Genomic DNA, 144,179 nt, shown 5'->3' with positions numbered 1-144,179 from the left:
TCCAGGGACGGGTCTTTCCTGACATCCTGTCCAAATTATGTAAGAGGAAGTCTCACCAACCTTGCCTCTAAGGAGGACTCTAATTATACTTCGTTCAAGACAGAATTGTTTGTCTTTTTTTGCAGTGTATATTATTTTCTATAGGCTTCTCCAGCATCACAATTCAAATGCATCAATTCTTCTTTGGTTTTCCTTATTTGATGTCCAATTGTCAAGTGCATATGAGGCAATTGAAAATACCTGGCTTGGTTGAGTCTCACATTAGTCCTAAACATACCACCATCCTTGTTTTTCAATACTCAAGAGTTCTTGTGTATCAAATTCACCCAATGCAGTGAGTCTTTTGATCTCTTGACTGATGTTTCCAGGAGAATTGATTGTGCATCCAAGCAAGGCAAAATCCTTAATAACTTCAATCTTTTCCATTTATGCTCCAGTTATGAGGATTTTGATCTTCTTTACATTGAGTTGTAATCAATACTGAAAGCTGCAGTCCCGAATTTTCAGCATCAAGTATGTCAGTTCTTCCTCACTTGCAGCAAGCAAGGGTGTATCATCTGCATATCCCACTTTAAAGATGATGCTTTGAGGAAGGTGGACGTAGGCATTATCTTTGGGGCTGGACACTGAAGTCTGTGACTTTTCCTAGATTATCTTCTCTCTCTGAAGCTCTTTGTACAATGTCTGGCACGTAATTAGTGCCTAGTAGCTAGGAACCATGTATTGTGTGGCAGTTTCTATTGCTGCTCACCAAAGTTTGCTCACTCATTTATTCCCAGGCTCTTAGCAGAGTTTCAATGTCTACACAGTTTTATGTTGGGTGGAATCATATGACATGCATTCCTTCCGGGTGAGAGAGATTATTTATTGGCATAATAACCTTCAGAGCTTTGTTTGATTTTGCAGATAAATTGGCAACATTGAAGAAGACTATGGCTCCATTGGTCTAGGGTAAGCAGACGCCCTAGGCAATATACAGTGGGCATATTGCATCAAGAAATATAGATTCAAGGTCTTAATCCATAGCCATATTTTAGTCATCTACTATTGTAACAGTAGTAACAACTTATCTAGACTGATATATACCATTATATGTTTACCTTATCAGTGACTATACATGATTTATGCATGATACAACAAATGGAAAATCTTGTGGGTAATATTAGTCTTTTCAATTTTTTGTTTACCGCTGTCTTACTTAATTGAATATTTTGATGGCAGAGATTTCTGATTCATACAAGAGAATAAAATTTCTGCAAACAAAATATGGCCAGACCCCTTTTATTTACATAGTTCTTTGTTTTAGCAGTAAACATAATACAATTATTCCCATCATCATCATGTCTAATTATACAAAGATTGATGATCAATTGACTGTACTCAGTGACCTGTGTGTTTTTCTTTCTTTTTAACTTTTTATTGTGAGTTTCTTTGTTTCAGAGAGCATTTCATAATAGTGTGTTCTATGTCATTGATGAAAATCTATAAAATGCAAAGTAGCTCATTTGTCTTTCTCTATGTGTTTGTCTCATGAACTTCAACTCCTTTCTCCATTAATCACGTTGTTACCTATTGGTTCAGATGCGTGGATTATTAGTATTATTATTATTTTGACACTGGGCTTCCATCTATACTGAAGGAGTCCAGAATATTCCTTAGAAGTGGGAATGATGAGACTTCATCTCACTTACTTTGGGCATGTTCTCAGGAGAGATCAGTCCCTGGGAAACGGCTGTAGGCCAGGCAGAGTAGAGCGAGAGCAACAAAGAGGAACGCCTTGGACTAGCTACATGGACACAGGGTAGCTTCAGCAATGAATCCCAACCTAATCACAACTGTGAAGACGCCATAGGACTGGGAAAAGTTTTGTTCTGTTGTATATAGTGAAGCAATGAGTCAGGAGAAGCCTGATGTAATCTAACACATGTTTTCTCATTTTCATTTCTCCCTTTCTACATCTTCTTGCATTCTGAACTTCGTCCTTGGGCAGAGGTAGCATTTTTTATCTCAAATGATGGCATGCTTTCTGCCCCTGACCTAGTGTTACTGATCACCTGATAAACCTATTGTTTGGCTGAACATGGAGCCATGGCAGTGAGTTCAGTGTCAGTTCTGAAGGGTCTGATTGTCTTGAGAGCTCCATCAGTCCATCTGGTCGGGATGCTCAGTGGTTGGTTTCAGAGATGGTGAGCTCCATGAGTATTGCCACTGGCCTCAAATGCTAACATCTCTCATGGTATCCATCTCAACTGGGGCGAGGGTCCTGCCATCAGTCAAAACCACAACAACCCCTGGGACCAAGTGCACTTGGACCGAGTCTATGAAAACCCTTCCACCCTGTCACACTTCCATCCCTCTTCACTTTGGTTTCACTGATGTTACACATACAATCAAACATCAGCACATACATTTCATTTCAGACTCTGACAAGCTGAGGTCGAAGTTTACTTGGAAGAATATCAACAGGTACTTAAAAGTATCTTACAGGTAGAGTACCAAAGGGGTGTTTTAAAAGGGATAACAACTGCATATCTGGTACCCAAAAGGACACATATTTTCTCATCCTAATTTCTGGCTACTTTCCCCATGGACTCATCACTTTCAACATTGAAAGCCCCTTCCAGTGTGTCTGAACCTCGCCCCCCGCCCCTGGCCCCTAGTCTCATGCAAACACAAACTTGTCTCACTCTCCCCTCTGTTTTGTGGGTGTGTTAGTCTGTGTACATTAGAGAAACAAATCCACAGAAACTCATGTACAAGAGAGAGTTTTATTTAAAAAAAGGTAAGTAAATGCACATCAAGAAAACATCCCAACCCAGTGCTGCCCAAGCCCACAAATCCAACATTAACCCATATGTCTGACACCAATCCACAAAGTCCTTCTCCATCTCACAAAACACGTGCAATGATGCCAACTGTAGGAGGAAAGCTGAGTCAGTGAACATGTAAGCATCTCAGTGCTGGCAGGGGTCTCCACATGGCTGCACCAGCATCCAGGGCTGCATCAGGTTAGGTCCGTGAGGCTTCTCCTCAGGGTTGTCTTGTAGGAAGTGAGCCTTGCCAGCTGAAGCAGGTAACTGGCTAAGAAAGCTGTACCCTGGATCAACTATCACAAAGCAAGAGATGCAAGAAGTCAAAAGGTGAGGATCACTGAGCCATGTATCCCTTCGCCCTTCAATTAACTCTACATATGTTTATTGGCCTGGTTGGCACAATAAACTAACTACCTCAGTGGGATTGGTCCTTTGATAGACCAAATGGTAGGAATTTTGATTGATATAAAGAATAATATAATCTCTCGATGAGACCTTTGATTATGGGTGACTAGTCCTGATGGTATAGTGGTTATGTGTTGGGCTGCAGTCTGCTTGGTTGGCAGTTTGCAACTACTCCTCAGGAGAAATGCTGGGCTTTCTACTCCCGTGAACCAGATACAGTCTCAGAATTGACTTACTGGCAGTGGGTTTGTTTGGGGGGAGCTTTAGAAGAGTTGACATATTAATACATGTAATGAGATTTGCCAATACTGTACATTGTTAATCATATGATCTGTAACACCAGGAATGGAAAATTGAAGGGGAATGACATTGTATTCAATGTCAAAATGAATATTTCAAGTTCTATCCTCAAGTATAATAATGTCAATGATAGAGAAATATCAATACAACCAGAAGGAAGACTATTTATTCAATGTTATCCAAATTTAGCAGCCAATAATGCTAAAGATGGGGGGAAATGAAGTCTTTAATAAAACCTACTTAATTTCTGTGTTTTGAAAGTGATTGAACATTCAGGCAAAATACATTCATAGTTGTTGGTGATTGAATGCAAAAGCTGAAAATAAGGAATTAGTAGTTGGAAAATAATTCCTTGGCAATAGAAAATACAGCAAAGACCAAATAATAGAATTTTGAAAAAAGTTGAACAGATTTAAAGGATAGTTTGGTGAGATAAAGAATTAGAATGAAATGTGCAAAGACCTGGAGTTAGAAAACCAAAAGGAAAGAATATGGGCAGCATTTCCCAAACGGAAATAAATGAAGAAAAAAATTGAAGCCTTAAGTTGCTATATTAAATGGGAAAAATATTGAACTATGCAAGAAACATCAGAAGAAGATGGAAGCAATCCAGAGTCACTGTACCAAACAGAACTGGTCAATAACCAAGCTTTCAAGAAGTAAGATCTGATCAAGAACTCGTGGTACTGAAGGAAGAAATCTATGCTTCTCTGAAGGCATTCGTGAAAAATAAGGCTCCAGAAATTGACAGAATACTAACGGACATGTTTTAAAACATTGGTGCAATTCTGAAACATCCACTCTCCCATGCCAAGAATTTTGGAAGAGAGCTACCTGGCCAAGTAACTAGTAGAGATCCCTATCTGTGCCTAGTCTAAAGAATGGTGATTCAATAAGAAGTCTAAATTAATGAACAATACCATTAATATCACATGCAACTATAATTATATCGAAGATAATTAAAAAACAGTTGCAGCAGCACATGGACAGGACACTACTAGAAACTCAAAGCATTTTCAGAAGAGGAAGAAGACCAAGGAATATTATTGCTGATATCAAGTGGATCTTGGCTGAAAGCAGAGATTTTAAAAAAATAGCTTACCTGTGATTTTGACTGTAAAAGTACTTAACTCTGTAGGTGATGAAATTATGGACAATATTGCAAAGAATGGAAATTCCAGAATATTTAATTGTGCTCATGTAGGATCTGAGCACAGACCAAGAGGCAACCACGTATAAACAGTACAAGAGGATCCTTTGTGGTTTAAAATAAGAAAAAGTGTGCATCAGAGTTGTATCTTACTCATTCAATCTCAATGCTGAGCAAATCATGAGAGAAAATAGACTATAAGAGGGGAGTGCAGAGTGGAGACCCAAAGCCCATTTGTCGGCCACTGAAGATCTCCTTGCAGAGGGGTCTAGGGGAGGAGATGAGCCAGTCAGGGTGCAATGTAGCAACGATGAAAAATACAACTTTCCTCTAGTTCCTAAATGATTCTCAACCCCCAATCCCCACCCCACTATCATAATCCGAATTCTACCTTGCAAGTTTGGCTAGACCAGAGGATGTACACTGGTACAGATGGGATCTGGAAACACAGGGAATCCAGGGTGGATAGTCCCTTCAGGACCAGTGGTGTGAGTGGCTATACTGGGCGGGTAGAGGGAGAGTGGGTTGGAAAGAGGGAACCGATTACAAGGATCTACATGTGACCTCCTCCCTGGGGGATGGACAACAGAAAAGTGGGGGAAGGGAGATGCCAGGCAGTGTAAGACAAGATAAAATAATAATTTATAAATTATTAAGGGTTTATTAGGGAGAGGGGAGCAGGGAGGGAGGGGGAGGGGGAAAAGGAAAATGAGGAGCTGATTCCAGGAACCCAAGCAGAAAGCGAATTTTGAGAATGATGAGGGCAACAAATATATAAGTGTGCTTTACACAATGGATGGATGTATGGATTGTGATAAGAGTTGTATGAGCCCCAATAAAATGATTTAAAAAAAGAAAAAAGAGTATAGCATCCCAAATGAAGGAAGACTCATTATCAACTTATGATATGCAAATGACAAAACTTGTGAGCTGAAAATGAAGAGTCCTGGAAGTACACGGGGAAGAGGGTCGAAGAACACAACGTGTGGTATGGATCGCACCTCAACCCAAAAAAACACATACGCTCACAACCATCAAGTCGATACCGACTCACAGCGACCCTTATAGGACAGGGTGGACATGCCCATGTGAGTTCCAGCTGCTGTAACTCTTCCTGGGAGTAGAAAACCCAGCTCTTCTTCCCGCAAAGCAAACTGCAGACCTTGAGGATAGCAGCTCCCCCATAACCATTACATGGCCAGTGCTTGCCTCAACATAAAGACAGAAAAAAAAATTTCCATCCCTGGACCAATCAGCAACATGATAAATGGAGAATAAAGTTGACCAGAATTACATTTCAGGTGGATCCATAATCGACATCCATCGGAGCAGCAGTTAAGCGGTATGTCTGATGACACCTTGCACTGGGAAAATCTGCAGCAAAAGACCTCTTGCAAGTTTCCCGAAAGCAAAGCTATTACATTGAGGGCCAAGGTAAACCTGACCCAAGTCATGCAGGACATTGCAACGAGCCCACATCCATGTGCAGGCTTAGCAATGCATGAGAAAGAGCCAAGAGGTGCTGAATTTGAATTATGGTGACTATTCCATGACCTGCCAGAAAGAGGAACACATATTGGGGGAATTGCAACCAGAATGCACCTTGAAGCAAGGATAGCAAGGCTTTGTCGCATGTGCTCTAGGGAACAGCCCCTAGAGAAGAGCACAGACCAAGAGGCAACTTTCTTAGCCAGTCTCTTCTCTAGGGGATGTTCCCTAGAGCATAGCAACCCACTTGGTAAGTAAAAGGCCACTGATACAGAAGAAGACCTTCAAGGAGGTGACTTAGCACAGTGGCTACAACTGTGGGCAAGCACTGCGAGGATGGCACAGGACCAGGCCACGTTGTGAACGGGGTACAGAGAGTTGCCACTCGTCGGAGCCTACTTGACAGCACGAAGCAACAAGAACCCCTCTTAAAGAAGCGTTTCAACAGAAAGCTCCTTTGTTTGTTTATTTCAGTTGAACTCCTACAAATAAGTATCTGAGATTCAAGTAGGAAGGCACGCCCGTTGTGTGATCAGTACTTAGCACTGCAGAAAACTTTCTGTCTCCTCATTGAATTATTAACATATCCATGCCACAATTATCTACTGGGTGTCTGGCTCTTATGTGGCAAACGGGATGCTATATATCTTTATGACAATGGAAAGTCACCGAAAGTTGAAAAGCAGAGGCATTACATAATCAGATCTCTTTTTTAAAAGCTAGAACTAGGGCAGCTGTGCAAAGGAAGAAGGGGGAGGCAGTGACACTGCAGACAGAAACTTGGTGAGGTTATTGTCAAAGGACATAGGAGAGAGAATGCTTGAAGTTATGCAGTGCGAGGAGAGATGAAAAAGGAGGAGCAAACTTTGAAAGATCTTCATGTGGGAGGCCTTGGCGAGTAATTGGACGGAGGAGGCTATTTCTTCCGAAACAGTGGACTTTAGGCTGTCAATCTGAAGGTGAGTATGACTGTTCATTTACTTGTGAAGGACCTTAAGTTGATTTCTGGGGTGAGAAGAAAACCGCAGAGGCAAGATGAGGGGGCAAGCACCCATCTGAGCTGTACCTTAAGGACAATCAGAAGATTGGACTTTGAACAAGAGTTTCAGTCACTGGGAAACTGCCTGCAAAGAAGTAAAGGATGACATCACTAATTTCTACCCAGAGGGATTTTCATTTTTCATAAGCTACTTCTTATTCACCAAACTGCAAGCGATCCTGCTCATTGTCCCTGCTTATTTCTTTGGTCCGCTCTGATTATATCCATAGAATTCTGTACTGAACAATGGTTTTGAGTCTACCTAGTTTAAATCCCTGACCTCATTTGCTGTAATGTCAATTCACGGAGGGTAGGACTACCTTGTCTTCACCTTTACCTATTCTATATCACTCTGTGTTTAGTCTCATGAAGTGAAGGTGAGCAATCCATTTGCTCCCACATGTTCTTTGGTCCCATCTTGCTTTGGCTTCTGCTGATCCATCTTTCTGGATGCTGTTCCTTGTCCACAAATCCAACGCGTCATTTGGGGTCTAGGTCAGAAGTACACTTTCTGCTGTTGGTTGTCTCTGAGGTGACCCCTGTAAACTGTATAAAATCACTGCCCAAGTCTGCATCATCTTCATGATGGAGTGCATGGTGACTGCCGTTATGTAGTACCTCCCAACCTAGGGTCTTTATCTTCTAGCAATGCCAGACAATATTCTCTTATCGTCAATAAGGTTTTTATTGGATGAATTTTGGAATTATATCACCTATTAATACCAGACTGGTCCCAATGAGGTGGAAACTAAACATGTCCCAAATGCCCTGCATTTACAAAAGGCTACACTATTTCATTTCCCCTGACACTAAGCACCGCTCTTCCCCTGAGTATGTGTCCTCATAACTCAGGCTTCCACAATTCATGGCAACCTCACAGAACTCATAAACTATCAAGGAAATGGCTCATGTGGTTGTAGAAGCTGATGACGCTCAAATATGAAGTTCCGCTGTCCATCTGGGAATCTTGCTTATTTACACCAAATCAACCCTATTGACTCCCAAGGCTGTAGGTACTAGTGAATAAGGTCAGGAACAAGATTGCCTGCTCAAGTTTCAAAAACTGCCAAGTAAAGCAGAGGCAAGGTAGACACACAGGGCTCAGAGGGAGGGAATAAACCACGCCCAAACTGGGCCGTATAGTTACAGACACATGAAACATCTGGGAGAAAATATCTCACCTTCTTAGCCAGGCAAAGGAGCACAGTGGAATTCAAATCAAGATGGCCAGTCAAGTCTATCAGGGTCATCACTGGCATCAGATTGGTGTGTGTTACTGATATCTCAGCACTCGTCTTCTGTACATGCTCAGTCAGGAAGGGAGGTCGGTCACACAGATGGCTTTAATGGAGACACGTTTTTGCCTTCCGACAGAAAGAGGTTAGGTAGAGGAAGCACTGATCACTTCTGAGCATCTTATGTAGGCTGGGTCTAGTCTTAGCCAGTTCTATGACCAGAGTCCTGCTTCTCTCAATAAGCAAGCAGCTGACTGCATGCTTATTAAGAGGACCGTTTAAAACGGGAAACATGTTCGTGTGTTAACGAAGGCTGTAACCACAGGCATTGAGGATGAGATTTGTAATATTTACAAAGTGTAGGGCTATGGCTAGAAGGGGCAAAGTAATTAAGAGCGCACCTTGAAACTTGTCTACTGTGGATGATTTGTTAGTATTTGAAATACTGATAGAATAGTTTTCTAGTTTCCTACATGGTAGCAACATACAAATCACCACAGTATGACAAATGAGAGAAAAGTGGTGGATCAACTCCATACAACGTCTTAATGGCATCCTTGACCCCACCAAGAAGTTTATTCTGTGTCCTTAAAGAACCCTGCTTTGACTGGATTATAAGTTCTTTGAGTGCTGGAACTAGTCTTTTCATCTCTTTATCCTCAATACAGAAACAAGGATTATTTCAGACATGTTAGGGGGTCAGTGACGCCTAAGCTAAAGTCAGAGAAAGTAAGCCTGTGATTATTTACAAAACTAATCCAGGCGACCCGTTATAATGTAATATTGCCAATATCTCAATCAAGAAGGAGCGTGTATTTCCCCACACTTTGCACCATGTTTGACCTTGTGACGTCATTGGAGCAATAAAAGGCCATTGAGGGGACCACTGCAACTTCTGAGGATGCACGAAGAATCCTTGTAGCTTTTGCCTTCACTTTCTTGACATACTGCCTCGAGACCAACATATCACTTCGTCCAGCCTGTCGTAGGAAGAATAACCGTGTGAAGGGAATCCAGTTATGGCAGCCAGCAGCTAGCACCATCTCCCCCCCCACACTCACGGGAGGGTCAGCACAGCCAGCCCTCAGGCTTAAGGGAGACACGTGCATGACCCGAGATACAGTCAGGAGGGGCAGTGCCCAGCAAGCCCACATAAAGATGTGTTCTTCAGCCATTAAGTATTAGAGAAGGATTGTTATGTAGTACGGCTTAATTGGCACAGGTACGTTGCATCTGAAGAGGAGAATGATATAGATGAGTTGATGAGATAGACAACCTAAGAGAACTGACATTGTTTAAGGTAGTATCAGTGACGTAACATCGTTGGGCGTTCTCTCCCAATAGTTGATATACATGGCTCAACAGGGAGTACAACTGAATCAGAATCATATGGTTTTGGCAACTCCATGTCTCCAAAGATTATTTGATGCCTACAAATGAGACATGTTAAGTGGGATGGTAATGAGGATCATTTCTGATGATTATTGGTCAAGCACCAACAATGTGCTCCGTGATTAATGTAGCATCCGGTAGTTGAAATCAATCTTCATTGCAGAGCTTCCCAGTTACCAGATGCTTTAGAGAGCCACCCACCACCTTGACTTTCAAACATTCACATCCTGGATTGTCCCTATTCTCAGAAATGTGGGAGACACACACGTCTGCAGATAAATAGTGTGGTAGTCAGAATGTCTTCTTCAACCCTGCAATTTTCTCAGCTATTTTCCCTCAGCCCATATATAATTCCTGCTAATCCCATAAGCCATTAATGACCTGCTATTGTCATATTGCCTGCCAATCCCAGTTATAGTGCTGGTCTCCAATAGTAAGAATTCATAGGTTCTGAAACCAGTGGGTAGAAATGGGAGTGGAGCCACTCACTCTTAATCCCAGTGACCCACTAGCAACATGTTTGTCTCTAGTTCTTGCAACCCTGTGCTCTTTAAGTCTGGAGGTTTAAATTCCAAAGGGAGGAGTACTCCCACCTGATACTTCCATCAAATACAGCACTGATGCTCTTGAGCTGGCAGTTAAGAATGCCTCCTTGCCCTTTTGGAATCCTCATGCCTTTGGATAGATAGACAAAGAAGGGAGTTGCGGTTTTGAGTGGCGTCATTGATCCTGCTTACCAAAGGGAAATGAGATTGATATTACATAATGGATACGTCTGGAATCCAGTACATTTCTATTAGTACTACCATGGCCTATGATGAAAGCCAATGAAAAACTACAGCAACCTAATTCTGAAATGACTCTTCATGGCCCAGGAACTTACAGAATGAAGGTTTGGGCCATCCTAGCAGGTAAAGAACCACAACCAGTTGAAGTACTTGGTGAGGGTAAGAAAATACAGAATGGATAGTAGAAGATAGTTCTAAATACCAGCTATGGTCAAGTGATCAGATATAGAAACAAGCACCATGTTGTTATGAATATTTCCTCCTTGTATGTATGCAACAGATATTTCTTTTATAGAATATAACTTGTATTGGGGATATGTGTTTTTGGTTGTATGCAGGTGAGTCATATGATGTTAAGTGCAAATAAGACTTCCTTGTCTTTGTTTGAAGATTAGGTATGCTTTAAGGAGATGTGTACAGGTGCCAAGGGGTGGACTGTGATAATTAGTTAGGTTTTTGTGTCAAGTTGAGAGGGCTCGGATTCTCATGGATTTGGCAATTGAAGCCTAGTAATTCCCCATGATGTAACCTAATATACAATCAACTCCATGGTGAAATCTGCTGAAAGCAGCCAAGCAGTCGAAAGATTGGGGTAGAGCTCAACCCCTTACTCAGGTCACAGCTTTGATGCAATTGAAAAGATGATTCCCCGAGGCCTCTTTCCTATATAAGTAAACACTGCAAAATCTCACTTGCTTTTTGCTGGGTCTGGATCCACCGGGTTTTTGGACTTGAGCCAATGGCCTGCCATATTGCCCGTGTGCGCTGGGTTCAGGAGTGTTGGCTAAGTACTCAATGCTAACTGAAAGAGCTGCTGGTTGGAATCCACAGCGTCTCCATGGTAGAAAGATGAGACCGTCTGCTTCTGTTAACATTTCCTGCCTTTGAAACCATGTGACACAGTTCTCTGTCCCGTAGTAAGTATCCCAATGAGTTAGAATCAGTAGCAATGGGTTGAGAGCTGGGTTCAGGCAGGCCCTGGGAAGACAATTTGTTGCTTGTTCTTAGAATCAATTCACTTCTTTCAAGCCAGTTAATAAACTGATAGGTTAACAATGAACTCCAAGTGAAATGACAGTTAACTTTATTGAATACTTACTAAGCACCCACTACATATCAGTAATAATGCTAGGCATTGGAGGCCAAATGATGGATGAGGCCCTTGGGGACTTCAAGTCCCATTAGGAGAGGATTCATTCTCTCAGCTCATACAAATATGTGCATGTCAAAAATTTATTTAAACATATATATATATATTTCTATCTGCTCTTAAGTAAGCCAACAGCTTGATGGAAAGCCTATGTATATTGAAATTCGGTTGTTGTAATTCATAAAGTTTTTATTGGCCGATTTTTATAAACAGGGTATCAGGCCCTTCTTCCTAGTCTGACTCAGTCTGGAAGCTCAGACACACAGATCTTCCACTGGCCTGCGGCTGATGGCTGCAATGAAGCACATTGTCCAGCCATTGAACCTGGACCTCCTGCCTGAAAAGTGAGAATTTCTAAGCATATACAAGGGGATTCATAGTTTGTGGAAAAATGGAATTAAATGAGAATAGAATTTCCCCACAAACATTTTGAAGCTCTCTAATGTATGTATGTGTGTTGTATAAATAAATGCCTTTCTTAGGTTGATATCTTATAAAATAGCTTTAAATTTCAACATATGTCTGCACCCATCCATGGAGTCTAAAATTTGAAGAAAAAAAAGGTCAGAGTGGTGAGTTAAATAACCGACTAAAAGTTCAGCAGGGACTGGAAAATTAACCTTACTTGAAAGTCAAGTGTGAGAGAGGCAGGCCTCAAAATGACACCAATTAGCATTGGGGGACAAAGGGTATGATTAGACAGCAGTAGTATAGACTTGACTCATCTTATTAACATAGGGCCTATTATTTAAAAATAAATGAAGAGCAAGCTTTATTTTTTCTTGTGATGTTTGAAACTGGTCAAAAGGTTGGAGTATTCCCAGTTAAAACTAGAGCATTTGAGCTTCTCATGAGCAAACTCTTCTTGATTTAATTAGAGAGGTAACTGGCATGGTTCTGTGGTTAGGGCAACTATTCCTCTTCTTTCAAGCTTCCTCAACACTCCTGCACACACGCACCCCACACACCATCATGACCCCAGTCCCAGTCCCACCCCACACACTATCATGACCCCAGTCCTGCCTTTCACTGTGGGCTAGAACATTGCGTGTGCACAGGTACAGATAAGAGCCCATTACACTCGTAATCCAGGAACAGGAATGGGAGTAGCGATGTCAGAAGGGTACGGGGAAGGTGGGAATAGAAGGGGAGGAAAGGGGAACTCCCTACCTCTGGGGGGTGTGGTGTGAACAATGGAAACCATGGGGGAAGGGAGACATCAGTTGGTGTAAGATATGAAAATAATAATAGTTTATAATTTATCAAGGAGTCACAAAGGTGGAGGTGGAGAGGGAGGGAACAAAAGAAGAGCTGATACCAATGGCTCACTAGAAAGTAAATGTCTAGAAAATAATTATGGCAACATATGTACATATATGCTTGATACTATTGATGTATGGTTGTTAACCTTATATCACCAAGCATAACATTTTCATAACACTTAATTAAATGCATATATTAATATATATTGATAACTATGAAAGTAAAGAATAAAAACAAAACAATTTTTTCCTGAAACTAAAAATTCAGGTGTTATAGAGTTAAGAGCTGTAAGAGCCCCCCCAAAATTATCTTTAAATAAAAAAATAAAAGAAAATTAATAAAAGAAAACTGAAGGGTTAATTAATACCTTGGGATTTTTCCATGTAGACCTTTTAAAAAATTGTCCAAATTTGAAGAAAAAATCATAAGACTGAATAAATCTCATTATGGGCCTTGAATACGTTTCTTTCTGCTAGGAGATTTCTGAGCTATGTTGTGACAGCAGCCTTCATAGAGCGAATCAGGCAAGTCGTCCTGGTGGCCTCCTCCTCTCCTGCCCACCATTCAGAGTTAATTCTCCAAGCCGGCAACATGAGAAACTGATGGTCAAGTTTTCTAAACCTGCTCTTGACTTTCCTCACCAGTGTGTTCTCAGGGATTATAGAGTTGACTTCGGAAATCTGGTGTTCAGCACGTCATGATTCCTTCATAGTAGTGGTGGTGATTGACTAGAAAGGGATTTGAGGGAAGGGATCTTTTTCTGACTGTTTTTGAAATTATTTTCTTAGGCTGTTGAGAAATCTTCACCTCTGCATCACTCTGAGTAACCAACTTTGTATATCACCTCTTCTATATGAATGGGTTGATAGGCAGTTCATGAAGACTGGACTGGATGACAATAGACAAGGGATTTTTCTCAATTCTTCCCTTTCCTTTCCAGCACCGTATCTTGGATTGAACTTAGCCTTTCCCTGTTCTTCATATTACATTTATTCACTCATCTAGAGATGTCTATTAACCTTAGAATTTAATTCCCTCCATTGCTATACAGACCATATCACCCAGTAAATGAACGAATGGGCCAATAATGCTCCCAGGTATCTTCTATAGGCTCAGTAAATTAATCAGAGACTGGAGGCAAGGAATATATCTAAGTAAAACCAAACCCACTGCCATTGAATTGATTCCAACTCATAGCCATCCTATGGGGAGTAGGGCTCCGCCTGTGCGTTCCTGAGGCTATAAGTCTTTGTGGAGGCAGAAAAGCTCATGTTTCTCATGAAGAGCACTGGTGATACCGAACTTGCTGTTAGCAGCCCGACACAACCCACTGCACCAGCAAGTCACCTTAGCAAGTATGTAGTGGGAAAGAAATTAACTTCCCAAAGTACATGCCTTACAAAAATGCTAGCCCCCCCCCCCAAAGTTTACAACAATATTAGTTAAGGTGATTAACTGAGAAGCCAGATAAATGCCCAAATATCAATGACTGAACTTAACAGTTGAGTTCTAGCTCACAGAACAGAGGAAGATAAGTTCTCATCCACGTAGTGATTCAGGGATCCAAGTCCATTCATCCTGTGGACCTGCCATCCTCAACAGGCTGTATCTAAGGCCATTTCAACCAACTGGAAGGGGAGAAGAAGCAGAGGGAGGGCAACTGGAGAGATGGGTTGTTTTCATCACTTTCTCTCAGGCTCCACGGGGCAGGACTTCACTCCAAATGCCACACTTTGAAGGAAACTGGAAAAGAAGACCAGCTGTGTGCTCAAAAAGAAGAAGAAATGGGTTTGTGATCCTGAATTCCCTGCAAAAGTAGGAGAGCCCATTGAAATTAGCGATGCCAAGAGTTAACATGGTCCACGGCTAACCAAAGGTGGGCAATTTGAGTTCAGCCAAAGGAACCTTGACAGACCATCCTGGTGATCTACTTAAAACAAAAGTCCTTTGACATCCAGTTGATCCACTGCTCTGCTCTGTCACCCCTGACACTGTCATGAGTTGGAAATAATGTGACAGAAATGATTTATTCCCCCACCCACCCCTGGCATGTGTCATCAAGAAGGACAGAGATAAAATGTATAATTACTTGCTAAAGACTACATATATTTTAATATATTACTATATCACTATATAATCATATTATATATATTTTATATATGTATATATTTGATATGTATAATCCTCTTTCTTCCAAAAGCCATAAAAGACCCCCATATTTTATTCAATAATTATTGGAGGGAATATATTTTACAAAATATCATTAAATAATAAATTTATGTTTGTAAAATAATTGTCATTATTTAGGTACTTATATTAGCAAATAAAAACCAATGTAATCAGTAGTAAGTAAATAACAGATCCACTTATTTGAATATAAGGCAGCCATTCAAAATAATTATTATGAAGACTATAAATACCATATGAATCTCTTATTGTTGGGATGTCAAATGAAAACCATGGGAGAATTTTCTGAAAATATGCATTTATTCCAGACGTGTGAAGGGATTGTTGTATGCACTGGGGTTGCAGCAGTGACCAAAGCAAGTCTTACGAGACAGCGTGCTGTTAGCCCCGTGTATGAGGATGAGTCAAAGCCTTTGGCCAAGACATCGAAGAAAACTTTATTAAACAAAATATCAAAGTGTGAAGCCACTGCTTCTGAAAATATCTTCGAGCAAGGTCTATACATTCTGCAGGGGACGTTTCCATGCTGTTAGCCCTTTCCCAGTGAAAGCTGTGAGCTTCGCTCTATTAAAGTCCACATGGCAGTTTTGGCATCCTTGGGGACTTGTCCTATGTCTTTCAGGTATTCTTTAACTGTTGACAAAAAAAAAGAACTCTGAAAGGACAAGGTCGGGGCTGTGGGGGAGATGGGTAAGATTAATAAAGAAATTCTCATAGGACAGCCCTCCATACATTCAAATGATGAGCAGGTTCACTGGTCACGTTGAAAAAGTTTCATGGGTGCTCTTTTCCTAGCCTTTTTCTCAAAAAAAAAAAATGCACCTTTCCTTTTGCTTATAAGTCCCTTAGGAGCCCAGATGACGCTCCATGTCCTTCAAGAAAATCTACCAAGATTATCCCTTGGAAATTCAAATAAACAGGCCCCATAACCACCTCAGCGGATTTCTGTCTTGAATTTCTCTGGCCAGTCTTGGAAGGCGTTATTTTGATGGGGAACATTTGTTTTTTTGAAGGCAGCCTAAGGAGACTAAGATCAGTGCATTGCGAACGAACTTCTCTGCAGCATCACTGACCACAGGGTAGACATTTAGTATAAACAAACCTGTGCGAGCATGAACTGGACCTGAGGTAGCTGAGCTTTTTGATTGACCGTGGTACAAGGAGAAAGAGTATTTCTCCCCCGCCAGCCCCGCCAAGGTTATCAAAAAACCGCACGATTCCACTAGGTTTTTCTGTCTCATTGTATCTTTTTATCACTTATGGATTTAAAGGAGCTCAGTTGGCACACTAAAGTGCTTGGTTAGCAAACTAAGAAGGTGACCTATTCTTACTCACTGGTTGCTTTTGTGGTGTGGGCGAAAGGTGAGAGGTGGTAGTCCGCTTCCCCTGGGGAGTCTAAGAAGGAGGCCCCTCTACACTGGCTTCTAGGACCTCTGTGAGTCGGAATTGGCTCTATGGCAGTGTGCTTTCCGGCTTAAGAATTTGAGGTGTTATCCACAGTCTCATTGTGCCTCCTAGATGTTTTATAGAAACTCTAAACTTGGAGCTAGAACAATGGCTCCCCTGTGATATTCCATGGAAAATAAAAGTTATTTCCCTATTATTCTGATAATAGGCTTTTCATAAAACTAAATGATAAGAAAGCCCTCATTTTATATTTGACACTGAAAATTCTCTTTCTTTTATAAATGATATTTCTAGAAGATGGTGGTTTTTCTAATACGCTTACAGGATATAATAAATATCAATAAATTCCTAAGACAATGACAGAGCAAAGTCAAGGTCGTCCTTTTTAGATTCACGTTCAGCCTGTTTGGATTCCCACTCTCCCTTGGTAGTCTCTTTATCGCAGATCTCATTTTTCTATCCTTGGATGATTCTGCTTTTGTTTTAAATCTAGAGTGAGAATCTGTTAGACAGCATGTGACTGTCTGTGAAACAGAGCCAGTCATCTCTGGTGTCTCTTTTACTACTCTTACTACACGCATCCATTTTAATATGAGCATGCAATAGCTCAGACCATGTCATAGAACCACTTTCCACCTTTTAAGCTGATCTGTGTGTTCCCTGCTATTTTGTCACTATTGCTTTATCTATTATAACTGCTCATGTTTGTCTAATTTTTTAAATACTTTTATTGTGGGCTCTTACATGCAGTCATCCAGTGTGTCCAGCACATTTGCACATATGCCGCCATCATCATTTTCAAAGCCTTCTCTTCCCGCTTGAGCTCCTGATATCCGCTCCCCATTTCTTCGCCCACCCCCCATTCACCCTTCCTCACGAACCCTTCATAAGTTATAGATTATTTTTTCCATATCTTATATCGTCCTCCATCACCCCTCACCCACTTTTCTGTTATTCGTCCCACTGGGAGGGGGTTCTAGTTGACCGCTGTGATCGACACTCCCTCTCTCCCCCACCCTCCCCTAATCCTCCTGGTATCTCTACTCTCGTTGTTGGCCCTGAGGGGTTTATCTGTCCTGGATTCCCGGTGTTTCGGGCTCTTATCTGTAGCAGTGCGCATGCTCTGGTTGGATCATTTTTATGTATATAATCCATGAGAGGGGTACCGGAGACCTGGAAAGAAGCTCCGCTGGGCGTCCCTTCCATAGTATACATTTTCCCGCGCGAGGCTCCGCTCACCTTCTTTTCGTTTCTGCCCATGCAGAGGGACATGACTGCACAGCGATTTGATGATGTCGAAGAGGGAGGTGATGTAAGAGGGAGGGGCTGTCAGCCATCCAAACAGATGAGTTTGAAAAATGTTTCCGAGAATGGAATCTCATATTGGACAAATGTATTAAGTGTAATGGAGAGTACTTTGAAAGTGATAAGGCTATTTTGTAAAATAAATAAATAAACATGTAGCTTTGGGGGTGGGGGAGTGTACTTCCCCCCCCACCCCCAGGTCCCCCTCTGTCCCTTTTGAAATCATCTAGCGTCCACTTCTTAACTAGTAGTGTTGCTCTTTGCGTGCACATTTCTACTGAAGTAGAAATCAGTCGCGTCTGCCCAGTGTCTGTTTCAGCAGTGTTCATCTTCATATGCATTCCTGGTCTCATACATTATAGCGGAGTTCAGAAATCCTGATCAGAGAGTGGAACATAGCTGATATTTTCCACCTACAACACTGATATCTCATCTCTCTTGTGCACAAAGTGATTGTGCTTCCGGGCATATAATGATATCGTCCATGTATAGCCCATAAATACCTATGCCTTGATAGTTGCAAAAGCACTGATGTCATTGGCTTATGTGTGCACTGTACTCTGCATTCTGTCTAAAAAGCTTACCATGTAATGGTGTGCATGTGCTTGTATGTATACACACAGCATCAATCAAATGTATAATGCATCTGTTCATTGTAGCATAGCCCTGTTTATTTTCTTTTAACAAAATGACGATGAAGGGGCTCATGGCTCCCAAATACAGCAAAACCATCATTATCAATAGCAGCGCCAACAGACAAAGGGTAAGTATTGATCCACGTGAGAAACAATACGCTGTTAAACAATGTGGAGGTGGGAAATCAATGCATGTACTGCATGCAATGAAGGCATGTTGGATCCCACAATCATCAACCACCTCAGAAACAAAGAAAACATTCTCTGAGAAGTTAAAGCATTCACTCCTTCCATACAAGACTAATTAAACTAATTAAACCTGTATCTAAATTGCTAATGTCATGGTATCATGGATTGAGTTGTGTCCCCCCAAATACGTGTCAAATTGGATAGGCTACCATTCTGAGAGGCCTGGCAGTGATGTAATAATAGAATGTGGTAATTATGTAATGATTCCCCCATGATTGCATAAACATGTGGTAAACAAATGAAGAGATTTAAGGAGAGAATTCAGCTCCATTCATTACAGCATGTCTTTGATCTGATAAGAGGGGTGTTTCCCTGGATCATGACTTACAACACCTGTTATTTTCCAAGAGACAGACGTGATCCCAGAGAAAGATGTGGGAGTGGCGTTCATGCTTTCGACCTGAGGTCTCTATACTAAGAAATCCCCAGGCCCAGGGGGAGACAGAGGCCAAGACACATGCAGATTTCTAAGGAATGTTGCGCTCACGGGTGCTGAAAGGTGACAAAACATTCGGCCTAAATGTGAGCTAGCTGGAATAGAAAGCCTTCTCCTAGAGTTGACACCATGAATTTGCACTTTTCACCTCCAAAATTATGTGACAATAAATTTATTTTTGTTAAAGCCATCCACCTGAGACATTTCTATAGTAGTCAGAGTATGCTAGATAACCATAGTAACTAGATAATAGGTTATAGAAGTACTAGATAACAAGACAGACAGACAGAGGAAATCCAAACACAAAAGTGAGTCCCTCTTAGGAGGTTGTCTCTCATAGCTAAGGTACAAACTTCCTTCAAGATGCCTCGAGAAAAAGCAGGACCAAACTAAAATAAGAGTTCGCACAATACCCAAATCACATAGTGTCCTATTTCACAGAAGGGACCATGACATTAAGCAACATATGACTGCACATGCTTGTAAGATGGCATGAGGGTGGCATCTGGCCTTCTCTGACTTCAGGAGGGGGAGAGAATCAAAGTCACTAGTAGTCCAGGGTTGGACATGCTCTCCCTCCCCCCCCCCCAGATGTCTGACTAATCCTGAAACCAACTGCTCATCCCATAGTGCTCCCCACCTCTTCGCTGGGTTCCATTATCTGAGGCATTCACCACACAGATGTCATTCTGAAGAGCTTTATTAGGGAACTAATATCGCATTATATTCGGGATCAGGATGCTCAGGAGACACTTCCTGTAGGCAACTCTTTTTGATCCTGGTCCTCTCCGCTGTGCGGCCCCTTGGCCTGGATAAAGTAACAACGCTTTTTCAGCGCTGCTGATAAATGTGCAAAGCACAGTACCCTCTTCCATAAGCCTCAACCTGAACGCACTGAGTTTTAGCTCTGTAGGCCACACACCTCGTTTCCTAATTAAATACATGCAGGCACCCTTCTAAGGATGTAAGCTACCAGCTTGGAGGCACGGATGGTTTTCGAAGGATCGGCAGGGCGTCCCCCACTCAATCTCCTGCCCTGAATGTGGGTTCTTCTGCTGACGCTCCTGTCCCTTCTCTGCCATCCTCTGCTGTCACCTCTTTCTTTCTCCTGGCAGTGCAGCAGACAGGGTCCAAAGGACGTGCTCCACTTTGGGCTCACTTTCTTTCCTTTAAACGTTTTATTGTGAATTGGTGGAAGGTCTGCAGAGCATACCACCAGTCTTTCCACAGTTCGCACACATTCAGTTTCACCTTCTCCGTTGCGGTGCCCTCCCCGTATCACTCCTCATGCTGCTTCCTCCTTGTTCCCCGTTCCCTTCCTCTGTCTTGTTAGACCCTCTGGACTTTACCTCAGGTAATTTTAAAGCCTGAACTGTTATGATTTTGAGTTCCATTCTACAGTTTTGTGTTAGTCTGGGTACTTTACTGAAACAAATCCACAGAAACTCATGTATAAGAGAGAGTTTTATATAAAGGGTAAGTGCACATCAAGAAAACATCCCAACCCAGTGCTGCCCAAGCCCACAAGTCCAATATTAACCCATATGTCCAACACCAATCCACAAAGTCCTCCTCAATCTTACAAAACACACGCAGTGATGCTGACTGCAGGAGGAAAGCCGAGTCAGTGAACGTGTAAGCATCTCAGCGCTGGCAGGGGTCTCCACACGGGTGGCTTCTCCTCGTGGGTGTCTTGTGAGAAGTGAGCCTTGCCAGCTGAAGCAGAGAACTGGTTAAGGCATCTGCACCCTGGTCCAACCATCAGGAAGCAAGAGACCTGAAAACTCAAATGGTGAGGCTCACTGAGTCATTTATCCCTTCGCCCTTCAATTAACCCCACATGTGTTTATCGGCCAAGCTGGCACATTAAACTAACTCAAGTTTCCCCCTACTCTATGCCGGATCTTCTCATCTGATCATTTTGAGAGCAGTGGGTAATATTAGCTAGATAGACACCATGAAGCTTTTCTGGTTTCAGGGATGTGATCATTGATGTTTGCATGATTAATTAGTCCCCTGGACTGATTGTTTCCATGTGTACTTCAATTTTTTTTATCACTCTTCTTTCTTCTAGACCAGTGGTTCTCAACTTTCCTAATGCCGTGACCTTTTAATACAGTTCCTCATGTTTTGGTGACCCCTCCAACCATAAAATTATTTTTGATTCTACTTCATAATTGTAATTTGCTACCATTATAAATCAGGTGACCCCTGTGAAAAGGTCATGTGACCCTCATAGGGGTTCACGACCCACAGGTTGAGAACCGCTGTTCTAGATAGTTGTTGCCCAGCTGTCCTCTAGATGAGAGTTGCCCCTGAGATAGCTGTTGAGGAGCTTCGAAGAACTCAGTTGCTATTTGCCAATGTCAGGTGTTCAACACCGTGTTTGGGTACCGTGTTGTGCCAGTTGACCATGGTGTCCCGCATGACGAGGGTCCTGATCATCCAATCCCTGAAACTCAATCCTTCAAAGTATTTACTTGTGTCTAAGAAGTTTTTTTTATAACTTTGTCCCCTGTCTGCTCTGCCACAATCATGGATATATTTGCAGAATGCTAAATACACATATTTAAATACCCTTTGTACAATCTTTCTCTCTCTCTCTCTCTCTCTCTCTCTATATATATATATATACATATATATGTATATATATATATATATTCCACTCTTGCTCCCATAAGTGCTCAGCCTGCATGTTTATCCACACATCTACTATTAGATAGCCACTATCACAAGATTGTATATGTAATAGTAATTTAACAATAATTGCCTTTAACCCGTAACAAACTTCCCAGTGTTTTTCCATGCCTTTCCTACATCAGTTACCAAGCTAGCTTTTCTGGTATATTGCCTTGCCCTTCACCCAAGTTCACACGAATTTACTCTCTAGCCTCTGGCAGCTTCTTTCTTTCCCTCCCTCCCTGGTAACCATCAAAGGATGTTTCTTTTACCATACACCTCTTCTTCATTTTTTCTCGAAAGAGTTGCCTACACTCTTTGTCCTTTGTGATTGGCTAATTCCCCTCAGGATAACAGCCCCAGCTTCCTCCACGCTGCGAGTTGTCCCACAGGCTCATCCTTATTTGCTCATGTTGCACAAGAGTCCGTTACATCTGCGACACAGGACTCTGTACCCATTTTCCCACTGATGAGCATTTGGATTGTTTCCATCTCTTTACCACTATGAACCACGCTAGCATGAGCGTGGATGGGACACATCTCTTCACGTGTCAGCTCTCATTTCTGTAGATTCTATATCAAGTAGAGGGGGAATTGTGTCATATGATATCTCAGTACATGCTTTTTGAAGAAGAACATAGTGAGTGGTTTGCTATTTTATAATCCCAGTATGAAATGTATACACCATCAGCGTGTGAGCATACCATTGTCTCCATAATCTCAGCAGAATTTATTGTTTTCTGGCCTTTTGATCTTTGCTATTAATACTGCCATGAGTTGATAGCTCATCATTGTTTTGATCTGCATGTCTCAAATGGCTAGTGGTTGCACACATTTCTTCATATTATACTTCTTTCTTGGGGGTAGTGAGACCCTCCATTCCTGTTACTGAAATGGCTCATTTTAAATCCAGTAAGATGGTAAAACTGTCCAATTAATATGCCAATTAATAGCAAGTCATTTGTTGGGAGTTACAAAAATGATGGCCAGAAGAGTCAGCTCAGGCAGTGATACGTGTTTTTAGTTATAATGTTGACAACCCGGACATCTCTTTGGCTCCTCAAATTCAACATGTCTAACAATAAACGCTTTAATCACATCCCCGTTTAGCTTCTTCTATATTCCAGATGTTGGTTCATTCATTCATTCTACATATGACTACTGATTACCCACTATGACAAAAGCCTGATACCAGATAGTGGATATTTGACTTTGAACAAAACAGACTTATCCTTGCTGTCATGGTTTATAACATTGGGGGATTGAAGCTATCACTGCTGACTCAATCACGCAAACCTAGACTTCATGGAGCAATTCACATTTCTTTTCCTTCCTTTTGACCTAGTTGCCAAACAGGATTTCTCTACCCAGGCAAAATCTCAATCAGGATGACCTTTATATTCAATGCATTCTTCCTCTAAAGAGCTCATAAATATGTCTTTTCTTTTTTTTAATGTCTTTTCTTTACAACGTGCTTCCTTCCGAGCTAGTACCACAGTCTACCTGTTGATCTTGCCCCTGTCCCATCTGTCTTCAATAATACCACAATAATGCTAAAAAAAACATCAATGAGATCATGGTGTGGTTTCATACACAATGATTTCCTAAATGTTGATTGGGTACACCCACATTTCTGAAAATGAAACACAACAATCTTTAGAATCAAACTTCTTATCAATTTCTACAACTTTGTCCTTCAATAGCCCCCTGCCCACTTTCTATTTCTCATTTCTAGGCTGTGCATACTGTGCCAATTTCCACCAAACCATCAGAGACTTTTTTTTTTTAACATAGCACCTTTTCCCTTATCTCTGTGCCCTTGAATGGAATATAGTCCCTTGATTATACTCTTTTAGGGAATGTCAGTTAATTTTTTAATTTTTATCTTGGGTCCATTTCATCTAATGTTAGACATGCACTTAATTTAAAAAATAAAACAATTTTCAATATTTCTACAATGTACAATTCCTTCCCTCTATTTATCTCTCTTCACCTAGAACTATTTTCAACTCTTTTGTGTAATAAAATATATATTTACCTCCATTTACATTTCCTAAGTCATTGTTTACTTTTCCATTTCTTAAATATTAGTTTCAGATATTCATTCATTGATTTCTACTATGGAAAAAGAAGAATGCGCTTTTTTGTTTTTAGCATTATCTACCATCTTCTCCTACAGGAAATTTTAAAGAGGTTCTTTAAAAAAACTACCTAAATATCATCACAGTTAAGATATATAACATACTTTATCATACCTGTCCGGGTTTCCAAGAGTCAATAATGATTTTCCCCTTAATTTTATTTGTATGTCAAATGATTGATATCCTAAACTTCTTCGATTATCTAATTCTCTCAGTTCTTTCAGATACACCCAGTATTTTAATCATTTTCATACGCCTGAAAAATCTTCTAGGCTGCACTCTCTCTCTGTTTTTCTTGGAGACACCTGAAGTCTTCCCCACCGCTTTCCTGGGAATTTTCTTTACAGTTCTCTTGTGGCTAGGACCGTTTTCCTGGACCTCGCATTTCCTCTTTCCTGAAACATTCTCGTTTTGTTGGAGCACGTCCTTTGGTAGTTTGTTGTTAAGACACACCTAAGAGGTAAAAAAAAAAAAATTAGAACCTGCTATGTGTTAAGATAACCTTCATTCTATCTTCATTCTTGACTTGGACTTTGGTAGTAATTACAAGTCAAAGCTGGGAATAATTTTCATTCAGGATTATGAAAGTGTTGTTTTAGCTTTCAGAGTTGCTCTTGAGAAATCTGGTGTGGTTCTGGTCCTTTGTGTGGACGTTCTTTCATTTCTGCTCGGTTTCTTGAGCTTCATGATTCTTGTTATACTTTAATGGCCCAAACCAAAATCAAACCCACTGACACCAAGTTGATTCTGCCTCCCAACAGCCCTACACAAAGACTTTTCAAGGCTGTAAATCTTTATGGGAGCATATGGCCCCCCGACAAAATCTTACTAGCTGAGGCTAAGGAGGACTTGACACAGTGGCTGATGAGGATCAAGGGTTTCAGACTTTATTCTGTAGTACAACTCAATTTAAAGAAGACAAACATACTCACAACTGGGCCAGTAGGGAATCTCATGAGAAACTGAGAAATGATTGAAATTGTCCAGGACTTTGTCACGCCTTGACCCACAACGAGTGCTTAATGGAACAGCTGACAAGAGATTAGATGATGCATTGCGTTGGTAAATCTGCTGCACGAGACCTCTTCAGAGCGTTGACAATCAAGGAGACTGCTTTGAAGACTAAGGCATGCCTGAGCCAAGTCGTGGTATTTCCAATTGCTTCACATTTATCTGAAAATTAGACATTAAATGAGGAAGACCAAAGAAAAGGATTGACACACGTGCGTTGTGATGCAGCAGAATACGGGAAGTACCATGACTGCAAAAGGACATACATTTGTCTTGGAAGAAGTACAACCAGAATGCTAACTAGAAGCAAGGATGGTGAGACCTTGACTCATCTGTTTTGGACATATTTTCAAGTGAGACCAGATCCAAGATAAAAGGACATCAGACTTAGGAAAGTAGAGAGGCAGCAAAAGGAAGGTCTTCAACAAGACAGATTGACACAACGGCTGTATCGATGGGCTCAAACACGGGACCCGGCAGTGTTTCATTCTGTTTTGCATAGCATCGCTCTGGGTCAGAACATACTCACTGGCACCGAACAGCAACAGAGCCTTCCTCCTCCTTAGGAGCAGCTGCTCGCTGAATGGCCAACCTTATTAACAGCCCAACGCGTACCTGACAGTGCCCCCAGGGTCCTTCTGTGGTGGAAAATTGGAGGAAATCTTCCACTTGGAAAAAGAGGAATCTCTTTTGAATTTTCAGAAACTACTTTGTTGATGACTTATTTCCTTATTTTTGTGCCGTGAGCTACACTGTGGGTTGCAAACTGCTAGATCCACCATTAGAATCCACCAGCTGCTCCTGAGGAGGAACAGGAGGAGGCTGCTGCCCTTGTAAAACTTCAGTCTCGGAAACTTCAGGAAGCAGCCATGCTCTGTACTACAGGGTTGCTATGAATCAAAAAGCAATCCAGTGGTGGTGAGCGGGTAGTTTCTTTTTCTAGAACTCTCTTGTTTGAACACCCAACCTCCGGATCTAATATACTGCTATCTTTGAAGTTTTTTATTTCTTTGTGTCTTTGTTCTACTTTCTGGATGATTTATTCTTTGTGAACCAACCTTGCCAATACATTTCCATTATCAATTGAAAAAACAACTATTTTTTAGTGACTTTTAAAATGGGCTCCCGGGTGGAATTTACTCCATGGTAGTGGGTTTGGATTGGAGGTGGGTTTTTGTTTCTTAAATGCACTTTTGTGTCCTCTCTCTCTCTAAAGATACTAGTAGTTTCACCAACTTTTGCTTCCTTCTTGCAGGGTTCCTGATTTATGTCAGTCAATGTTTTCAGGTGTGTTTATTTATTTCTCTGTGTTTAATATTAAGAAGCCATAGTGGTGCTTTGAGTTAGGCACTAGGCTGCTAACCCAAAGGTTGTCTGTTCAAACCCAGGAGTTACTTCAAAATTAAAAGATGAGACTCTGCTCCTATAGAGATTTACAGTCTCAAAAAACCAATATGAGGCCACTATGAATCAGAATCTGCTGGCTGGCAGTGGGCTGGGCTCTTTGGGCATTTAACATTGGAGACTTCCTTGTGTATTTAGTGGAATAGACCATTTGCTCATATTTATGAAAGATATATTAAAAACTAACTGGAATCTAGGATGTGAGAAGGGTTTGATGACTGTGAGATTTACTGTAGGGATAGGAACTGGACAATTAAGTTGGGGAACTTCAATTTTGGTAATATTAGCAGTGGTTCTCAACCTGTGGCTCGTGACCCCATTAGGGGTTGAATGACCCTTTCACAGGAGTCGCCAGATTCATAACAGTAGAAAAATTACATATATGAAGTAGCAACGAAGATAAATTTATGATTTGGTGGGGGGTCGTCACCACAACATGAGGAACTGTATGAAAGGGTTGCAGCACTAGGAAGGCTGAGAACTTTAGAGCATTTTTGCTTTCTGATCAAATAGCTCATCCTTCTGTCTGGAGCCTTAGTGGAGTGGTGGGTTATGCCTTGGGTTTCTAGCAGCAAGGTCAACAGTTTGAAACCACCAGTGGCTCCAACTAAGAAAGATGAGATTTTCTACTTCTGTAAAATGTTCATCTCAGACCCTATCCCTATGAGTCACAACAAACTCCATGACAATGTTTGGTTTGGGGTTTAATTATCTAGTATTGCTAGTAACAAAAATACCGTTAAAAACAAACAAACAACAAAACACTGCCGTACAGTTGATGCCGACTCATAGCTACACCCCTGTGGGTTTCTAAGACTGTAACTTTTTACCCTTTCTCCCACAGAGTGGCTGGTGGTTTCAAACTGCAGACCATGTGGATCACAGTTCATAAGATGATGGATTTAACAAATATATATATATACATATATTTAGGAAGTCCAAATTCATCTCCTTTTAACATCAGTAGGTCATGTTCCTTGAAGACGTGTTCCACATGGCTTGGCATTAATATTCCCCTGGCGGGCTCGGCATAGAGATCCTGAGTCCAATGGGTATACTCCACTCCTGATTCGGTTTTCTTGGTGGTAGTACATCCCTCTTCTGTTTCCCTTCTCTTTTATTTATTTCTTGTTAGACAAAAGATTTTCCTCAGGGAAATTCCCTTACCTTGGATCAAGGCTGTAACTTGATTAGGGACACTGCTCCCAGCTTAGGCCCCTGACAGCTGTTGGGCTGATCTCATCAGATCACATTATGGGGGGTGGTTTCATCAGTCCACATCTGGCCGTGCCACTGAGCATCATGAGCCGTTCAAGTGGGCCCCTACTTTAAGAGGACGTAATTTAGTTCGTGACAGCTCGATTTCTGAGAAGTAAGGAGAGGAAGGAGTTAGCGATGTAAATGTTGACTTGGGTTTCTTCTTTTTAGCATTGACGCAATGGTTGCAGCAATGGGCTCAAACATAGCAGGAACAGGCCGTGGTTCCTTCTGTTGTAGGGTCACCATGAGTTGGAACAAGCTCAACAGCAGCTACAACAACCCTGCACACAACCGTGCTGAGATTTTGGTTTCCTCCATCTCCGAGATTCGATGTCTGCTCTTCTGCTGGAATGAGCAAAGGGCATTCACTGTGTTGCTTGTGTGGGGAATGGGGACTTGGGTGCTTTTGTTTTATTGAGGGCTCTTATAGCTCTTATCACAATCCATACATATATCCATTATGTCCAACACATCTGTACATACGTTGTTATTATCTTTTTCAAAACATTTCTTTCTACTTGAGGCTGTGGTATCAGCTCCTCATCACCACCACCCCCAGCCATGTCAATTTATAAATTCTTCTTTTTTTTTTTTTTTTTTTACTGTTTTACACCGACCACTGTCTCCCTTCACCTAATTTCCTACTGTTCATCCTTCTGGGAGGGTAGGCATAAGTTGATTATTGTGACCAGTACCCCCCCCCCCCGCCCCTTTCCTTGCTCTCCTAGTATCACTGTTCCTCTTGTTGGTCCAGGAGATTTATCTGTCCTGGATTCCCTGTGTTGCAAGCTCTTATCAGTACCAGTATACATGTTCTGGTCTTGCCAGATTTGTAAGATAGGATTGGGACTTAGGTTTTAATCAATCTGGCTTTAATCAAATCAATCTAGGTTTTAATCCATCTGACTTCTTTTATCATTATTTTTATTATAGATTTTAAAGGTTTAAAGGTTCTGACAATTACTGAGAAATTAGTAGTTTCTGTCAGGGAGTTAATTATGCTTGAACCCTCCCCACTGATGGATTCACCTTTCCCTGCTTTGAAAAGCAGTCTCTATTCACCCATATGTTATTGCTGTCTCCGCTCTTCTCTTTTTCTCCTGTTGGATTTATATTTACAGAAGAAATCCTTTGCTGCCTTTTAATTAGTCTTCAGTTTTCACTGGGATAAAACACAAGCTCACCTACTCTTTAATATATTCCTCAATCCTTTCCTGACTACCCAGGAACATTGAGCAATCTACCCTTTGTTTAAGTCACCCCTCATCATTAATCATACTGTCTAATCTATATCCCCAGCTAGATAAAATGCTCCTTGAAGGCCGGGTCCGAATCTTGGTTCATTTAACCCTATTCCCTGGCACAGGGCCTTGCTTCCAATTGCATATTCATATATCAAACATTTACATGTTGCATATTATAGGTATATTAATATTGGAGATGCAAAATTAAGTAAGACAGAATTTACTATATTGAATGACTTATATCAATATTATAAGTTGATGACTATAAATAAATATGAAGCACATAACTCAACCACATATATACAAGTACATATTTACATATACATGCACACTTACATGCTTTGTTATTCATCATTGCCATTGATCTCCTGGCAAAACCATGTGTGCAGAGTATAGGACCTTCAAGTCTGGGGCCTATTGAAAAAAGATGAGCAGGCTTGTCTCCCGAGAAACATGTAAGTGGGTTTCAATTGCCAAACTTTGGGCTAAAAATTGAGTATTTAACAGTTATTGATTGTTGTATATATATACTTTTTGACATATATGACAATTAGTAAACTTTTGTATAAAGTATAATATATTCTTTCAAAAATAGCACCATTTTTGTAAAATTGAAGATCTATTGTGTACAACCTTTGCTCCACAGTCATACTCAACTCCCTAGTAAATGTAAAGGATGCTTTCTGTGTATCTGAAATGTCCATGTATCCAATATGTACATATTTCCTGATTAATCTGTAGGCCAACTCTTCCAAGCACGCAGACCAACACAGATTCAGGTACATTTTTCTAGTTCCTCAATTGCCTGGTACTTGTAGAAGTCATGCCTGACACCCTTTTCTGCCAGAGTCTAGGAAAACCCTTTGTCGCAGTGCACAGTACCTGAGAAAAACAAAAGACATCTTGGCTACAATGTATAGGTGGATGGAGAGATGGTGGGAGGATGGAAGGATGGATGAACATGCACACTCCAAATCTGAAATAAAAAGTCTCGACAAAGTGCAACTTTATGAATGTTAGATGATATAACAAGCTAGAAACACTTGAAAAACCTTAAAATAATACATGTAAACTAGGAAATTATTCTTGGTATTACATTTTCTATATTTGCCTTCTTTCCCAAAATATTTGTATATAAGATCTTTGTGCTGATGGCCTTTGGATTTTATAGAACTAGCATGCAAAAGTAAACAGGATTATTAAATAATCTGTATACATGTATTAAATATACATATATCTGTATTATTTATATAATCTATCTATATGTGTCCATTTATATATACTTTTTCCAGACCCCAGTTTCATGAAATGAAGACATGGGCAAAAGATTCATTCATTCTCTTCTTTTTAAAAATACTAAAGTTTAATCAGAGAGAGAAGACTTCAGAACAATCATAATGAATTAGCCATTGCTATTTTATTCTATGTCAAAACTTGTTGAGTTTAACTTCAAAATCCATTATGTGATATATGCGATATGTTTCTTATATAAACCCAAACCCCTGTCACTAAGTTGACTACACAATTCGTGTTGTTGTTGTTGGGTGCTGTCGAGTTGGTTCTGAGTCGCAGCGACCCCATGTACAACAGATGGAAATACTGACCGGTTTTCTGCTACTCTCAGAGTTGTTGTTATGTTTAAGCCAGTCAGCGCAGTTGTTTCCAACTCGTACAGATCACGTATGTGAAAGACGAAACCATTGCTCGCTATGACACCATGCTCACAATTATTTGTTACAGTGGAGCACATTGTTGTAGCCACTGGGGCAATTCATCTCACTGGAGGTCTTCCTCCTTGTCCTTGACCCTCGGCTTTGCCAAGCAGGACCGCCCTCTCCCGATAACATGTGCAAAACATGTCAGGCCGAGTCTCACCATCCTTGCTTCTGGCTGCCGTCTTCCAAGGCAGGTTTTGGCAGCTCATGTTATTTTTTTTTCCTTTTAAAAAATCATTTTATTGATGGATGGGAGGGGGTCTCATACAGCTAATATCACAATCCATACATACATCCATGTGTCAAGCACATTTGTACATTTGTTGCCATCATTTCCAAAACACTATCTTTCTACTTGAGGCCCTTGTTATCAACTCCTCATTTTCCCCTCCCTCCCACATGAACCCTTGATAATTTATAAATTATTCTTATTTTGTCATGTCTTTTTTTTTCAGAAACTGCATATATTCAACTATCTTCTCAATCCCACCCAGTACATCATGGTATTTATAATTTTCTCAATTATACTAATTAATAATTTCAAATGATTAATAACATGGAATAAAATTAACATTTTAAATGTTATAAATGAAAATAATTTTTTAAAATTCAATTACCTTTAATATATATTTAAATTTTTCTTTTAAAAAATATTTTATTAGGGGCTCATACAACTCTTATCATAATCCATACATATACATACATCAATTGTATAAAGCACATCCGTACATTCTTTGCCCTAATCATTTTCTTTTTTTATTAATAAATCTTTTTATTGGGGCTCATACAACTCTTATCACAATCCATACATACATCAATTGAGCAAAGCACCCTTATACATTAGTTGCACTCATCATTCTCAAAATTCCCCTTCCACTTGGGTTCCTGGAATCAGCTCGGTTTCCCTTTTTTTCCCCTTCCCCCTCCTCCCCACTCCCCCCTTCCCCCTGGTCCCTTAATAGTTTATAAACAAGTATTATATCTTATCTTACACTGCCCGGCATCTCCCCTCACCCACCTTCCCATTGCCCATCTCCCAAAGAGGTGGTTACACATAGATCTCCAAGATTGGTTCTCCCTTTCTATACCCCCTTCCCTCCTGGTGTCACCACTCCTACCGTGGGTATTGAGGGGTTCGTATGTCCTAGATTTCCTGTGTTTCCAGATCCCTACTGCACCGTTGTGCATCCTCTGGTCTAACCAGGTCCACAAGGTAGAATTGGGATCATGATAAATGGGAGAGAGGAAGTGTTCAGGAACTAGAAGAAGGTTTTGAGTTTCATTGTTGCTACACTGAACCCTGAGTGACTCATCTCCTCCCCACTACCCCTCTGGAAGGGATGTCCGGCTGTCTACAGATGGGCATTGGGTCCCCATCACGCACTCCCCCTCATTCATGGTGTTGTGATTCCCACCACCACCCCGCCTTTGTTGTTTGAGACCTGGTCTCTGCCCTTCATGATCACCCATGTTGGTGTGCTGCTTCCGTGTGGGCTTTGCTGCTTCTGGGCTAGATGGCCGCTTGTTTGCTTTCAAGCCTTTAAGTCCCCAGACGCTATATCTCTCAGTACCCGGGTACCATCAGCCTTCTTCACCACACTTGCTTATGCATACTTTCGTCTTCAGCAATTATGTGAGGAAGGTGATCACACAATGATTGTTTTTGTTCCTTGGTGTCTGCTACATGGTCCATTCAACACCTTGTATTTGCTTAGGCCATGTGCTTCTTCTCTGTGGGCTTTGTTGCTTCTAAGCTAGATGGCCGCTTGCTTGCCTTCAAGCTTTTAAGACCCCAGATGCTATATCTTTTTGATAGCTGGGCACCATCAGCTTTCTTCACCACGTTTGCTTACACACATGTCTGTCTTCAGCGATTATGTCGGGAAGGTGGGTATCATGCAATGACTGTTTAGCAGGGTGAGGTGCTATTGTATTGGGGGAGTATGCATGAGGAGGCCCAATGTCCATCTGCTACCCTATTACTGAACCTATAAATATATGCACATAGGTCTATTGCCCCCATAATCATAAATATATTTATATATGTACACGTCTGTATTTAGGCTTCTCTGTATGTACTTTGCCTCCTACTTCTTTCCTCTATTTCCTTTCACTTTCCTCCCATCCCACTAAGCTCATGGTATTTTTAATTCTCGTTGTACACATTAGAATTCAAACACATTCCAAATCTTCTGGTTTCCTTATTCAGAGGGAGGAACAGGCTGCCCACTTCTGAAGAATTAGCCATTGGGGGTGAGGCTGCTGGGAATAGATATACAAACACACACATATCGCATATATGTAGTTTTAATTTAATTTAGTATATAGTTTTATATGCATTAACGTGTGTGTGTGTGTGTAGAAAGAGGAGGCTTTCTGCTTCTGCAATCTTTACATTGTCAGAAACTCAGAAAGGGCAGTTCTTCTCCTCCTGATAAGGGTTCCATTGAGTTAGAGTTGACTTCAATGGCAGTGCTTCTTCTTCTTTGTTGTTTTGTGTGTGTGTGTGTGGGGGGGGGGGAGTCTTTAATTTAATTAACTCTAGCCAATTTTGATTTTATTAATGAAATTTAATCCATGATGCAGGGAAAGGGGGAAAGGCATTACTGTTTTTATATCCTTATGGTCTAGAGCAGCAGTTCTCAATCTGTAGGTTACCACCCCTTTTGGGGGTCAAACGACCCTTTCACAGGTCCTAAGGCCATCGGAAAACACATATTTCTGATGGTCTTACGAACTGAGACACTGCTCCTCTATGTCTCCAGGTGGGTCCGCCCACATACAGATACACTCACATACGCATACCCATGTTACACCATGTTTCAAGACAAAATGTCATTTATTTTTAATTAGAAATAAATATTTCACAATATATGATTGCATATTATTTTCATGATTAATCACTGTGCTATCATATGTTCAATTTGCAACAATAAAAATACATCTTGCATATCAGATATTTACATGAAGATTCATAACAATAGCAAAATTGCAGTCATGAAGTAGCAACAAAAATAATTTTATGGCTGGGGATCAACAAACATGAGGAACTGGTATTAATGGGTCACGGCATTAGGATGGTTGAAAACTACTGGTCTAGAATATTGTTTCTTAAGTGCGACTATCCCCAAAGGATATTTAATAACATTTATAGATATTTTTGAATGCCATTTTGAGGGAGTGTATGTTGGTATATAGTAGATAGAGGTAGGGGAACTTGGAAAAAATTTATCAGGTACAAAATATAAATAATGTCAAGATTAAATAACTCAAGCCTAGAAATGACCCTACAGACCAAGTATAACTGCTCTATTAGGGTTCATGAGACTATAAATGTCTATGGGAGAAGACAGCCTCATCTTTTATCTCATAGAGCAACTGATGGGTTCAGACCCTTGACCTTTCTGTTAGCAGTCCAGTGCATAATCCTCTGTATCAGCATGGATCCTTCAAGATGCAAGAAACAAGACAGATTAAAGGGATCATGAATTCTAGGGGGAGGGGGAGGAAGATTTTGAATGAAAATGGACCATCGGTCCTTTAAGCATCCCCAACCAATCATTCACCCACCTGTTGTCCAACTAAGTTCAATGTCAAGGAAAAGATAAGGTCTCACTCGTGTCGTGTGTTCTTTTTCAGTATTAGCACCTAAATAACCATTCACCTGTTAGGTAGTGCAGTACGTCAAGACTTGACAAGCAAGATTCAAGGTGGGAATCAAATATTAAGGCCACTTTGGGAAAGAGCAAAAGGGAGCCTCATTTGTAGTCATTCTTTTAAAAAGTCAAGAAGCCGTGTTGCTGCAGCCATCACAGTTTCTAGAGCTTGTCTGGCAGAGCCAGCCTTTCGGGTTGGAGAAATCTGCCTTCACCTCCAAGAGGCAAAGGCGTTCAGAATCACTCTGTACATTGTTCCAGAATCTGAATGAAATCTGTGGACCTTAGGGGCGGAGGGAGCAAAGGACCATATTTTACCAAACGCTACAGTAGCAAATAAAGAAGGGTCTCAAACAACCACTGGGTGGATAAAAGAAAGGGGGTCTCACTTTAATTGGATTTTTAATGATTTTCTGTTTCTCTTTTTCTGTCCTTTTTTTTTCTTGAGGAAAAAAAACACAAAAACCTTAAAACAGAAAGGTTAATCTAACTATACATCTTAAGCTTTTAAAGGCTCCATTACAAGGCTGATTATGCTAAAAGAAACATACCTGGCATACTGCCGTTTTCTAAATGTATCAGCGATGCATGTAATGATTCACTTAAACCATCATGGTCAGAATTCTTTTACATTATTTCTATGTAAATTGGATGCTTCACAATTACTATAATATGCGTGAAATTCCACTTATTATTTCTTTTAACATAGAAACTTTCATCACTTTACTCACTGGACAGAATATTTGAGCCATTTGCAATCATCAGAGCATTTTTGTTTGGTCAAACCCTTATGGGATTATTCTCGGAAAAGACAGACTGAATGATATTCATGGCAAGAAAACAGCAATTTAAAATATATAAGGGGTATCAGGAAACTTTTCATTTTAGTGCAAATTCAATATTATATCTTGCTTCTTTTTTATAGCATGGTAAGACTTTTATTTTTGAGCAATCTCACCTACCCAGCATATAATAGGAGTGAGATATATTGTGGTAGATCAATCTGGTAGATAAATAGACACTTTGGAGACAGAAGGAATACACTATATATTTAGGGGTTAAGGAAAGAGCCTTGACCTTTGGGAATTCTTCCTTGTGATCCAGGTGGAGGTCACAGAATGTTTGCTGATTTTTTCCAGAGTTCCAGCATGGGACATTGATCCTGACTCTTTGCCTTGCCCCAATTCTCCTCATTCTTCTTCCTCTTCCTTCATGCCCAGCAAACAGTTTGACAAATCTTGAGGAGCTGGTAAGTCAGAGAGGCTGAGAGCAGGTCTACAGATGGAATTGGAGTGACAAATTCTTTCCTAGAAGCACGAATGCTCAACTGAAGTTTGCTATTCCTGCTGAGTGTTAGCGATCCCTCCTTTTGAAGAGCATCATTGCCCCTGACAAATAGATTTAAAGAAGAAAAACAAAATCAGAAAAATAAGAGGTAGGTGTTATTAGAGTAAAGAGTCCTAGTGGTGCAGTGGTTAAGTGCTAGATGGATAACCAAAAAGTAGGCAGTTTGAACCTGCCAGTCACTCGTGGGAGAAAAACAGGGGAGTCTGCTTCCATAAGGATTGACAACCTTGGAAACCCTGTGAGATTATTCTACTCAGTCTTGTAGGGTCACTATGAGGTGGGACCAAATGGGTGGCAATGGATGTGGTTTTAGTTTATTATGACAGTAAAAATATGGAAAAATTGAAACCTGTATGAGGTAGAAACCTATCCAAGAAGAACTCAATGTTTTTTTTACATTTTATTAGGGACTTATACAACTCTTATCACAATCTATACATATACATACATCAGTTGTATAAATCACATCCATACATTCCCTGCCCCAATCATTCTCAAAGCATTTGCTCTCCACTTAAGCCTTTTGCAATCAAGTCCTCTTTTTTTCCCCCCTCCCCGCTCCCCCCTCCCTAATGTGCCCTTGGAAATTTATACATCGTTATTTTGTCATATCTTGCCCTATCTGGAGTCTCCCTCCCCCCCGCCGCCTTCTCTGTTTTCTCCCACTAATAAAGAGCTATAGAAAGGTGATAGACCTTCACCCTGTGAAAGATGGAAAATGTGCAAAACCCAGAATACAGCAGTCCTGTTGGTTTCCAGCTCTCACAGGTTTCCTGTAATTATTGAACTACTGTATTGTGTGTGGAGGGCTCTGTTTATGAATCTGACATTAAGATTGCTACACTTACTACCTTGCATATTTGTAAATATTCCCCCCCTTATTTTTTTGCTTAATCATTTACAAAGCTGTATAGTTAGAAAACACAACAACTAAACTGTGGTTATATATGTGAATAAGTGTACTGATTGTAAGACAAGATATAGGGCTTTTTCTTATGAGGATTAATTGTGAAAATTAAAGTCAGACTTTGATTAGTACCTAAACATAAAAACACATTTATATTACTGGGCAAGGTGGTTTTTATTTTTTATTGTTATTTTAAATTGAGGCAATTTCTACATAAACATCCCATGCTATTTATTTCCCAAATTTTAAACTATAACTGTCAAAGGCAAATCAGGAGCTTTCAATGGAAGTAATTATGTATGGAATAAAAATTGTTATTTTTGTTGGGACTTTGGTTATCATTTTCCCCCTAGCTATATCTCCCAAAGAGAAGATATTTATATTCCCCCTGAATTCTAAACAGAACAGTTGTCAAAATCTAAACTAATTTATTTATTAATGTATCATTACTTCACAACTTGGCAGTAATATTATATATACAAGTAATATTTATATATATATAGATATAGATATCCAGGTGTATTACTATCACTTTGATCCATAGTAATCTCATAGGACAGAGTAGAATTGCCCCATAAGGTTTCTCAGGTTGTAATTTGTATAGAAGCAGACTCTCACCTCCTTCTTCCTCAGAGGTGCTAGTGGGTTTGAACCACAGACCTTTCTGTTAGCACCCAAATACTTAACCACCCTGCCACCAGGGATCCTACACACACACACACAGAGCTATGGATTGATATGGCACATTTTACTTACCCTCTGTATACAGATTCACACACACTTAAAATATAGAAGTTTAAAACCTATTTTAAATGTCCCCTATGTAAACCCGCAGTTGTATGTGCTTGTGTGTGTGTGTGTGCGTGTGTGTGTATGTGTGTGTGTGTGTGTGTGTGTGTGTGTGAGAGAGAGAGAGAGAGAGAGAGAGAGAGAGAGAGAGAGAGAGAGAGAGAGAGAGAGAAAGACAGAGAGAGAGAGAAAGACAGAGAGAGAGAGAGAGAGAGAGACCTATAAAAGACAAAGAATGCTCTGGAACATTGTACTTCGTTTTTATCAGGAATTTAACTTTCATACTCTTAATATTGGGACCATACTAACATTATAATATTCATAGCAGAAAATAAAAATGGATCTAGTCATTATTTTGGCTTTTGGGATGCATTTTTATTTTTGCTAAAATATTGAGGCTGAAATGAAACTGTGTTCATGCTGAAGAGAATATGAGTGAAGTAAGGCAGGCAGGCAAGACAAGTTAATGCCACTGCGGCTTCTGTGGAGAATGAACCATTGGCGAACCAAGCAATTCGCCAAGGCCCAAGTGATTAGTCACAAGACATAATTAGGATGCACTGGTAATTTAGGTAATGGAATGGCTAGTTATGTTGCCTAATGAATTAAGAACACATGCACACACATAGTATAATTTGGGTATATCTTATAACTGACTGAAAGAAGAAGCCATGGCCAAGTAATATATAAAGTATAGTTTACCATACTGGATGAAAAGAAGTTGATATTAAACTACGTGCAGTACAATTATTGTGTGTGCATTCTTACTTTGTTTTTAGATAGAAATGAACACATTCCAGTTATTTTGACTGTATGCAGAATTCTGAATATGTGTGGTACCCTAAGTAAATTAAAAACCAAAACAAAAAACTAACTAAAAGATGAATATATTACCCCATGGGGTTGAATTATGAGGACAGACTATTTTAAGTGAATTTCAAATTGGTGATGTATTCCTAGCTACAGCAGAGGAAAACCCAATGCGGTTTTTAAAATTCTTTTTTTCCCCCTCCATATTTTCAAAGACCTCCTATAGTTAGCATTATAATATAGTTAGTTGCTACAAATAATCGGCTGTGATTATAGGAAAACTGTCAGTGTCGGCTCAAGGTCTGAAAAGGCTGCAGCAAATAGCTTTTCTCTTTGCCATGGAGACTGGGGTCTGTTTTTACGGTTACTCTGGAAACCAGAGCCTTTCTGCTGCTAGTCCTTTTCAGTTACTTTAGCTATTAAACCCTCCGCTTGAGACAAAAGGAAGGGGGTATGCAGACACTTCCTCCTGAAGCAGATCTCTGGGCCTAAAGGCAGCGAAACTCGGAATAAAAGCAACATCTATTCAGCCTGTTACATTTTTATCAAGGAGGTGGGCTGCTGAGCTGCTGGTTTATGGGGAGCTGTCTTTAAACGCTCGAGTTTTAAATCAGATTATCGTCGGGCTCCCTCTTCTCCCCATCTCTCACTCCTTTCCAAAAGATGAAGTGGGCGACCCGGTGTTCCCTGGACACCCAGAAGGGATGTGTGCTACAGGCCCCATCTCTACTAAGGTCTCACGTTTTCTCTGGATTCAAGGATACATTGAAACAACGAAGGGTTTCCCAGAGTTAAAGATGCAACAGTCCAGGGTGTTTGAAAGCAACGTGGGGCATTTTATAATGCTATCTCACGTGCAGAGAGACTGCAGATTTGAGATAAATTAGCGCCCCAAATCCTTAATAACTTCATGGCGATCTCAGTGATAACTCAGAAAGACAGAGAACCCATACTTCGTTCACAAAGACATGACAAAATAATAGTAATTTAGAAATTATCAAGGGTTTGTGAAGGAGGGGGGTGTGGGGAGAGAGGGGAGAAAAGTGTGGAGCTGATATCAAGGGCTCAAGTAGAAAGAAAATGTTTTCAGAATGAGGATGGCAACAAATGTATACATATGCTTGACACAATGGATGGATGGATGGATGGATGGATGGATGGATGGATGGATGGATGGATTATGATAAAAGTTGTACGAGCCCCCAAGAAAATGATTTAAAAATGAAAAAATCAAAAGAAAAATAAGAAACAATTTAGGATAAGGAAGAAACAAACTCCTGGGTTATGTGCCGGCTTGATGACTTTCTTCCTTTTCTCCTCTGCCTCTCTCCCTCTTTTTTCCCTCCAAAGTGGAATGGTTTTCCACCTGAGGTACTAGTTGCAAGCATTTATGTTCAGCTCACTTTTTGAGTGTTCTCTCAAGGAAAAGGAATTCTCCCTAAAATAAACAGCAGACTAAAAAGACCACAAATAATATGCTTCTCAACAGAGCAATCTATTCTGGCTTTAACATGGTCATGCTAAGTAATGCTCCAAACAGAGGGCAAGAAACTTCTTCCAGTGGCCAAATATACAATCATTTTTCATTTCAATTATTAAATTTCTCACCCCCAAATCCCCATAACTCTTTTCCCCTCCATACTGGCTATTACAAAGCATTTTTGTTTGTTTGATTTTTGTCCTGTCAGCAGAGAGTTAATATTAAAGCACTTGGGTTTTTAAATAGCTACCAAATTGATAATGATTAATATTTATTAATAAGAGACATCATCAAGAGAGGGAAAGTGATTCTTTGTGGTGGTTGAGTTGTAAATTGAAAGGCAGAGTGGTTGAATGGCAAGCAGACCGACCCTTGCTCTTTTCCCTGTATCTGCCTTCAGCAACAGGAAGAGTTTGTGAACAAAGCCATTCCTATGAGACCAACGGCAGGCAGGCAAGTGTAAACAAGTGCACACCGAAATGGACTTTTTGGGGCCTTTTGATTTCTATGTTCTGGACAATTAAAGACGACATAAAACAAAAGGAGTTTGCCACCGTGTAAAAATCACCAAGGCCATGCTCATGGGGATGTAATAGCATCGAGTCGGGAACTGATTGCTGAGATGTCTTCTGTATGACTCTGTTAGTGTCGCTTGGTCGACTCTGATGCATGGTAACCTCATGTGTGAAAATGGCTCTATGGTCCGTAGGGCTTTCACGACTGTGACCTGTCTTAGCCTAGTGTGATTAGGATTTTCCACGGATTTTAAAACAGCGCATTCAAGGTAGTGCAAACACACCAAAGGAAGTCCATGCTGCATGTTAATGGTTATATTTTCCAAACTAAATCACATTGATTTCTCCCTCAAAGAAAAGTCTATGACAATAGATAAAAAAGCCAACTATTCAAAATTAAATTCATATTTAGAAAAGATCCAGCATCTAAAGATAAACCACTAACAATATACTAACAATCATGAAATTAGCTTTTGTCTTGGAATAATACAAGTGTAAAGGGATTAAGAGAGTCCCACTCCCAATTTACAATGTCTTTTCTCTTCGGGATGACGTCATGTTTTATATATTCATTCATTTACTCATTCCATCTTCAGCATTTGCTCATTCTGTCTTATTTAGTGCCTACTATGTCAAGATCCTTTTTTCCCCCGGTGATGGAAAGAGTTTGATGAGCAAACTTGACAATTACATCTTTTGGAAGTCCTCTTTTCAGGGGCTCTCCCTAGTGACATGCTCTACCTTCTAAATGCATCTTGAGGCAAGGAGTGGATCGAAGCAGAGGGGAAAATGCCCTTTGAAATGAATGCTCAAGACTCATCAGGATGCAATAGAAATTAGATTGACCCGGGAAAACTGTATTTGCTCTCTACTCTTTTTCTCTTTCAGTTCTCTCCGATCAGTCAGGGTGGGAAAATCCTACAGTATGTAAGAGTTGATTTTTTAAAAATCATTCACAAAATCATTATATTTATGTTGTTTCATTTTTGTCAACAGTGGTGGTGATATGTTTAGCATAGCTTATTAGTAAAACAAGAATTTGGGGCTCACGACTCAGTCTTCACATTTTTACCATGATAGTTTGCCAGTTATCAGTTTCTTGGATATTTATTTTATTTTGGCATTATGGTGAACATCGTAATTAAATTTTTGTTGACTGATAGTAAATCATTATTTTCTGTACTTTTGTCAATGTTCGTTGTTTCCAAATTTGGTGACTATTTTAAAGATGTACAGAGGGCCCTTGGTGATATGAATAATTCACACTTGACTCCTAATATAAGGTTCTTGGAGCACCATGGAAGGTAGACCTGACAACCTAATTTTTGTAAGGATTACAGCAAGCAAACTATCTGGATGGTTGCAGCAAGCAAGCGGCTCTGTCCTCTGACATACGTGGTCTTCATAAATGTATTTGACTCAACGACAAAGGATTGGGATTTTTTTTTTGCTTTTGCAGAGATGATTATAAATTCATCATTTGGGTTTTTTATTATGGTATGAAATTATTTGTAAGATGTGTGCCCCTCTTGTAATGTCAGATATAGCAGTAGGGATTTATAGATTGAAGTCTGCCATCTTTTATAAATTGCTATTTTGAAGGGAATTATTGCTCCTTTGAAATCAGAGTTTTACAAGAGTAACTTGTCAAATGCCAGCCTGAAAACCGGGTTTATGCTGATTCCAACTTTCCATCAAATTTAACTCTTTTTTAAAGAGTAATATATGGATTTGTATATGATCCAGAATGCTTAGCTGTCATGGTTATTTATATATATCAACTTCTATTGAAATCTCACCCATTACTCTGTATTACACAGGAGCCGTGGTGGTGTTGTGGGTTAAACATTGGGCTGCTACCCTCTAGGTCAGCAGTTCTAAACAACCAGCTGCTCCAAAGGAGAAAGGTGAGGCTTTCCATTCTCAGAAAGAGTTACAGTCTTCAGAAACCCACAAGGGTAGTTTTGCCCTGTCCTGTAGGACCACAGTTGACTCAATGGCAGTGTGTTTTGGTTTGAGGGTGTGGATTTTGTAGTAAAATCTGCTTATCTCAACTAAAAATTACAAATACCTGATTCATAACAATTATTTTTTTCTACCTGATTCATAACAATTATTGCCTTTTAAGTTAATTTGACTTTTATTGTGTCTCATGATACCTTAACCATAGAGGAGATAACACATCCTTTCAATTTTATTGTGATTTCATTTATTATAAATGAACTCTCATCTCCCCAACAAAACAATAAACTTCTTGAAGAGGAGGATCATATTTGAAGCTTCATATATCTCTTCTCATTTCCTCTTAATTTTCCTTTCAGTACATGGTGTCCTGCCTGACTCAAAATATTTTCCTTGGTTTAACTTGAATGGTAATCTTAATTGAGATGATTGCCTTAATTGAAGGCATTTCTGATTTTAGAGGGCCAAGCAACAACAACTCACTCACTTCTGTTGAATAGATTCTGACTCATAGGACCCTATAGTGGAGAACAGAACTGCCCTATAATGCTCCCAAGGCTACACCTCTTTTCAGAAGCAGTTTTTCTCATCTTTCTCCCACAGAACAGCTAGTGGGTTCGAACCAGCAACCTTTAGATTAGCAGCTGATCAGTTTTACCACTGTACCTCCAGGGCTTCTTTCCCAAAATGTCATCAAAGCTAGTCAGTTGCATGGAATTCACTCTCTGTTCACCTGAGCTGATAGGCTGGTCCTGCCAAGTCTGTGCAGGGAAGAAATAGATGGGAATCCATCCGGCTTTCTAGCACGACAGACTTAAGAAGAGACCCAGAAACCTTGGGCCCTGAAACTTGGCAGTGCAGTGAGTTAGGAATGCCAGGTTGACTTTCTTGTCTCTCCTGAAGTGTGAGGTCAATCTAATGTGCATTTCCTTTTGAGGCTTGTTGTCTGCCTCACTCTCCGTTTTCTGCTTCCAAGTTTCTGATATGCTGAAAGTGATGTTGGGAAAAAATGTGCCACTACATCTGTCTACTCTCCACTCAATTGTGTACACCTGCATAACACCAGACACTCAGCACCTTGCCCTGAAGGCACTCATAAATGAAGGGCAAAGAACTGGCAGGTTTGAAGACCTTTGATTCTGTTGCATGTTAAGTAATAGTATGCTCTTTGAGACAATAGGACTTTTCAGAAAATATAGATGCTGTTTAGGGAGATTTTTTTATCCATTACATTTTAAAATAAAAATCTTTATTTTCTCCTGGATTGATAAACTTGTGCACAGTATATCAGAAAATATACAGAAGTGAATGAACAACTGTGAAAGCAGCAGGTGTGCAGGATTAATCTGTATATTTTTATGCAAGGGACATTTTATGCCAGGACAGATAATAAACGCATCCTTTTCCCTCCTCGGTAGTCTATTATTTGAATAGCTTCAGAACTCAGAAATTGTGTGCATTATAGGTTTGTGAATCTAGTGATTTATTCATTTGTCTGTTGAGCTTTTAGACAATTGTTCAAGAGATAGGGTTGTAAAGGATTGCTTTTGATGATTTTGTAAATGCGTTGCTTATGAAAGTTTTATTTATTTGTAGAAAAGTATGTCATTCTCCAAAAGTCCCTTTTAGGTCAGACATACTAGACAACATTGAGGAGAAGCGTCAAGCTGAGGTTCAACGGTCGAGTCTCTGATGAAACAAGATATTTGGCAAGCTTATGTGTGTGGAAAAATACAGTTGTCTTTTCCATTTAAACCTGGTTTAAATATTTCTAGAGAATTTCTAGAATATTCTCTTGGTGCCAAAAAAAATCTAGACTTTTTCTCTCCCAAATATGTCTTGTGTACCTTTGGCTTTTCATTTCACCAAATACTTGCTGACTTCTTAATGAAGTGTTGACAGTAGGGCTTCATCACCCAGAGGAGGAAGACAGAGAAAAAAAGCAAAAGAAGCAGGGAAAAAACCGCCCAGGCAACTTGCACTGAAAAGGATGAGCCTTTAGATCAGCTTAAGGCTAATAATCTAAGATGTCCTTTGGGCCCCACATATATGTCCATGTTCACGTAGACAACCTCTGAGCAAGACTGAGCTGGCGTGGCGACCAGGACACACACCTGTTTTGTGAGTCTCTTTGCCCGCGAAGAAGTTAATAGATCTGCTGTTAACCACAATTAAAAACATTGTAATAGCAATACTAAAAAAGAGGAAGAAGCCATGTATTGTAAACAAAGCGCAGGTAACGGAGACCTTTCAATTACAGTGATTGTATTTAGCGGGCAACCTGGGCACTCCACGACACGCTTTGAAAAGGACAAAGAGTTCCTTCCTGTTTATACTTTTTATTACTATATAGGATTATGTCTGTTGCACACACAGAAGAGGAAGTCATTTTATTTTACACAAATCAGCTACTTAAAGTAAATTGAGATATATAGAATTTACCAATGAAATGAGTGATTTGATGTGAATAAAAGAGGTGGTGTGTTGTAAATCAGTACTGACAGCCAAATGGGAAAAATTGACAGAGCACTGTAATCACTCCCAACATCCACTGAAGTTATTGATCCAGAACCTCTATAATCCCCTTCACATAACACAGGCAATTTCATATAATACCTGTAATAACAGCGCATTCAAACTCAAGTAGCCATCAGAAGCTTTGTATCTAATGGTGAAGCAGGCCTCTGCTGAGTAAGTGTAACAACTAGAACACGAAAAAGCGCCGATGACGCCTGCCTTTCATAGGTAACAGCCGCTGATAAGAGCGAGTTTAGAAGATAAACAGTTCCTAATGCCAAAGAAAATGAGCTATTAATTGCTGGCTTGCTAAATATGTTGTAAAAGACTGTGCGCGGTGGCTGCAAAATGGAGAGAATGTAACTGGATTTGGGGATTGATAAACTTCTTAGGTTATCCATACGCCCGCTATCTGATGTTAATTACAACGGGGAAGACAGCTGAGAGGCATTTAGCTGCTGGGTCATTACATCCTTCCCAGGTGTTTTTCCCATGAAATGTTCCTCCAGTTTTACAAGCTCCTTCTCTCGCTGATGGATTATTCCACAGCCTTATCAAAGCTTTGCCAGCTCCTCATTAATATATAGAGCAAGCTGCACTGTTCTATATATCATTGTCTTCTTCTTGGGGAGGGCTAATCAGTCAGCCATTATCAGTCAGTCAGCAGAAGGCAGGCAATCAGACCTGACAGCAAAGAATCATGGGAGATCAGGGAAGGTTAAATGAGGCTGACAGTTGTGATAATGATGATTATACTATAAATTAAGATATGATGATAAAGGAGAATAAAAGACACAATCTGAAGCAATATTTGGTTTAACATGTCTCTCTTTTTCGTTACTGTTAAACGGCCATAACATTTATCACACCGAACAAGAATGGACATTCATGACCGTGATAAAATGGGACAGCATCAGATTGAACACCCAACAAGTTGTGATTACTGTGCCAGGCACTTTTCCAGTGGTGGAAGGAAAAAGGGGGGAAAAAAAGAGAGAAAGAAAGAAAGAAACGGGAGATAGAGCATATGTTATAATCATTCATGCATTATTCTGTAGAATGAAAAGAAAATAGATCTATTTTAGAAATGTCTTTTCAGCCTTCTAGATGGAAAACCAAAGGAAACAGTTAATATATTCTCGTGCTTCCAAGATCATTTTTATCAATGAAACAATAGGAAGTTAAGTGATCGTTCCTCCCATCATGCCTTCTCCCTGCAAATGTATGTTTATTAGTAGCTGATTCAGAGACTGCAAAGAGGAAGCTCTGTGAATGTCGCTTTCCTTGTTCAATTTTGAAATAAAGGCAGGGAAAATCAGCCAAAGAGTTCCCGTGTGTGGCTTTGCACAGGATGCCTTTGCAGGCTTACAATAAAACGCAAATCACATGTGCTGAACTGGTTATTAAATTCCCTTCACCTAATCTCTTTCTCTGGGTATAGAGGCTCAGTTGGAAAAAAAAAAGAAAGAAAGAAGAGAAAAATACAGTCCGATTTCCCTCTGTATACACACATGTTGAATTCCACAGTTAAGTTTTCTAGAGAGCGGAGCAAATGCCACTACTACCTCAACATATGTATTTCACATCACTTCTATAAATACATATGTATTCTACATCTCAATGTATGGGTAGGTTGACAGGTCATATTAAACATTGGTGCACTTACATTTACTTCCACAGGAAGGACAACTGGGTCTTTACACCTATTTTCACTTTTCCAAGTAAAATTAGGGGCAGGGTCAAAAGGAATTCTTATCAGTTATCTTTTAGCTGAGAGAGCGAGGGAAAATAAAGTAATATATTCCACTTTTGGCCTTTTCTGTGTCTAAATTTCAGAAGTTGGCAAAACAAAAGTTGAATGCTTTAGTTATCACTGATATTGATAAATACAAAGACTCTCAAGTTGGGACTTATCCATCTATCTATACCTATCAATCTATCTATCATCTATCTGCAATGAATATTTGCCCATCTCACCCAGGATTCCTCAGTGGTGGCATTAGTGAGGTTTGGGGTTCAACAGTTCTTTGTTTAGAAGGGTTCAAAGGGCTGCCTTGTGTCTGGAAGCTGTTTAGTGAGATCCTGAGCTGTACCTATGAGATGCTAGTAACCCCACCCAACCCCAGATGGCAATCCAACACGTCTCCAGATATTGCTAATACTCCCTGGAGGCAGGAGAACTCCCCTCTAGTCGAGAACTGTCCATTTAAAGCAGGAGAGCGCATGTGCTCCTCCGGCATTGCAACCAATCGCTGCAAAGTCTTTCCGGTGCAGCCACGAGTTACCTTTCCATAGTAACTGGTTAATAGCAATGAAATCAGAGCCATTTTTGCAGCATGTAAACAACTTGGAAGACAGGCTCCCAAGTAGATGGTTGCAAACTGACCTATTGGCTAATGGGCTTTCGAACAGTGTTTCTATGGTCTGCTTACTACCATTTATCGGCAGAAAGTAAATGGTATGTGCTCCTTCCTAGAACTTTGAAAGAAAGGTTCAGGCATTAACGTGTCGGTTGTAATCTCCCCTGGTGATGCATGGGTAAGTGGCTTGCTCTGGCATTAAAGTTCACCCTCAGATGGAACCCAAAAAGCAGTGCTTGGAACTCAAAGGAGGATCAAGGACATTTTAGAACATTTGAAACCACACACACACACACACACACCTGTATATGTACATATCATCAACAGCATACATTCACTCTAATGTAGAACAGGCAGACTGAGATGCCATGTGTATCAAAGTTTTGTCATGTAGAATTAGAGATAGATTTACACATGTCACACATAAGCAAGCAAGCACGGCCAAATACCATGTTGCTGTTTGGCTTGGAAACCTGTTATTGCCTCAGAATCGACTCTCTACTGCTTTTATGAAGATGGTGATTTTGTTTGGCCATTTATCCTCCCTCTGATCAGGCTTTCATGGGAGTTTTATTAAACAGGCAAAGCAACCGGGCTTCCTGCTCCACTGACTTCCCACGGGCCCAGCCCATCAGTTCAAGTACATGTGCAGGATTCAGTGTGATGAGGACAGTGCAATAATCCTCTAGATCGAAACTATTTTTAGATTGTTTTCTTCCAAGATAGAGGTAGTGTCCAGTGGGGCCAGGGCAAGAGAATTTTCCAGAACATGAGGTCTGCTCTCTTTGGAAGAGACATCTCAGTGGATGCTTCACTGTGGGTCTGGGGTGGCAGCCCCCGGGTTGAGCCCCATCATTCCTTTAGAGCTGCACATATGCGGGAGGCTTGCCCTGCATGATAAAATCCAAACAACCCTCTTATTTCTGGCTGACAAAGTTGTAGGCCCTGTACCTTCCCAATACCCAGCATCCATATGGCAGACCCACCTGGCCTGCCTGAGAATGTGAAGGGGCTCTGTGGGCTCCCTAAACCCATTTATGGTTAGTTATATGCTCATGTTCAGTTTATCTTTCGGTAGTAGGTTCTAATTTTGGCACCTAAGCTGCAGGCAGGAAAATATCTTGTTCCTTAGTCCATTTTATTAACTTTGTTTTGTTCGTTCAAGCCTAGCACTGTATTAGACTTTGAATAATCACAGTTGTACAGGTAGCCCCAGGAGCGTGAATGAGAGGCTTTCTTCAAGGGCCCTGCTCCCTGCAGAAATGATTTGTACCTCTGGCTGATTGTCACTAACAGAAAATGAGAAATAGGAACATTCAATGCAAAGTAATGTGTTCTGTACAATTACTGGATTAATAATTTTATTCCATTACTGTGTGGGGAGAGAGGACATCAGCCTGAAGATCTGCAGGGCTCGTATATTTCTAAGCGTCCTGTTACGAGAGTGAGCAAGGGTCAGGAAACTTAATTATGCTATAACTAGATAGAAATTGCCAAGTGATAAAAAGAAACATCCAGACAGATTCAGCAGGAAATTACAGCTTTAATAATATAGCATAATGCCTACTTCTATACAATTATTGGAGAGACCCTGAATGGTTCTGAATAACAGGCTTGGGTTTCCAGTAACGACTGAAAAAAAGAGAGAGAGAGAGAAAGAAAAAGAAAAGAAAATCCCAGTGAAAATGACATCTTGCATCTTGCTGTAAATATTTTTTCCCCAAAAAATAAATATCATCATCATTCAATAATCAAAATCCTCATACTTATTTCAGACCAGGTCCTACAAGCATATTGAAATTGTAGAACACTGGAAGGTATGGTAATGAAGGGAGTCATTTCCATGGGGACATTACATTTGTAAATTATAAATGAAATTTGTAAAATTGCTTTCTGGTACCACACTTAAATATATATATATTTAGTCTTTCAGTGGGGAGTGGAGGGAAAGAATGCTTGGAGATTTGCTGGTTGCATGGAAGCCCAGAGGAATGTTGGTACCTGCCTCGCTTTCTGTACCTCCAAGAGCTCAAATCAGAGCCCACACGGAGGATGGTATACCTTTGGCATATGCTTTTGAGGAAGGATTCACGATGAGCACTCATATTAATAAGCTACGGATGACCAACAGTTCTTTTGAGTTTTTCAAAATGAGCACGGGGGACCTTTCTAAAGACCCTGCCGAGAGAGGCCAAATCGGAAGCAGTTGTGGTTTGCTGACATGACGAGGTATTTTCAGTCCAAGAGTTTTGCCATTCACAGCCAAGCGCACGTGGTGCAAAGACCCTCCTTCTGTCTGTGTTGGGCCTTCTTCTCCCTCCTGGGTGCGGGAGGGGAAAGTCATTTCTTGTGCTTGCCCAGGAGAGCTGAGTGTTTCATTCTGTATTCCGAGGATGCAGATTAATCAGGCGCTCCCTTACCCAGAGATGGCCAGTCTGCCCAGAAATCTGCATATCTGCATATGACTGTTCTTCCCCGAATTTAATTTCCTACAGGAGCTGATATTAATCACCCTGTTTAAACAGAGGGGATTTGGGGTCTATACAAATATATCGGTGGAACTTTGCAGAATATGTTTCCTTGTCTCTTGTCTCTTTTCCCCTCCTTTAAAGGGACACTAGCCGTGTTCCATGCTGACTAGGTGCTCTCGTTACATGTTCTTTTTCCTTGACCATCGATTCTTTGGGTGTTCACAGGGAACCTAGATTCAGCATCTTGAGGAAAGGCTTGAGGCAGGGTTAAGTCGATTCAGAAACAGAAAGGCCCCTGCCTTCTGCTAATGCATGGCTTGGCTTGTGCAGTGAGATGCCCCCTCTATCTTTCAGGTTAAAGCAGGGGGAAAAAAGCCACCGGCTGGAACAACAAAATCCTCTAAATAACCCTCACTGCTTTACCCTAGCTTATTATGTGGAGAGAAGTTAAACTCATCAGCTGTCTGTACCTCTGCCAGGATTATTTGGCGTATTTTATGCTGGCTGCCTGAAGTACAATGGTGCCCAGGCAGAAACAGGCGACAGACGCATAACGTGCTTAGAAAAATATGCCGGTGTGCCCTCTGAGTCTGGGCCAGCTGGAAAAATGGAACATGCATCAGTTACTGACTAGATATACTGCTGTTATTAAAACTGAACCTGCCAACCAGGTTTTTGTTTAGGTGCCTCGCCTGGTCTCTCATGACCACAAAGGTTAATTTGGATTGGCATTTCTTCCTCGGAGCCATGTGGAATGGCCTTGGGAGAGGCCTGTTAAGTACAGAGGACTCAGATATGTTGGAACAGCACTGGGTCAAGGCAAGCGGAGCTAGGGAGGGCTCGGTGGCAGCCCGGGTTCCTAATGCAATATGAAATTTTCTGGAGTAAATCTCTCCGGAGGGTGAGAAATGAAGCCAAGGGGTTCCATGGGCTGTCACCTACCAAGTTTGAAACCTGTCCCTGTATATATCCTATGTATTTATTTTTCACTCATAACAGTTTTTGCTGCGGTGATTGCCAATGCGCCATTGGGCAATGGACCTCTTACATTGAGAGGCCATTCCCAGGGGGCAGGCATCTTTATTTCTTTCCAGCAAGATCAAATAGGGGGCTTAAGAGGAGAGTGGTGTCTGCACGACCCTAAACTAATATCACCATTGGTGATGTCACTTACAGATTAAAGAAAAAGAGAGTGGGGAAAAAAAGACAAAGGAATCATAACAGTACTTATTCTTGCTCAGCGTAAAAGAAAATCAGTAAATGCCCCTATTTGATGTGATCTCCTTACATTTGTTTATGCTCTCCACTAAATTAAAAATAGGAGTTGGCCGTGGCCTAGCCTCTGGCTATAAAATTGTTGACACATGACTGGGATGTTCAGCGGGTATATAATCAAAGACCTGCCATGTCATGAAGAGATTACTAGTATTGGTGTCATTCTTCCCGGACACCCAGGCTGCTCTCTTTTCTTTGCCCATTGTAAATCACAAGGGTATCGCCCCAGGCAAATAGCGGCTTAGATTGTTTATCTGTCTGTGCTAATAGCATTTTATTTGAAGTCTTAAAAGTCCCAAGTGGCTTAAAAGGGCACTATTACAGGACTTCACATTTTATTGCAAAATGACTGGGTCCAGCATCGTTCGTTCTGCTTTGAAGTTTTAATGCTACTTGGCTGTCAGACCTACGTCTTTTCCAATTTCAACTTTAAGCAGGATCCCCTTGAAATAAGAACTCTTCTGGAAGAAATGAGGAGAATTTAATAATTTGTAAAAATACTGTTTATAAGATAGCAAGGTGGTTGTCCTGGGTGTGATGTATCCCAGGTTGGTTTGTTGCCAGTATCTCTGAAGAAGAAGTTACGTTAAATTGCATTTTTCTAATTAAGGGAGTGTACTTCTTTTTCAGTTAAGTAATTTTGAATAAAGTGGAACTTCATCATCTGGCCCTCTCTCCTGACATATGTACAGCCACAGTAAAAATACTGAAAAGTCGTACCATCTTTGAGGCAATCAATAATTTCATTCTCGGGAAAAAAGGAATACTTGCAGATGTTGACAGATCTGAAGAAAATTTCAGTATGGCAAATATATCTAGTTCCTCAAGACAAAATAAAATCAAGTGCGAAGGAAGATGAAGGCAGTAGAAGAGGAAGGCTACACTGGCTTTCCCGTTGGCACCATTCACCCTCAGACCAAATATGTATCAGATGTCAAGGAAGCTGAGCCACACCAATGAAGGTGTGTGTGCCTCACCTTCTAGAAGTTACTAAATCACCCTACAAAGCTATAGAGAGGAAACTCCTATATCATAGGACAGAAGTGGTGAGGATGTCTTATAGGAGAGCACTTTATATTTTAATATTACTGAGTGAATCTTAAAAAGTCAGGAATTCTTGCTGATAGCCAAAAAATAAAAAGTCAGGAAAGTGTGTGTGTGTTTAGGATTAATATATCAAATATATGTCATATACGATGGGGTACTGCTCCCCCAAAAGAATCCTGGAATTTCCCCCCAAAGCGATGTATTTAAATTTGTTTATAAAGCCTCCGTATTACCTTCAAAGTACACTCCATTACACTTAATATATGAGTCAAATCTGTGATTCTATTCTTGGGAACATTTTTCAAACTTATCTGTTTACATGGTTGATAGCACCTCCCTCCTTTGTTTCTTCACCTCTTCTACATCATCAAATCACTGTCCTTCATCTCTCTATTCATTTGCAGAAACCAAAAAAAACCACATGGAGAGAGGTCAGTTGAGTAAGGTGCATGGAGCAAGAGAGGAGGCATGCTGGTCTTTCCCCCCCAAAAAATTGGTGCACCTCAGTGGCTGCATGGACAGATTCATTGTCATGGTGGCAAAACCAGTCCTCCCTTGTCTGCCACAAATCAGCCTTTAATGGTCACACATTGTTACACATCTTTTCAGAAACTCTTAATAAAAAGCTTGATTAACAGCCTGACCTGGTGGAATGAAGTACAAGTGCACTACAAATCGACATTTTCGTCCAATCGGGAAGTTGACAGGCATCCAGAATGAGGTTTGTCATCAATTGACATTTCACCTTTTTTCGAAATGAGAAAACCATTCATACACTTGAGTTTTTCCCATAGTGCTGTCCTTGTAAGTTGTGTTCAAGATCACAACAGTTTCCGCGGCATTTTTTTCCGAGAAGGAAGCAAAATTTTATAGCCTCATGCTGTTCTCTTAAATCGGCTATCACAAAATACGAGGTTTGAGGGAAACTGCTTTTATGAAAAAATTCACTGTGACCAGAGAGAATCTTTCAGGCAACGCTACTGAGTGCACTAACTCAGAGCGAGTTACTGGATGCTTTCTCAGCAGGATAAACGGGTACTACAAAAGTTCTGTCGAGTTCAATATCAAGGGTTTTTTTTTTGTGGTACCTCCTCATATATCATGCCTTGGAAAAGGTACAACCAGAATGATCCTTTGAGGCAAGGATGGTGAGACTTTGTCACCTGTGCTTTGGACACGCCGGGGGACAACAGTCTCTGGAGAAAGGAATCGTGCCTGATAAAGCACAGGGGCAGCAAGAAAGTGGAGGGCCTTTAAGAAGATGGAGTGACAGTGGCTGCGCTGATGAGCTCAAATATAAGAACAATATGAGGCTGGCACTAGACCGGGCAGCGTTTCCTTCCGTTGTGCATAAGTCGCTATGAGTCAGACCAGACACGATGGCACATAGAACACATAGATACACACATAATCATATGCATCTATAACATATACATATGTTATGTGTATAAATATATAAATGACTGCCGAGACTGCTATATTTTCTATATTATGCCTCAGAAACCCACAAGGCAGTTCTACACTGTCCTAGAGTTTTTCTGTGAATCAGAATCAACTCAGTGGCAGTGATTCTGGTTTGGTTGTGGAAATATGTATAGATGTACATATATTGAATGCATTTTTTGGGGACCAGAGTCTTTCTGGTCACGCCTTCCACTGTCTCCTTTATAGTTGGTGTTCCCTGGTGTTGTGGATTACAGCAGCCAGTGTGGAGTTCTGGGAAGCCGAGGAAGGGAAGCATTCATGGTTCAGTGGTGGAATTCTCACACGTCCACATGAAACAACCAGCTACTACCCATTGACCCTGGAGACGTGCGTTGTTATAATCCTCGACAGGACCCAATGGCTTGTCGAGGTTACAACGGGCTAGGAAGAAGGTTCTGATTCTCTTCCTCTGAAACTTCCCCAGCTAAATCCCATAGTGGACAGAGATCTAGTCCGCATGCCATGATGGGCTGGTGGAAGACCGTACAGCACCTGTGTTCTCTTGTGGCTGGGATTGGCATGAGCAGGGAACCAAATTGATGGCCACGTCTAATGACAACAGAGTCAAGGAAAATAAATGATCACATTTCCATCCTGACTCTTTTCTTTGGTGGGGAGCAGGGGGATTTAATTTGCGATCAAAAAGTGGGATTGTAATATTTGGGACCAAGCCCAAACTCCTGGGGCAGCTCATGATCTGAGGGGCATTTCTAGAGTTTGAATATTTTGGTGATGACCAATGATAGCTACATGATAATTAGTGGAAATGCTAAAATTAGTGATCATCAAGCCTGTATTGAGCATTCATTACATGCCAGCTTTCAGCCAACTTAGTACAGTTTTCAGACCATCTAGCTGGGCTACCACATTTAACAGTCGCCAACATCTAGTCTGCATTTTCTTTGTTCCAGGCACAATGTTCAGACCTAACAGGAGTTATTTCATTTAATCTTCATATTAGTCACCCGATACTAATCAAACCCAAACTCACTGATGCCGAGGGGACTCCCATGTACAGTCATCCTATAGACAGAACAAAACTACAGATTTCCCAAGGCTGTAATTATGTACAAAAGCAGACCCCTCATTTTTGTAGCTATGAGGGGTTGGTGGGTTTGAACTTTTGACCTTTTGGTTAGCAGTCAAATGCTTTAACCCCTGTGAACCTAGCCCTATAAAGGATGTCTTATTAGTCTCATTTCCCAGAAAAAGAAAGACGCCCCGGTACTGTACGTGATTTCCTTTATTTGTTAGAAAGTGGCGGACTGTAGTTTGAAACCCAGGACGACATCTCTGGAATCTCTGTCCTTTATTATCATCCTCAATCTTTGAGATCTTCCATTTAACAGTTCCTTCTCCATTTTATTTGTTTATGAAAATTAAAACCGTGATGGGAAGAATTTCATAAAAATCTCAGAGGAAGATTGATTGGTACCCTTTCCAAATGGACACACAACTGTCTCTCTTTGCCTGGGCAAGTCATGTCAAACATTTTCTACCCCATCTTATCCAAAGAGGGTAGGGGTAATAGAAAATGTTTTTCCCCACAACTGATATGTGCAAATTTCTACAAATTCCTCTAGCATGTGCAAAAACAGGCATCCAAATAAAATCGTAGTGAAATGAGGGTGTTGTTCCTTGTTAGAAAGCAAGGGAAGCATAATAAAGAGATGAGACAGCCTGGAATGTTCTTTCTCCCCCACTCCCTCTTCCCTTTTTGCCATGCAATTCTATTTATTTAAGCCAAAAGTCAAGAGAGCGCCCAATCTACAGATATTCCTGTAGGGGAGATATATGTCAGAGGAAAGGTAATTGACGGTAAATGTCAAATATTAAATCCTATCTGGTTATTACCCAGTATATTAGCTATGTAAGTAGCTTAACAATTACAGCTGTGATTGACTAGGTGGGAACCAAAATCCTAAACATCAACTGCCAGAAGGGATAATTATAACACATTAGCACCTGCTTAGACAAGATTGACAACTCCAGTCTAACATCTGCTTAATATCACTTTCATACTTTTCACATATTTTCCCTCCCTTTTGAAAGGAGTAACATAAGATTTCTCGAAGGATAACAATAACTCAACATCTATGTTATTCATTCACATGATTACCGGTGCTTGTTGTCTTTGGTCATGGTTTCCTGCTGACACATTTACAATTAAATGAAGAGCATTGAAATGGGCTTTGGGGGACTAGGCAGGCACAGTTGTGGTACATTTCTAGCAAAATGTACCTGTCAACTACACTCATCGAAAGAAATCTCAAAAGATTTACTTTGCTTTAGTTTGCTCATTGGAGAGAGAGAGAGAGAGAGAGAGAAAGAGAGAGAGAGAGAGAGAGAGAGAGAGAGAGAGAGAGAGAGAGAGAGAGAGAGAGAGAGAGAGATTGGAAGCCTGGAATTTGAAAGAATGATCTCATCATCCCTAATTAAAATCAAAGCTAGCAAATTTAGCATCTGTATGAAGACTGTGTGGTGACTACACTAGAGCTCCTGGGGCAGAGGGTCAGGCCCCATGGAGACCAGAGGGAGCGAAGCACTGCTCTTACCTTTCACAGAATCCTGGAGGAGCATGTTGGGGAGGAGCTCCGTCACCTTCAGTTGGGTTCAGCTACATGTGGATGTAACTGAAGGGGTGCTATCCCTTTCCACATGTTCAAATGGAGGGGAGAAAGTCAGGCCAATGGCCTTCTACCACAGTCGCAGACATGCACAGGCACTTTACCCGCCCTACAGATCCTCAGTAAGTAGACATTGACTCGATGACAATGAGTTTGGAATTGGTTTTTTTAGAGCACCTAAGCAATTGTTCTTCGTATTCTAAAGGGAATTTGATTTGTTTATTTATTATTCTCTCTTCAGATTGGAACCTAGGGTAAATTATTTCTGTTATACATTGGGCTGCTAACTGCAAGGTCAGTAATTCAAAACCACCTGCCAGTCCCTGGGAGAAAGATGAGGCTTTTTGCTACCATAAAAATTTACAGTCTCAAAAACCGTCAGGGGCAGCTCGACACTGTCCTATGGGGTTGCAGTGAGTCACAATAAACTCGATGGCATTAACTTTTTTGTGTTGATGTTTTATTTGGGGGTGGGGTTAACAATGCCACAGTTCATCGGTTTGATGTGCTGGGGAGGTCCACATGCAAACCTAGTGAGGACATATGAGACACGTGGCAAGAATAGAGCAATGACTGGCTAATGAAACATGTGCAAAATAGTTTATTCAGAGAGACATCATATATTAATTCAGTAACTTTTAAGTTCTATATCCCTGGATGTATTTGTCCTTTTACTCGTGCATTCTTTGCTTATACAAATATTATTGAGCACCTACTATGTGCCAGGATTTATACATAGGTAGAGGACATGAACATAAATAAGCATAAAAACTGATTTCTAGTTGCTCCAAAACTGAACAAGAAGACCCCAACCCATCCCAGGTTCATCCTTTGCATATCCTCATGGGCATATCCTCATCCTTTACTATCAAGGTATTTCTGTAATCAGAAGTAATCGTAGTGGGGTTTTTATTGGGTTTTTTTGTAGTTTCCTGAACACATATATGGTAATTTTTAAAATTTCTGTGTATTGTGTGTTTTGTTCCTTCTACTCTGAATACAAATGTCCAATCTCACAAATTTCTAAACACCTGGAAAAATCCATCATACTTCAAGATGCACCACAAATACTTCCTCTCCCATATAATTCCCCTTAAGCTATATTCAACATTAATTCCAGTAATTCTATTAAGTGTTCATTCATTGGGTTGCAATTGTTTATTGGCATGTCTATCTTTCTTTCTTCTCTTTTATATGCATCCAAATCAAAAGACATGGGCTACTAAGCCAAGGCATTGACAGTGCTTCTGTAGAAGAGAGGGCGCCTGGGAGAGAAGCTGCAAGAAGTGACTGCATAGGTAATGACTCATGGGAGGCAGAAAAGCCTGAGGTGTGCAAGCAAGAAGACTCTGGAGTCTCTACCCAGTTTCCGGTTTTGGCTATTTGATGAAGAACAGTCGATAAATAAGGATAAAAAGTAGAAAAAGGGAGTTTGGGAGGAAGTTTGTTTTAGGCCCAAACTTACTACCATTGAGTCAAAGGCCGATTCATAATGACCCGATAGGCCAGGGTAGAACTGCTCCTGTGGGTTTCTGAGACTAAATCTTAACAGGAGTGGGGAACCTTGTCTTTTTTCCTTTTTCCTTTGGTTTTGGACAGGTTGAGTTAATGGGCTTTTCTTGCTTGATATACATCATTCAATAATTTATTATCTTTGTTGATTGAAAAATAAAGCTGGAAACAAAAACATAATGGTCTAGTATTGAAGAGATACAGTAAAACGATATATATTTCATAGACATGCTTGTAGAGATAAGAGGGCAACCTAATCAGATCTTTAAACATAAAGTTACAGGATATACCAAAGATTTCCTTGCGTACTTATAAAATTGAAACTTTTTAACATGGCCTAGCCCCAGTAAATATATCTAGACATACTCTCTCTAGCATTTTTTCTCCCACAACTCTTCTCTAATTTTGTCCTATGGTGGTGGATGTGTGTTGTTGTGATGCTGAAAGCTGTACTACCAGGATTTCAAATACCAGTAGGATTACCCATAGTGACAGGTTTCATCACAGCTTCCAGACGAAGACAGACTAGAAAGGAAGACGTGGCAATGCACTTCTGAAAAATTAGCTGCGGAGAGCTACATGAATGCCAACAGATATTGATATTGTGCAAAATGAGTGCCTCCGGTTGGCAGACATTCAAGATACGACCAAGGAGGAGCTGCCGCTGCCAAGTACAGCTAGTCTTTCATTTTCCCCTTTTCATTTTCCTTTTAAAAAATCATTTTATTGGGGTCTCATACAACTATTATCACAATCCCTACATACATACACTGTGTCAAGCACATTTGTACATTTGTTGACATCATCATTTTCAAAACATTTTCTTTCTACTTGAGCCCTTGGTATCAGCTCATTTTTCCCTCCCTCCCCCTCCCCTAATAATTTATAAATCATTATTATTATTTCATTTCTTACACTGTCCAATGTCTCCCTTCACCCACTTTTCTGTTGCCCATCACCCTGAGAGGGAGTTATATGTAGATCATTGTGATCAGTTCCCACTTTATCCCCTTACCTTCCCCTTCCCCTCCTGGTATTGCTATTCTCATTGTTGGTCCTGAGGGCTTTATCTGTCCTGGATTCCCTGTGTTTCCAGCTCTTATCTGTACCTGTGTACATGCTCTGGTCCAGCAGGATCTGTAAGGTAGAATTGGGGTCATGATAGTGGGTGGAGGGTGAAGCATTAAAGAACTAGAGACAAGTTGAATGTTTCATCAGTGCTATACTGCACTCTAACTGGCTCATTTCTTTCCTGTGACCCTTCTGTAAGGAGATGTCCAATTGTCTACAGATAGGCTTTGGGTCTGCACTCTGTACTCCTCCTCATTCACACGACAAACTGAGCATCACGGAATGCCAAGTTGTTAGAACAAAGGGTTCTTGCATTGATGGAGTACTTGAGTAGAAGCCCAATGTCCATCTGCTACCTTGATACTTGGTATATAAATATATGTACATAGATCTGTTTATCTATTTCCCTATCATTATAAATAAATATATTTACATATGTACATGCCTGCATTTAGACCTGTAGAAATGCTCTTTGAATCCTGGTTCTTTCCTCTATTTCCTTTTACTTTCCTCTTGTCCCACTATCATTTTCAGTGTTCGTTTGGGTTTCAGTAATTCCTCTCAGTTACATTTCCCTTGATGAAGCCCTACCAGGCCTCCTACACCCTCCTCACCATAGATTTTAGATCACTTGTTGTTCTTTTGTCCTGGGTTTTTGAACACCCACTTCCTTTCCCTGCCTCAGTGTCTCCCATGTCCCTCAGAACCGAAGGTCCTATTGGTTTCTCCTCTGGATTGTTTATCCTACCCATCTTATTTAGATAGACTTGTAGAGACAATAATAAGCACAAAAACAAGGCAGAGCAAAACAAAACAACAGAAGTAAACAAAAAAAACAAACAACAACAAATATCAATGATTAAAGAAAAAGAAAAGCCTATAAATAGTTTGTTTATACTGTTTATAGGTCTCTTTGCTGACCTTTAGGAATGTTTCCTGGTTGAGTCTGATGGGATGCCACGCCCTGGCCCCAAAGTCTATTTTTGTTATTCCGCGGGGACTTCATTGTTTTCCTCCCATTGCTGCTCTGTTGCATGCAATCTGAATGACGTAGATAAAGAAAAGCTTGCAGGACCTTCAAGTGACTCAACTCAAAATGAGAAGAAAGAACTACAAATATCCATTAATCATAGAAATGTAAATTATAAGTCTCAGAAAATTGTAAGTGATACAAATGAAATGGAATGCATACAGATCTATATACTAGACAATAAGGAACAGAATGGATTGGTATTCATATTGATAATGTTTTATCAGACACTTGACCCACTATGCTGAGAATGATAAATTGAAGAGGAATGGTGTCACAGTCATTGTTTAAAAGGAACATTTCAAGATCTAACTTGATACACAACATTATCAGTGATATTCGTACAAGAAATACCAGCTTGCTAATATGACTCTCGTGTACTTGTTTTAATTTTCTTCAGTTTCATCATGAAATTCCATATTAAGAATGGCTCTTTTGTTGGCCCCTGGCCTTGTTTTGTCTGATCATACTGAACTTCTTCATTGTATCTTCCCATAGATGTAGGCAATTTGATTTGTATATTTAATCTCATGGAGTCTATGTATACAGTTGCTGTTTATTTTGTTGAAAAGAGTGTTTCCAAGGGAGAAACCATTGATCTTGCAAAATTCTATCATATGACCTCCTATTTAGTTTCTATCACCAGTCATATTTTCCAACTGCTGATCCTGCCTTGTTGTTTTGAATTTACACATTCCAATAACCAATAGTTATCAATGCATCTTGATGGCAGGTTTGATCAGTTTCAGAGTCAAGAAGTTGGTTGTTGTTGTTGTTGTTGTTATTTGGTGCCATCAAGTCAGTTCTGACCCATAATGAACCTACGCACAACAGAAGGAAGCACTGCCAGGTCCTGAGCTACCTTCACAATCGTTTCCATACTTGAGCCCATTGTTTCAGCCACGGGGTCAGCCCATGTCCTTGAGGGCCTTCCTCTTCTTTGCTGACCCTCCATTTTACCAAGGATGATGTCCCTCTCAATTGAGTCTCTCATGACAACATGTCCAAAGTATGGAAGGTAACGTGTCACCATCCTTGCCTCTAAATTGGTAGGATTCTTACGTTTCTTCATCACTGACTTGACTTGTTGATGCGTAGCCTTGAATCATAGTTATATTGGTCTTTCATGGAGGTGTTTAGATATTATCTAATCACAGACTAGCTTGTGTTTCAAGCTATATCTTGCAATGTTATTTTTGATGGTGAATACGATGCCATTTCTCTTGAATTTATTATTCCCAGCAGAGTAAATAATAGTTGTTTGATTCAAATGGCAAATACTCATTCAGTTCAGTGCACTAATAACTAGGATATCGATATTTGCAAATTCTATATCATTTTGGTGACTTCCAATGTTCTTATATTCATGTTCTTATATTCTTATATTCATGTTTCACAGAGTCCACATTTTGACTTCTAATAGATGATTGCAACTGTTTCTGCTCATTTTGAACAAACGGAGGTTCCCCAAAGCTGTTCTCCATACACGTTATCAAAGTTGACCCTACTTTGAGGAAGCAGCTCTTCCCTGGTCCTCTTGTAAGTGCCTTCCAAGTGAGGCACTCCTCTTCTGGTACTGTAGTGCAAAATGGTCAGCTGTGATTCATGAGGTTTGCAGTGGCCAGTTTTTCAGAAGTGGTTTTCTCTTATTGCTTAGTATGCTCATCATCTGGAAGCGCTGCTAAAATCTGTTCACTAGGAGGGACCCTGCTGGTGTTGGGATACTGGTGACATAGATTCCAGCATCACAGCCACATGCGAGCCACCACAGTGCACAAACCCACTGGTGAGTGAGGAGTTGCTACCATGTGACTTCCTGCATAGTTTGAAAATTTCTTAAAGAACAAAGTTTTTGTCTCATTCTTTTTTCTCTTTCCGCACGCCAAGCACAGTATAAACCTATATCAAAAAGGAAGTCAAGGTTACTATCACTGAGCCAATTCTGACTCCTAATGGCTTTATAGGGAGGAGTAGAACCGCAGGCAGTGTGTTTCTGAAGCTGTGCTCTTTACAGGATTGGAAAGCCTAATTCATCTCCCATGCAGCAGGTGGTGGGTTTGAATCACCGACCTTGGGGATCGCAGTCCAATCACTACACCACCACAGCTCCTTGTGTTGGCCTATAGGCAATGCTAACTTCATGTTTTGTTTATTTGAATCACCCTTAACTTCAACAGATGCACATGAAGATCTAAGAGCTATGATGATCAGAACATCTTGACTGAAAATGCTCTTAAACCATATAACTGAAAATAGTAATTTCTCAGATAAAATCAAAATTCTGTTTGATGTGAAAGGAGTCTTAGAAATCATCTGACACAAAGATTTTCATAATCAGCTCCACTTCCTCAAACCTAGCATAAATGCCCACATCAGTGGCTGGTAATGAGAATGGATATTGATTAAAATACCACCAAAATACCATCATCAATTAAACACCACCACAGTGTCTCAGAGAAAACAAACCATTTCAGTTCTTATGAAGAAACGAAGAAACAAACTAAAGTGGCTCAAAGAAATTATCAATATACAGAGCTAAATGGCTGTTCCTTGGAAGAAAAGGCATTGGGACTCCCTGATAATAAATCCAGAAGAAATGCATTTAGACCCGTTCAATGGATTGAGAGAAAAATTGATTGAAGCCAAGGAAACATAGACAAAACTTTAGAATAATTCAGGAAAACAATACAAAAACAAACTTAGACAATAAATTAAAATTTAGAAATCATGCCAAAACAGCAAATAGTAATTGAAAAGATTAACAGTATGATTTCAGAAATAGATAAAGCTTCAAAAGAGCAAATGAATGAAATTGAATCAATGAAAGATCAGATTAATGAACTTGAAGAAAAGTTTCAATTTCAATCTGCTAAGGGAACAAAACAACAAAACTCCAGAAGAGGTTAAGAATTATGTGGGTACTCGTCAAGAGGAATAACTCATGTGACTGGAATAAATATGTCAATTTGTATTGATGATGATGACATTAATAGAGGTAACAGTTTATTGAAATTTCAAATGGAAGGGAAGTAAAGTAGATTTGAGGTAGAACAGACTGCTGAAGGCATGAGAAGTTATTAATATATGAAGGGTAACCTCAAAGAAAATTAACAACCTCATCAAATAAAAAACAGGAAAATCACAAAGATTTAGTAAACACTAAAACAACAGGATGAATAACATGAAGAGAAGACCCATGAACAAAGTGAACTCAGGTCAGAAAATTATGTGGCATCTGCAGAAGGCATTGGAAAGTGGATTGTTGCAGATGCTGTTAGATTAAAATGTGCACCCTATCGTTTGATCTCCCTTATGATGTATTTTAATTTGTTCTGATTTTTAATATTTTTTTGCTTTCTCTTCTATTGAGGTCATTGTCAGTTTTACTTTGTTATTCTCATTAGTTTTCGTTTGTTTATTTAGTTGCTTTTAAAATGTTTTTCTGTATATGAAATCCAAGATAGGTAAATCTGTCGAGACAGTAACTGGATTAATGGCTCCTGGTGAGTATGGCAGGGGAGGGTAGGCAGAAATGGGGAGCTAACAGTGATGATCACAAGAATGACAGATGTTCTGAAACTGATGGTGCTGATTGCATAGTTCTTGATGTGATTGAACTGTTGTATTATATGTGAATTGTATGCCAATAAAGCAGTTGAAAAAAGTTTTTAAAAAGGAAGAAAATTATGTGAAATAAAGGAACCAGCAGCACCACACACACACACACACACACACACACAAATGACAGCAGTAACTTCATATCCATCAATGATTCCATTGAATCTAAATAATTTGAATAAATAACTCAGGAGACAGAGAGTAGCAGAATGGATTGAGCAAACCAACTACACAGTCATAGTAGTGAAAGCAGCAAGACACAGGTACGGTGATGGACAAGTAGACCAATGAAATAGGATCAACCCATCGACGTATAGACAGCCAATCTTTGGCCAAAGGATAAGCACATTCAATGTGAAGAGGTAGATTCTTTAACCAATGGTCCTGGAAAAACTGGATTGCAGACGAATTAAACAGGATCCATATCGCACACCATATACAAAATGAATTCAAGGTGGATGAAAAAGACATAAATGTAAAACCTAGAAGTATAAGGATCATCAATGATAAAGCAGGGACAATTCTATCAAACATAATTAAAAGCACGCAATAAGCAAAAAGAAAAAATAGATGACTGGGACTTCCTAAAAATTAGACATTTATATGCCTCATAAGTTTTTATTAAAAGCATAAAAAGAGAACCTACAGACTAGGAAAAATTTGGTAGTGACCTATCAGATAAAGAGCTAATATATAAATGTATAGTATACATTAACATATGAATAAGAAAACATCAAATAATCCAATTTTAAAAGGACAAAGGACATGAACAGATATTTCACCAAAGGAGATATTCAGGCCTCCAACAAATATATGAAGAAATGTTCATGATCATTAGCCTTTCAAGCGATGGAAATCAAAATAACAATTAAACATCACCTCGCAGCAGTATGCGTGTTGGTGGCAAAATTTTCAAAACAAAACAGAAAGCAACAAATACTAGTGAGGCTGCTGAGAGGTTAGACCCCTCATGCACTAGTGGGACTATGAAACAAGGCAGCCACTGGGCAGAGCAGTATTGCGCATCCTCAAAAAGTTGGGACTAGAATAACCATTGACCTAGCAATCCCGGATCCGGTGTCTAGCCAAAGAAACAAGAGTTCAGACATGAACAGATGTGTACACACCCATGTTCATCCCAGCACTATGGACAATAGCAAAATGAAGGGAGCCATTCAAATGCCCATCCGTGGATAAATAAATTGCAGTGCACACACTATGGAACCAGGCGATATTAAATAAGGATGGATGAGCCTGCAAAAACAACCCATAAAACAGACGGACCTGGTGGACATCGTGCTGAGTGAACATAGTAAGTCACAAAAGGACACACTGTATACAAAAAGATTTTCATACAAACAGAACAAACGTGAGGAGGGAGAGAGAGAGGAAGCCGTGGACTTGGGTGTAGGTTTGCAAACTTATTTGCCCTACTGCCTCCTTTGAAAAAATATTTCAGCACCGCCCTGTTAATTAAAAACGTGTACTACGGCCCATCATCTAAGGTAAAGTGCAGATCTCTGCTTCTGCAGCCGCGTTGCATTGCTCGAGCTCCCACCAGTGAGCAGTATTTTCCACGTTGGGAAACCCTGGCCTAGAGGGTGGACAAGGTTATCTGGGTGAAGGGAGGGTGGTAAGCAGTCACTGGGAGTTTGGTCGAAGGCCATAGAGACAGGGAAAGACACTGGAAGAATATGAAGGGTGTGGAGGGAGCCGAGGCGATTGTTATTACATGCATAATCCTGCAGTAGTGTTTTATTTTTTAAAAGAATGAACACTAACAATGAAAGAAATGATTTTGCACAGCAGTTGGTGAATTCTCACCTGGATTGATATGAATATGATGGGAAGGGGTCTCTTTGCTTCCGTTTTCAACATTTCACGTTAGGCCCCGTGGAACCGCTAATAGGAAGGAAACTTTGTAGTGCTCAAAGCTGTGGCTTCAAGTACAAACAACATGGCAGAGCAGAGGCCCACTGAGAAGGCCACGCAGGCTGATTAGCATGTCGGAGGTCTAATCAGGCAGCATCTGCAGTTGCTGGCCTTGAACCTCTCTCTATAGCTCATTAGCCTTTCAGGAGCCCCAGGTGCCCCTTAGGAGCCCCAGGCCACAACACTCTCTTCTGTTTGACTGACATAAAAGCCACCCTATTCAATAACCATTGGTTGCAAATGAATCACATTGATCTGGGCCGCTCTTAACCCATCCATACATCTTTGTGTCTATTATACAAATGTCCCCCTCCTGTGGTTGGCCTCAGTCTCCTCAGTCCGCAGGGATGGCATTACCTGTAGCAAAGTGCCTACAGAAGCATGCTGTTGTTCAAGGGCATCCCTGGGAGTTTGGGATAATGCCGGCTAATGATTTAACTGCCAGATCACATCATTGCGTACGACCCAAATCACATCGTTACATGACACAGCATGCAGAATGATGATGCAGACAGACTGACACCTAACCTTAACCATTACCACCAGTGCTATTCTATGTTTACATCTTGGTCTTCGTCATTGCTAGATGTACATTGTTGATGTAAGAAAGAGTTACACAGTAGACATTTTTCATTATTGTGACGTCATATAACGAGATAGTATGGAGAGTGTATTGTCTCTCCTCCTGAAAGGGTACTATTTTATTGGAGAGTCACAAACCTGGTGAATAACTAAAGAAAAATAATTAGTCCATCAGTAGTAATAATAATCTGTATGTTAATAACACAATGGAATAAAAAAAGAAAGAAATGGTTCAAATACTTAAGGTACACATTTGCTAGCATAAAATGTACTAAGGGTAAATATGGCTTCCTGGATTTGTTCAGCTATATAGATATAAATTTATTTGAGGTATAGAAAGACATATCTGACATACAACAGGACTTCAAAATATTCAGGGAAAAATTTCATTATCTTGTAATTCAATTTTTCCATGAACTTTTTGAAGTTCCCTCATAGATACCTCTACATACCTATTACATATATGTATGTGTGTATGCATATTCCCCACTTATGAATTATCTTGTCATCTAACATTTTGCATTCACAAAGATAGGAAAAACTCATTTGAACATTTTACACATTAATAAAGCATGACAGGAAATAAACACTGAGGTGGATGACAGGAATAATTCTGACTGTGATGGTTAAGCTCGTATGTTAACTTGACGAGAACCTGATTCTCAGTGGCTTCGCAGCTATGTAAAGATGTAGTCATCCTCCAGCTTACATGATCATTTTCCATTTTAGCATAATGCCGATTTTCACCCAGTAACCTGATCTTTGGAACTTAGCTGCATCAGTAAATAAAGAGTGGGTTGGTCTCTCTCCCCCGCCTCTCTCTCAGACACACACACACACATACACACACACACGATTCTGATTGTGACTGGTGGTTCATGACATCAGATTAATTCATCATAGAATCCAGTGTAATCCCAGCATTCACATGCATGATCCCTTTGGGGTGGTGTCTATTCTAGAAGACGAGCCTGTGCCTACGGAGAAGGATGAATAAGGAAAGGAGGAGTGCTCCTGGAGCCGCTGGTCTATGAGATGGAGTCTAAGTTGTTAGATAGGATTGAGCTTCTGACTCCTTCCTTTCTCCAAAAGGGTACTTATCACAGGTAGGTAGATCTGGAAGGAAAAATAACAGAAAGCTTACTCTCAGCTTCGTCCAAATGCATCACAACCCTCCGAATGGCAACTATTTTGTCTAGTACATAAATATATTATGTATATGCATAATTTCTCTCTTCTCTAGTCTAGGGAGCCCGGGTGGTGCTGTTGGCTAAGTGTTGGACTGCTAGCACCTGTTCTAGTTCCTACTTCATGGGTTTTGATTTCCTGTTCCTCTGGTGATTTCTTTATATAAGTATTCCCATTTAAAATCATGGGTGCTTCACTTCTTGCTCTTTTTATTGCTGGCCACATAGAAAGCCAAGCAGTAAGAACAACTACATTTTTACTTTAGTTAATCATTCGATACAAAGTTTGCTTTTGTGGTTAGGTGACTTTGAGTCAGTTACAACTCATAGTGACCCAATGCACAGCAGAGCCAAACTCTGCCCAGCCCTAGTACATCCTCACAGCTAATCTTATATGTGAGCCCATTGCTGCAGGCACTGTGTCAACCCATCTAGGGGAAGGTGTTCCTCTACTTCTCTGCCTGACTACGTGGCACTGCATGATGTTTTCCTGCAGGACTGCTCTCTTGTGACAACATAGCCAAAATACATGAGATGAAGTCGTGCCATCCTTGCCTAGCAAGAGATCTAGACAAGTGAGCCATTATCACAACAGTGGGTGATGGTTAGAGGTTGCATGGCCGTTAAGGAGCATTCTGGCTTGACTTCTTCCAAGAAAGATATGTTGCCCCCCTTTTTATTGTTAATCATTTTATTGGGGGCTTATACAATTCTTATCACAATCCATACATCTATATCCATTGTGTCAAGCACATTTGTACATATGTTGCCATCATTGTTTTAAAAGCATTTTCTTTCTACTTTAGCCCTTGGTATCAGCTCCTCATTTTCCCCCTTTTCTCCCTCCCTCATGAACCCTTAATAATTTATAATTTTTTCATGTTGTGCACTGTCCAATGTCTTCCTTCACCCCCTTGTCTGTTGGCCAGCCCCAGGAAGGGAGTTATAAGTACGGCATTGTGATCAGTTTCCCCTTTCTCCCTCTACCTTCCCCTTACCCTCCTGGTATGGCTACTCTCAATATTGGTCCTGAGGATTTTATCTTTCCTGTATTCCCTGTGTTTCCAGCTCTTATCTGTAGCCATGTACATGCTCTGGTCTAGCCAGATTTACAAAGTAGACTTAAGGTCATGATAGTTGGGGGGCTGGGATGGAAGTATTAAAGAATCGGAGGAAAGCTGTATGTTTCATCAGTGCTATACTACACCCTGACTGTGCCATTTTCTCCCCTCCACCCTTCTGCAAGGGGGTGTCCAATTGTCTACAGGTTGGCTTTGGACCTCCACTTCACACGCCCCACCCCCGCTCATTCACATGATGTTTTGCTCTGGGTCTTTGATGCCTGAAACTTGATCCCATCGACACCTCATGATCACACAGACTGCTTCATCCATGTGGGCTTTGTTGCTTCTCAGCTAGATGGCCGCTTGTTTATATTCATGTCTTTAAGACCCCAGATGCTTTATCTTTTGATAGCCGGACACCATCAACTTTCTTCACTACATTTGCTTATGCACCCGCTTTGTCTTCAGTGATCATGTAGGGAAGGAGAGCATCTCAGAGTGTTTGATTATTAGAACAAAGTGTTTTTGCATTGAGGGAGTAATTGAGTAGAGGCCCAATGTCCATCTGCTACTTTGATACTTAGCATATAAATATATGTACATAGATCTATTTCCTTATTGTTATATATAAATATATTTATATATGTACATACCAGTATTTAGACCTCTATAAATGCCCTTTGCCTCCTAGTTCTTTCCTCTATTTACTTTTACTCTCCTCCTGTCCCACTATCATGTTCAGCCTTCATTTGGGTTTCAGTAATTCCTCTCGGTTACATTGCCCTTGATCAAACCCTACCAGGCATCCTACACCCTCCTCAGCATCGATTTTAGATCACTTGTTCCCTTGTCCCTAGGTTTGTGAACACCCATTTCCTTTCCCCGCCTCCCCTTCTCCCATGTCCCGTGGAACTGTCGTCCAGTTGTTCTCTCTTCAGCTTTTTATCCTGCCGGAATATCTGGGAATATCCCATCCAGATAGACATTCAGAGCTAGCAATATGCACAAACATGAGACCAAGCAAAGCAACAATAAGAAATAAAACAATAGCTACAATAACAAAAGCCAACTACAAAAAAAGAGAAAAGCCTATAAACGGTTCAAGGTCTATTTGTTGTCCTTTATGAGTGTTTTCCAGTAGAGTTTGATGGGGTTCCACGCCCTGGCCCCCCAGTCTATTTTTGGTGTTCCCTGGGGACTTCATTGCTGTGCTCCCCTTGCTGCTCTGTTGCCTGCCCCCAGTGTCTCGCCTCAGTGTGGTGGGGTCAGGACGGGCACAATTCCCACCCTGTGTCTCCAGTGTTGTTTCCTGTGGTACTATGGGTCAGTGAGGAACATCGTGTCTCATGTTAGGGCCAGCCTATGGTCCTCTTGTACAATGGCTGCTCTGAGCAGGAACATCGTCCTCAAGGCTTGGTGGGCCAGGATGTTCTTCACACTTTTTTGCTCCCCCCTCATTTGCTCCCATGTGCTCTGATCAGACACATCCCTCTCCTTGGGCTGTAGCTTCAGTGGTGTTCTCTGAAATGAATTCTTCTGGGGGGAGGGAGGCTGTCCACTTAGGTGGTCATGGGGCTGGCCTGATATGTTGGTCCTTTCGATCACCCACGGTGCTTTCAATATTCTTCATCAGCACCGTGATTCAAATATGTCCACCTCTTGTTTGTTAGTTTGTGATCCTGTGGGGGCTTGTCCAATACCAGCAGTCACCGAGAGTGAAGTGAGCTGTAGATTATGTAAATGGTACAGACTCTGCATTGTGGCAGGAATGATGGCCTCCTTTGTACAAATCAGTACTCCCAGGTTCCTGAGTCATATACTCTGTTCAGCTCCATAAGTAGTATGAGTTATCTTCATAGTCATTCACATGTGCATGCATTTTATGCTCTCTGCTTGGGACATTACCATCTTGAGTGTGTTTTAGGTATGCAACAAATTGAGTCTCATTGATTGGAACAAGTAGTCACAATAATCTTATATGTGAGTGTCAGAATTTCAACTGGTAAAACTGCATGGCTCTCGACAAGTCAGACACTATCTGACTGGTGTTGAGTGGTTGCACGTGGGTCATCTGTTTCTGTGCCCTTCGGAAATGCTGTTATGTTAGGGCACTGGTTTTCACATGGGGAAGGAAGAATGTAAGAATATCAATCCTACCTCTACTCAGCTGCTGCTTTGTCTTGCCTGGAACGCAAGCACTGCCTGGCAAACTGCTCTCTCCCCCTGAGCTCCACTGGAGTGGGGTGTTCAGGGTGGGAGTAGGAGGTTTCCCCAAGAAACAAAGTCCCTCTCATGATAAGTTCTATGAGAAGAAAAAAACTTTTAAGTTGCATGAAGATGGCCTTAAATGCCCTCAAAGCCGGCCACCTGACAGAGTGCAGTGGGCCTTGAAAAGAGATGCAGGTGGTCTGCTGTCATGTCAGACTATCTTACAAGACCAGAAATCTTGGCTTCTTGGATTAAAAGCTGTGGGGATTATTTCTATCAATGGCTATTGCATTTGGATATTCCTGCCAAACAAATGATTTCTAAGGGTAATAGTTTTATTAAGTATGTCTTTCAACAAAAGTTTCACAGGAATCTCGCTCTTAAAAGAGCATCCTGATTCACGAACGATCTACTTACTAAAACTTCATAAATTTACATGAAGTGATTCATATTAAATGAGCTTATCCCTATGCTTATTATCACTTTCATTTTCTCTTTCTTTTTTTTTCTGTTTGTGAGCTTTTATTGAGGAGGGGGTGGGGAGAAGAAGAGGACCTGGAGTGGCCCAGGCAGAAGCAGGGCAGCAGGGAGGCCTATCATTTTCTGTCTCCACTGAAGTCCTCAGGTTGAGGACAATTAGTACTCGCCATTTAATGTTCTATAAATTTTGAAACCACTGAACCCACCTCGACTAGTAACAAATTCTTCTTCACAATCATTTCCATTTGCTACATGTGTAGATTCTAAAGAATCGAAGTCTTCGAGTTTTGTCATGTACTGCCAAAGGCTAAATAATGACCATATCCACCTGTTCTGACTTACTGACAAATTTAATTTAAAGCCACATGTAGGAATGGATCTTGTGTGTAAACAACTGCTTTTAACTACTGCTTGTAGTTAGTAATTTAGAGAAATGTCACTGAAAAAATGGGACTTACAGTTAGTTTTTAAAAATCTACACTCTATGGAAATCATTTCACTAGTGCATTGAGAATTATGAATAACTAGGTACTTGAACAATTTAAATATGTAGCTATGACATATATTTTTAATTTAAATAATTGTATTGGGGGTTCATACAACTCTTATCACAATCCATACATACATATATTGTGTCAAGCACATTTGTACATTTGTTACCATCATTATTCTCAAAGCATTTGCTTTCTACTTGAGCCTTTGGTATCAGCACATTTTTCCCTCCCTCCCCCCCCCCATGAACCCTTGATAATTTACAAATTATTATTATTTTTTCATGTCATACACTGTCCAACATCTCCCTTCACCCACTTTTCTGTTGTCTATCCCTCAGGGAGGGGGTTATATGTAGATTATTGTGATCGGTTCCCCCTTTCTCTCCCCACTTTTCCCTTCCCCTTCTGGTATTGCTACTCTCATTATTGGTCCTGAGAGGCTTATCTGTCCTGGATTCACTAAAAAAAAAAGAAATTCTTTCTTAATATTCCGTCTTTCCTTGAGAGTAGCATATTAAAGTCTCCTGTTTAATATTTAAGGTATCTATAACCTTCCTTAGTTTTGTGAAGATTTGATCGATGTATTTTGATAGTTTGTTGTTGGATATGAAAACAAGGTCCACACATATGTTGCTTATAAGAAACACAACTTAGACACAAGATAAAAATAGAATCAATGGATGAAAAAAATTATAACATGCTGATGGCAACCCCCAAAGAGGAGCGACAATAATAATCTCTGGTAAAATAGACTCTAAATTAGATATTTACTGAAAGATGAGGGTATTTGGTAGCTTTTGGATTTAAGCTATATTAAGATATTCAAAAGAAAAATAGTAAGCAATTTAAAATATTACTACTACTAATAATTTTTTGTTGTTGTTTAACTGTGATTTTTTTTTTACATTTTATTAGGGGCTCATATCAACTCTTATCACACTCCATACATATACATACATCAGTTGTATTAAGCACATCCGTACATTCTTTGCCCTAATCATTTTCAAAGCATTTGCTCTCCACTTAAGCACTTTGCATCAGGTCCTCTTTTTTTTCTTTCCCCCCCTCCCCCCTCCCTCCTCCCTCATGAGCCCTTGATAATTTATAGATTATTATTTTGTCATATCTTGCCCTATCCGGAGTCTCCCTCCCCCCCCCCTTCTCTGCCGTCCATCTCCCAGGGAGGAGGTCACATGTGGATCCTTGTAATTGGTTCCCCCTCTCCAACCCACTCACCCTCTACTCTCCCAGTATCGCCCCTCACACCCCTGGTCCTGAAGGTGTCATCCACCCTGGATTCCCTGTGCCTCCAGCTCCCATATGCACCAGTGTACAACCTCTGCCCTATCCAGTCCTGCAAGGTAGAATTCGGATCATGGTAGTTTGGGGGAGGAAGCATCCAGGATTTGGGGGAAAGCTGTGTTCTTCATCAGTACTACATCACACCCTGACTGACCCATCTCCTCTCCTAAACCCCTCTATGAAGGAATCTCCAGTGGCCGACAAATGGGCTTTGGGTCTCCACTCTGCACTTCCCCATTCATTCACTTTGGTATATATATATATATTTGATGATGCCTTATACCTGGTCCCTTTGGCACCTCGTGATCGCACAGGCTGGTGTGCTTCTTCCATGTGGGCTTTGTTGCTTCTGAGCTAGATGGCCACTTGTTCACTTTCAAGCCTTTAAGACCCCAGACACTGTATCTTTTGATAGCCGGGCACCATCAGCTTTCTTCACCACATTTGCTTATGCACCCGTTTGTCTTCAGTGATCGTATCATGGAGGTGTGCATCCAATGATATGGTTTTTTGTTCTTTGCTGCCTGATAACTGATCACACAGGCTGGTGTGATTTTCAATGCGGGCTTTGTTGCTTCTGAGCTAGATGGCTGCTTGTTTATCTTCAAACCTTTAAGACCCCAGACACTATCACCAGAGACACAGTCTGCAAATTGCACCTGACCTGATCCCACCACAACGAGGCAAAGCACTGGGGGAGTGCAGCAGAACAGCAAGGGAATGGAGTGGCAAGATCCCCAGGGAATGCTGAAAGTGGATTTTGGGGCCAGGGCATGGTGCCCCAACAGACTGGACTGGAAAACACTCCTAAGGGCCAGCAAACAATCCTTGAACTAACTACAAGCTTTTCTTTCTTGATGTGTTCTGTTTTGTTCTTTGTCAGTGGTTTGTTGCTGTTGTTTTGTTGTCTGGTTGTATACTGTTGCTTTGTTTTCCTCTCTTGTTTTCGTGCATGTTATTGTCTCCACAGGTCTGTCTAAATAAGACAGGCTGGATGAACTATCTGGAGGAAAAACAACGGGACCGACAGTTCCAGGGGGACTTGGGATAGGGGGAAGTGGGGGAGTAAGGAAGTGGTGTTAACAAACACAGGGACAAGGGAACAACATGGGACCCAAAATGGTAGTGAGGGGGCGAGTGGCAGGCCTGATAGGGAATGATCAAGGGTAAGGTTACGTAAAGAAGAGGTATAGCTGTAACCCAGGTGGGGACGGTGCATGGTAGTAGGGCAGGAGGAAAGGCAAGGGAGATGGAGCAAAGAGCTAAGAGTCAAAGGGCATTTATAGAGGTCTAGACAAAGACATGTACATGCAAATATATATATGAGGATGGGGAAATAGATCTATGTGTCTATATTTATAGGTTTAGTATTAAGGTGGCAGAAGGACCTTGGGCCTCTACTCAAGCACTCCCTCAATGCATGAATACTTTCTTTTATTAAATTGGCACTCTACGATGCTCACCCTCCCGACACAACAGCTGAAGCCAAAGCGGGTGAACAAGTAAATGTGGTGAAGAAAGCTGATGGTGCCCGGCTATCAAAAGAGATCTATGACATATTTTATAATATATAGGGTAAGTCAAAAAGTATTACTACAAAATCAGAAGCTTTTATTAAACAGAAACATCACAGGACAAAGCTGTTCTTTCTTAACCCTTCCTCCATCTAGATCTATACACCTCTTTTTAAACAGCTTTATTGGGGAACAATCCAAATATCATACAAGTCAATGGTTCAATCATATCAAGAAGTCTTGTACAATCATGATCACAACCAATTTTAGAGCATTTTCTTGTTTCTTGTACTCCTTGTATTAGCTCCCCATTTCCCCAACCTCCCCTGCTGTACCCCCAAGGGACCACTAATGCAGTTGCTTTCTCTACAGTAGATCTAAATGACCTTCGATGATAGTGTTTCTATCTCTCTAATCCATCTCCAAAGAGTGCTCTGCTCCTCAATTTACACCACATCAAAACGGTAGTATTGACACCCTAAGAGTTCAGACGGTGTTTCTTTTAAGTGTTTTTTGAGTTTTAGGGGAAAAGAAGAGGTCTGAAGAGGCAAAATCAGGGCTGTAGGGTAGAGGGGGGTCAAGTTTTCCAGTGAAGGAGCAGCGACATTATGATAGTGGGAATGTCTTGGTGCAAACTCCCTGGCTCTTCTTTAATCACCATGCAGTTTGCAGTTTCCTTAAAAACTTCTTTAGAATAAGCCCTCTTTGTTGTGTGTTTGTTAAGGAAATTGGTCACGATCACCCCTGGGGAATCCGCAAAATCCATCACGGTGACCTTCAACCATCACAACTTTCTGCGTTGCATTTCACTGGTTTGGCTGAGCCCTCAAAGCTCCTGTTTGGTTTGGACGTTTTTCAGTTCTGTAAAGGTTCCCTCCGGAGACTAAGACAAGTGTCTTACTGAGAGAACCTGTCTGCAGCCATCTGCTGATCACAGGGACATGGTTAAACATGTTTTGCTTGCATTCAACTTCAGCATTATGAACTGGACCCATAGTAGCAATACTTCCTGAATGACACTACTATAGTATATTCTGAATAGATAGTCTTTACCTGATATGTGATTTACATATATTCTCTCCCAGTTCAAATTGTATTTTTATTCTCATCACACTATTCGACAGAAGAAAACTTTAATTTAGGAGAAGCACAGTTACTCCATTTCTCAATCTTGGGCTTCCTTTAGAAGATATAGCTTAAAGTACATGATCTCTTTTGTTATCTTTTTGGTATCCCTTAAAATAGGTTATCTGTTTTAAGTTAACTCTTTGTCTACTGCCTGAGATGGGTCCCGTTTCCGTTGCTTGTGCGTAGGAATGTAAAATATTCCCAGCAACATTTTCTGAAAAGACTCTCTATCCATGGAACTGATGCTGCCTTTTTGCCAAGGAAACCGTTGATGATTTTGTGGCTCTACTTCTGTTCTTTTCTATTGATCTCTGGGTCTGTTCTCTTGCCAATACCACATTGTCTTGATTACTATAGCTTTAGAAGTCTTTGAATTGAGTAATGTGAGTTTTTTGTTTGGATTGTTTTGGCTCTTCTAGTTCTTTTGCCTTTCCATGTAAATTTTAGAACCAGCTTGCCAATGTCTTGATTGGAATTATGTTTAATTTAGAGATCAAATTGGAAAGAATTGACATCTTAACAATAATGAGCTTTCTACTCCATGAGCACAGCATGTCTTTCAATTTATTTATATCTTCCTTGATTTCTTTTATCAGGGTTTTATTTATAGCATACAGATGCCACACATATTTTGTTTGATTTATACCTAAATACTTCTTTTTTGATGTTGTTTTCAATATTGCTTTTTATTTATTTCAAATTAAAATTGTTCATTGCTGATGTACAGGAAAACATGGTTGATTTGTATATGTTGTATTATATCTTATGTTTTTGCTAAGCTCACTTAAGCTCTAGGATCTTTTCCCCCCACATTTTTCTTTGTATTTTATATAAGTTGGTAGGTGAACTCTCTACATAGACAATTATGCCATCTGGAAAGATACATAATCATATTTCTTCCTCTCCAGTCTGTTGACATTTTATTTCTTCCTCTCACTCTATGCTAACAAGGATTTCCAGGAAGATATAGAGTAGGCATGGTGAGAGTGACCATCTTTCAAGTCTTCCCAGCCTTACAGGAAGACAATTCAATCTTCCTTAATCCTTCAGAATGATGCTAAAATCCGCTGCCACTTAAGGGATTCCAACTCATTTGACATCCAATATAGGATTCTGAGACAGTAAACCTTTATGGGAGCAGACAGCTGCCTCTTTATCCTGAGTCTGATGTTAGGTGCAAGTTTATTGGAGATGACCTTTATTAGATTAAAAACTTTGTTGGAAGTTCGTTTTATGGGTGTCTATTTAACTTTAGTGAATGCTTTTTTACACATCTATTGAGATGCATCTAGGGAGCAAGGAGGCTGTCAGCTCCCATAACAATTTACCATCTCAGCAGCTTTTTATAGATAGGGTCACGGTGAGTCAAAATCAACTTGATGGCAGTGGGCATTCACTAATTATACTTATATTTCTAAAAGTAATATTTGTCCTCATGTTTAAAATATACATTATAGTCTACCCTTAAATAATTGCATACTCATTATATTTACTGCATGAATTTGTGATATAGTTCCAATTTCTGCTTCTTATTCTTTATGGTATTTTCTCTTATCATCTACTTTTACTTAGGCTATAAACATACAGAGTATTTGCTTTATTTTATTTTTGTTGTTCTTATATGTCATTGAGTAAAATCTGACTCACAAAACTCAGCAAACTTTTTCAGTAAAGGACCAGATAGTAATGTTTTAGTCTTCCCATATCACATGCCTCTGTTATAACCACTCAGTTCTATTCTTGTAGCTTGAAAGAAGCCATGAATTAAATGAAAATGAATCAGTTGGCTGTTTTCCAGTAAAACTTAATTTATGAAAACAAATGGTTGGCTCGATTTGACCAGCAGGCCTGCCATTCCGATAGACAGTTATTTTCCAGAACAAATGAACATAAATAAAGAATGAGCTTAATCTTATATTCACTTATTTTATTTCCTGGCCTCTTCATTTATTTGCGTAGAAACATGTTTTAATTTAATATCGCATTTTTTCTGATTAAAGAACTTCTTTTAACTTTTAAAAAATTTCATAGCATAGGTCAGCTAACAATATATTTCTGCTAGAACAAGAAAACTTTATTTTTGAAAGAGAATTTTACTAGGTATAGAAATTTAGATGGACAGCTTTTAATTTTTCTACTCTTTCATTCCATTGTCTTCTGTTTTGCCTGGTTTTTAAAGAGAAGTTTGTGATAATTTCATTGTAAATTTTATCAGTGTTTATGTCACGTTTCACATTATCTGTCTTATTTCAAGAATTGCTCTATATTTTATACACAGTTTAATGTGATCTATTGAAGTCTGATAATTTGGGTGTATAGTCTGAGCTCATTGGATCTATGGTTTTGTCTCTTGTCACTCTTTATTGGAAACACTTGGTTAACATTTCTTATACTTTATTCTCTCTCTTAATATCAATCGCAATCTCTCTCTCTCTCTCTCTTCTCTTCCTCCTTCCCATCCCCCCACCACCACCTTCACCGCTCTTTGATGCTCTCTTCTGCCCATCCTACCCCCATTCACTCCTTTACCTTTTTGCCCTGCAATATTGGTAATTTTATTTTATTCATCTTCAAATTTACTATTTTGTACCTATTTCAAACCTAATAACGAACCTTTTGAGGACATTTTCCATTTTTATTATAGTGGGTGTATTTAATTCCTACACCATCTCCATTTAAGTCTTTATTGTCAATCTCCGATAAAATTCCCATCTGATCTTGAGAGCTACCCAATTTCCTTTTGTTAGAGCCTTTAAAATATTAATTACAGATATATAACTGTAATTACCTTAAGTTCTACCATCTAGTTCATACTCCAATCTCCCATGACAATGTTTATATTTTCATACATTTTTATTTGACATTGACTCTGTCGCCATCAGAAAAACATGGCACTTTGGTGTTTGGTTCTTGAATTCCTTTTAGGTCTGAAAATGGTCCTGCCTTTCCTTCTGCTATGGCCATAGTGGGAGGTTGGCATTAATCTAGGAGCTGGCTTGGTTGGTGATTTCCATTTCTATAGCTACCCTCAGTCCACCATAGGCTTCAAATTCCTATAGCGATTGATTGTATGTGGGTAGGATGGGAAATGAATAGGAGAAAAAGTCCATTTTTAAGTTGTCTTGCTTTTATACTAGGAATCAGGGAAGATCTTGCTCCATGCTCTTGTCCTCTCCTTTCCTCTCCCTGCACTGTTTTCAGTATTTGCAGAATAGAGTCCTGGTGGCATAGTGGATTGATTAGCAGGCTGCATACTGCAAGGTCAGGAGTTTGATTCCACCAGTTTCTCCAAGGGGAAAATGAAACTTTCAGATCCCATAAAGATTTACAGCCTCAGAAACACAAATGAGCAGTTCTACCCTACTCAAGAGAGTCATTGTGAGCCTGAATCTACTCAATGGCAATGGATTGTTTTGTTATTGGGTACTCGTGAATTTATTGAGAGGGGTCTATTATTTCCATTGTTCTAGCTCAAATTCAGGCGCTATTTCCTCCAGTCTTGGTGTGTGGATTTCTCAGCTCTTCAGCCCATGTCAAGTGGTGGTTGTGGGTTTACAGCTGAGTCCTTCTCTTGACCAAGCAAGGGCTTTGGTTTCGACCCTGCCATTCCCTGCCCCAAGCTGCAATGGGCATTCACGAGTGCATGACAATGGGTGTTATCGCTGCCCTCCACCCCAGTCCACCCCCCCCCACACACACACACCGGCTTTTGCACCATACCGAAGGGAGAGGAGAAAGCTCTTGCGTCTCACCAGTTGTGATATTGTCCCTTCCCCAAGTCTACAACCCAAAGAACCCCTCTTGAGATCTTTGTACTCTTTCTTAATAAGCAACTGTTAGGGTCCAGGGAGAAGAACCTATGACATATGAGGCTTCTCCTGGTTTCTGCAGCCCCAATGGTGTCTGGGGTGTCTGTGTGACCTGGAGACTGGGTTGCTGAGTGCAGGAGATTGTAGCTCCTCTTTGCCCTACAAACACGTTCTCTTCGTAAGTCTGGGACCATTGTTTTCCTGCAGCCCAGCTTTCTTATAGGTTAGACTCAAATTGTGAATTTGAGGCTAGGGTAGCAATCAATGCTCTTCCAACTCTATAGATGCTAGAGAAGAATCCAGAGTGTTTTAGGATTCTCATTTCACAAACTCCTCTGAGTGAGTCTGACATCCATCAAAGCTGGTGATACCTCTCTTCCAGTGGTTCCACACCTTGTCTCAATGTTCCCATCACGGAAGATTGACATCAGCTTTTATGGAGATTGGCCTCAGGCTTTAGATTTTCTTCAAACTTCTGGGTGGTTTCAGTGGATAGTCAAGATTGAGACCTAGTGATCTAACCCATGGAAAATCCGCTACAGGAATCAGCAATCCAGTGTTTGTAGGATTTGCCCTGACTCTTTCTTCCAAGGATCTTTTCTAAACTGCTGATAGCCAATTTGTGAGGCACCTTCAAAGGACGCTCACCAGCCGTCCTCCTGTGGCTTTCCTTAACAAGATGCCTAGCAGGTGACTCCAATAAGATAAGAGTGGCTTTGATTTCTCCATTTGCCTCCCGATGCTCCTTTGAGCTTGCCAAAAGGACTTCTAATTGCACCAGGTAATTTATATTTATTCTGTTTTCTGGAAACAGAAATAAAAATCCATCTCAAAGGGTCTTCTCCATATTATATATGATATATCCAACCTGTGCTTTCAAATCTCCCAACTCTCCCTTAAGAATTTTATATTTTCCTGCAGTTGCTGGCTGGCATTGAACTCCTTCCCTGTCAGAACAACATGGTGTGTTGGCATTCAGTTCCTTCATTCCTTTACTCAGAGCCCACTGCTTTAAATTCATTATTGCCCCCAGACCTCGTTGGGCTCACGGGAACTTAATGAAGTAACTCTTGTTTCTGTAAGACATGTTTTCCATTAAGCATATTCATTTTTCAGACAATGGCACTCCAATATTTACTCTTTTTCTGCTTCAGTGTGCAATCTATTTTCAGTGTTTGGACATTCCAAATGCCAATTAGCAGCTGTTTTCTAACCTCCTGTTTTGCTTCGCTGTGCAGATCTGATCAGGAACAAGGCCGTATCAGGTCCCCCCTCCCCCTCCTGCTTCTTTTCTCTTAGTCTTGCACACTCTCATAGAGCAGGTGAAATGTCGTGCACGTTGCTAGAGCCGTGCTCCTCAAACTGAAGTGACTCCATCCAATTCACCTGAGAGAAAGCAAACAAACAAACTCACTGCCCTCAAGTCCGAGCCGGGTCATAAAGACCCAGGAGGACGGGGTAGAACCACCCCTGTGAGATTGTGAGCCGGTAACTCGTTAAGGAGTAGAGTGTCTGCGCTTTCTCACATGGAATGTCTGGTGGGTTTTTGCACTGCCAACCATACAGATCACAACCCAATGCATTACTGCCTGGACCCCTTAATTCACCCGAGCATCGTTAAAATTGAAGATCGGAGGTCTACAGAAGAGCCTAAGGTACCGCATTTTTTACAAGTTCCCAGGAGAAGCTCTTGTTACTTGTACCACACTTGATTGAGCATCCAGTTCTTAAAGGAGCTAAATAGGGGTGGTGGTGGTGGTGATGTGTGTGTGTATGTGTGTGTGTGTGTGTGTGTGTAAAATCACCTGGATTGTCAAGTGGGTAAGATCCAGTGAGCTAGTGGCCAGGTGAGGTTCAAGCCCTGTTCATGAGAGATTGATTTAAAGGACCCCTGGCAGTGCTCTCAAGTAAGCACTGAACTGCTGCCCCCAGAAGTCTGTGGTTCAAGCCCATGAGCTGCCCTGTAGGAGAAAGATGAGGCCGTATTCTCTTGTAAAGACTTACAACCTCAGAATCCGGATGTAGGGTCAACTGGATGGCAGTGATTTAAGGTTTTTTGTTTATTTGTTTTTAATCTATTTATCTATAAACCTACTGTTGCCAAGTCAATTCTGACAGAGCATACCTGCCCAAGGTTACATTTTTACAAAAGCAGACTGCCACATCGTTTTCTCACAGATCAGCTAATGGATTCAAACTGCAGATCTTGTGGTTAGCAGACAAAAGCTTAACCACTAAGCCACTGGAGCCCCATACTTGATCCTTAGCACCTGAGAAAACCACATACTTTAATTCTCTTCTTTCTCCAACCACAATATTTTGGGATATTCACTAACAGGAGAAGAAAGATTATATTATTTCTCCCACTAGAAACAATAGCCTCGGAAAATATTGGCCTCCACTCATTGGCTCATAATATTTCCTTTAGTGTTTTCCAAATAAACTTGTAAGTCACTCGATTTTACAACACAACTGTTAACATGAAATCATCTAAAGCAATATATTACAGCAAAATGAACACTATACATATTTGCCCAATTCAAGTATCTGCTTATTCATCCAATCAACATGCCCTGAGCACATATGCACCTCTGAGGCACCATGCTGAGAGAAGCGCATTCAAGGAGACTTCCGATAGTGGCCCTTCTCTTAGGAACGTGTGCTCTAACGGAATGCACTAGGACTAATAGAAGGTGGGGAAAGTGTAAAGGAGGTGATATGATAGGAACCAGAGGAGGGAGTGACCCAATAAATCAGAATACTTGGGAGGTTCCTACAAGGCCACAACATTTGCTATCCCTTACAGTTTGGGGAGAAGAGGGTCTTTATTAGGAATGACTCTTAAATTTGAATGATTTTAGAAGGACAAAGGATGTTATTTCTTGAGATGATTGGCTATCATTCTCTTCTCGTCCATTGGTGTGGTATAGTATCCTGATAAGCATCTTTTTAAGGAATCATTTTTGTACAGGGCTAACCCTCATTTAACATGGGAAATGAATTATTCTTTTACAATTTATAGAAACTCTATTTATGATCATTATATCCTTGGCCAGTGGAATACGGTTTCTAGTGAGCTTTTCTTATTTTACACTTGTCCACCAGCACATATGCACACATATTTACTGGACTTGGTTTTTTAGAGTAGTTTTAGGTATTCAGAAAGTTGGTATAGAAATTATGGAGAGCCTCTTGGATTCCCCTTTTCCCCATTGCATACTATTTCTCCCTCTGTTAACATCAAACACCTACATTCCTGAGGCATGAGTTCAACAACCAAGGAACCAATATTGGTACATTATGGACTGAAATCCTTAGTTATGTGATGGTTCACAATTTGGGTTGTGTGATTTCATGGGGTTTGATAAATGCGTAATATCATCTATCCAACATTGGAGTATCAAACAGGATCATTTCACTTCCCTAAGTATGTCTTGTGTTCTATCTATCCATCCTTCCTCCCTGCTCCTGAACTCCTGTCAGTTACTGACTATTTCACTATCTCTGTAGTTTTATAAGGGGTTCTGGTGGCCTGATGGATTATGCTTTGGGCTCCTAACTCCAAGGTCAGCAGTTTGAAACCACCAGCCACTCTGGGAAAAAAAGATGAAACTTTCAGCTCCCATTTATAGCCTCAGAAACCCACAGAGGCAGTTCTTCCCTCTCCACCAAGGCAATGCGTTAAGATCATTGAGCTACTTCCAGAATGCCATATAGTTGAAATCATACCACATATAGCCTTCTTATTCTGACTTTTCTGTCTTAGTAATATGCAGTTAAGATTCTTCCATGTTTTTCAGGGCTTTTATAGCTCATTTCTTTATATTGCTGAATAATGCTCCATTGAATGAATTTACCAAAGTTTATTCACTCAACTATTGAAGGATATCTTGATTGCTTTAAATTTTTGGCAACCATAAACAAAGCTATTGTAACTATTCACATACAGTTTTATATAGACATTCTGTTCTCGTTACATGTGGGAAACTACCTAAGAGTGTGACTGATGACTCTGTGGTGTGCCTAAATTTAGTTTTGATGTAATCTTTTCATTAGATTTTGATATCAGAGTAATGATTCCTTAATGTCTTCATTAGACAGAAATATTTAGGATTCTTATTACCACAAAATTCATCAAATTCTGTGCCTTTTGTGTACCAATACTGATACATTAATTTGTTTTTAATTTTCTGCTCCTGTATCATGCCTCCTCCATGCAGAGCCTATATGCAAATGCACAGTGAGTTTATCTGGTTTTGACAGGGTGATAGCAATGCAAGGGAAGGCAGCGTCCGTATTTTGCTGCTATTACTTACTATTAACTATTATAATTCCCATTTACAGTTCTGAAACCAAAATTGCAAACTATTTTAATTATGTGACGTTTTCCCAGGGTCACCTTTCAGCGAATGCTGAGAAAGAATCTTGTAACTATAAAGCAGACTACACTTACTGAAATCAATGCTGTAAGAAATTTTCTTGAATCAGTTTCAAAATCAGTTAAGTATTAGAGCTCTGAATTGAAGAGGATCTGTTCTCTTTTTATTTAAAAAAATCATTTAATTGGGGGCTCGTACAATTCTTATCACAATCCATCCATCCATCCATTGTGTCAAGCACATTTGTACATGTGTTGCCATCATCTTTCTCAAAATATTTGCTTTCAACTTGAGCCCTTGGTATCAGCTCCTCATTTTCCCCCTTTCTTCCTGCTCCCCTACCCCCATGAACACTTGATATTTTATAAATTATTATTTTGTCATTTCTTACACTGTCTGATGTCTCCCTTCACCCACTTCTCCACTACCCATCCCCCAGGAAGGAGGTTATATGTAGTTCCTTGTAATCTGTTCCCCTTTCTACCCTACCTTCCCTCCACCCTCCCTGTATCGCCACTCTTGCCACTGGTCCTGAGGGGTTCATCTGTCCTGGATTCCCTGTGTTTCAAGTTCCTATCTGTACCAGTGAATGTCCTCCAGTCCAGCCAGATTTGTAAGGTAGAATTGGGATCCTGATAGTGGGGGCAGGGAGCATTAAAGAACTAGAGGAAAACTGTATGTTTCATCATTGTTACACTGCACCCTGACTTGCTCATCTTCTCCCCGCAGCCCTTCTGCAAGGGGATGTCCAATTTCCCACAGATGGGCCCTGGGTCCCCACTTCACACTCCCCCTCATTCAAAATGCTATGATTTTTTTTCTTTGATGCCTGATACCTTGTCCCTTTGACACCTTGTGATCTCACAGGCTGGTGTGCTTCTTCCATCTGGGCTTTCCTGTTTCTCAGCTAAAGCTGCTCTCTTGAAGCTACGTTTTGCTAGAGAGTCACCTGGCAGAAGTTCGGGCCCGTGCTCTTCCTTTTTCTGGTCACATTGCTCAAAGACTTTTCAGAAAGGCAACACCTTACATTTGGTTTGCCAAATACATTCAGAAAAATAATCTTTGGGGGGCTTGCTATATATACTTTGTGAAATAAGCAATCCCTTATTCGTCCCTTATTGCTCAGATCAGCAACCAGTTTTCAAAGATTTAGGTGAGTCAGCATAACTACATTTAGGGAAAATCTCCTGGGTGTCTGCTACTATATAGGTGTTCACATCTTACTGAAGGCAAATAGTTAAAACTTGCCCAGCAGCAACTTCATAAGAGCAAGAGAATGACTAACACATGCTCCTTCGGTCCTTACCCTTAGCCTTCGAAATGGTACCCAACCCAGGGGTGTGGTATGTAGGAGCTAGGCTAGGTCTGAGAGGAATTTGAATTTAGGGTTTGTTCTGGTTGGCTAATGATGCTGCCCTCAGACTGGAGACTGATGTCCCGTTTATCTCATATTCTATAACTATCACTTGGGGACCAGTCAGTGGACTCCTTAAGAAATAAGAAAGTGCATCATTATCAGAAGGGCTGGTACTGGCTGTTGGAAGCACTGGCTCAAGAGGAGACATCCATATATCGCCAACACGGGGCTTTCTCTGGGGTAATTGTAATTCATCTCGTGTAAAATTCAAAAAGGAAAACATAGGATAAAGAAGATCCTCAGGTTATTTTGCTCAGATTTCCTTATAAGATATCCTAAGAGTTTTCTCAGACATAGATTATTGCTTTGGGTATGGAAAATATATAAAACTATGATAGAATCTTTGGTTAGAAGAGGCCTTAGGAGGTCATGGTCTTTTCCCCTGTCTGCTGATGCTCTATCGCTTAAATTACTCCAGGTGAAGGAGAATGTATCCTTCTTATGAAAAAGAACTCTTCATATCCCATTTCAATTTTAAGCATCTCACTGACAAGAGAATATTCTGTAAAATAAACCTCAAATATTCACTCTCTTTGAGAGAACGGAGTGCTTGCCTCGTCAAAGCTCTAAATTGGACTCTGTCAGGGACCAGTGATTCTGCACATGACTCACAGTGCAGTGGGAGAGTCAAGTGTATGCATCGTTTACGTCCAGTCATCTTACTCTCACCTTCAGGGATATGGAAATGGTTGATAATCATCTTCCTATGAAGAGTAAAACTACAAGGACCAAAACCCACCCCTGCCCACTCCCATCTGTTTCCGACTAGATTATCCCATTTCTTTCCTTGTTTCCCATCAAGAGCCTCCTATGACAACTCGAACGTTTTCCATATACTCCTTATCCAGACTGCCTTGCAAAGAAATAATGAGTTATAGAAAAGTTTCATCGATTTGAAACACAATGGAGCAAGTAAATGCTATGCAGCTATTAAAATGGGAATCTATCAGTATTCTTTCTACTGCTCCAAAGCGCTTCTCAAATATACCAAATTGAGTAATTTTTTATTCAATTCTAGAGGCCACCTAACCTGTAGAGAAAAGCAGACATCAGGCTAACTAATGAATCCTCTTGGGACAACAGCTGCAGGTGAGAGACGTCATTTCTAGACATGTCATTTAAAGACTTTTAGGAAACAAGTTACTAGTAACTGCTATCAGTAATTTTCAGAGTAATATCACTGTGTGTTTGTCTGCATAATCTCAAAAACTCACTGCTATGGAGTCAATTCTGACTCATACAGAAAGTCTGTGACTTTCTGATACTAACTTTTAATGGGAGTAGGAAGCCTCATCTCTCTCCTGTGGAGCAGCTGGTGGTTTTGAACTGCTAACTTTGCAGTTCGCTGACCAACACATAGCCCACTACACCGTCATGACTCCCGGATGAAAGGTCTTTAGCTAGGGTTAGAACTCCCTGGTTGGGGAACAATAATTTATCCACATTTTTAGCACAAAGCTGTGACTCCGTTAATCACTATTCCTCATACCGCTTTATCGAGTTACCCAAAACACACCTTTGAGGTAGGCAGAGCAAACACCATTACATTGGTCAAGGAACTGAGACTCAGAAAGGTTATTCTCCCAATTAATCCAAATTCAAACCTGCATCTTTGGACTCCAAAGATATTAGCCCATTACAGAATCAATAGGAGGATAAGAACTTCAAGTCTAAAATAAAGTCAAGGCTACTGTATGACATCCTCTGGGTGAAATGAGGCCCAAGTCAACAGGGGGAGAGGGATTCAATATTTCATCCGTAGGACTTCTGAATGTGGTTCTTATGTTTCTCCATTACTTGCCTTGTTTAATCTGATCGTTCTAACTATTGGAAGGAAATCCAGAGGAGTAGATATTGATGTAAAGATTAAGTTAAATGCCATTATAATATGCAGCCTATAGTTGAACTGTTTAATCTATCATTGTTATCTGTTAAATTGCTCGATGATTGAAAGCAATTGCATTACCAATCTATAAAGTGGAGCTGCTCAGTGGGTGATAATTGACCACATTTGTATTGCTATTCATGGTTTTCTAAAAAGAAAGTAAAAGTGGGTTGTGTCCAAGTACAGTGTTTGATTGTGTTAATAAATGTGATAATCGGGTTTGGATGTACAACAAAATGCCTCCCACAAATAACATGGTAGCTCAACCTGCTGGGGGCCCATAACCTTATAAAATCCCAGGCCGTTGTCCCCAAATTACTGCATTTTTGTACAAGGGTTATTTCAAATGTACCCACCGGAATTATATTTTTCTAAAAAGAGTTTCACATGAAGGGTTATATAAGAAAAACATATTTTCGTCTTCTCCTTCATTCCCTTGCAAAGCATCAGTTTTGGAATTTAAGTCCAATTAAAAAGATGGTAGGAACTATCTAAGACTCATCGAGGATAAACCCATATCAGACTCACTGTCACCGAGTCCATTGTGGCTCATAGCAATCTTAGAACAGAGTCAACTGCCCCCTTTGCATTGATGAGGCTAGAAATCTTTATGGGAGCAAAAAGCTTCATCTTTCTCTCAGAGAGAAACTGATAGCTTCCAGTTTTGGTTGACCCAAAGTCCAATTCATAACCCACTATGCTTCCTAGGTTCCCGAAGCCCACAAAGAAGACCCTTTCTGAACGTGAGCTATGACAATCTACTGGTGCTGCTTTGTTCACAGTGCCAGCCATGCTAACAATATAGTCCTGACAGATGAGCCCAGTCCCCTTGCTAGTGTACACTAGTGCGCTCCTATTCCCAACAAACTCCAGAAACATTTGCTTAGCTCTTGCTACTGTGGCCTATGAGGCTCAAACAAACCGCTTCCCACACCAGAGGGACTGAGGTGTATGGTTTGCCATGTGGTAAAAGACCCCAGTCACCAGAGGTAACCAGATATGGGTTTAAATCTCCTGGTGCTACATCTTCAAAGTTCTTTCTTGGATAAGCCCGTCTGTCTTTTTTCACCCCCATCTCTTCATCTGTGCACAGAAGCTAGTCCGTTCTACCTTTTGTGTTGACTGTGGGTATTCGAGAAATTTCCTAGAAAGCAGATGACTCAAAACATCACCACCAATGCCAACAATTATTTTTAATATTTACACTTTTAGTGACATTTTCTCCCATGGGGCTTGATAGAAAATACAGCTTTTGAGAGTAGAATACAGCTCACGCAGGGAATTAGAGTGAGCTGTGTGGGAAGATCTGGGCTCAGTGTTCTTTGCCCTTGACTCCTTGGAAGGTTATTTGAGTCATTTTCTATATGTGTGGGCATTACCGTCTGCCAGAGCCCAACCTTAGGACTTGGGGAAGCTCTCATCAGTTTGTTGTACCTCTTGTTCTTTATCAATCGATTAGAGAGGATGCCATGAAACACAAAAGTATTGGGAGATGTGCCTACAGGCTGACAACTAGCCCCTTTGAATAAACAGAGAGCAGTTTCTGCTCATAAGTGGAATACTAGTCCTGCAGGGAGCCTGGGGACAGTGCTCCTCAGCGGCTTCTGCGTGCCCTGGAGCAGATGCTGACCCTTTTGGGAAGATCGTCAGGAGGCGAAGGGCACTGCATGTGTCAGTACAAATGACCAGCCTGGACCTGACCTCCATCTCCTTGGGAGACAGTAGGGCTGCACGAACATCCTTCTGAAGTTTGGGTCACTTTAAAAACGCTTATGGGCATAGTTTTCATGTTTCTGCTCACAGGATTATCTGAGAGCATACATAGGCAACACGTGGCCAAAGACATGAAGGCTTCTAAATGGAGAACTGTCCCCGTTTGCAGCAAGCTCAGAACACTGGGACTTTGTGGCAATCGATCCCCGGCCTCGCTGTATTCCCATGACTCCCATCACCATGGTATCTAAGGTTCCTGGCAGACACAGGGCTAAAAACAGAAGCCGGGGGTGGGGGGAGTGTGCCCTTCCTGACTTCAGATCATCTGGAGTCTTGTACTTTAGGGAACAAACCAGAGCAAAGTGAGCAGAAAATTGGCTTCCCCCTTTCTCCTGGGCACCCCTAAGAAAGCCACAACCCTCAGCACTCAAGCAGCAGGACAGGATATGCCCTCTTTGACTTACCTTTCCAAACCGTGAGAGCAAGCACGGGCTACAGCAACTTTCTTCTCGTGTTAGACCTGGTGCGTCTGGGAATCTTTCTCATTACATAGACATTTGAGTCTGCTAAGACACCCAGCACACTGCTAGGTCTGGGAGACAGAATGATGAGTAACACGTGGCCCCAGCCCCTAAAGTCTAGCACTGAATGGCATGGAATCCTGGTCAGCAATTACTATAATCATACAGGATAAAATGTGTCAAGTGCATTAGTAGACAACCCACAGTAACCTTATAGGCATCCTGCCAGAGGCTAGGCTTTGTAGAGAGAGTAGCATCAGATGTGCCAGGCTATGGAAACAAGATGAGACACACATTGACAAGTCCAAAAGCTAAGGATGTTGTGAGTGTAGAAATTAACCCTCTGGGTAAAGCACAGAAATTGGTGTAGGTGGTGACATGTCAGAACAGCATGCAGCCTAAGTCACTGGGGAAGGTCAGGCACAATGACTTTGTTCAGTCCCATTCTCAATGTTCAGTCAATGCTGAAGGGATGCATGCCATGTGCCGGCACACCCTCAACCAATGGTGGGATTCAGTGGGTTTACACCAGTGCAGTAGAACCAATACTTAATTGTGGCAGTGACATAATCTCCTGCTAACTTGTGAAGGGGTGGAGTCTGGCTTCTCAATTAGGTCATAGCTAATGAGACCTCTGTGTGGGTTTTGCCTTCTCTTGAGGATTCTGGGAATTCCTGTCTTCCTCCCTTGAGGTGGGACACATTCTCTCCCTGTGAGACAATCCTGTTGACAAGGCACATGGAGCTATGCTGATGGAGCCAGAGCCCTGGAACTGGAGAAGCCACATGGAGACCCTCACCAGTGCTGAGATGCTTCCACCCCCACTGCACTCACAAGATTTTCCACCCACTGGTCTGTAACATTCCTGCTTTTGCCATCATTGCAGGATTGCGTGAGTCTGAAGAGCAGTTTATAGACAAATATCAGCCATATACACTAATATCTAACTTATGGACTTGATCTGGATGGTGTTGGATATTTACTTAATATACAATCACTCTTTATATAAGGCTGTTTATTATACACCTATGAATTTGTCTACAAACTTGTTTCTCAGGTCAACCTGAACTACCATACTAATTTTTTTATGAGTTCTGAGAACTGGGTGTTAAGATGGTACTTGCAATCTGGGTTCTCTCTCAGGTGGGCATCTGGGCAGCCACCCAGTGTGGAAATCAGACATTTACATTTCTTACTATTTTTCATGTCACCTGGGCAACAGCATATTCTAAACACCTGTTGTGATGTTCATGTCGTCCACAGGTGTACAACATTAGACAGAACTATGTTTGTAATGTTTAGTTATTTGTTTGATAAAACCTGGTATACTTTTGATGAAATACCATATTTTTATTGCCTGTGTCCATGACTTCAGTAAACAAACCTTTAATGTAAAGAGAAAAAGTGCCAAACAACCAGAGGGTGACATGCTGTCATTGATTTCAGCTTTGTGTTATGCCCCAAATGTCCATGAGAGATTTTGAGGGAGCTATGCAATTATTGATAGTGTTCAAAGAGGTGAAGCTGCTGTCGGAGCAATTGCCGTCAGTTCAGCAGAAGTGGACAGGGGTTTCCCAAAGATGAACATAACGTGTTCAGAGACGAGAAGCCGCCTATTTCTAATGTGCTAAACACAATGACTGCTGTCTGACTGGCCTGCCTCTGAGGAAAGGGGTCCCACTCCTACAGCGTGAAGATGCTTCAGGATAAAGCACAAGGGATATTGGAAGTCAGGATGTTCAGAAGAAAGCAAAGAATATTGGAATTGAGGATGCCAATCAAGAAGCAAGATGGAAATATGTTAAATAACAGTTTCATTGTTCTGTCAGGTATTATTGAATAGTTTTAATTAACCTACATATATTATATATTCTAACCTATATATTATATATTCTTATAATATCTATTTTTTGTAAACTACCTTTTGGTATATCATTTTCTTATACTTAAAGCAGCCATTAGGATGATGAACCGGTTGTTAAATTACTTGAATCCTATCGCTGCCCTCAGCCTGCTAGAAAAGCCTCGATGTGATGAACTGACAGAATAGCCACAACGAAGACTGAAATATGCCAGTGACCGTGAGGACAGTGCAAGATCAGTTGTTTTGATCAGATGTAATAAATAAGGTTACCACAAGTCAGAGCTGATTTGCCGGGAACGAACATAACCACTTGCACTAAAGATACAAATAGTATAAGTTGGGGATAAATTATAGAAGGTCATTCATGATAGCCAGCGAAGTAGTTTACATTTTATTCTCCAGGGGAAAACATAGCCAAGGAGGACTTTATTCAGAGAATCACCAATTAAAACATTTTTTTAGTGTTTGGGGTTTTGTTGTGATGGAATTTGGTTTCCAAATAATTATAATGTGGATAGGTCAACAGAAACTCAGAACATTGTAAACACAAGTGTCTTTTTTACACACTGTGTCTACTCATTTACATTTGTAGTTTCTCTCATGTGAGAAAATTTGTCTCTAGGTAAAATTATAGTTCCATAGTTCTTCATCATTTGCAAGCTATTTTCAAAAACTTGATTATAGTCGATCTCCTAAAATGCTATGAGACTGCTTTCAAAGCTCTCCAAACTCTGGGCCCTTGAGTCCACTTGACTCTTCCTGACCCAACAGGAAAGGTAGAGCTGCCCCTGGAGGCTCTGGGGCTGTGACTCTTTTGTGGGGTTAATTGAAGGGCAGAGAGATAAATGGCTCAGTGAGCCTCGACTTTCTAGTTCTCGGGTCTCTTGCTTTGTGATGGTCGGACCAGTGTGCAGCTGCCTTAGCCAGTTCCCTTCTTCAGCTGGCAAGGCTCACTTCCTGCCACATGGAACTACCCCGATGCAGCCCTGGGTGCTGGAGCAGCCATGTGGAGACCCCTGCAGTACTGAGATGCTTACTCATTCACTGATTTGGCTTTCCTCCTGCAGTCAGCATCATTGAGTCTATTTTGTGAGATGGAGGAGGACTTTGTGGATTGGTGTTGGACATATGGATTAATGGGTTAATGTTGGACTTGTGGGATTGGGTAGCACTGGTTTGGGATGTTTTCTTGATGCACACTCACCCTTTATATAAAACTCTCTCTAATACATATGAGTTTCTGTGGATTTGTTTCTCTAAAGTACCCAGACTAACACAGGGAGGGAGGTATAGTGGGCTGGTTTACATAACAATGCTAAAAAATTGAAACACCAATAGACGTTTGCACTTTAATATAAGGGTTTATTAATGGAATGATTGTACAGCTGGATATCAAAATTCTTCTAGATTTGGGGTATTAGAGCTCTTCTTTTGTCTTCCTCCCCTTCCACACACATTTTTTTATCACATGGCCATGAATTATTCTTCCTTCTGTATGGTTATTGCAGGTTAGTAACATATGTGAGGTATGACTATTTGGTCAAATTTTTACAAAGGGGTTTGGTTGAATATGTTTATAGAAACCATCTTAATAGACTTCTAGTTAAAGCTTGACTATCCAAGTTGAAGTCAGCTGATGATTAAATCCAATGTCCTAAACCTGGCTGACCCGGAACCAATTCACCACGTAAAAGTGATGGAGAGTCTTTCATAAATATTTTTGAACAATGTTTTTATTTAAGACAAGTCTGCTGAGGGAAGGGGGGACCCAGTATTTAAAAATATTGTAACAGTCTTTTGTGGAAAATTGTTATCTTTGATGGCAATTCTCCTAATGCATAGAATCTAGGACAATGGTCAGAATGACTAGGATTTTCCCATGGAAATCAAGGGATGTTGTCTAAGAAAGCACAAGACAAATCCAGGGAGTGTCCGATAATGAATGGCAGGGTTAGATTGCCTTTATTTCTTCGTGAAATTTCTGATCTTCCATCAATTTAGATATGTCATGCGTGATAGCATTTCATAATGCCTTGGCTATTTTTCTGCTTTTATTCTGGCTGTGTTAAAGTGCTTGACTATGATCACTTTCAGTTACATCGCTTGGAAAACCCTTATAATTAGATTTAAATCATAAAATATGCTAATACATGCAGATAGTAGCGGGATAAAGATTTCAAAGGCAACGTAATGTATTCTTCCCCTTGGCAGAAACAATAAAGAGCTGTGTAGATAATAGGTTATATGCCGTTATAAGATCCAAGAAGGTTAAATAAGAGGGGCTCAAGAATTCACCAGGGACTGTGCTGAAGAATCTAATGGTTAGGATCACTATTAATTTTAACAAATAATTATCTTCCGAGTGTTAAAAGTGCTTTCTGCATTTGTTCTGTGCCAAGTGTGTGAGCCCATTTTGTACGGCTCTGTCTTTCATCTCAGCCCCTTTATGGACGGCCTTTGCTCTTGAGAACATCCCCTCCCCTGTAAGGGCCATGGCAGGACTGATCATCACAGCCTCGGTTCTCAAAGAGCTACAGGCAGGGATGACTCAGGCAATACAAGTACAAATACCACTGGTTAGGTTAGATAGCTTTTGATTTGTCTACTGTTTGTTCATTATTCCTCCCTGCCCCCTCCAACTAGAATACAAGGAATGGATTATTTGACTGCTTTACATACTGATGAAATCTCAAGTCCTAGAATAGGGCCTGCCACATGGTAGGGGTTCAGAAAAATATTTATGAATATTGAATGAATGAAAGGACAGAGAATTCAGTTGCAGATATAGTGTGTCCAAGGAAAAAAATGTTAAAGACGATTGTAGATTCACATCGTAAAGTGTGCATTCTGGTCCTGCCCAGTTGTGTTTCAAAACTCAAGGAACCAATCCCGGTGGCTTTATTTCCTATTTATTAAGTAAACATTTACCAATGCACAACACTCTTTCAGGGGCAACGAATCACTCTAAGAGCCATAAAAAACTGGCCATTAGAATCACTTAATTCATCGTTTTAAATCAGTAAATGGTGTTTGGGGATTACAAATCAAGTCCTCTAGAGTATCCCATTGAAAGCTCTTACTGTGGGCTGACATTCAGACCAGATTTCCCGGCATCCTGTTGAACTAGAAGAAAACAGCTGCTTTAGGCCACTTGCACAAATATAGGAAGAGGACATGGTTGTTAGTGCTTTGAATTTTGTTTTATTAAAAGACCATTTTAAAACATGTTTTTATCATAGTGTGGTGAAAAATTACAGAGCAAATTAGTTTTCCAGTCTACAATTTATGAACATTTCCATGACATTTGTTGCAGCCCACACAAGATGATAGCATTCTCCTACACTATCATTTTTATATATCCATGTTCTATTTTTCTCTAATTATATCTTTGTCTTTTATTACTTCATTGAAAATGATAAGATTTTACCCTGCCTTGGACTTGGCAAATATGTAAAAATTCTTTGATAAATGTATGCTTCTTGAAGGCAAATTTAGTCTCATATATCCCTCAGGATAGTTAATGTTCTTTGAACATTTGTATGGGAGTAAGTGAGTGAGTGAGGAAGTGAGTGAGTGAAAAGCTATGTGAACAAATAATTTCTTAGGGAATATAAATTATTGTATTCCGCAATCTTAAACAATTACCTGTATATGTTATAAGGCTCAGTCTTCCTTTTCATTTTGTTATACATATTCCCTTTTTGTCTCTTGACCTATTCCTAGTCCACTAAATTACCTGTTCTTATCACAAATATTTTTGTGATGTCTCTTTCCTCATGCATTGCTGCGGTGGCTTTGCAATGCAGTTCTGTCTCTCAGTTGAGAGGGAATTATCCATTGTGAAGAGCATTTGTGGAGGGAGCGTTGCCCGACATGTTTGGGAAGAGAAATGTTCAACTATTTGGTAGCAAGAAAGCCAAGTGATGAGAGCTACATCCACCACACAGCTTTTAACTACTGCTGGCACCAAACTAAACAGTAGGTAGCAAACCATGTGCTCCGGGTGATGATTGGGCGATGGTCCTGAGGGGACCTCGCTCACTTTCTATTTGCTCAGTGACTTTGTCTCAGGCCACACACAGGCATAAGCTCCAGAGGAGGCTGTCTTCCACCTTCCGGAGGCATCCAGAATCTGACTCCATTTGTCTCTTTTCGGTGGAGCCCCGACTCTCGAGATTGCCTCCTGCTCAATCAGACCTCTCCAAACCCAGCTACACTCATCTCCATTTGGAGGAAATATTTTAATTTCTCCCTATCCGTTTGGCACCTCTCCTTTCAAATGATATGATTGAACACTGAGACTCTACTTCCTCTCAAAGTTTCATGGTTCATGCAAAGTTGGCTGCCTTTTTCAACAGGGATGTGGGTTTCGAAGACTGTTTAGTTTGATGCCCCCCTCTTCTTTGACAGTGTTCTGTAAGTGCTGTCTCATTAAGAGTAATGTTGCTTCTGTCATGGGTATTCTGCTAGAGTTGTTCCATCTCCAAATATGTTTTTTCCCCATATCCACATGTCAATCAGCAACTTGTCTGCCGCTGGAAAAGGAGAGTCAGGATAATGGAAATTGCTAGCAGCTCCGAAACCAACATCGAACTAGTCAAGGCTCAGAGTGACTGCAGAGTAAACAGTGACATGCAAAATTGGGCCAAGCTACAAAGACAAGAACCTAAATTATTCTAGTGTAATCGCCTCTGAAGTTAGTACAAATCCTCAAAAGTCATAGTTCATTTTGTTGGTTAAAACCTGACTTTTTTTTCTTTGCCACAGTCAGTTTAATCTATTTTTTTTCTTTTCAATTTCATGTTAACTGTCATAAGTGTGAAACAATGGGCTCAAGCACAAGAAGAATTGTGAGATAGCACAGGACGGGGCAGTGTTTCGTTCTATTGTGTGCAGGGCCTCTGTGGGTCAGAACCGCCTCAATGGCACCTAACAATAACATTACATTGAACACTTTCTGTCTTAATCCAGGTAGACTAGAGAAACACAAACAGAAACACCCATATCTATGGAAGGGCGAACTGTATATCAAGAAGTAATTATGCATCAATAAAACATCCTAGTCCAGTCCAGATCAAGTCTGTAAGTTCAATTCACAAGGAGAGATCATCAGGCTGTGACCTGATTGGCAGGCTAGATCCCCCCTCCCCTTCATTCTTTGATCAAGTTGACATGAAATTGTGTAACCACACACTTTATGTTCTTTGGCCTGGGATCCTTGGAGTCTTTCCAAAGAAGGGAGAAGTCGAACTCTGAAAATGTAATTGGGGCAAGTATGCGGAGACCAATGAACAGAATGTCAGGGTGCTATCTTTTGGGGAGTAAGAAGAAAAGGAGTGAGTCAGACAGAACTAAGGAGGTCAGTTTCATCGGACTATAAGGCTCTGTGACATCGAGCCGGGTTTCTTTTCATGTTCGACAGCTCTAGACATTAGAGACCCTCCCAGCTTACCCTAAGCTGTGCAAAGTTCACACAAATGCATGACCTCACATCTGAGAACAAGAGGAGACCGTGGCAATTAAATGGTACAAGCTTAAGAGTGATGGGGGGATAGTTTGGAGAAAAACCTATTTGCGGGTGATGCCCAGCTGCAGGGTGTTGAAGCAGGCTAAGCGGGCACAAGTAGTAGTATATCAGACCTAAAGTGCTTGGGAAACCATAGAGGTGGCAGTCCAAGCAGAACCAGGACATGGTCTCAGCGCATCAGGCATCACAGTGCCGAAGCTCTCCCTGCAGGAGACTCCAGTGAAGCCCCGGAGAGTTGAAGAGCAAGTGATAATGGAAGGCGGTCATGGGGCCGCACCACTGGACATTTTGGGGTGCAGGTTCCTGTTTCGAGGAAATGGAGGGGTGCTGTATTTCAACCCTGAAAGGTTGGTAAGGGCTGAAATCAAGGAGTTATTGTCCCGAGGGTAAAATAAAGAAAAGGACTTGAGAAATGAAGTTCAAATTTCGGGCCCAAAGTGAGAGACGGTTTAGTAATAACGTTGACAGTGCCTGGTGCCGGGATCCTGAGGTTCTCACCAGTTGCTGTGACGTTAACTCCAACTCCATACCCAGCCATAAGTATGGCAGAATACAATCGTGCTCCCAGGGCTTGTGATGGCTGAACTTGTACAAATAAAACTCCACGTCTTTCTTCTGAGGCCACTCTGGGTGGCTTCAAGCTTTCAATCTTTCTCCTTTTTGGTTAGCTGTTAAACATTGGGACCACCTAGGGCCTCCCCAAGTCAATACCCACCCAAAAGTTCAGAAATTTACCCCAAGATCCACTTAGTTCACACAGAGGCTAAAAACCAGGCTTGAAATCCCAGCCTACCATATTGTGTCCTTCACTCGCCCTCGGCCCTTGTCTGCCACCTGGCTGAACTTTGCACTTCCCACTCCCCTCCCTGACTGCCACCTAACTAAAAGTATCTCCCTCGCAGGCCCATCCTACCAATTGGCGGAGCCGTTGGACAGTACAACATCTTACCTTGAACCTGGAGAGTCAAATAGCTTTGAATACTTTCATGGCAAAGACCAGGAAGACCCAAAAGTAAGCGGCCCCTTTGCCAAATTAACTAGATTGCCAGTGTTGTTGAGTAGCGTGCAGCTCACAGTGACCCCGCGTGGGCCAGAGGAGACTTGCTCTCCAAAGGGCTTCAAGAACTGAGTTTTCAAAAGTAGGTGGCCAGACCTTCCTTGAAAGATTTTTCTGTGTGGAGTTGAGCCTTAACCCTTAGGATTAGTAGCTAAGCACCTTAATCATTTGTAGACTCACATCTCTCCCAAGTTTACTCTGTCCTGTGTTGTGTTTTCTTTCCACTTGCAGTGAGCCCGATGACTGGGCCAGAGGGGGGTTGATAAAACTCAGAGGATATCATGGGGCCCATACTTATCCATGACACAAAGCAGAGGGCTGGATTTATTGTTTGAATTTAACGTCATCTAAATTTTCAAGGAATTTTCTACAAGAAAGCTGTTAGTTTTTCTTTTCCAGTGGGTTAACTACATTGGTGGGTGTGAAACATACATATATCCCATATATATTTCTTGTAATTTTATTTCTCTATATAATCATATAGGTATATATAGTAGTGTATTATATAACATAAAATGATATACTTAGATATTTTGTATATTTATTATGCTACATACATATATAAATAATTTTATTTTATATAATTAATTATATTTCATTTATATATTTTAATGATATGTCTATGTATAATCACATATTTCATATCATTATATATTTATGCATTTGTATATAATTTAAAGAAAAATATGTTTATAAATAAGTAGGAAAAAGAAGAAAAGCTCAATGACAGCTTAAAATGACAAAAACAAATAGGATTCAGTAATGGCTTTTTTTTCTACAGAATAGGTTCTGTAGTCCAGGTAGACTAGAGAAACAAATTCATGGTCACTCATGTGCTTAAGAGAGAGTTTCATATGAAGGGTAATTTTACATTAAGAAAGCATCCCAACTCATTACAGTCTAAGCCCATAAGTCTGATGGTAGCCCATATGTCCAATACCAATCTGTAAAATCCTCTTCAGACTCACGAAACACATGCAATGACACTGAATACAGGCAGATCACAGGCCAGTGGGTGGGAAGTCTTCTGGATCCAGTGGCATTGTAAGCATCGCAGTGCTGGCCCGCATCTCCACGTGCCTTCTCCAGCACCCAGGGCTGCATTAGGGTTGGTCCATGTGGCTTCTCCTCAGGGATGTCTGACAGGAAGTGAGCAGAGAGAGAGAAGTCTCTCCTGAATCCAAGGAGGAAATACCAACATTCAGGAGAAGGCCATGCCCACACAGAGGCCATATTGGTTGTATCTTGATTAATGGGTCAGACTCCATGCCTTCCCTGGTAATCCTCTCAACTTGAAACCAGATTATCTAACTGCCACAGGCTCTCAGTCGGTGTAGTGTGCACATATCAGGTCTGGAAACTTTAAGACAGTCCTAGTTATTAGAGATAGTGTTATACTGTACATGGCGTTTTAGTTTGTGGTGAAACTGGCAAAAGTAGAACCTTTTCTGTTGTTTGTCTTATTTCGGTTTTGAAATACTTTCTGACCTTGTGCTGCATGAAAGGGTCTAAGATCACTATCACCTAAGATGCTGTGCTGTGCTGCAAGAAGTAGGCAGCTCAAAAAAGTTAAAAACATGATGGACTGGTGATCCTCCTGTTTCCTCACCACCTGCACACTCTGTGCCCTTTGGCTGGAACCAGTTCTCACCATTTTCCCCCCAAAATGGGTCTGCTTTTGGCATCCAGTTTCGCCTCATTTCACTTGGGATCTCACAAGAAGCCTTCCCTAGGGGAGCCCGATGCCCTCCTTCAAGGGGAGAAGGCTGCTTTGGAATGGACATCGAGTGTGAGGACAAGCGCTCCGGGGCTGGGACACGTGGGCCCTATCAACATAGGCAGCTCAGATGGAAAAAGAAATAATAAATAAAAGACCCTCCCTCTATCTTTGACATCATTAGCAAGCCCCAGTCCTGATAAATATCAATATCTTAAAAAGGGCACGATTTATGTACAAATTAAATACAAATCAAAGATTCATCACTTTCCTAATGAGGTTCTCTCTTAATCTTCTCTTTCCTAGGACACAGGCTGTCCTTCCTGACCCCGGCCCTTTGCAATAATTAATCTCTTTGTGAGGGGTCTCTCAGGATGAACCCCCTCTGGTTTCCCTGCCTTCATTTCAACCATGTGCCTTTTATAACGGAGTGATTCGACCTAAGCGCATTATTGCAAATGTGGTCTCATCCACTCCACCCTTCTAAGATTGCAGCATATGCTCCTGAAGTGTATTTTTAGTTACTGATCTTCATGCAACTGGATTTTGTTACTTGAAAACCACTGATAACAATTCCCATGCAAGGTTTAGATCATTATCTACCACCTCTGCATCGCATTCAAGGCCGCGTGCCATCTGATTATTTTGGCCACATGCCCCTTCACATTTTTTATCCCTAATCTCATTATCTCTCATTTTTCTCCCCTTAATTGCATTCACCACTTATCCTGCTTGGAACCCGGTCCGTCAGAGGCACACTGACTTTTTTCACCTTCATCGTTGTTGACTGGCCCCAGCCAGTGAATATCATTAACAGATGTGATTACGGCCCTGGCTCTCTTCTCTCTTAGGACCACACTGGTCCGAGGCTGACCTTCCACCGTTGCATCCTCCAGCAGTATTTATTGTCTGCTAGCAGTGCCTTTCGCTTCTTCCACTCTTGTTTCCACAGTTTGTCTCCTGCATTGTCTGCTTCTTGTGCAGACGGCTTAGTTTCTTCTAATGGAATATTTTCTAATCCTACAGACTTGACATCCCAAGGGGCACTCCTTTTTATTTTTACCTGTCTTTTGGGTCTCCAAAACAAATGAGCCAGAAAACATTTATTAGACTAAACTCTGTATGGAAAAGCATTAAAAGGTGGTTCTCTGGGTTCCTGTCAATTGCCCATTGGTTCCTGGTGGCCAGTGCAGGCCAGCCTCTCTGAGATGATTATGAACAAAAACAAGTGATTTTGCTAAGCAGTTGCCACACAAGCTTGGCTCCTGGATGTTATCTGTGTGCGTACACCTTATGTGTCGTGGTGTTTGTATTTGTCTGTGTAGACTGCATTTGTGAGATCGAAAACCCCAAACCATTGATTTCTTTCCCCACCCACCCATCCCCAGGAATATAACTCTTATTTGGAGGAAATAAATAGTTCATGGTCCCTATCTTTCCCATGGAGCCCTAAATATAAATTGTATTTGCAAATTATCTTGGAGAGCGTCATATTTCATTTCCCCTAGTCTTTTCCTGCAGGATCTCCAGACAGAGCTTGTCTGAGCCCCGGTGAATCAGTGCTTGTTGAGTGCTCTAATGTCCCGATCCCCTATGTTGACAATATTGAGATTTCCTTCCATGCCCCTCCTTTGGGAAATGTGTATATTACCATCATCTGCTTCATCTGCCTTTGTGAATGATGAGAGAAAATATTAATTGATTTTTTTAAGGAATTAATTATCATTGCCATGTTTCAGAGTCTTCATTGTCTCTCCCGGTGACCTCTGGCTCTATGAAGTTGCATTAAAATTGCATAATTTATCTTAATATTGTATAGAGCTTTCCTTTCATTTTGAAGCATGGCTTGCTCATCTTTTTTTTTTTTTTTTTACTTTTTAAACTTCAGAATGTCATAATTGTCTCGTTCTGCTCTGCCCTGATACTTGCTGTCTTATAGATACCTGTCTTGGCATTCATCATTTTTACCATTCCTTCTTCTATGTAATCATAACACTTAGCATTTATATCATGCTTCTCATCTTCAAAGTGCTCCACAAACTTGGGGAGGTTTAATTGTCTTGCCCTTTCAGGCACCGCTGGATCAGCTACCAGACACCGAAAGAGGCTGCCTCTGAGGTTCAAGGTGGGTTCTCTGGGCCACCGCCATCTTCTCTCTGACCTTCATTTAATTCTACATGGAGGAAGCCTTCTCCGTAAGGGAATGACTACAGCCATGTCCCTTCAGAGGCAGGCCACAGAGCATACTTCCATAGCTCACCCCATTAAATCTGTAATAGAGTTCTACAACCTATACCTTGGAACTATTTGTGGGAAACATGACACAGTTAAAATAGGAAAAGATGAAAAACAGAAGCTATACATTTAAATATCCAGTTTGGTTGCAATTAAATAGTAACTTAATGGGGGAAATGAACTTCCTAATAACATTCAGCAAATAATTTTAGTTGGTAAGATGTTTTATAAACTGATGAATTGAATATCCAGTTAAAACATGTTTTGTTGTTGAGTTTGAGTATCGTGGATTGCTTATAATTATCTTATGAGGTTTCTGAGGGTTGCTGTAGGTGAAAATACACTAAGAACCATTAAATATTATTAAAATAGAAATTAGCAAGGCAATATTGTAGTCAGAAATGGAGAGTTAAGAGCTGATTATTATGTAAGACTGCTTCTGTTTATACCTACATTTTTGCTTTTTTGTTTTTTAAGAGGAGATTTATTTCAAATAAATTTTAAGTTAATTATAGTGGGATCTTCTAGCATTTTCCGTGCTATGAATTTTATGGCAGCCTCTAAAGGCCATCTATTCTTCATATTTCATCTTCATATCTATTTCTAATTTTAATTCTTAAGCTTTGAAAATAAGTATAAATACATAACCCAACTATCAATTTCTAGTGGATACTCTTACTAGCACCTCTTGAGACACATATAAAAAATAAAATGGTTTATTTAATAGTCCATTAGATGAAAAACATCAATACAGCGGAGAGGATTATTCATATAATGATATGCTGTATAATGATATAGATAGGCATATTGATAACACTGAGCCATGCCGAGTTCTGACTGACAAGCTTTCTGAGTCATTAAAGAAAGATTAAATTATGTCTAGACTAATGTTATTGCCATCTGTATTTTCAGTCTAAAATCTTAAAAATTAACAATTCAATTACAGTGTATGTAAACCTTTATGAACCAGAATATCTTATATGCTAGCATGCTACTTAAGTTTACTGTGCATAATGAGCAAATGAATTAGGTAGTAATGCTTTCCTAACTTGAAATTTATTTATAAAAAATGGCACTATTCAGAGGAAATTGTGATAAACTGATAATATATAGAGTTCAGGAGTTACTCCTGATCACCCCATACGAATATTAAACCGTGCTTTTGCTGCTCTGAAAAACCATCACTGTCTATGATTCAGATGAATCATAAAGTCCATGCAGGTCACAATCCATGGAGGCGGAAACATGTTAGAGAAGGAAAACTCAAGCCCTGTGCACCAATAGAGAATGATGGGAAAGTGACAAAACTGTCCCTTATCAAACTTTTAAGTCCTAGGAAACCAAGGCAGTCCTATTGAATTCCAGTTCTCCCACATTTCTCTGTAAACACCCTGAGATAAAGTTGCTTATAAACACTGGACATGCATTGTAAGGTTTATTGATTTTCCAGAAAATAACAATGATCCAAAACTTGCTACTGTTCAAGTAGGAAGAAATCAGTCTTCCCAGCAGAAGCAATAGCAAAAGCAAGCAAATTTCCTTGTCTAACAAGAATTTGCTGAAACTTTAAGATGGGGAGGAGGCCTGATAGTGCAGTGGTTATGCAGGAAGTCAGCAGTTCAAAACCTCCAGCAGCTCCTTGTGAGAAAGATGGGGCTTGCAATGCACAATGAGGACCATAGAGCTGGCCCTGCTATGAGACACAACATCCCTCACTGACCCTTAACCCAACGGGGAACAACACTGGAGACACAGTGCAGGAATTGTGCCAGATCTGACCCCACCACACGGAGGCAAAATACTAAGGGCGTGCAAGAGAACAGCAAGGGGAGCAGAGCAAGGAAGTCCCGAAGAAATACCCAAAATAGACTGTGGGGCCAGGGCAAGGCACCCCATCAGACTCAGCCGGAAAACACTCCTAAAGGGCAACAAACAGACCTTGAACTACTTAGAGGCTTTTCTTCTTATTCTTTCTCATTGGCTTTTATGTTGTTTTATTTTCTTTTGTTGCTTTGTTTTGCTCTGTCCTGTTTCTGTACATATTACTAACTCTGAAGATCTGTCTAGATAAGGTAGACGGGATAAACAATCTGGAGGAGAAAACAACAGGACCGGTGGGGGGGGGGGATGGGGGGGAGGGGTATGGGAGAAGGGAAGCCAGGGAAAGGAAGTGGGTGTTAATAAACCCAGGGACAAGGGAATAAGTGATCCAAAAATCATTATCTAGGAGGGTGTCGGAAGTCTGTTAGGACTTGAACAAGGGAATGTAACCGAGAGGAATTACTGAAACCCAAATGATAGTGGGACAACAGGAAAGTAAAAGGAAATAGAGGAAAGAGCTAGGAGGCAAAGGGTGTTTATACAGGTCTAAATACAGGCATGTACATATATAAATATACTTATATATGATGATGGGGAAATAACTCTATGTGCATATATTATATGTTTAGTACTAAGGTAGCAGATGGACATTAGGCCTCCACTGAAGTACTCACTCAGTGCAAGAACACTTTGTTCTATTAAATTGGCATTCCATGATGCTCACCTTCCCAACACAATTGCTGAAGACAAAGTGGGTACATAAGCAAATGTGGTGAAGATAGATGATGGTGCTTGGCTATCAAAAAGATATTGCATTATATCTTTTAAAGGCTTGAAAACAAACAAGTCTTAAAGGTTTGAAAATAAACAAGCGTCCATCTAGTTCAGAAGCAACAAAGCTCACATAAAAGAAGCACACCAGCCTGTGTGATCACGAGGTGTCGATGGGATCAGGTATCAGGCATCAAAGAACAAATATTAATATAATTGTGAATGAGGGAGAGCGTGCAGTAGAGACCCAATGCCCATCTGTAGACAACTGGGCATCCCCTTACAAAAGAATCACAGGGAGGAGACGAGCCAGTCAGGGTGCAAGGTAGCAACAATGAAACATACAAATTTCCTCTAGTTCTTTAATGCTTCCCCGCCCACCCCCATCGTGATCCCAATTCTACCATACAAATCCGGCTAGAACAGAGGATGTATACTGGTACAAATAAGAACTGGAAACTCAGGGAATCCAGGACAGATAAACCCCTGAGGACAAATAATGGGAGTGGCAGTGCCAGGAGGGTGGAGAGAAGGTTGGGTGGAAAGGGGTAACTGATCACAAAGATCTGTAGATAACCTCCTCCCTGGGGGACGGACAACAGAAAAGCAGATGAGGGGAAATGTTGAACAGTGTAAGACATGACAAAATAATAATTTATAAATTATCAAAGTTGGTGAGGGAGGTGGGGTACGGGAGGTGAAAAAAATGAGGAGCTGCTACCAAGGGCTAAGGTAGAGAGAAAATGTTTTGAAAATGGTGGTGGCAACAAATGTACAAATGTGCTTGACAAATGGGTGGATGTATGGATTGTGATAAGAGTTGTATGAGTCCTCAATAAAATGATTTTTTAAAAAACGACACCTGCACAGAGATTCAAGTCCCAGATTCCTCTCTGTGCTGCTGGGAGGCATCCTGGTTTTCACCCCTGCAGTAGTCATAATCACAACAGGCAGCCCTGAGAGCAATCTGTAAATCATTCAGCTGTATCTCTGTTGAAACAACTCAACTCTGCCCTTTAAGTGTCGCATAGAGCCATTTGGACAATACAAAAGCAAATCGGTATGACTGTTTCAATAAAAATGTATTTACAAAAAATGATTTAAAACATTGTCAAAAAAAACAAGCAAGAAAGAAAAATGGAACTTGGTATTCCTGAAAAGAATTAAAGAAAGCCACAGGAGCAATTCCAGCCTGTCCTATAAGTTCACTGTGAGTTAGCATCGACTCAATGGCAGTGATGTTATTGTTGTTTACACCAACATACTTATTGACCCTATTATTTGTTGGAAACCCAAGTAATGGTATTGAAAGATTATTTCCCAATTAATACTAGTGGAAATAGAACAGTCTTCTCCTATGGATTTCCCTGTAGAACTCTAAACTTTGTAATGAAATATCACCCAAATCTAGTTTCATTCATTCCAATGTTCATTATACCTCGATTGAGTGCCTAGACACTGGGCTTAAAATGGTAACCAGAACTAGATACAGTCTTCAATTTTCTCATGTAATGAATAGTCTGCAGTTTAGAGAAGAACATTGAGTTACTTCATTAATGCATGTGTAGTTACCTGCAGAGAAAACATGAGGAATGTAAATATAAATTCTTAAATATATTGATATTCTTTCATAGAAAGAATACAGTTCTGTGAAGAACTTGGTGAATAAATAGTAGTTGGCATGTAGCATTTATTTGAAGAGTTAGTGCATGTATGTATACATGTGCTTATGGACATAGTTTGATGGCACAGGTGGGATATGATCCAATGGTCCAGATACAAGTTCTAGTTCCTGTGAGGGATCTCTGTTGAGAGCGGGCCATTTACTGAAGAAGGGTCAGTGTAGCCAGAACCCAGAATGGGTAAAGAAGAGTGACAGTTGGATTTGGGGAAGAGGCAGAAGCCGACCAAGACCAAGGCTGGGGGCCGGGTTAAGAGTTTTGACCAAGAGTAGTGGAAAGCCATTGAAAAGTTGTACAAAATACTGACTGGACAAGATCAGACTTGTATTTGTAATATTCACTCTGGTTTCACTGAGGAAAACCAGCAGGAGGGAAATCTGAAGAACAATAAGCAAAAAAATTGCTTTTACTTAAACTTTCCTGAGAAAAATATTTGTCAATGGGTATCTTTTAAAGTAGAGTTATTTGTAATCCATTTTTGCAAGACAGTGGATGACTCATTATTTAAAACTCAGAAACCAAACTAACTGCCATTGAGTCAATTCTGACTCATAATGACCCTGTTAGGACGGGATCTAACTTCCCCTGGGGGTCTCTGAGACTGTAACTTTTCATGGTAGGAGAAAACCTCAGTTTTGAACTACTGACCTTGTGATTAGCAGCCCAAGGCATCACCACTGTGCCCTCAGGGTTAGAAATTAATGTCCCAAGGAAAGGCACAAGCTACTGTCTTCTAAACTAGCTAGGTCTGGAGAATATATATATAAACAGAATCTCTCCAATGGTTTGGTTTTCTCCCATAAATCTTGTCTCCTCTGATCACATTGTCATTTATTCTTGGGGTCATTCGATCAAATACTTGTGGGTCAATTGAGCATTGGCCCCTTTAAGTTTGCCACTTCTAGATGTGGTTATGCCCTTGGAAATCAGATGATACAAACCTCATCAGAACTATCTGTAAAGGTGGGCGCAATGGAAGATTTCAGGAAAGAAATATACACAGAGCTTTGTTGCATGTACTTTTCCATCACGATTTGCACTTCATCAAGGTCTTCCTGGTTGGCTTCAGGTTTTCAATTGCTAGAACCCAGTGTTCCAGACTCCAGAACAACGACTCCTTAACAGATGATCTTTGTGGCAACATTCTGTGAAAATGAAAAAAAACAAAATCTCTTTTTGCCTCAAGACCTTGACATTAAGGTTCAGACTTCATTTCTTTTGGCAAATGCATGCAAGGTTTTTGATTCATTTGAACTGGATCTCATTCTAAATAGACTGGAAGATAGATGTATTGCTATGGCCCTGGTGGGCTTTATTAAGCTGATTTGACCCTGGGACCTTTGTGTGCAGCCTAACAAATGTACAAGCATTTGTCCTTGTCCACGGAGGGACCTTCATTACCTGTGACTTCATGAGAACTGAAAGGTCTGTGGGTAGCTGTTTCCATGGAGAACTGCTGGGTGCCCGCTGCTGTCACAATTTTGAAAGTAAAGGTTTGACGTCCATCATTGAGTTGACTGTTTATACTATTTGTAATAACAGATCCAGGTGGCTTAAATTCTCAGGTTTTGAGCATGGACTGAAAACAGCGCCTGCCTAAAGAGTCTCTCCTGTCTCGTGGTGTTTAGTGGCCTGATTTGGCAAAGATACAAATAATTTTTTTCTTGAATTTCTTGCATCTCTTCTCTCTCTATGAAACTTAAAAATACTTCTATGCACCATTATTGAAGGCCTGGTGCATTGCTTACTGCAAGGAGAGCCATTCAAAGCCACCAGCTGCTCCTTGGGAGAAAGACGAGACTTTCTGCTCCCGTGAAGAGTTACAGTCTTGACTCAATGGAAGTGAGTTTTGTTTTTGTTTGTCTCCATATACAGCATCATAATTTGCTCTCTTGCGAATGCCTCATCCTGCTATTGTTATGAGGTTCCATGAAGTCAGTTTCTACTTCTAGCGACCCCTGTACAACAGAATGGAACACCACCAGGTCCCACACCATCCTCACACTTGTTCTTAGTTTGAGCCCATTGAAGCGGCCGCCGTGTCAGGCCTTGTGGTCTAGGACCTTCCTCTTTTTAGCTGCCCTCTACTCTACCAATTATAATAATCTTCTCCAGGGGCTGGTCCAGTCTGAGAACCTGTCCAAAGTATGCGAGATGAAGAATCGCCATCCTTGCCTCTAAGGAGCGTTCTGACTGTGCTTCTTCCAAGACATTTTTTGGTTGATTCATTTGGTAGTTCATGGTGCTTTCCATGTTTTCTCCAGCACCGTAACTTAAATGCATCGATTCTGCTTTAGGCCTCCTTAGTCAATGTTCAATTTTCACATGCAGATGAGACCATTGAACATACCATGGCAAAAATAAATGAATAAACACATAAATAAAATAAGAAAGAGAGAGAGAGAGAGAGAGAGAGAGAGAGAGAGAGAGAGAGAGAAGGAAGAAAAGAGAGAAAGAAAGAAAGAAAGAAAGAAAGAAGAAAGAAAGAAAGAAAGAAAGAAAGAAAGAAAGAAAGAAAGAAAGAAAGAAAGAAAGAAAGAAAAAGAAAATATGCTGGTGTGAGTAAGGTGCACCTTAGCCCTAAAAGTAACTTCCTTGCTTTTCAACAATTTCAAGAGGTCTTAGGCAGCGGGTTAACTGGGGAAATGTGTCATTCGCTCTCTTGCCTGCTGCTCCATGAACATTGATTATGGATCCCAGGAAGACAAAGTTTTTCACAACGTCAATCATTTCTCAATTTACCATCTGGTTGCTTAGGATCGCATTTCCTTTACATTGAGTTGTAATTCATACTAAAGGTTGCAATCCTGTATGTTCAGCAATAATAAAGGATAGATTAGCAACATTTATCAGCTATAGGCAGAAGGTCCAAATCACCATCACCGCTGTCCCGTAACTGGGAAATTAAGGTCCAAGCCCTCATCAGAATACCTTAAACTGCTTTTGTCACTTCTGAGTTTCCTGTGTATCATTCTTCGAGAAAATAAAAAGTACAGCCAATAATCACTATCTATCTTGGAAAATGACTTCACCTCTGCTCACCTCAGCTTTACAATCCATCGTAGGAGAGAATTGAAAGAGTTCCCTGACCACTGTAGCAGTGAGCAGAAAATGAGTTACCAGAACCAAACATCAAACTCGCTGCCACAGAGTCTACGCTGACTCCTATCAACACTACAGGACAGAATAGAATGCCCTCTGTGCTTTTCTGAAACTGTAATTCTTTACAGGAGTAGAAAGCCTGGTTGGTGAATTTGAACTGCTGACTTTGCAGTTAGCACCCTCACTCTTACCACTGTGCCACGAGGTCTCCTGTGATGAATACTATCTACTCCCTCCCACCCTGTCTCTCTGTTGGGGCTGTCAGGTAAGCAGTGGACTCTGAACAGCATGGTTGGCGGTTCAAAGGCCCCAGGTTTCCGATGGGAGATAGATAGGGCTGTCTACCCCTGTAAAGGCTTGCAGCCTCAAAAACCCTCTCTACGGTGGCTGTGCATCAAAAGCAACGTGATGACAAGTGGCTTTGAGTTTTTGCCCCCTGTTTGTGGATAGTCAGTAAGGCCCAAAATGAACTATTCTCCTTGTGATAGCTGCCGACCTCGGATGTTTACGCCACTTGCCTTACAAATGTTGTCATCTTTATGTGTTTGCTGGCAGTAGGAAATGGTTAAGGAGAAGGGGGCTAGTTTCTAGGGAGGGATAAGGGAGGGCCTCTTGAGGAACCGACATTTGCACTTGGACTTGAGTGGTGACACTCAACCAACATGGTGAAGAATGGAAGAAAGAATGAATCGGGCAGAAGGCTCGGTGAGTTGAAGGCCCAGAGACCACAGTGTCCCATGTGTTGAGAGAATGAGGCCACTCACTGTCCCTTAGAGTGTTTCTCTCAACCTCTTTGAACTTGCCTGATGAAAGAGACCTAGGGGGAATCTATCAAAAGCCTTTAGCTGCAATTGAAGGAAGAACCTTGGCAGTGAGATGTCTGATGTCTCCGAAATAGACACCAAACCGCTCCTGTGAACAACTCCAGCACTGGACCCGGGGATGGGCAAGGTAGAGAACCTGCCCATTTGCTCAGGTCAGGGACTCTTTTAGAGCACTTTTTCCCCCAACAAGGACACAAGGTTTCATATTGCTGAGTCAATAATGTGCTCTGAAATGGGATTTTTCGATGTAGAATTAAAATTGACAATCATCATTTGTATTGGTCGTCTACTTCACTGCCATTGGCCTCAGAATTGTTCTCAAAAAGCCTAAAAGCACGCATATGTCTATATATACATATATAATACTCATCCTTCTCACACTCTGATGAAGCAAAGTGGATAATTAATCATCATAATCATAGTGATTATGCTGACCAGGTCACAGGATAAGCACATGCCATGTGGAACAAGTGCCTCTGTATTTGTGAATAAATGCTACATATAATAATTGGAAGAAAGACCTTGGTTATGATGTTACTGTCAACAGTTCTTTATTGAGCCCCTACTATATGCCACCCTTCAGGACATGCGACTGTAGCAGTGAACGGAGTGGACTAAAGCTCTGCCCTCACAGGGCTTCCTTCGTTTCCTTCCATCCTCCCAACACCCTTGTTCTTCCCATTGTACAACTGCGGGAACGGAGGCATGATGCGGAGAAGTGATGGAACTTGATTGAAACCACGCAGTAATAAAGAGTGAAACCAGTCCTGTCCAGTCAGTCACATAGGTGCAATGGAGTTCATGGCTCCAAAACATTATGTTGACCTGACAGACTCATTTCTTATTTTTTTAAAATTGTTTTAATAGGAGCTCATACAACTCTTATCACAATCCACACATACATCAATTGTGTGAAGCACATTTGTACATTCATTGCCCTCATCATTCTCAAAACATTTGCTCTCCTCCTAAGCCCCTGGCATCAGTTCCTCATTTTCCCCTCCCATCCCACTACCCCCTCCCTCATGGCCCCTTGATAATTTATAAATTATTATTTTGTCATATCTTGCCCTGTCCAACATCTCCCTTCACCCACTTTTCTGTTGTCTATCTTCCAGGGAGGAGGTTACATGTAGATCCTTGTAATCGGTTTTGCCTTTCCAGCCCACCCTCCCTCTACCCTCTCAGTATCGTCACTCACACCCCTGGTCCTGAAGGGATCATGTGACCTGGATTCCCTATGTTTCCAATTCCTATCTATACCTGTGTACATCCTCTGGTCTAGCCAGACTTGCAAGGTAGAATTGGAATTATGATAGTGGGGGGGAAGCATTTTGGAACTAGAGAAAAGTTGTATTTTTCACGTTGCTACATTGCACCCTGACTGTCTCATTTTTTTCCCCAAGACCCTTCTGTAACTCGATGTCCAATGACTTACAAATGGACTTTGGGTCTCCACTCTGCACTCCCTGGCCTCTCATTCAGTATGATATGATTTTTTGGTCTGGTGATGCCTGACACCTGATCCCTTTGACGCCTCATGTCAAAAAAGCCTGGTGTGCTTTTTCTATGTGGGCTTTGTTGCTTCTCAGCTAGATGGCCACTTGTTTACCTTCAAGCCTTTAAGACCCCAGACACTATATTTTTTGATAGCCGGGCACCATCAGTTTTCTTTGCAACATTTGCTTATGCACCCATTTGTCTTCAGCGATCATATCATGGAGGTGAGCACACAATTATATGATGTTTTGTTCTTTGATACCTGATAACTGATCCCTTTGACACCTCGTGATCACACAGGCTGGTGTGCTTCTTCTGTGTGGGCTTTGTTGCTTCTCAGTTAGATGGCTGCGTCTAGAGAGTCACAGATTCATTTGACCCAATCTCTTGTCATTAGTTGAGCAGTGACCCTCTAACATGCAAGAAGAAACCCTTTCCACCAAAGCAGCCAATTTAAATCCCCACAAAGAAGAATTGGAATGGAAGCAAAGCATTATATGGATCTTTTTTTTTTTCCCAAAGGAGAGCTACTCACTTTCACCTGGAAAGACAACCTGTACACTTCTTGTGGGTCAGTTTTCCTTTCCTCGTTAAACTTGGTCATCAGATGCGCACAAAAATTCCTGGGCCCATGTCTCTGGGAGGAACTGAAAATCATTCACTACTCTAGTGAATGTCTTCCATTTTGGGGGAGTGGCATAGAAATATGCATTTGTGAGGTGCAAACAGCTCTTCAGAAATAGGATGGCCTGGTAAATCCAGTTTAGATCGCTTTATATCGTTACATACCTGGATGGCAATACATTTGTCTTGGGTCATGCTGAGAACATATGAGGCTGTTTTCCCTAGCAGGTATTTTTCCTGGACATGCTGTATTAGTTGAATAGTACAAGATACCTCCAAATTTAGTAGCTTTCCCACAACTGAAATGTGTTTGTTTGTTTTTTCACATAGCTCACAAGTCTTCAGTTTGGAAATTTATACTTGGATGAGTTGGAAAATTCTTCTGGTCTTGATTTGACACTTTTCTGGTTGGCAATCCGCTGTGGTCAGTCTGTCCTCTTGAATCCCTGGTACCTCCTTGACTAGGACAACTAGGCTGACTTCGCTTTGGCTCCCATGGTCTCTCATACTTCAACAAGCTAGTTGACTCTTATGGTGCTGGGGAATAGTCAAATAGTAAGAGCAGAAGCACATAAAAACTCTTGACACAACATCAGTTGGCTCTGTTTGAATGGGTAATGTCATTTCCAAGGTCAGGTCAGATTCATGGTATAAGAAAATAGATTCTACCTCTTGATGGGAAAAGCTGTGGAGTAATATTGGAAAAGGTATGTATTGGGCGGGGTGCAGGATAGCTGTAGCCATTTTTACAATCTGTAAGCTGCCTTGCCCTACCTTTGTTTTTATTACTCAGATGCTCTCAACAACTTGGTATCCTTCAACTTTTTCTACTCAGTTAATTGCAATGCCCACCATCAGTTACTGCTGTGCTTCTTTGGCCTTTGATATTCAATATCAATAGTGCAAACCATTTCCTGAATGACTACTGTTCTCACTTCAGCGGTTCTACTTAGAAATTAAACATTCATGATATGGTGGCCAGTGGTTTTATAAAGGCAACTTAAGCAAATGCTTTGGAAACATTCCAGAAAGGGTGATCCATTCCATCTAAGGTAATCAGAGATGAATTCAGGAAACAATGTATCTTAGAACTGGAGTTTCCATAACAGGTAAAGTTTGAAAGATTTTTCTAGGTAGAGAGACAAGTATATGTAAATATGTGAAACTAGAGTTTGACATCTTTTAAATGCGGTGTGTACATTTGGGGCAAGACGTGGCAAGGTAGTTAAATACTCAAATTGCACACACAATCATAAGAACACAAAAGTTCTTCAAAACTAAGCAATAATTATTTGAAGTAATCTAACATGAATTCAATAAAACTGAAAAACAACCTTAAGGATCGATTTTTAAATCTCAGTTTAACTCTTTTCCTATGTAGTAGCTACAATTTTGGTTTATTGAATGCTTACTATGTGTCAGGAATATTTTCCAATGCGTGGCAAGCAGTCACTTATTTAACACTATCACAGCTTGTCAGAAGGGTGCACCGTCACCACCACCATCGTCATCAATGTCATTATCATCTCTGAGCCACTGTTGAAGAAGCGAATCCAAAGTGACCAAGTAAGTTTTTTCAAGGTCACATAACCAGTCAGTGGCGAAGTTAGGATTTGAATCAAACCACACAGATCCCCATATGACGCTAGCATCTACACTCTAAGCTACCCCTCTAGAAAGATACAATGCATACACACATCATAAATATGACCATAGATGAAGAGGTGTGAATAAATGGCAAAGCAAGAGGGGCCAACATTGTCTGTTGCGGGAGAAAAAAGAGAGGAAATGACACGGAGGCACTTGGAAATGTGCATGCCCTCTTTCTCAGGGCTTTTACTTTAGCATCATTACGTGTTCTGTTAATACAGATAAGTTTTCCCAGAGCCGTGTTTGAGACATAAACCATTGAGGAGATGATGTTTCATAAATTAAAATGTACTTTGTTCAGTGGCAAGTCTGTGCGCATGTACATGTATTTGTGTGTGTGCTTTTATGTGTGTATTTGGTTGGTGCTAAACAATAAAGAGCCATCACAGAAAATGGCTTGCCTGGGGACTGGGAACCAAGAGCATTCGCTATGCTTCGAGATTTCTCTGATTGTTTTCCTGGTTGCAGAAAGTTGAGCTGTCGTTGGTAAACTGCCAGCTGGCAGATTCAATAGACATTGCTCTGTTCCTGCAACCTGGTTCAGTAACTTGTGTGGCTACTGGAGCTAGATTAATTAGTGAGTATCTGATAAAATGAGAGGCAACATATTTCTTATTTCTGAGGTGTCACCATTATGTTAGGTCGTTACTGTTTATTCCAGGATAAGCCAGCGTGATGCACATTTACATCACTGTTGTGGAATGCTGGAAATGGAGAGAAGTGGACTGTAGAACCCAGAGGGCCTGGTTCTGAAGCCCCTTACTGTGGCGTGGCTAGTTTCTTTAGGAGCGCTGTCGGCAATCGGTATTAGAGAGACTTTGTTCCTTAGGAGATGTGATCCATCTTCCTGAATTCCTGAAATCAGCTCATGTCTACCTGGACTCTACGAAATGAGTTTTTCTGGTGGGGAAGCTTTCTCTATGAATGCTAATTCCTTGGATAATATTTGATCTCATAGATCATGCAGACGTGATACAGGAGTCTATAAAACATAAGATTCAAAGATGTACCTCTAAAATTAAGCTCTGGTGCTCAGAAAATGAGAGGAATTATTAGTGAATAGAAATCCTGGGAGTATAATGGGTTACTCACTTCGCTGTTAACCACAAGGACAATTCAAATCCACTAGCCGATCTGAGAAAGGTAAGGTTTTCTACTCCCATAAAAATTTACCATCTTGGAAACCCACAGGCACAGAAGGAATTGGTCCTTTGATCACGACTCTTTCTGTGAGTTCTGTGTGAGCATTGTGATGAATTCATTTGTACTTTCACCGATGATCACTCACATTTTTACTGTCCCCAAATTTCTCCTGAGCCTCTGATCCCCCCTGCCCTGCAAACATCTTGTTTATGAAATCTGTCGATGATGTAAGAGCTCGGGTACCATCGAGAGTTCTGTGTTGGACTGTGAACCGCCAGGTCAGCAGTTTGAAACTAACAGACTCGCCGAGAGGAGGCTTTCCGCTCCTGGAAGCAGCGACAGTCTCAGAAGCCACAGGGCAGTGTCACTCTGCTGTGTGATCACCATGAGTCACAACAGGGTTGGTGACAAAGAGTTTGTTGTGGATATTTTGGATGTATGATGTGATAGCTGAGATGACATCTGTAATTTCAGGTAAAATGTTACCAGTGTCATTGTCATTGGTGTTAAAAGAGGAAAATGACATAATTTTTGAATGTCCCAGTGGGGGGATTCAAATATTTAGCAACCATCCACTGTCATAACAACTGTTTCAAGTATGAAAAATCGATAAACCAAAAGGTAATTTATTATTTCCTATAGTTAATCCTTAACTAGGAACAATAAAAGAGGTACACAAAACTATATGAATGTTATAAGAATGAATTTTAATATAGTCATGAAAATATTAAGTAATATTTTCATTAAAAAACAGTGAAACTGTCATTTAAAATATTTCCAGATAGCTTCTTGATTGGTGTCCTCACTTTCAATATTCTTAGCTTTCCCCCCAAGTATCATGGGCTGTGAGATTTATCCAGAACCATCTTTTCGCTGTGGGAGTAGGCTCTCATTTCTTTAGAGGTAGGCCAATTAGACCACAGTCCTTGTGTGAGATATATAAGAAATAGGCGACTTCTCTTCTCTGAACATATTATATTCATCTTTGAAAAACCCCTTCCCACTTCTGCTGAACTGACAGCAATGGTTCTGATAATAGTTTTAGTTCTGTGGACACGTTCAGAAATTGCATAATTCACTGAAATGTGGGGTGGACCAGAAAGCTGAAATGAAAGCCAGCGTGTCGCCCATTAGCTGTTTGGCACTTTTTATGTCCTATGTTTGCTTACTGAAGTAACAAATACAAGGCAATAAAAAATGAAGTATCTCATTAAAAGTATAAGTTTTCTAAAAGTCTATTTTTAATTGGGAGTTAATACACATATCATATCATTCCATAGCTCAGTCACATCAAGCAGTATGGTACAATTGCTACCACGATCAGTTTCTCAAGGTAAAAGGGAGGGAAAAGTACAAGTTTTATAAAATAGATACATATTATGAGCATGGCTATGTCTAGTTTTTATGCATACAGCTGGAGTGGACATTACTGCAGGTGCTTAGAATATGCTGTGGGTACATGCACCTTAACAAGAGTAAGGGATGTAAGATTGTAGTTTCCACATTGGGCTGCTCCCCAGCTGTCCCTTGAGAGAGGGCTCAACTCACAGGTGCCATTTTGACGACCGGTTCCCTGAACTCAACAAAAAGTGAACTATCAGTTCTACGAACCGGTGCAAACCAGCTGAACCACCCCCCACCCCCGCCCGCTTATCCCCATGGTAAGGGCTCACTTTTTGGGGGTGGGGGGAACACAGTAACTCAAGTGATTTTGAAGTGATCTTGGGCCAGAGATGATACCACATCCAAACCACACATTTCCCACCTGTACGGGGAGAATCAGAAATAGTAATGCACACATCACAGGACCATGATCAAGAGCACTAGCAGAGCTGGTTAAATGCTCCACACGGGGGTGCAGTATGTTATCCCCATTGGAAATGACTGGGCAGCTACAGCCCTGCAAGGCTGCCAATTCAATTCTAAGCAAAAGTTGGGCTACCAGAGTTCTGAATGAAAATTGCCAGGGATGCTTGACAAATAGTGAGTCTACGATGAACTCGTGAGAAAACAAAACAAAAAAACAGAGGTAGTGTGTGTGATGGAAATGGCTGGCCTCACACCAGTAGGCATTGGCCAGAATGACCGGGCTAAGAGGGACATTAACTGAAATACATGAGGCCCCAAATGAATAGAACTACACAAGTATTGATTTCTTCGAGCTACACCTGCCTGTAATGGGCCACCCTGACTGAAGCCCCTGGAGGCCAAGCTTGCAGTGACGACAGGCAGGGAAGTGGCATCTGCAGCAGAAACTGTGGGACATTTCCCAGGGACTTTGTCCCTACCTCTTGACCCTTCTCCCCCCTGCTGTCCATAGAAGGCAGTTTGTGAGTTTTAACTTTGCTTGCACTATGTTTGGGTCCTGGTTCCCCCCCTCCCTTCACCCACATTTGCTGCAAGCCTAGCAGAGCAACAAGAGTGATCGGGACTCCATTAGGGTGTTGTTAGGCCTGGCTGGGCTCACAATGGCCATTTCAGGTGATTGGCAGCTATTTATGCTCAACCTCCTACTGAGCTATTGTTGAGTGTTCTTGTTCTCTGCAATTTTAAACTGTTCCCCAGCCTGAATATTAATATGTAAGGTCCAGTCGTTTGGGGAGAAAAAGGCATTTAAACCCTTTAACATCGAATCTGCGTATGGTGAAATGATTTTAAAGTTGCCTCCGAAAAGTCTTAATTTTAGGTTAGCTCAGGCAGAAAGGGTGAAGTCTGCATTGTTAGTAATTTCTTCAGTGCATGTTCATATTTTCTCAATTTGCCTTGTTTTAGGCTATTTTTGAATGAAGTAGCTGGAAACGACACCCCTTGCATTGAAATAAAACACGATTATTGCTTAGCCTTTTTCCTTTCTCCTCTATCTGGCTGTGTTCAGGTTATTACAAGACGCATTTTAAAAATTTTGTCGTGGTAGAAACAATTTGGAACCAATTATACGTAACACGCCATTCTGCTCATCTTTATCTGAGATGTAAAAAAATTCTTTTTTGAAAAAATATCAGATTCTCAGTGTATCATTTTAGAGGTAAATTATGCAAGATGTAAGATGTATTTTTTCACTCATTTAAATAAATCACGTCATACTTTGCTGACTGAAAGTAAATAGGACTGAGCTTCACAAGGACAGGCTTGGGTGGTCAGAGTGCAGCTAGGGAACAGAAGAGGTGTAGGGTCAACTCCAAGTCCCAGATGTTTGTCTAGGAGCTGACAATTTCCTTATCTGCGGCGGCTGCTGCGGTTGCTATTAGATGTTGTTGAATCATTTCTGACACATGGTACTCTTCCCCATCCCCCATGTTTGTTGTTTGCTTATCCTTAAGTAAAAAGATACTCAAATTCCATTTACCATATGACTATTTTTCTGATCACATTATATTAGGTTACATGCTTTCAGGATGACTTATGACTAACGCTAATAACCTTAATCACTGACTGGAGGGAGAGCAGGTTTCTTCACTGAGCTGTTACTTTTCCCTGCCTCTTGATACTGTGCTCTGTGGAAGGAAGTCATGAAGCACAGCCCACACTGAAAGAATGGGAATTAGACTCCACCTGCTTGAGGAGCGGTATCGACATAAATTATTTGGAATTCCATATGGGAGATGTGTCTCTTTACCCTTGTTTACTGGTGTATTTAATCATTTGTTTATGCCAGTGTGGACATGGGTATTGGAATCACGTTTTGCTGATGTCACTATTTTAAAGACGTACTACCCATGAACAGTATGTATAAGGTACACAACACGTCTCCTAAAGTGAGCTTGCATTCAAATGGTGAGAAATAAGGGGATGTTTCCTAAATATAATTATATATTCATGTTATTAAGTACTTTCTAGAGTGAAATATGTCTTCGTTTGTGCTACATACGCCGTTCCATAACCATGGGCAGAGTGTTCCTTAGCGGCAGGGGCAAGACTTAGTCTTATAAACTTTGGACCTTGTCAGGAGAGACCAGTCCCAAGAGAAGGGCATCAGGTTTGTCACGTGGAGGGGCGGCAAAAGGAATGCCTTCCACGTGCTTCCTTGACACCATGGCTGCAATCATGGGCTCAGGCATTGGGACAATTGTACAGATGCTGCAGGACCGAACAGGGTGTTGTTCTGTTGTGCAGAGGGTCCCTAGGGGCCAGGACCCACGGGATGGCACCTAACAACAACAACAACGGCATCCCAGTTTACCGTATCCACCAGTCAACTCCCACGTGGTCATGCAAATGAGTGTAGGGATGGTTTATTGATATTGACCTTAATTCTGACACTGGTTCGAGCACTCATGTTGGCTCTTTTACACAGAGCTGCTCAGCAGGCTTTGCAGCGCTGTGCCATGGAAAGTCCAGGAGGATGGGATATACACAAGAGAAGGAAAGTGGCAGAAGATGAGGCTGGTGACAATGTCATTTTATCTCAAGTGTAATGCCCTAAATGGTTGGGCTCCTTATTTCTCCTGAATGTATTCTTTTGCCTCCCCATCTTACTTACTCTGTTCAAACATATCCTCCAAAAATACCTAGGGAACTCACCTGTTGTGTTCTGCATTTGTCATCCCTGATTCTGGGTTCACTCTCCCCAGACAGCCACAGGGCTCACCCCTTACCCTCTTTCAGTTCCTATTTGAATGTCACCTCCTAAGTGACCTTGGCTGCCCTTATTTTGTATCTACATGCTCCATCTCATAGCGTCCCTGATACCATTACCTTGGTCAACGCCCCCCCCCCGCCCCTCCTCCATATTATGGGTCTGCTCACATGCTATAAGCTTTTCTTCTGTTTTACTCGATATCGGGTTTCTCCCAATGGAATATAATCTCTTCACGGACCAGGATTTGGGCCCCTTTTGTTCACAGATGTAATATGTGTGTAGGGAACAGTGCAGGACTCTCCGTAAATATTTGCTGAGGTAATAAAATGGAGAACTACTGAAGGCCTTGGGGCAGGAGAATATAATGGTCACATTATGAAGAGGGCTGCGGTCTTAAAGGGGGAACAGTTTCCCCCAAAACAAAAGGCAGGAATACTCAAAAGGCAGGAATGCTCAAAAGGCAGGAATGCTCAAAAGGCAGGAATGCTCAAAAGGCAGGAATGCTCAAAAGGCAGAGAGGGGAAGGAAATATCCTGGGAACACCGAGAAGAAGTGCCAAGAGGCATGATTCATTGTGGGATTGTAACCAATGTCATGAAACAAACGTCTATACTCTGTGTTCTAGAAGCACAAAATGTGTGTACTCTGTGTTCACCAAGCTATAATAAAATAAGAAGGTTGTGGTCTTTAACAAAGTAGATCTTCTGGAAAGCTCGAGGGCTGTAGTATGACCAAGTGGGATTTCATCAACATCCTGGTGACTGCTGTTTCTGAATGCTCAGCAGAATGTATGTAAGTCATCCCAAATGTGGCAATGCTGGGACAGAGGTAGACTTCTGGGAGGTTTCAATGAGTAATTGAATTATCAAATCAAAAACAATCTTAGAGTTGATCCAAAGTTAAATTTCCCAGGTGTCATCTTCATGTTGTTAGCGGCAATCAAGTCTATTCCAACTCATAGAGACTCTACAAAAGAAGGAAACACCCCATGGCCCTGCCTCGCCCTCACAATTGTTCCTGTGTTTGAGTAATTTACAGCTCGGGGGTGGGGGTGGGGAGGGGTCAGCCCCTCTTCTTGAAGCTCTTCCTCGTTTTCGCTGCTCTACTGAGCACAGCGTCCTTTTCCTGGGTCTCGTCTCTCCTGATAACATGTCCAAAGTACATGAGACAAAGTCTCACCAACCATGCTCCTTTATGTTGTTATTGTTTTAAAATCATTGTTTAGGGACTCGTACAGCTTTTATCACAATCCATCCATCCATCCATCCATGTGTCAAGCTCATTTGTACATATGTTGTCATCATCATTTTCAAAACATTTACTTTCTACTTGAGCCTTTGGCATCAGCTCATTGTTCCTCCTCCCCACCCTCCCTTCCTCATGAACCCTTGATAATGTATCTTTTTTTTTTTTCCATGTCTTACACGACTGCTGCCTCCCTTCATCCACTTTTCTGCTGTTCATCACCATCTGTGCTTCTAGGGAGTATTCTGATTGTACGACTTCCAGACAGACTTGTTTGTTATTTTGGCAGTTCATGGTACTTCCAATATTCTTTGCCAGCACTGAAATTCAAATCCATCAATAGCCTTCTGAACTTCCTTCCTTACTGTCCAACTTTCACATGCATGTGGGGTGTTTGAAAATACCATGGCTTGAGTCAGGCCCACCTTTGTCCTTGGTTTTCAACAGAAGTCTTGTGCACCAGATTTTCCCAATGCAACACATCTTTTCACTGCTCTTTCCACAAGAATTGATTGTGGGTTCAAGCAAAATGAACTCCTTGGTAACCTTAATCTTTGTTCCATTTATCATGATGTTACCTATTGGTCCAGTTGTGAGCATGTCTGTTTTCTTGACATTGAGTTAGAATCCAGACTGGAAGCTGCAACCTTTGATCTTCATCAGCAAGTGCTTCTAGTGTTGCTCACTTCCGGCAAGCATGGTTGTGTTATCTAAATATTGCAGGTTGTTAATAAGTCTTGTTCCAGTCTTGGTGTTGTAGTCTTCTTCATATTGTCCAGCTTCTCTGATGATTTGCTCAGCATACAGATTGAGTACCTGTGGTAAGAAGATAGCACCATGACACGCACTCTCCTTACTTTCAAACCATTATCCTGGGTAGTGCTGGCCTAATCGAGTGAGTCCTGTAAGAACAGTATTTAACCTGACTACTCTCAGAGAGAGAAAGGAAATAATCATATTGTGAATGGCCTACCGCGATATGTGGCCTCTGGGAACTAAGAGCCGTTTCCACTTGCTAGCTAGCAAGAAAATGAGGGCCTCAATTATGTCTAACCTAAAGGAGCTAAATTCTGTCGACAACTTGAATCAGTGTGGAAGTAGACCCTGAGGTGCAGATAAGAAACACATCCTATGTGACAACTCGTTTGCAGCCTTTTGAGACCTGAGCAGAGAGTGTAGTTAACTTCAGACTCCTTACCCATGGGAATTATGAGTTAGTAAATTTCTACTGTGTAGGCCAGCAATAGAAAACAAATACATTATTTAACTTTTTCACTCTGTTGGGGCTTTCACTGAAGGTGCGAAGTAGAGATGGGTGAAGCTGCAGTGTCGTAGTATTAGTCAAGGTAATGGCAGCCAACAGTATGGGGAGTTGTAACATTCACCACCACGGACGTATAGAAGGTGGAGGGAGGGTTGAGGAATCCAGTGTCAGTTAAAAATCTCCTGGTGATGTGGACGCATACGTTTTATTATCTCGAGGCTTGATTACATCTCTTTCTACTATTCTGTGTGACAAAATGGGAATTAGTCCTGAAGCACTGCTACAGTAAACTGATGCAAAATAGTGTCTCACGGAAAAGCACTTGTTCGATTGCTTCGTTTGTAACCTGAGCTAACCACTGTTTCATGGGACACCATTGTTTGTTTGAAAGAATGTTTAACAAAAATTGTTTATTCAGACTTGTATATTTGGTAGACGTTTTCTAGAAAGTGTCACTTCTACAAAAACAACTGGTCTTGTTTGTTGCCTATGATAAAATGTAAGCATTCAATTGAGAATTAGAATTTTGGAAAGTGTGTCTCTGTCAGTATGAACTTGAAAGTTTCCCATGACAGTTTGCTGAGGAGGATGGCATGATATTAACAAACTTGATTTTAGAAAATATTGGAGAGTAAAATTGTTCAGCCTTTGAGAGATCTGCATAACTCAGTGTGTTGGTCCAGGTAAACTACAGAAACAAATTTAGACACAGGCTTTTATGTGAAAGAGAGAACTTTATATCAAAGAGTAATTGTATCTTAAGAAAATATCCCAGTCCAGTCCAGATCACGTCCATAAGTCCGATATTAGCCCACATGTCCAATACCAATCTCTAAATTTCTCTTCAGACTCACGAAACACATGCAATGACACCAAATGCAGGAAGATCGCAGGAAAGTCATACAGATCCGGTGGTGGTGTAAGCATGTCAGTGCTGGCGTGGGTCTCCACGTGTCTCCTCCAGCTCCAGGGCTGTAGTGTAGCTCCATGTGTCTTGTCATCAGGAATACCAAACACAGAGAGTGTCATTGCATGTGTTTCATGAATCTTAAGAGGAAGTTATAGATTGGTATTGAACATATGGACTTGATCTGGACTGGGCTGGGATGTTTTCTTAATATACAATTACTCTTTGATGTAAAGTGTTTGCTTACACACAAATGCATGTATCTGGATTTGTTTCTCTAGTCTACTCGGACTAACACATTATGCTACCAGAAGTGGGGTGTATCTGGCTTCCAGTGAGCTATTTATCTCTGTAGTGCCTCCAAATGAGGCATCAAGCTGTGACCTGGTTGGCACGCCTGATTGACCTAAACTTCAACCCTTCCTCAAGTTGACAGATTATGTGACTGCCATACTCAGTGAACCAATATTTTCCAAATTACAGATACAAATAGAGGTACAAAATCATTTATTAAAGGTCAAAACTAATGAATTGTAATGTAACAATGTAAAAATCTTTATTAATATTGCTGCAGATTTTACAGCTAGCCTTTTAAGAAACTATTGCATGTCGACTTTTGATGTAGTATCAAACCAGAATACCCAAGGCTACTAAACTAATACTCCCTTTATCTAATTTTCTGTCTGCATTGTGCTATACATATTTCCTCATTTACTCTTGCCAGAGCAATCCACTGAAGAGACTGAATGGAACAGCAGTTAGGAGAATCCAGCTATCTTCTATAAAATCAGATATTAGAGGTCTGCCAAAAATGTAATTAAAATGTCATATTCTACCTTTCTTACTATTTAATTTTTAAAAGGTAGCTGTTATCATTAAATATTATTTATATGATATACAAAATCAATTATAGTTATTTCTATATAAATTATATATGAACATTTCATTTTTTCTACTTGTAATTTTAGCACCATATTCATCAATAGCTATAACACACAAAGCAAAAGGTTTTTTTAAATGTCAATTACTTTGAAGAATGTAAAGGGTCTTTGAAATCAAAGAGACTTGAGATCTCCTAATCTAAGCTATCTCTATCAAGAGGTCAAAGGTAAAAAGAAGCAAAAGGTAAGAAGGAGGGTCCATTCATGTTGGCCAAGTAATCAGTGTTAGGGCTCCCTGTGTGGGACTCTTCATTTCTCCCAGGAACAATAGAAACAGTATATCCATTTTGCATATTAACAAACTGAAGATCAAGAGGAATCAATATTTGAAAGCTCATGCCGTTTGAATGTTCCATTTCCTTTTGCCGACTCCGAAGAATGTAGGGTTTTGTCAGTCTCCCTCAGACCCCTTTCTAAGACCTAGCAGTGAATTCACTCAGAGACACCCTATGTCTTCGGCTCAAAGCACTCGAGTTAATTGTGGTATCATACTAATGAGGTAATTATATTTTAATTATATTGGCCAAGGTGTCTAACCCTAAATTTTGTAATGATTGTTTTCACTGCTAATCACTAAGTCGGTCTGACTATCCATTAATTTTATCAATGAATATAATACAATTTAACAAACACTTAGGGACACCCCCCTACTACATAAGGATGTAAAAGAGTGTAAAAGCATACTTCCATGAGGACGGTTAAAGACACAGAAGAGTGGAGGAATTACCAAGACAGGAAAACAGATGAGGTGCCCGAGAGGAGTCAATTGACTCTGGGATCTGACTGGAGAGAACAGGAAGATCTGCACAGAAGAGGCGCCTCACAGTAGCATTGACAGAATGGTTTTCACCACTTTGATGCTGTTGCTGGTAGGTGCAGTGTGGTTGGTGCTGACTCTTAGTGACCCTGTGCACCACAGACCGAGACACCACCTGGTCCAGTGCCACCCTCACACCTGTTCTTATGTGTGAGCCCATGTTGCACTCACTGCAGCAATCTGTGTTTGAGGATATTCTTTTTCAGTTTCTCTATCCTTGTCTGGGGACGTCACTGATTTAGAAAAGGAAATGTGCATGTAACTGAGCAGGAGCGCTGGTCTTTTCCAGGTGTTTAGGATTGGAAGTTGTCAGAGTCTTTTACAATTTCTCCTTAGATACTTGTTCAAGAATGGGACAAGTTCTGCTTAAGGCAATACTAACAATATTCACTCCTGCATTTACCTAGAAGTGGCCCAGACCTCACTTCGTGTATGCTTGCATCTTGGGGATTCCTTGTCCACCATGACCACAATCCAAGCCGTAGAAATCTATAATTCTGTTCTGTGTGTCTGTTCCCCTAAGAGGTATACCTTCAAGGAAAACTCTGAAATATTAATAATCTTGTAATGTATCTCTTCAGGGGAAGATATTTGAATTTTTAGCAAGGGAAAATATCTCATTTAGCTTACCTTAAAAGTGTGAATCTCTGATGACGGATTTTCAATCATCTGGAAGTTAGTGGGAGAGAGAACATTCTGTGAAAAGGGCCATTCTACTCCCCCTGACGTCATCAATCCACTGACATTGGGAACAGGCTGGGAGAAAGCATTCTCTTGCAAAAACGACAACACAATGTTAGATCTCTCGATGACTCTCCAATCACTCCCTAGGAAGCTTCTGTTTCCCATAATTTAGCTTGAAATTGGTAAGTCTTCAAACTCAGGTCTCTGCCATAATCGGCACAAGAAAAGAGCCTCAGAGACAGGACCCCAGAAGAACATTGTTTACCCAAACTGGGATAAGTCCACTCCAGGTAGTCATACAACAAAGAACTTGTAGAAGCATGGGGGATTTGAGAATAGAGGTCTAGGTCAGGACCACACCACCAGTTCATGTTCATCAGTTTCTAACATTGCACTTGTGCACATTCAGACAAAAAGCATTGCTGTTGGGGTTCCAGTGTAGACATGTATGAGTTTATCTCAAATAAACACGTGTCTCTGATTAGTAGATGGTTTCAGACACGTTCTCTCAATAAATCATTAGGGTCCTTCAGCAAAAAGTCCCCTAAAAACAGTGGTGTCCACGGGGGATCTCCTGGGCCAGTTAGCTTCAAGGCAGAGAAGACAGCTCATAAGATTCTATCAACTGTTTGGGGGCAATTTATCCCCAAGGGGTAAATTTGATATATTTGCTGTCAGGACACAGGATGGTCATGAAGCCTTATTTTGAAGCATTTTTAAGAAAACTGAAAACTGAATTGTTGAGGAAAAGGCCAAGAAAATTATACCAAAGTGTTTTTCCCCCTCAAACAATAGGCTTGCTCATTCTTCAGTAGTAGCAAGGGCTGTCTCCAAAAATTTTCTCACCCTGTGCACATTATTGCCTCGATCTCAAAGAACATTTAAAAGAAAAACAATTTTGACTCTCCAGGTCGCTACTATTGATATTTGGCCTGATGTAAATCTAAGTGAACAGGATTCTTCAGGGAAGGGCTAAAGAAATGGAACCACCCTTTTCAGAAATGTATAGCATATATCAAGAAATAATAGCTCACATTTTGATGGTTTCATTTAATAAATGCTTCCACTATTTTATAACAATAATTCTTTTTAAGTGTTCTTGCTAATTTGGTGAATATTTACAGGGCAAATGAGTTTTCCATGTAAGAATTCATGCAAACTTTGTTTCAGAGTCTTGATTGAACCCACACAATATAATATCAGTCATCTCCCTTCTACCCCGTGATTCCTGTTTCCGTTCCTCCTCCTTTCCTCAGCCTCCTTGCAGTCTGAACTTGGTCCTTGTGCAAATGCTGCATTTTGATCTCAGACTGTTGTGAGGAATGCTTATCTCCCCGGTGTTACTGTTCACATTATGGACCTGACTCTTTAGTGGAAAATTGACACCTCTGGGTGATTTCACTTCCAGGCCTGAAGGATGACTAAAGCCACAATCCGTTGGCATACTTTTTGTGAACTCTCTTGATGCACAGAACTGTCTGGTTTAGAGGGGGTCCCAGTCACCGAGCTTCTGGGTTGTGTTTGAGAGGATATTTTTGCCATAGATTAGGGTCCCTAAGTTTGTGCACAGTGAAATATTTCATGTGACTCTTCTAAGCACAGTCTCTAACTCCCACCCAAACAATCTTTCCCTGAACGGGCCTGGTAAGAAGGTCAGGGAAGATACACCATTTGCCCAGGAATAATTGTGAACAGGATTCTCTGGAATGCCAGGCTGCGCTGTATAAAATGAGCCCTTTGAGAAGCAGGAGGAGGGATTTCGTTACCAGCAAGAGCCAGAAGTGGAGTGCATCCTCTGGAACTGAGATCTCTGCTCAGTGAATATCCTGGATCCCAAAGACAGCTGTGACGTCTATGGCCATACTACCCTGAACATCCCCCTTCTCACATCCAAAAGACAGCTGTAACATCAGAGCAACAGCAGCAGAACCAGGAGGCAGAGCATGAAACAGAGTGATGGATTCAGAAAGTAAAGCTGAGTGTTTTTGTGCAGGACTCTGGCTTCTAGAATGGCATGCCTCTGGGCCAGCAGTTCTCAACCTGTGGGTTGTGACCCATTTGGGAGTCAAATGACCCTTTCAGAGGGTCGCCCAATTCATAACGGTAGCAAAATGACAGTGATGAGACAGTAGCAATAATAATTTTATGGTTGGAGGGTCACCACAGCACGAGGAACTGTATTAAAGGGTCGCAGCTTTAGGAAGGTTGAGAACTATTGCTCTAGACGTTGAATTGGGTAAATTGGACTTGCTGACTCACAGAAGTGGAGTTGAGTGTTGTGATAGTTAAGGTTTATTGTGCCAACCTGTCAAATGAGCACATGTGGGATTAATTGAAGGCGGAGAGATAAGGGCTTGGTGAGCCTCTCCTTTCTTGGTCTCTGGTCTTTTGTTCTCTGATGGTCAGACCAGGGTGCGGCTGCCTTAGACAGTTCCCTTCTTCACCCAGCAAGGCTCACTTCCTGTGAGACATGCCTCAGGAGAAGCCACAGGGACCTTCCCGGATGCAGGCCTGGGAGCTGAAGCAGCCACACAGAGACGCCTGCCAGCGCTGAGATGCTTACACGCTCACTGATTCGGCTTTTTTCTTGCAGTCAGCATCATTCCGTGTGTTTTGTGAGATTGAGGAGGACTTTGTAGGTCAGGATCAGACATATGAGCTAATGTCAAACTTATGTGCTTGGACTGGACTGGGTTCGGATGCTTTCTTAATGCACACTTACCTTTTATATTAATCTCTTATATACACATATGAGTTTCTGTGGATTTGTTTCTCTAGTCTACCCAGACTAACACAAGCACCTTGGGGTTTAGGTCTACTGGAGTGGAGTACTGCTGGCTGCTTACTCCGGGGAGCTGGGTTTGCTGACTCATGGAGCTTGAGCTGAATGCCTTTGCAATGAGGCTTATAGCAGAGTGGTGTACCCCTTTGTCATTTGTTAGCAGACCTGGAAGAACTTTGTGACATGTCCAGATAGACAACTCAACCCCGAGTATTTCTCACTGGCATCACAACTTGTTAGTTTCTGTAATAAACCCTTTAATCATGAATTTTGGCTGGAGTCCTATGTAGCCATTACAATGGATATTAGAACCCAGACAGATAAACTAGAGAGCATTAATGAATACGCCAGCATCACTACTCTGTCTTTGATAATTTTATAATTTTAGGATTGACCTTTAGGTCTTTGATCCATCCTGGGGTCATCTTGGTGAATGGTCTGAAATATGAGTCCTCTATCACGTTCCTGCAAATGAATATCCAGTTTTGCCGGAACCATTTCTTAAAGAGACTCTCTCTCGCACATTTCATGAATTTCAGCCTTGTGTCAAAGATCTGCTATCCATAGAGCCTGGATTTACTTCTGTGCTTTCATTTCTGTTGCATTTCATGTCTCTCCATATTGTTGTATCGGTATGACACTGTTTTGACTACCATGGATGTGTACAGGTTTTGAGATTGGAACACACGGGACTTCATACTTTGTTCTTCTTTAGTAATGCTTTGCTAATCGGAATTTCTTCCCTTCCCACATGAAGTTGGTGATTGGTTTTTCTGTCTCCTTAAAGAATGGTGATGTAATCTGGGTCAGGCTTGCACGATATCTGTAGATCGTTCGGGGTCGGAGTGACATTTTCACACCAAGAAGTCTTTCTATTCGTGGATATGAGATATTCTCCCACTAAGGTTGGTCTCTTTGAGTTTCTTGTGGTGGTGTTTTGTTGGTTTTTTTTTATTTTATAGATCTTTGGTTTCTCTGGTTAAATTTATTCCTAAGTATTTCCTCTTTAGATGGTTTATTTTCCTGAGTTTTTTTCAGAGTTATTTTTGTAACTGTAAAAAAAATCCAACTGATTTTTGTATATTTATCTTGTACACTGTCATTGGAAGAAGGTTTTCATAAGTTCCAGTAATTTTCTTGTTGAGTTGGAGGATTTTCTGTGTATTAGATTATATTATCTGCAAATAGAAATAGTTTTATCTCCTGACAATTTGGGCGTGTTTCTTGCCTCACTCCTCTGGCTAGGACTTCTAATACAATATTGAATACACTTTTTTTTGTTTAATTTATGGACGAGGCTATGTGGTTTTTCTAATGTTCCTATATCCTTACACACCTAGTATGAATCCTAGTTGATTTTTATGGTTTGTTATGCGCTTAGATTCTGTTGGCTGGAATATTGCTGATAATATTTTATTGCTCTGTTCATTGGGATATTTTTTCATAATGCCTTTGCCTCGTTTTGGTATCGAGGTTATATTTGCTTTGTAAAATGAATTTTAGGAATAGCCCCTCTTTTTATATATTTTGTAGAATACCTTTAGTAGAATCATAGCTCTTCTTTGACTATTTAATAGAATTATCAAGTAAAACTGTCCAGGCCATGAGTTTTTTAATTTGTTTGGACTTTTTTTATGACCACCTCAGTTTCTTCCCTTGAGGATCTGCTCAAATTGTGTTCTTCAGCATGCTTTAGTTAAGGTAGGTAGCTTGTTAATCTCGTCTAAGTTTTCAAACTTGTTGGAATACAGTTCTTCATAGTATTCTGTTATTATCCATTTTGTTTTAGTTGGTTCTGTTGTGACATAGCTCATTTAATTTTTTTTTCTTTTTTTGGCATAATTTCTTTCTTTCTTTTCTTTGCTAAGTTTGCCTGTAGTTTCTTTACTTTATTAATCCTTTCAAAGAAACAACTTTTAGTTCTGTTGATTCTATTTGTTATATTCTGTTTAGCCTATTTCTACTATAGTAGTTATTATTTATTTTTTTCTGGTCACTGTAGGTTTATTTTTCTAATTGCTGGAAATTTGGCTTAAGGGGTTGCTTTTGGATCTTTCTTCTTTTTTAACGTGTGGATGTATTGTTATATATTGTCCTCTAACCATTGCTTTTGCTGTGTTGCAAAGACTCTACTCTTGGAATATTGAGTGTTAATTCTCATTTAATTCAAGGAATTTTTTAATTCCATTTTTATTTTTAAGAAGCATGTTTGATTATTTTGCTCCTTGAATTTCCTATTGTTGATGTCCAATGTTTCAGCACATGACTGAAGAAGATGCTCTGTATTCTTCTAATCCTTTAAAATGTCATTGAGGCCTGTGTTGTGGCCCAGCATAGGGTCTGCTTTCAGAAATGGCCCGTATGTGCTTGAAAAGAATGTATATTTAGTTGTTATTCTGTGTAGTGTCCTTAATATCCCTATGAGGTAAAGTGGTTGATTGCGTTGATTAGTTCTTCTGTTTCTTGTTTTGGGTTTTGTTGTTGTTGTTGTTTCTGTTTTGTTTCTTCCCAGTTTCTTTCTAATTGTCCTATCCTATATCAAAAGTAATGTATTAAGTCTTCTGTTGGTATGTTTGAGTTTTAGAATTACATATCTCTATGTTCCAAATTGTCAGAATTTGATTAATATATTTTGGGTCCTTCATTGGGTGTATAGCTATTTCTTAAAGTTATTTATTCTTTATTGATTGGAAGTTTTAACATTATACAATGTTCTTCCTTGTGTCTTGTGCTAATTTTTGCCTGAGAGATCTGTTTTATCCGAATTTATTACTGCCATTCCTGTACTTTTTTGTTCATCATTTGCTTGATATATATATTTTTTTATCCTCTGTTGTTTAGTTCATTTTTCTCTTGTGTCTCTTGTAGAAAACATACTGATGGGTTCTACTTTCTTATCTATCCTATTACTATTATCACTATTTATGTATTTAATTCATTAGCATACACTGTAATTGTTTATAGGTAGGCATATACTGCTTTCACTTTGCTGTGTGTGTATGATATTTTAGTGTGTGTGTGTGTGTGGTGTGGAGGGGTTCTTTGCTCTACATAATTTTCTGTGCTGGGTTCATTTTGCTTATAGATCTTCTTATAGTTTACTTCTGTTGTTTTACTTGCTGCTCTTTTAGTATTTACTACATTTTCTTTTATATTTTTATAGGAATGTTTATTAATTTTCCCTGTGGGTAGCCTGCATTTTATTATTTTCTTCCCAAATTTAAAATAGCTGTCTTCAATTACAACTCAATTACAAATTGATATCCCTGGGTCTTTCTTTTCAATCTTGTAGGGTAATTTTACTTTGGATAATTCTATGTCTGAGTGGATTTCTGGGTGATGTTATTATGTTTGTTAATCTGAATTTGTTGTCAACCATTATTTGCTCTCTGTCCAAAAAACTCCCTTAAGTCTTTCTTGTGAAGTTGGTCAGGTTTCCACAAATTTCTTTAATTTCTGTTTATATGCAGATTTCTTAATTTCATCATCATATTTGAGGGATACTGCTGCTGGGCCTATAGTTCTTGATTGGCGATTTTCTTACTTCTTTCAGATTGTGTGTATATTATCCCCTTACCTTTTTTCTGGTATGTTTTCTGCCAAGAAAGCACAGGGTAGTCTTTTTCATTATGATTATCTTTTAAATATTTTATTTTTAAATAATAAAATTAAAACATACTTTTAAAACATTTTAATAAATCATTTTATTGGGGGCTCTTACAGCTCTTATAACAATACATACAACTGTATCAAGCACATTTGTACATACGTTGCCATCATCATTTACAAAACATTTTCTTTCTCCTTGAGCACTTGATATCAGCTCCTCTTTTCTCCCCTTCCTCCCCCTCCCACTCTTGTGAACCCTTGAGAATTTATAAATTATTTATATTTTCATATTTTATACCATCCACTGTCTCCCTTCACCCACCTTTCTGTAAAATTAAAACACACTTTTGAAACCAAGGAAAAAAATATATTGAGTTGCTTAAAGAAAAAGTAATGCATAGTGTTTAGCCCCTTTCTCCAACCCTTTCCCATGAGGCAAGCAAATGTTAATAGTTAGAGGTTATTTGGTTACATCTTCTCTGATACTCATAAAGATAACTTATATGCATGCATATATGTATACATAAAACTCCAAAACCAAACTCACTGCTATCAAGTCAATTCTGACTCACATACATATTCATAATAAAAATATACACATACATACATATACAGATATGTACATTTTCTCAATTTCCATCTGATGGTGCCCGGCTATCAAAAGATATAGCATCTGGGGTTTTAAAGGCTTGAAGATAACAAATGAGCATCTAGCTGAGAAGCAACAAAGCCCACGTGGAAGAAGCACAACAGCCTGAGTGCTCATGAGGTGTCAGTGGGACCAGATATCAGGCATCTAAGACTCAGAACCAATTCATACCCAATGTGAATTGGGGGAAGGAGCATGGAGTCAAGACCCAAAGCCCATCTGTAGACAATTAGACATCCCCTCACAGAAGTGTCACAGGAATAGATAAGCCAGTCAGGGTGCAGTATAGCACCAATGAAACACACAACTTTCCTCTAGTTCTTTAATGCTTCAACCCCCCTCCCCACTATCATGACCTCAGTTCTACCTTACAGATTTGATTAGACGAGAACATGCACACTGCTACAGAGAAGAGCCTGCAACACAAGGAATCCAGGAGAGATAAACCCGTCAGGGTCAACAAGGAGAATAGTGTTACCAGGAGGATAAGGGAAAGGTGGGGGGAGAAAAGAGGACTCAATCACAAAGATCAACATATAACCCCCTCCAGGAGGACGAACAACTGGTAAATGGGTGAAAGGCAACAGAGGATGATGTAAGATATGAAAATAAGAATCTAGAATTTATCAAGGGTTCATGAGCTAGGGTGGGGGAGACAGGGGAAATGGAAGAGCTGATATCAAGGGCCCAAGTAGAAAGAAAATGTTTTGAAAATGATGATGGCAGTATGTGTACAAATACATGTATGAGTGTGTGGATTCTGATAAGGGATGTACGAGTCACTAATAAAAGTATTTAATAATAACAACAACAGCAGCAGCAGAGCTTGCCTTCCTGAGTCCCTTGGTAGATAGCTGGTCCTTATTACCAGCTGCTCTCAGGACTCTTTCTTTGTCTTTCCTTGGAATGTTTGTATGTTCGGTGATTTTCTTTTCTGGTCTATCTTGTTTGGGGTTGAGGAAACTTTTTGAAGGACTATCACCTCCTCTTTCTTAATATTAGAAAAGTTTTCTTCCAACAACATTTCACCACTTTTCTTTGTCTCTCTTTCTCTTTTTTCTTATCTTTCTTCTTTTGTCTTCCTGTTCTGAAATTCCAGTCACATATTTTTATTCCCCTTCATGGTCTTCCTGATGATTCCTTGGTTTTCTTCTTCTTTTCTTCCTCCTTCTCCTCCTCCTTCTCCTTTTTATCTGATTGTTCTTAAAGGTTTTGCGCTCAATCTTGTTAATTCTCTCATCCATTGATTTATGTGGTGGTTACATAATCTGGTGTCAATTTGGGACTTGAGAAGATTAAGAGTGAAGGGGTGGAGTCTAGTCTGTCAATAAGGTCATAGCCATTGAGACCTCTGTGTGGGCCTGACCTCCTGGGAATTCTGGGAGCTCTGATATTTACTTCTTGGATGCGGGAGACACTTTTGCTCTCTGCTCACTCCCTGGGAGACATTGCAGCTGACAAAACACATGGAACTACACTGGTGCATTGAGCTGGAGAAGCCACGTGGAGACACCTGTCAGCTCTGAGATGCTTACACTGCCACTGGGTCCACAAGACTTGCCACCCACTGGCCTGTGATCTTCCTGCATTCAGTGCCATTCCATGTGTTTCATGAATCTGAAGAGGACTTTATAATAGGTATCTGACATATGGGCTAATACCAAACTTATAGACTTGATCTGGACTTGGTTGATATGTTTTCTCAATGTTCAATTGCTCTTGTATATAAAGCTCTTTCTTAATCACATATGAGTATCTATAAATTTGTTTCTCTAGTCAACCCAAACTAACACAATTTGATTCTACTTTCCCCCCCCCCTCCTTTAAAACCATTATCTGTTGGTGAAATCATAATACTAATATTCTGGGTTTCTTCTTGCTCTTTTTATATAATTTCTATTTTTAAAATTTATCAGTTTATTCTTATAGGGACTTTAGAGTTGTGTTTGTATTTTGCTATATTTTGTCTGCTTGCTTTGATTGTTTTCTCAGTCCATTGAAAGTACCAAAATATCATTTGTTTGAAATATGTATCTGATAGCTCCACGGTCATTTCTCCCTTAGGAATGTATTCTGGCTCTGTATTTAGATGATTTGTCTTCGTCACTCTTGTTTTGTTCATGTAAACTGAGATTGTATGCTGTCTCTGAGACATTGTGGTGTGTTGCATACAGATTTATTTGGTGACTTTATTGGTGTGTTTTTTTTCCCAGGGATTTGGGGTTGTTGTTTTTTTGCATATTTTGCTTTGACGTGTTTGAATATGTAGTACAGGTGTGTGTTACTCTGTTCATTAACTTGGCAGCAATTAGGAACAGACACGTGTCTCTTGATGGGTATGATAGGAGATAGGAATGTCTGCATAGTTCCCTGCTCTTTGTTTGTACAGAACAGTTCAGAGTTGCTACAGTGGTGTTGGCTATTGTCTGTCATTGATGAAGCGGTATAGGAGCAGATGTTGACCCTTGCCCAGTGAGTGGAGCTGCAGAATGTGTGAGTAGGACAGGGCAGCATGGGCACCATTGCTTTCTGGTTGTCAGCTACAGCTATGAGGGCAATGGTCAGGTGCTGGGTAAAATAACCAATTATCCGGTCACTTCCCTGATTAGAATATTGCTTGCAAAAATTCAATACTGCCACACTATATCAAGACGGTTGACAATTCACCATTCTGTTTGTCTCAATGTTCACTATTTTCATTTTGTTTCCTCTTGTTGTCTGTGGTCGATCCATTATTTTATCCCTTCCATTGAATCTCATGGCTCCAGGATGATCATCTCTATTTATTACAGTTTCTCTCATAGTTTTTGCAGAGGTTTTTGGGAGCTTCTTGCTTAGTGCAACATCTTGCCATAAGTCAATTTTTTATTAATAAGCTTTTTTACTTACTCTCCTATTCCAAAGCATATTTATTGACTAAGAATCCCAGTGATAACTTCTTTTTCCACCTGGTCAACATTTTTCATATGTCACTTGATTAAAAGACTAAGTTTAATTGTGCTCCAATTTGGTCCTGCCCTTTATGCTGTTGGTGGGCCTGGGTCCAGTATCTGTGGAAACAAATACTTCAGAGTCCTCCAGTAGGCTGTGCACAGAGGGTCAATGAGGGTAACTTCTTTCCCTGCCAGGCCATACTCATTTGAGTATTTCCTGATTGTTTCATGTGGCAGAAATCATGGAAATAAGTTGGTGGTAGGGGGATAATAAGCAATTGATTAAAATTGGAGAAGCCAGTTGATGAGATGCATTTTCTCTGGTGATTTATGTTAAGTGCAGAAAATCAAGCCACCCTTTTGTGTCATAACTCAGCTACTCTCATAGCAGACAAAATATTTCCACACCTAACAATTAACTTTCAGAAGATTAGGCCAATCTCAGTTATGTCGAGGGCAGATTATCCAGTCAGTAGATTAGCCAGGTTTCTCATTTCTCCTCATCCTCTCTCTGGCACGTACATCATTTCAAAGCATCCGAACTAACTCTTTGCCTTTCTTTAAAAAGTGGGTTTTTTGTGATATGTTATGTAATTTATATCTAATAATTCCTTCCCTTCCTACCTCATTGAGTGTTTGGGTTGATATCTAAATATGAGATGAATTAAGTAAATTGTTTACATTTATAAGTAATAGGTTATCCTCTTAAGAAGTGACCCTCAGCATTGTCAGTTTAAAGCTGATATTTGGTTATTCCCCTGATATACATCCTTTGCATAACACACACACACACACACACACACACAAAGGAAACTGTAACTTCTTAGTCTAGACACTTGTGAATAGGCTTGCATTGGAATCCATTGACAACCACTGTTAAAGTTTGCATTTTGAGCTCATCTGTCATAATCATTTATTTTAGTTTCACTAAACATAAGGTTGATTGCATATTTTGATATTATTTACAAAGGAAAACATTTTTGACAATTATTAAAAAGAAACTGATGAAAGTGTATTTACTAAGGAATACTTAATTGCCAGCAGTCGATTTGGGGATGAATCAATTTTTTCATCATTATAATTAATGATTTCATCACAGATGACTAGATCACTCTAGGCTTGCTTCAACTTGGTAGTTAAAGTGTTTAAACAACCTTTTAACCAACCATGTATATTATATATAGCCTTTGGAATACCTTATATTGATGAGGACAATGTTCAGACATCTAACATCAAAACTTTTAAACTCGACATATTCTTACTTCTTTCACAACCTCTATAAATGTAAGAGCAATGATTAATCTAAGCTAAAATTTAAGTTAAATAATTATTACTATTCCAAATCTGTGATTTCCCAGTCTTCAGTCCAAATCTGTGATGATCCTAGTCTGTGGACCTTAGCCAGAATGCTCCTGAGGGGCAAGGATGGCAAGACTGGTGTCACATACCTTGGGCATGTTATCAGGAGAGACCAGTGATTATCAAAGGACATTATGTTTAGTAAAGTGAGGGGAAGAGAAAAAGAGGAAGGCCTTCAACAAGATGGACCGACACAGTGGCTGCAACAATGGACTTAAACATAAAAACAAATGTGAGGATGGCACAGGACCAGGCAGTGTTTCATTCTGTTGCAGGTCATGTTACTATGATTTGGAACCAAATCAACAGCCCCTAAGAACAACATGACTGTTTGCCTACCATGTATCTATCAGCTTGTTGTATTCCAGAGATTTGCATGCTGATGTGATGCTGAAAGCGATGGCACTATTATTGCATTGATCATCAGGGTCATCCACGGTGGACTCTTTTCAGCAGAACTTCCCAACTAAGGTAGACTAGAAAGAAAGACTGAGATGTACTTCCAAGAATTAGCCAATGAAAGCATATGGAGAGCGACTGACAATTGTCCAGTCTAGTGCTAGAAGATAAGCTCTCTGAGTTGGAAAGCACTCAAAATACACAGTGACCACAGTTATGGACTCAATGATACCAGTGATCATGATAATTGCACAGAACGGGTCAACATTTCATTTCATTGTCCCTGAAGTCTCCACGAATTGAAGCTAACTTGGCAAAAACCTCAACAACATGGATCTCAGTTAAATTATTGAATTGTTGCAGTTGATTTTATCAATGAGTGACTATGTTAGTGTGGGTAGACTAGAGAAACAGATCCACAGAAACGTATATGTATATATGATAGAGTTTTACATAAAGGGTAAGTGTACATTAAGAAAGCATCCCAACCCAGTACTGTCCAAGCCCATAATTCCAACATTAGCCCATATGTCCAACACTGATCTACAAACTCCTCCTCTATCTCACAAAAATACCGAATGCAGAAGGAAAACCGAACCAGTGAGCATGTAAGCAGGGGTCTCCATGTGGCTGCATCTAGGTAGGTCCATGTGGCTTCTCATCAGGGCTGTCTTACAGGAAGTGAGCCTTGCAAGCCGAAGCAGGAAACTGGCTAAGGCAGCTGCATCCTGGTCCGACCATCAGAGAGCAAGAGGCCCGAGAACAAAAAGGGCGAGGCTCACTGGGGCATTTTATCAATATGTCCTTCAATTAATCCCACATATGCCTATTGGCCAGGTTGGCACAATAAACCTTAACTATCTCAGTGACTTTGGCTCATTTTGTGTTGTAAGTTAAAATTTTATATTTATTTACATTGAATATAAATCTAATTATATTACATTTATAGATTTAATTAGATTAAATGAAAAAGCTTTCATTACAAAGACCATGATATTGGGCACACTGTGGCAATTGTTGTATAATTAAGATAACCGCTTCCCAATGCTTTTACATAAAATTTAGTAATCTGGTCAATTCTACCTTAAATGAAAAGTCTAATTTTATTTCTCATCTTAGGGTGGCTTCTCTAGAAAAGCGAAATCAATGAAACTTAAATATCAAGGTTTATATCAAGGAAACGACTCACACAGTTGTAGAAGCCTGTCCAAATATATGGGTCAGATGTCAGACTAGAAACTCTTCCTGATGCATGAAGTTGCCGAGGCTGATGAACCCAAGAAGGACAGGCAGGTCAGATTACATTCTTATGTGAGCATAGGCAAATGAATCCAAATTTGGTAAGTAAAATGTCAGGCCAATGATGATTCCCAGGATTCGCAGGCAAAACTGTGTACTGCTGACTCAAGTCCAAGGATCATAGGTTGATGAGAAAATTGCAGGAGCCAGACCTATCAAAAAACAAGCAAGTTTCCCCCCGAAGTCTACATCTATTGGAAACAGACAACACCCTCATGGAAATGTCTTTTCAATTGATTGGCTGCTCATAGCAGATCCCATCATGGAGGTGATCATATTATATCAGTTATCATCAATGGCATTGTTACCTTTTGATTGCCAGGCCACAGTTCCTGGAAAGTAATGTTTAATAATGTTGGGAGAGGACAATTCTTGGATAAATGGTGTGGATCTTCTTGCTATTTCTTGAGCCACAAGTGCCTTAAAAGCTTTTCTTTCATGTGTCTTCTCTTTCTAGTGTCTCAAAATAAATGAAGGTTATCTTGCCCCAATAAATGTCTTCACTTTATGGGGGAAGGTAATATCAAAAAGGAATGTGATGGATCTTTCTTAGACTTTCTGGATAAATATTTCATCAGTAAATTTATTTAATTTGCATCGATATTTAACTTGCATTGATTGTTCTAAGGGTGACCTTCTCGGAATATGAGAATAGTGAAATATAAGCCAAAAGAAGCCTTTAAGAGATGTTGGGGATTCCCCAAGCATTCTTATACCCTATCTTGGTGATCTACCCTGTTTCCCTGAAAATAAGACAGTGTCTTATATTTATTTTTGCTCCCAAAGAGGAGCTAGGTCTTATTTTCAGGGAATGTTTTATTTTTCCATGAAGAAGAATACGGTACACATATATTATTGAACAACAAAAAGGAAGTTTATTACCTGTATGTGGAACGGTATTAGATGTCATCACAAACCAGCATAACCAGACAAACTGTGAATCCTACAGAATCAAGAATTTCTTGTTACTACCATTATTTCCATGTACAACAATCTATGGTACATTTACTCATTTATTCAATGACAGTCATGTCATCATCTTCTGGAACATAATCATAACAATCCAAACCCTAATTTTAGGGGAGGGCTTCGGGGGATCCCTTGTATTTCAGCGAGAGGCAAAACTATAAGTAGGTCTTATTTGGGGGGTATGTCTTACTTTTGAGGAAACGGGGTAGAAGTGATTTAAACCTGTCATAAAGTCAAAGCCTCCTACAATGCAGAGCCAGCATATGGAAAGTTGCCCTGGAGAATATACTGTACTCACAAGTTTGTATGCTGAGAAACAATGTTTTGGTTCCTTACACTACTGAGGATTTTGGTGTTGGGTGTTATTACAGCATAACTGAACCTATCGTAACGCAAAATACTTGTCTTCCATCACCCCTTTGGTCAAGACAGGCTTCCAGTGAGTTTACAGGCTAGGCTTGGAATAAAATTGGTTGTAAAGACTTCCCAGAAAGGCAGCTGCTTGATATTTTCAGAAAAAATCTCCAAAGAATTGTGCTACAGTCTCTTATAGCAATGCATTGTGGGGCACCATGCATCACTGAATTCTTTTAATAAAGAATCCTACACAACTACTCCTAGGCTCACTATGAATCAGACTTATCCCCAGGACCTATCATCAGGTAGAATATAGTAACATTTCACAATAAAGTGACACTAATTACATGCCATGTCTTTTGTGACAAGAGGGCAAGTGATGCTGGACCATTAATTTAGCGACATGAACTTGTGCATTACCTTGGATGCCATTTAGTGTGTAAGCTCTGGTATGTATTTGTATGACTACTTATAAATTGACTCAGCCTCCATCACCAGCTGGGTACCTAACACAATGATTGTGGGAGAGTAGGTATTTAAATATACAGCTTCGACTTTTTGAAAATAGTATGGCAGTATCAAAAGTGCGTTCTCATTTGGGTGGAAGGGGGGAGAAATCTCAGAATTTTAGAAATAAAGCCTAAGCAGTCTAGTTCTCTCTCAATCTTTCAAAAAATGAGCATGAAATAATTTCTCCACAAGGTGAACAACTAAATCACCAGCTGTTTCTATAAGAAAATTGCCTTTATTAATAGAGGTGAAGGCAGAAAGGAATATTCATCAATGTGTGGAGCTCTGTCTTTACTCCATATGCCCTGGTCCCATGGACTTTACTGTCTGCATCTCTGCTTCTAAAACTCAGCATGGTCCAGGTTAGCTCTACCTGAAAATCCTCCCATGATACGTGTCTCCGTGTGGAGGGGCTGTTGTGATGTCTCAGGAATGTGGACTGCAAGATGGAAACCCCAGAACTGAGTTATGCTTCCCCCATCTCTGAGTGAGTGTAAGTCAACCTGCCCAAGCCTGCTTGCTCATCTGTGCAACGGAAATGATACGTGCTTCCGCTCTTTGCAACCTTGCATTTCCAAGATGTTAATCAACTGTAAGGAACAACTCATCCTTCAGGCTCAAGTAAAACCAGTTTACAGAACATATGTTACAGAACATATGTTATCAGGAAACCTATGCCCAGGAGAGGACACCCTGTCTGGTCACACTCAGGAGCAGTGAACATGAGGGAAACCCTCAAGGAGGCAGACTGGTAAAATAGCTGGGAAATCTGAGTCAATCGTGAAGATGGCTCAGGATTAGGCAACCTTTTGTTGTTAGATATAAGGCCATCGGGTATTAATTAACTCAATGGCAACTAACAGCAACACACATATGAGAGGGCCTTCAAAAATCAATAGCAAGGGTGTACTATGAAAAAGCATCCATGGATTTCAAGGTTTTTTTGCAGCCAAATAAACTTGTACTCATTTGCTAGAGTATTCCAAACAGAATCTAGTTTGAGACATTACGAAGACATCAATTTGAAAAGGGCCCCTGGCAAAACAACATGAGTTCTGTTGAGATGGAAGCAAAAGCGAGTCTCAGCGGTATGGCGCAGCTTGAGTGGAAGAATGGTGAACTCATCAAAGCTTCACCATGTCTCAAGGAACTCAGCAGTTTACAAGTGGACAACTCATTCTAAAAAAACTATACGATGTTGAAAATGAAGCCCACAGCATTGTGTCATCCCCATCAATTTACGAAGAAACCATTAATATCGCTCATACACGAATCGAAGAAGACTGACAATTAATAGCAGACACAGTAGGCAACACGGTAGATCTCAATTCTCACTAGAAGATTAAAATTCAGTAAATCTTCTCTTCAGTGGTTGCTCAAATTGTTCTCAGATCATCTGCAAACAAGAGCAGGCCTTTCATGCAACATTTAAACAAGCTGGATGGAGATTCTGATGCATTTTTTGGAAGAATTGTAACAGGTGATGAAACATGGCCTTACCTGTACAATCCTGGAGACAACACCCAATCAAAGCCACAATCACCAAGAGGAAACGAGGCTGGTCCAGTGAAGGCAAAAGTGAATTGGTCAAGAACAAAGGTCATGGCAACAGCTATTGGGATGCTTTCTTGACTTTCCCAAGGACCAAAAGCGATCATATTTGCTTATTATGAGACTGTTTTGAGAAATGTAGCCAAAGCCTTTGAGAAAAATACTTGAGAAAGCTTCATTAGAGAGTCCTTCTCCATCACAACAATAGTTCTGCTTATTTCTCTTATCAAACAGGGCCACTTGTCCAGAGTGTCTATGGGGCAACCTTAGGCATACACCTTATGGAGCTGATATGGCTCCAGCTGACTTATTTGTGTTAGCTCATCTTTAAAACTACTTCAAGGCCACTCATTTCCCTTCAGTTTGCCAGGCAACAAAGATTGCATTGACATGGATGGCTACATTCCCAGGACCCTCGGTTCTTTAGGGATGGATTAGTAGAATTGTGAACTTAGAGAAATCGAATCGAGCTTTTTATTTGTACCCTTTCGTTCCACAAACGTTTTCAAGTCTCTTTGAAGTTCTTAATCTTCTGGTGTCTCTCAGCTAACTGGGCATCTCTGGAGGACAGAGTTCGCCCCCTCTTCTTTGCTCCGCACCAGTAAAGACCATCTTGATGGTGTCTTTCCGTCTTTCTTTTTTTTTTGGTTGCTAGTTTGGACTAAGAAGAGTTCCTCGAGCCCTCCATTTGTCCAGGCTGAAACAAAGTGTAGACACACGAGGTGGTTTGTGTCGAATGCTCTCCTTTCCCTGTCACCATTGTCCACGGTTCCTTCCTTTCTTCCTTGTGCTCCGGGGCTTCATGGCGGACAGCACTTCCAGGCCAACCTCGGAGGCTTTTTGCCATGGTAGCCATTGTGAGGAGCAGCTTCTACAAGAACCCTCAGAGACAAGAGAGACACTATCATCCAAGCAAGAAAGGGACTATGACCAGGCATTGGCTTCCTGAATCAGCTAAAGGCTTGGATAATATAATTGCCCAAGGAAACCATTTCATGGAGATTGTCTGGCAACAAGATTGGGTGCTTTCCTCTCCTTAACCTTTCTGCCTTGGCTTGGCTCCCAGAGATCCGAGGTTTTGGGCAAGTGGGCAGGAGACAGGTGTCAACACTGGGCCAGGTCTAGCGGGAGGCCGCAGGCCCTCGGAGCTAAACCCACTGCCTCCACCCACCCCTTTTGTTTCCGTGCCCATAAACACTTGCTGTGAATCCAACGCTGACTCCTGAATGGATTTTATTTTATTTTATTTTTTTTGGTATTCCTCTCATTTCTGTTGAAACATGACACTCAAATGGGAGATGGGAGCAGAGATCAACAAACCCTGTCAGCTCTTGTCAACCCAGGGATAACAGTGCGCTCTTCGTAATTGCTGCTAATATGCCATGGATCTCTGTCTCTGCAGCCTCCATCCAAGCTGTTTGCTCACATTTCCTTAACACTTTACAGCTCCCTTTCTGAGGTGTCACTGTTTGCCGTTTAGTAACGAAGAAGAACTGTGAGAGACGCTTAAAGCACCAGGATTTGGGAAGCCCGTGCAAGCTGATTAGCTATTCAGGGAGAATAATCTTATTGAGAGAAGTAAGGGCTGGATAAAGAAGGCTTTTGCCTTCCCAGTAACAATCTTCTAATTATGTTGTCAAGCTGGCTGTTGAGTTCTCCCCCTGTGCCATTAGGAAACCGTTTTCTATGTTAAGAAAGAGATTTCCAGATCGCGATGCTGTTTGCTGATTTTTTTTATTGTTTAAAGAATCTGTATGTATTAAACCAAACATTAAAAAATGATTCATGTGCAGCATAATTACTTGAGATGAGGCACTCAAGGCATGGGGTGGGGGAGGGTAAAGGAGGGCTAGAGGAAGGAGGTGCTTGGGGGGGGGTGTTTTCATGGAGGCAGGGTGGGGAGGGGGGAGGGAAGGGGGAGGTTGAGGGATAGGATCCCACATCAGTGCCCAGGTCTTGCAACTCCATGGCTGTGCCCTCAGCGAGAGAAATGCAGTCCCTAGGAAAATAGCTGCTGACGGGGTAAGAAGCGGTGCCAATCGTTCTGTGCAGTTGTAGGTTTCTGAAGGGAACCAATCATTTATGTTCTAATAATGTTCTCCTTTGAATAAGAGAAAGATGAAGTTTGAACCGGGCACAGATGTGCCCTGCTGGATTCCTCTGCTCCTTGCCCGAGAGGGTGAGCTTCCGAGTCATGAGGAGTGTGTCTGTTCATCCAGACACACCCGCAGCACCCGTGGGCCGTAGGCCCAGGGAAGTCACACTAATCTCAGGTGCATCTTCTAGAAGGATGAAGGCCAGGGAGCAGGTGGATTATGAGGTGGAGACTCTGTCATTGATCTTTGCTTGAGGGCAAAACAGTGTTTTTGAGTCAACAGATAAGCCGGCAACCACCACAACAACAAAACACTTACATGGAGTCCCTTCCTGCTCTTGTTGTTGCTGTTAAACTGCCATCCCGGGGGTTCTGACTCAGAGCGGGCCTAGCTACAACAAACAGAACCATGCCGGGCTTTTCCCTGCCTCACAATTGCTCTTCTGTTGGAGTTCATGGTTGCAGCCACTCGGCCCATCCATCTGGTCCAGGGCCTTCCTCGTGGCCACTGCCTCTCCATTGTACCAAGTACCACGTGATGTTGCTTCTCCAACTCATAGAGACCCTAGAAGACAGAGTCGAACTGCCCCGTGTTAGGCTGGGTGGACCAGAGAAACAAATCCAGTGACACTCATATATTGTGTATTAAGAAAACATCCCTGCACAGTCCAGACCAAGTCCAAAAGTCCAATATTAGCCCAGAAATTACTCTTCAGACTCACAGGGCACACACAATTATGCAAAACACAGGAAAATCACAGGCCAGTGGGTGCAACGTCTTGTGGATCCAGTGGCAGTGGAAGCACCTCCAGAGTTCTGGAAAGTCTTAGTGTCGCTCCAGGAACTTATCAACAAGGAGGTGAAAGCAGGAAGCGAGAGAGTGTGGCCTGTCTCCAGGGAGAAAGATGGAAGGAGGCTGGCCT

Source organism: Tenrec ecaudatus, chromosome 11 (genome assembly GCF_050624435.1).
Source record: "Tenrec ecaudatus isolate mTenEca1 chromosome 11, mTenEca1.hap1, whole genome shotgun sequence".
Lineage (NCBI taxonomy): Eukaryota > Metazoa > Chordata > Mammalia > Afrosoricida > Tenrecidae > Tenrec > Tenrec ecaudatus.
Note: the sequence above shows the minus strand (reverse complement) of the source record.